Source organism: Citrus sinensis, chromosome 2 (assembly GCF_022201045.2).
Source record: "Citrus sinensis cultivar Valencia sweet orange chromosome 2, DVS_A1.0, whole genome shotgun sequence".
NCBI classification, from domain to species: Eukaryota; Viridiplantae; Streptophyta; class Magnoliopsida; order Sapindales; family Rutaceae; genus Citrus; species Citrus sinensis.
Window position 1 is genome coordinate 25,627,154 of NC_068557.1, and position 138,935 is coordinate 25,766,088.

General features: G+C 33.4%; 17 protein-coding genes across 21 annotated transcripts; 9 read left to right on the forward strand and 8 right to left on the reverse strand.

Annotated features, from left to right (window-relative positions):
• Positions 1 to 8,138: 8,138 nt before the first annotated feature.
• Positions 8,139 to 9,794, forward strand: LOC102626850 (transcription factor bHLH75-like). Of its 2 annotated transcripts, none has more exons than XM_025095420.2 (6): positions 8,139 to 8,545; positions 8,638 to 8,757; positions 8,888 to 8,953; positions 9,044 to 9,112; positions 9,232 to 9,309; positions 9,486 to 9,794. In XM_025095420.2, exons 1-6 carry the CDS (start codon positions 8,258 to 8,260, stop codon positions 9,576 to 9,578), a joined length of 714 nt encoding a protein of 237 aa, XP_024951188.1. In that variant the 5' UTR covers positions 8,139 to 8,257; the 3' UTR covers positions 9,579 to 9,794. The 2 variants fall into 2 exon arrangements, with proteins under 2 accessions (XP_024951188.1, XP_024951187.1); XM_025095419.2 differs by having other exon boundaries at positions 8,140 to 8,545; positions 8,623 to 8,757.
• Positions 9,795 to 11,490: 1,696 nt separating this feature from the next.
• On the forward strand, positions 11,491 to 14,234 carry LOC102621919 (hypothetical protein). Its single transcript, XM_006468650.3, has 5 exons — positions 11,491 to 11,763; positions 11,934 to 12,034; positions 13,172 to 13,281; positions 13,618 to 13,713; positions 13,812 to 14,234. The coding sequence occupies exons 1-5, from the start codon at positions 11,576 to 11,578 to the stop codon at positions 13,929 to 13,931; spliced, it is 615 nt and encodes a 204-aa protein (XP_006468713.1). The 5' UTR covers positions 11,491 to 11,575; the 3' UTR covers positions 13,932 to 14,234.
• A 683-nt stretch (positions 14,235 to 14,917) lies between these two features.
• On the forward strand, positions 14,918 to 16,980 carry LOC102621334 (universal stress protein A-like protein). Its single transcript, XM_006468648.4, has 4 exons — positions 14,918 to 15,206; positions 15,503 to 15,594; positions 16,021 to 16,139; positions 16,674 to 16,980. The coding sequence occupies exons 1-4, from the start codon at positions 15,035 to 15,037 to the stop codon at positions 16,753 to 16,755; spliced, it is 465 nt and encodes a 154-aa protein (XP_006468711.1). The 5' UTR covers positions 14,918 to 15,034; the 3' UTR covers positions 16,756 to 16,980.
• Positions 16,981 to 17,125: 145 nt separating this feature from the next.
• On the forward strand, positions 17,126 to 18,883 carry LOC102621622 (uncharacterized). Of its 2 annotated transcripts, none has more exons than XM_015527313.3 (3): positions 17,126 to 18,076; positions 18,267 to 18,358; positions 18,512 to 18,883. In XM_015527313.3, exons 1-3 carry the CDS (start codon positions 17,839 to 17,841, stop codon positions 18,560 to 18,562), a joined length of 381 nt encoding a protein of 126 aa, XP_015382799.1. In that variant the 5' UTR covers positions 17,126 to 17,838; the 3' UTR covers positions 18,563 to 18,883. The 2 variants fall into 2 exon arrangements, with proteins under 2 accessions (XP_015382799.1, XP_052291060.1); XM_052435100.1 differs by having other exon boundaries at positions 17,126 to 18,043.
• A 2,015-nt stretch (positions 18,884 to 20,898) lies between these two features.
• On the reverse strand, positions 20,899 to 23,131 carry LOC102621066 (endonuclease 2). Its single transcript, XM_006468647.4, has 9 exons — positions 22,929 to 23,131; positions 22,658 to 22,832; positions 22,467 to 22,577; positions 22,229 to 22,284; positions 22,039 to 22,122; positions 21,870 to 21,962; positions 21,679 to 21,746; positions 21,434 to 21,507; positions 20,899 to 21,347 (listed from the first exon to the last, which is right to left on the reverse strand). The coding sequence occupies exons 1-9, from the start codon at positions 23,040 to 23,042 to the stop codon at positions 21,253 to 21,255; spliced, it is 870 nt and encodes a 289-aa protein (XP_006468710.1). The 5' UTR covers positions 23,043 to 23,131; the 3' UTR covers positions 20,899 to 21,252.
• Positions 23,132 to 28,581: 5,450 nt separating this feature from the next.
• On the forward strand, positions 28,582 to 29,924 carry LOC102620772 (uncharacterized). Its single transcript, XM_006468646.4, has one exon. It carries the CDS (start codon positions 28,694 to 28,696, stop codon positions 29,717 to 29,719), a length of 1,026 nt encoding a protein of 341 aa, XP_006468709.1. The 5' UTR covers positions 28,582 to 28,693; the 3' UTR covers positions 29,720 to 29,924.
• Positions 29,925 to 35,545: 5,621 nt separating this feature from the next.
• LOC102626555 (protein MKS1-like) lies at positions 35,546 to 36,563 on the reverse strand. The gene has a single exon (XM_006469023.4). It carries the CDS (start codon positions 36,451 to 36,453, stop codon positions 35,788 to 35,790), a length of 666 nt encoding a protein of 221 aa, XP_006469086.1. The 5' UTR covers positions 36,454 to 36,563; the 3' UTR covers positions 35,546 to 35,787.
• A 10,989-nt stretch (positions 36,564 to 47,552) lies between these two features.
• On the reverse strand, positions 47,553 to 49,221 carry LOC102626258 (adenylate isopentenyltransferase-like). Its single transcript, XM_006469022.4, has one exon. The coding sequence runs from the start codon at positions 48,904 to 48,906 to the stop codon at positions 47,836 to 47,838; it is 1,071 nt and encodes a 356-aa protein (XP_006469085.2). The 5' UTR covers positions 48,907 to 49,221; the 3' UTR covers positions 47,553 to 47,835.
• Positions 49,222 to 71,058: 21,837 nt separating this feature from the next.
• On the reverse strand, positions 71,059 to 74,094 carry LOC102619843 (pentatricopeptide repeat-containing protein At1g08070, chloroplastic). Of its 2 annotated transcripts, none has more exons than XM_006468642.4 (2): positions 73,947 to 74,094; positions 71,059 to 73,370 (listed from the first exon to the last, which is right to left on the reverse strand). In XM_006468642.4, exons 1-2 carry the CDS (start codon positions 73,982 to 73,984, stop codon positions 71,645 to 71,647), a joined length of 1,764 nt encoding a protein of 587 aa, XP_006468705.1. In that variant the 5' UTR covers positions 73,985 to 74,094; the 3' UTR covers positions 71,059 to 71,644. The 2 variants fall into 2 exon arrangements, with proteins under 2 accessions (XP_006468705.1, XP_006468706.1); XM_006468643.4 differs by lacking the exon at positions 73,947 to 74,094 and adding an exon at positions 73,534 to 73,672.
• On the forward strand, positions 73,999 to 77,501 carry LOC102620320 (caffeoylshikimate esterase-like). Its single transcript, XM_006468645.4, has 8 exons — positions 73,999 to 74,328; positions 74,445 to 74,474; positions 74,905 to 75,034; positions 75,145 to 75,291; positions 75,438 to 75,568; positions 76,215 to 76,352; positions 76,808 to 76,906; positions 77,042 to 77,501. Exons 1-8 carry the CDS (start codon positions 73,999 to 74,001, stop codon positions 77,249 to 77,251), a joined length of 1,215 nt encoding a protein of 404 aa, XP_006468708.1. The 3' UTR covers positions 77,252 to 77,501.
• Positions 77,502 to 78,787: 1,286 nt separating this feature from the next.
• Positions 78,788 to 84,376, forward strand: LOC102619557 (uncharacterized). Its single transcript, XM_006468641.4, has 6 exons — positions 78,788 to 79,058; positions 79,442 to 79,574; positions 79,656 to 79,759; positions 80,966 to 81,137; positions 81,237 to 81,377; positions 83,649 to 84,376. Exons 1-6 carry the CDS (start codon positions 79,009 to 79,011, stop codon positions 84,033 to 84,035), a joined length of 987 nt encoding a protein of 328 aa, XP_006468704.2. The 5' UTR covers positions 78,788 to 79,008; the 3' UTR covers positions 84,036 to 84,376.
• Positions 84,377 to 93,955: 9,579 nt separating this feature from the next.
• Positions 93,956 to 96,758, reverse strand: LOC102619262 (zinc finger protein JAGGED). 2 transcript variants are annotated; one of them, XM_025094633.2, is made up of 5 exons: positions 96,418 to 96,758; positions 96,246 to 96,328; positions 95,774 to 95,920; positions 95,337 to 95,427; positions 93,956 to 95,042 (listed from the first exon to the last, which is right to left on the reverse strand). In XM_025094633.2, coding segments are annotated over exons 1-5 (858 nt in total). In that variant the 5' UTR covers positions 96,420 to 96,758; the 3' UTR covers positions 93,956 to 94,507. The 2 variants fall into 2 exon arrangements, with proteins under 2 accessions (XP_024950401.1, XP_006468703.1); XM_006468640.3 differs by having other exon boundaries at positions 95,774 to 95,926.
• Positions 96,759 to 100,819: 4,061 nt separating this feature from the next.
• LOC102618960 (50S ribosomal protein L15, chloroplastic) lies at positions 100,820 to 104,139 on the forward strand. The gene is made up of 3 exons (XM_006468639.4): positions 100,820 to 101,341; positions 102,006 to 102,157; positions 103,660 to 104,139. Exons 1-3 carry the CDS (start codon positions 100,915 to 100,917, stop codon positions 103,879 to 103,881), a joined length of 801 nt encoding a protein of 266 aa, XP_006468702.2. The 5' UTR covers positions 100,820 to 100,914; the 3' UTR covers positions 103,882 to 104,139.
• A 7,015-nt stretch (positions 104,140 to 111,154) lies between these two features.
• LOC102618664 (hypothetical protein) lies at positions 111,155 to 113,225 on the forward strand. Its single transcript, XM_006468638.4, has 4 exons — positions 111,155 to 111,481; positions 111,913 to 112,152; positions 112,260 to 112,323; positions 112,434 to 113,225. Exons 2-4 carry the CDS (start codon positions 111,977 to 111,979, stop codon positions 112,737 to 112,739), a joined length of 546 nt encoding a protein of 181 aa, XP_006468701.1. The 5' UTR covers positions 111,155 to 111,481; positions 111,913 to 111,976; the 3' UTR covers positions 112,740 to 113,225.
• A 1,688-nt stretch (positions 113,226 to 114,913) lies between these two features.
• LOC102618382 (uncharacterized) lies at positions 114,914 to 119,525 on the reverse strand. Its single transcript, XM_006468637.4, has 2 exons — positions 116,216 to 119,525; positions 114,914 to 116,067 (listed from the first exon to the last, which is right to left on the reverse strand). The coding sequence occupies exons 1-2, from the start codon at positions 119,126 to 119,128 to the stop codon at positions 115,162 to 115,164; spliced, it is 3,819 nt and encodes a 1,272-aa protein (XP_006468700.2). The 5' UTR covers positions 119,129 to 119,525; the 3' UTR covers positions 114,914 to 115,161.
• A 5,803-nt stretch (positions 119,526 to 125,328) lies between these two features.
• On the reverse strand, positions 125,329 to 126,959 carry LOC127900359 (uncharacterized). The gene is made up of 2 exons (XM_052435018.1): positions 126,629 to 126,959; positions 125,329 to 126,480 (listed from the first exon to the last, which is right to left on the reverse strand). Exons 1-2 carry the CDS (start codon positions 126,848 to 126,850, stop codon positions 125,575 to 125,577), a joined length of 1,128 nt encoding a protein of 375 aa, XP_052290978.1. The 5' UTR covers positions 126,851 to 126,959; the 3' UTR covers positions 125,329 to 125,574.
• Positions 126,960 to 127,013: 54 nt separating this feature from the next.
• LOC127900358 (uncharacterized) lies at positions 127,014 to 130,256 on the reverse strand. The gene has a single exon (XM_052435017.1). It carries the CDS (start codon positions 129,895 to 129,897, stop codon positions 127,291 to 127,293), a length of 2,607 nt encoding a protein of 868 aa, XP_052290977.1. The 5' UTR covers positions 129,898 to 130,256; the 3' UTR covers positions 127,014 to 127,290.
• Between the last annotated feature and the right edge of the window lie 8,679 nt (positions 130,257 to 138,935).

Here is a 138,935-nt window from a genome sequence, read left to right on the forward strand (position 1 = left end):
AAGGTGTAGGCATATTGTAAAAATTTTAATAAAAAACAAAATAAAATGATTCTTGCTACTTTATCCTTTCTAAATTAACTTTTATTTTTCTTTCAAGAGAATCATAATCTATATTATTTAAGGGCGGCTTTCGTAAAAACAACTGCTAAACAGTGAATACTTCTAGATGCTTATTTAAGCTTGTGAAATGGAAACTACTGTGTGCTATAATATAATATTAATTATCAAACAGTACAAAGTTTGAAATTTTAAGTTCCCTTTAGATTTATGTGCAATCAACTCATCGTCAACACGTGTATAATGGATCTTGAGGTTGATGTTTAAATAATCAAATGATTTAAACTGTTTAAAGCCATAGGAAGAGGAAGAAAGATGCATACTTTGACGCTGAAATAATAATAATTTAATGAATTGGCTTATGGGGGAATGATTCTTTCAAATTCCATTTCCTTGTTTTTCTAGATTCACTTTAAAGAAACGTGATTGACTGAACAAAATATATTATAAGCTAAACTGCACAACTAAACGTGGAATTATAGGGTTCACACAAAGTAGGGCGGCATTGAAACATGTTAGAAAATCTTGCAACAGTGAGGGCATACATTTTGCATATAATCAAGATCCAACAGTGTTATTTCCTATGTAGTTCTTTATTTCTTCAAACTCATGAAAGTATATAAAAGCTTTTAGCCAAAATTGGGAGGATTAGAAGATCACAACATCTATTAAAATGTTGATTGCACAATCATAATTCAATGTTTATGTTAATAGTGCAGCAAAGTTTGACTGTCTAGTGTCTACATTGATTGTTTTCTTCATATTCAGACTAATCGTTTATTGAAGGCATGATTTAGACTAACTAAAGATAGGGCTAGCTAACCAAAATTTTATGTGGTCTTTAGAGGAGCTATCAGATCATCATAATGTTGTGTTTAGGAGCAGGACCAGAACATGAAATCACGAGGGGCCAAAAGTAATATAGCTAAACTTTTGGAGTCAAAGTGCAAACATGCATATTGTTTGAGGAAAAATTTACAATTTCTAAAGTAGTAGGGTCAATTGTAAATATCCTTCCTTTCTTTTTTTTGCGTTGAGTTGAGTTGTGCTGTGTGGGGGGGGGCCTGGGGGCCGGATTGTAATGGATGCAGAGGAGATATAAGAACTGTAGTCATTACCATAGCTTCATCCCTGATTTTGTTCATGATTTTTTCTTTATTTTTTCAGACCACTTTAATAGATGTTTTTGTATACAATCATATAACAAATAATTAACGTAGATTGAGTTGTTCTGATGTAGTCAATAAATGGGAAGATCAATTCATGTTTATGTTCAAGCTAATTTAATTCAGTTTACACCTTTATTCTAATGTTAGTTATAGTTAAAACACAAGAGTTGATATAAAAAGTCGATTTTTTTTTTTATTTGAATTATACAGAACAAAAGATAGAAATCCTTGCTTTAGATGAAGTTTCCAATTAGCAAACGAATTTAACCAATTATGTTATAACTTACTTTATGGAGAAAGATAAAATAAATATGCATGGAAACTGCAAGTATAAGGAAAGTTTGGGGGGGGGTTGTTAATCGGAGGCTTAAAAGGCGACGATAAGATGAAAAAGGTGAAAGTATAAGCATCAATTGTTGAAGGGACTTGTTTAAAGAGAGTTCACGCGCAAAGGATAAGAAATTTCCATATTAAGTATGAAATGGCTTTGTAAGTGGTTGAGATGCCTTTGTCACTTGACCATTTTTAGATGTAAATGCCAAGAACTCCTCATGTGGTGGCTCTTGGTACATGTTCAACCTGCATTTGTGCTCACTTATTGTTCGCACGATGAAGTGGTTGAAATTAAGGCAATTACATTTAAAGTGTTATCCTAAATGCAAGAAGCCTGTTGACAAATTTGATCTGAAGGGAGAAGGCTATTTCCCTATCTATGATCAAACTTATCCCCCATTATCTCACTGGCCGATCTTGACCCCTATTATTTTGAGATCATATTTAGTATTGAGAATTTGACTCGATTTTCTTTTTAAGATAAAATTAAGTTTAAAAGGGTGGAAATGATTATTTCGTTCTTGATAGTTATTTCTTCAATTTTGATATATATTTGAGCATCTATAAATAACATTATATTATAACACAAAAAGTTATAAGATTCATACAATATGTAATATAGAATGAAAATTTTGCATAATAAAAAAAAAATAAAGAGTAGGATTATTTGCACTCTAAAATTTACTATAAACACTCAAATTTTAATACATATTTTATTATAAAGATATCCTTCATGTAATTTACTAATAAGAACAATTAAATTTAAGTATAAAATGTTATTAATCTTCACACCATTTAACACACTCATCCAATCAAATTATCCTATCAAAAACCCTAATACTGTCCTCAACTTTAAATTTAATTCATCATTGAATTAAAAAAAATGAAATTACTTGAGATTTAACAAATACTCAACCTGCCATCTAGAAGAATTGAAAAAGAAAATTGTGTATGCCAAAATTGCAGTTCCCTCCCAAAAACAAAAGAAAATGCAGTAAAAAGAAATGTAGATACTAATATATAAATTCGGCTCCAGTTAAGATAGCTCTAAAATGGTATCTCTGATACAGATTTCTCTTTTGAAAGGGAGATTAATTCATGTTTATTGAAAGAAGTAATATCTTATTAAAAGAAAGGGTTGAACGTCTTCTTATAAATAATACAATCAAAGATTGACATTCTCTTCTTTTCATTATTCTCTTCATGTATCTTTACAATTCAAAAAATATTCAATCTGGGAGAGGGTTGTTTGCATGATTGTACAAAAAAATAAAGATAATGAATTAGATTCTCTGAGGACTACTTTGGTATTTGAAAGAGTGTGTGGACTAAAATTTAATTTTTAAAATTTATTGAATGAGTGTGTAAAATAAAAGAGCATATTCAAAGTATATTTTTAGAGTGTAATTAACAAACCCCACCCAAATATAACAAATCCTAAATCTAAGCAGATGTTTGCATATTAATTGTAAAATACGCATATTCGCACTGGAAAATTTCTAATTTTGTACAACATAAAATTATAATATCTTATAAGTTAAATTATAAGTCATGTGTATGTCGTCCCTACAAGTGAATAATACATCACTAAAGCTGCAGTGAGCGTGCATGGTTTAATTGGTTTGCATATTTGGCAAGTTCATTTCAATTCTGTCAATTCATTTTGGTATTGACATCAGTGGTGTGAAATCTTGGTCAAAAATCTTTGTAGCTGTGAAGCACTCACCATCATTGCTGCTGTTTTGATCTCAACTTAAAAACATTAAACAATCATTTAATAGGTGAAATCTGAGTAGTATTTTTCATCACACTTGCTTGTCCACGATGAACACCGATAAGAGTCAATGAAACAAGCTCTTTTTTTCATAGAATTACTGTGGCATGTCTTCGTCGCTCCGTGGCAATAATGATGTTAAGGCATTGGGACAATTTTCTTGGTGAATTATTAAATCTAATTTGAAAGTCGCAAGTGAGCATAAAGACTTAGTTCCAGCAAATTAAGGAGCTACACATATTTCGGTGTGTTTTCATAGACTTTTGGGCAAAGTTTGGTAACTATAGAAAGACCAGAGAAGAAATTTAGAATGTGATGGGCTGGCATTCACACTCCTCAAGTCAAGATTGAGAGTCCAAAGCAGCGTTTCAGCCCAAAGTATATATAGCCAGACTGCTGCTGTAAGACCAAGAGAGCAAGAACAAACCTTTTTGTTTTTCCTTTTTCGTTCCAAATTTTCTATTTGGTTGCTATAAAATAATTTTTTTTCTTTTTTTCTAAAAGAGTAATGATATAGTCATAAATTCTTGTATAAACTTATCTTGTACAAACTGATGTGGCATGATAAAATTAGTTGAATTAAATATCTCTTGATCCACATAATTTATTTTTATTATTTTATATTTTTATTCAACCAATGAATTAATGTCATATCAGTTTATACAAGATAAATTTGTATAAGAATTTGTAGCTCTATTATCACTCTTTCTAAAAATGTTGGATGCCTGTTAGCGTCAGAGGCTGATGAAAACAACAAGGAGTAATATCAGGAATTTCAATTATAATCCATGTATTTAAGACTTAATTATGCACGATGTAATCGTCACATTAGTCAATTATTAAAAAAATTAACATGATATGATAATTAGAAATAAGTTTCCTTCAAGGTTCAAATGTTGAAAATAAGTGGCCACAAACCACAATACTTTTTTTGGTTCAAATTCATGCTTGCCCGGCCCAAATTCACGCACATTTGGTGGGAAGGAAGCTGGGATGCATGTACCAAAACCCAAGTCCTAACATTCTTTTTATTTTTTTAACATTTTGTTTTATTTGCACCCACTCTTTCACATATTTAATTTGTTGTTGCCATCCCTTTTCTGGTAGTAATTCAAAAATATAGCTTTTTTTTTTTATTTGAAAATGTTTGCAAGTGGATATCTCTTTTGCATTAGCCGGCCCTTCATAAAATGCTTTTGGCTAGTTAGAATTCAATCATGTAATTTATTTAAAATTAATAATAAATCATTGGACACACCGATAATAATTAAGCTATAATTGCAAGCCACGGATTTCTTAGAGAAGGAAGAAGTTTGATTTCATTTTTTATCATTAGTTTATTAAGGGACTTAGGCTCTATTTGAGATTGATGTGTTGTAACTTTTAAGTTACAGTTGCTGTGAGAAAAAAAAATGTAATTATGAAATATAAATTAATAATATATAGCAAATATAAATTTTAAATATTAATATGACAAAATTATTAAATATATAATAGATTGTTCATCATACAAGTAAAAAATTCATATTAACATAAGTAAAAAATTCATATCAACATAACTTCCAAGCTATGACAGCTGGTGTTTACCAAACACTTTAATATTATAACTTTTAGGGAAATTATCATAACACTAGCTCTGTTTTCTCTTATGTTCATCTAACCACCACAAAATTCTAACATGTTCTCTGCCCACCTTTCTTTTTAAATTTGTATCAATTAGCCACTTTTGTACTAACACCGTTAAATAATTTAAATAAAATGATAATTTTACCCCTAAATAAATTAAAAGACCATTTTATTTTATAAAAAATTTGAAAAATAAAAAATTATAATTATAAAAATACCCTTAAATTTAATAAAAAATAAATTCCAAAATTAAAATTTTTATTTTTTAATAAAAAAATATAATTATAAAAATAATTACAAAATTTTTGGATATAATAAAAATCTCCTAAATTATTAAAATTTTGAGATTTATTTTTAATAAATAAATTCAGTTATTTAATAAAATTTTGTGAAATTATATTTTTTAATAAATTAATTCAGTTATTTTTTATTAAAATTTTCCAAAATTAAATTTTTTTAATAAAAATAATTATTAAAATTTTACAAAATCTAAATTTAATAAAAATAAGTTGAGCACCTCTACTTGGGATTTATTTTTTTATTAAAATTAGGGGTATTTTATAGTTACAATTTTTTTATTTTTCAAAGTTTTTATAAGATAAAGTGATTTTTTAATTTATTTAGGGGTAAAATTTTCATTTCGTTTAAATTATTTAATGGTGTTAGTGCAAAAGTGGCTAATTGATACAAATTTAAAAAGAAAGGTGGTGCAGAGAACATGTTAAAATTTTATGGTGGTTGGATGAACATAAAACAAAATAGAGGTGGTGTAATGATAAGTTCCCTAACTTTAAGTTACAGCTACCCAACCTCAATATCAAATGGACCCTTAGTATATATCTTCCCATCCCAAGTTAGAGAATTTTAGTCTTTAGAGTCAATCAAAATTTTGGATATATTATGTAGTTCTCACCTCTCTTTCATTAGGTGAATAATTAAATTTCCTAGCTAGTGGCTAGTATGTATATGATAATTTTGTTTTCAAATTTATTTGACAGATTCATCTAATTTTAAAGTCAATTTTGGTTGCACTTTCACATTTTTTAAAATATTATAATGAAATTTGATGTTAAAAAATTACCATGCAATGTTAAGTTTTGTTCGTTTAATTTAATTAGAGTGATTTCATGTAATTGTCGGTAAGTCGCTCCATAAACTTTTTATCCCAATTCAATATTTTGTTTCGGTTAGCAACTTTTTTTTTAGCTTTTATTATTAATTTCTTTATTGTTAAAATTAGATGATTTTGGAATTTGAATGAGTGTTGGCCTAACCAAATGTCAATAATCAAAGGGCAAACAATTCGTGGTTTCGATTAAAACCTGTTAATGAGGATGTGGACAGTCTCCACGCATCCCATAAACTTTTCACTTTAGGGCAAAATTTTTGTCAATGTGCTGAACCATATCTACCCTCTAGTTCCAACAAATGAGGATGGTTTGGCATTGAAAAAATTCAAACTTGACATTAAGAATCCGCAATCTTTAAATAAACTTGCATGCAAAGGAGACATAAGAATCATAGCCCCATTTCACAAAATATTGCTTCATAAATTGCTTAGTTAATAATATGCTATTCTGGGTCGTTAAGAATTTCAAAATAAAACTGCCAATCAGAGAAATTGTGGCATTATTCCTTTGGGATGGATTTTCAAGAGGCCTATACACATAGAGGGTTTTTGATCCTGAAAATCTAGGGCATGCAATAGATGAACAAAAATTACTGTTTTAAACAGATTTTTCTCATGATTGTAAAACAACTCTTTAGATTGTGAGCACCCCACAATGGCCATATTATAGGTACAAATTATTGCAAACTAAATGGAGAGATAGTTCAAGTTGAAAATGAAGGCATTTGGAATTAAGATTAGAACCAGAATTATCATTGAAATATGAAAGACAAGAAAGCCTTGAAGAGGAGAAAAAAGTAACCCTGCTATGCCCAAGCTAGATATGGACATGTGACCTATGCGGAAGTGTAGGAGTCACAAACTTGTGCATATTGACAAGACTGTACGTGTTCTTGATGAGAATCTATTAACGTAAGGTCATTAGATTAATGATTATTTAACACAAATACACAATATGATCAAAGTCTATTTGATGCTTGAAAATCGCAATTTTATCAGTTAGATTACAAGGCAGATCACAAAGGCCGCCCTTTTTTTTCCCCGGCGCGGGGGGGGGGGTGGGGGGGGGGGGAAGGAAAAGTAAAAAAACTTGGCTTGACTCCATAGTTGCATATTCAATCCAAGATCTCTTATATTGTTCACATCTATATAAGTGAATTTATATTAATTTGAAAAAGAAAACCCTTTAAAGAATGACATAAAACTTTTCATATGGATAGTCATCAACAAATAAATTTAACAAAAATGTTTATAGCGCCAATGTCCATACTTTATAAAATATGAATTTGAACAATATATACATTATTTATTATTTTATCATAGCATATTGTTGCTTTGTGCAAAACAATAATGTAGTATTTTGTTTTACTAGAAAATAGCTAAAGTATTTGTATTTTAGCTAACAGCACTAACTTTCGGAATGGAGAAGTACTATATCATTCAGAAATTTATATAGATGGTTACGTGGTGAAATAAGGCCAAATGTCACACCATTATGAAATCAATTATTTTGTAGTACTAAACCTTATTTAGTAGTGTGGTTGGACAAATATATATTAGAAGTTACGATAATTGTATGGTAATGAAAATTGAAAAGCCTGTTTACTATTTTTATCAAAACAATTTTTAAATAATCATATTTACTCTAAACTTAATTCATAGCTACAAATTTTTTATCTATATAACAATTGTGACTTAAAAAGCCACGTCACCTCAATACCAAAAAGCAACTAAAACCATTCCCCAAAACCAATTATCAAAATCATGTCGTTTCCAAGAAACTATCATGCCAAGGCCATGAATTAATATTGAATCTTTGATTTCGACCATAATTAAATCAAAGTCTTGGAAGTGGTCCTACGTACTAGATATATCAACTAATGTGGACCTACCAAAGATGCCAAATCACTATATCAATAGCAAACTGACAAATGGCAACAATTTTGAAAACCTTTATTTTCCTTTTTAGTTTTTAGTCATATCGTGGAAAAGAAATATGAAAATTATATGTTACCCATAATTGCTATATACAAGAGGTCGTATAATCAAATTGGATAACATGCAACTCTTTATATACATGTATATATCAAGAGATTGGGAGTAAGAGAAAGTTTCTTAAGGCTTGCTTTTCTGTAAAGCGCTGAGTTGAAGAGTTGCTAAACTTGTCTAATGGCATTAGAGAATCGTAACACATCTGATGATCAGCCTGCTGGAGTCATGGGTTTTTTCTCAAATGGCAGCTTTTTTGATCATCATCAACAGCCTCAGCTTTGCATGAGCTTTGCTGATAACAACATTCAAAGTGAAGCCTTAGTTGTTCCTTCCATAGGATTGATAGCTGATTTCAGCCATGATACCAGTAACGGAAAGAAGGCGGCGGCGCATACTGTTGAAAGTTTTATGAATTTGTCTCCCACTCCGGCTTCTGGAAGTGGGTTGTTAAGTGTAAATAATAAGGTTAATTAATTACTAGTCTTTCTTTTATTTATTAATTTATTTCTATCGTTTCTTGTTGAGTCGTTTATTTTGTGTAGGGAACTGGCATGCAGGGCTTGAGTGGAAGAAAAAGAAAGAGAAACAATGAGAGAGTGGTGGAGAAACCAAAAGAAGTGATTCATGTAAGAGCAAAAAGAGGTCAAGCCACTGACAGTCACAGTTTGGCTGAAAGGGTATGTTTATATCATGTATCCGAATATTTTTCTCATTATATTAAAATAAATAATAATTTAATTTGAAGATATATATCACATAGAAATATATATACAAATATATGATTCAGCAGATGCATCTTAATTCTAGGTGAGAAGAGAGAAAATAAATGAGAGGCTGAGATGCTTACAGGACTTGGTTCCAGGATGCTACAAGGTAAGAATTGCTGTTATCATTCTTTGCACTAAAAAAGGAAGAAAAAAATAAATCTCAAGTTATAATAATATCTGTCTTATGAATGTGCAGACAATGGGAATGGCAGTGATGTTGGATGTTATTATTAATTATGTTCGATCTCTGCAGAATCAAATTGAGGTGCATCCTTGTCAAGAAATTTTTCTATGCCGCCCGAAACTATATATAAAATTTTATCACGTCTTTTCTTTACATTAATATTTGAGTAACATGTATTGCCAATTTTGTACATGTTCTAGTTTCTCTCCATGAAGCTTTCAGCAGCAAGTATGTACTATGACTTCAACTCGGAGCTGGATACAACAGAAACAATGCCGGTAGACCTAAAATCCTTGAGCACAAATTCTTATAATATATGTTTTGATTTCTTGAATAATTTGAAAATGTAATTGATTCTTTTGTTGATGATGAAGCTGATTTACTTAATCAATCAATGATTTATAAATTGGGAGTAAATCTAATAATTAAAGACTAATATCTATTTATGTTGTAGGGGACAAATGAATGTGATGCACAAGACATGGAGAGGATGGTGAGAGAAGGGTATGGAGGCCCTTCTTACTTCCACTCTGCTTGGTCTCTTTGAATGCAAGACTTAAATATAAATTTCCTATGTTCTTGCTTATCAAAAGAAGTTGCAAATTAAACCCTGTTGTATACACCATATATATGCTTATGGCAATAAACAATAATTATAAAGAAAAGCAAGGATACTGTAATCTCGTATTAATTCCCGTATAAATATAATTAATGCATGTACTCCACTAGTAATTATTGATTGGATTTGGTTAATGTTTGATTACTCTCTTCGGTCTTCGTTATCGAATATTGAGTATCAAAAGTCAGCAGATTATTGTCAAGGACATCGAGAAAGATACAAATTGTTAATTTGGTTGCTAGATATATGTAATCCTTTATCCAATGAAAGACACATGAATCTACTTTTAATTTTTATCAACAATTATATGGGATCCCTTTCATGTACCATGATAGCGATCAATGATGATATTGATAAGCTATGTACATAAAGATAATGCATGGATCCCACAGTTTGATTTAGTCACATTTATATAATTAAATTATGTTGGCAAATAAACATCTATTGTATATGGTTGAGAAATAATGGTAGTTACGGAAAAGAAAGTACAATGAATCTATGAAAGAAGTTGGGTGGGTGAAGACAGATTGAATTATATAGGGCCACGTTAATAATATTCTGCTTCCCACAAGAGAATTGAGTGAAGCTGATCAACACCTCCCTCACAGCCATAGGATCATTTTAGCTAGCAGTAGTTCTTATTTTCTTTCATATGATTCACGAACAGTAACACCACGTACATCACCCAGTTAAGATCACGTATTTGAATTCTCATGCATTTATTATTGTTTTTTATCCACCCTCATCATATTCATCACGTTCCACGTGTTAGACTATGATATAATTGGTCAAATAATATTATGCTGCATGATCCAACTCCATCATGAGGAGAAAGCCACATCAGCCAGGGGGTCCTTATTAATTATGATTCACTGGCGCAAAGAAGCCCATTAAGGTAATTCATCTCTACTAGTTCTTACTAATTAAATATTAGTTTGTAAAATTAATTTATAAAATTAATCAAATCCCCAAGCCCAAGTGATCGTGATTTGTGAATGTGCTGTAAAATCAGTTTAGCTAAACATGATTGCATGAATCGTTTGATCTTTCCTAATTTGTGCTCATTTGTGTGCAAATAGCATTTTCCTTTTTCAAAGGGTAGGGACAATATTTTATTTACAACCACAATGCCCAGGCTCAGGCACCCTAGCTAGCGTGTTTGCACTACGAGAAGTTGGTAAGCCCTGGTTAGCCAAATCTTTGAGAAAAAAATAAAAATGAAAATAATGTAAACCTTCTCACAAAAAAAAAAATTGTTCAATGTATCAAACAAATTTCAGCATATCAATAATATAGTTAACATAGTCCCGCCCCACCCATAAACTAATTATACAAACTCTCACATATAAACTGAAAATAATGGATAAATAAAATAAAAAGTAATTAGTGTTCAATGCGGACGTAAAATTGAGATACTTAAAATACATTTGGAATTGAGGTTGGACAATTATAACTTAAAAATTACAGTACTAAAGTGTTTAATAAACACTAACTGCTGTAACTTTTAAATTATGTTAATATAATTTTTTATTTATATAATAAAAAATTTATTATATCTTTAATTATTTTATCAAAATTTATATTTATTATATATTATTAACTTTTATTTAATACTTATAATTTTTTTCTACGGCACAGCACCTCAGCCCCAAAACCCTCAGCAAATAGTAATTGTACCATCATTAATTATTGTGCAGTAAACTATTAATATGGTCCCTAGCATTTAACAAAATATCACTCCAGTGAAAAACTATTATGAGTTAGTCATTTGTGTTCCGCAATGAATGTCAATTACACGTGAATGTTAAAAAAATTGAGAGCATTAAACAGAGTCGCATGGATTTTTTCGCCCATTGCTTCATAATGATAAATCATCTACTAAATTTCCAACTTCCCATTTCTCCACCATCTTCGAAGAAGAAGAAATGTTGCAGGCTTTTATCTCTCCTGCGCACGTGAGACTCCCGACTGCACGTGTTCAGGCTCCGTTTCTCCCCCCACCAGTCGCCTTTCCCACCACTCAGCCTCTGATGCCGCCACGTGTTCTCCGATCGCTAGCCGCAGTGAGGAGGTGCCGTTCGCCTGCATTCCTTGACCTCAATGGTGGCAAAGGGTACTTCCATTAGCTTTTTTTAAGCAATTTTATTTGAGGGGTTCTGATGGAAATTCTGAAATAAATTTATTGCGCTTAAAATTTAGTAGTCTGGGCATAAAGTTTACATTTTTGTTGTAATTATGTGATATCACCTCACCCAAAAAATTTATAAGCTTTTATGTTTGTAGAATGAGTGAGTTTCATGATGTTGAGCTTCAAGTCCGAGATTACGAGTTGGATCAATATGGTGTTGTCAACAATGCTGTCTATGCTAGTTATTGTCAACATGGTAAGAATTTTTTTTCTTTTTCTCTTCTAATTAATTTTGTCAGAATGTATAAAATTTGAGGGACTTATTGGTTGTAAGTGTTTGCTTATTCTTGGATTTGTTATACCGTTGCTTACCATTGTTAAGTGTTTAGTTTTGATTTCTGCTTAGATGTTGATAGGCCTTGCACTACCATTGCTTACCATTGTTAAGTGTTTAGTATTGGTTGCTGCTTAGATGTTGATGGCCCTTGCGCTTCATCTCTTCACTAAATATATTAGATACTGCCGGTGTTTTGGGATCCTAAAGACTAATGATTTTTGTCTCTACTATTAGATCGGGTTTTTCAGTGTTCATTTGCTTGACATTATATAGCTTAAGATGACACTGTATTTTGATTTTTGATTATGAGTTTGTTGTTTGCCATCAGAATCTTGAGTATAAATTAGCTCGCATTGACGCATCTGTTTATCAGCTTTTCGTTTTTTACTTCGCCTCTTTTCTTCTGCACTACATGATTTACAACATTCAATTCTCTCGCTCCCTCCCCCACTTGTCCTGATCTTGCCTTTCAGTCTGATTTTGAGCAACACTACTGGAGTAAAGTCAAAAGGGGTTTTCCCTTGTCAACAATTCACATGCGGTGCACTGTTGTGACTGTCTCCATTTTCCTTCATGACAGCCTCTACTAAACACACTGGAGTCACTTTCTGTGGCTTTTGCTGTTTCTTTTTAAGCAGAATAGCTTGTAATAGTTTTTTTTATTTGTGATATATTGTTGTTTAAAAATCTTATTTCAACCTCAAACATAGTGATTCTTTTATCATTGATTCATTTATCTTCATGTGTTCCGTCACTTGGTGGTTAGTATTAAGTTGATGGCTTTGAAGTATATCCTTGTGGTCATTTATTTGTCAAAGTAGCTCATCTAGTAAAAATTATGTTGTCCAGACTAGCATATGCTATCATTTGTATACGTGGCCGCCATTAGTTATCTGCCTATCATGCATTTGTGTGTGTATGCCAATGCACCTCTTCTCTTCTATTTAATGACTAAAAGAATATCGTTTACATATCAAGGAATAGCTCTGTTAATTTTATGTTGTTAAAACACTATTGACATAGAGTGAACATTTGTCCTTAATATATGTTAATCAGGTCGGCATGAATTTTTTGAAAGGATTGGCATCAATTGCGACGAAGTTGCCCGCACTGGTGAATCATTGGCGCTGTCAGAGTTGTCACTCAAGTTCCTTGCACCTCTGAGAGTATGCCTTGATATTTAAACTTATGACTGTTAAACCTCTTGTCTACTTACTTATCGATATATTTAGGTATACAAGTAAGGCACTATACCTTATGCTACAACACCATGATCCCCTGATTGGTTCCTTGCTTTTCTTTGAGTTAGATATTAAGGTGAAGCTTTTATTGTCATGTACCGACATTTGACTAAAATATAAATAGAAATCATTGGTTTTGAAATCCATTAAAAACCTCCCTTGCATTTTGAAAATTGTTATAGAATTATCTAATTTATTGGAGGATTCCCACACATTTTGTATCTCATGTGTGTATCTGTTCTCATGGTGTTTTGCTAGTAGAGTGGGGACAAGTTTGTTGTGAAGGTTAGGATTTCTGGTGGTTCAGCTGTCCGCTTAATCTTTGATCACTTCATCTTTAAGCTTCCAAATCATGAGGTTTGTAGTTGTGACCCTGAACTGCACTTGTACTGTTGTACATAGTTTTCAGAAACTGTCATGATCCTCAGTAAGCACTCTTTAACTTTCTTGTGCAGCCAATTTTGGAGGCTAAGGGCACTGCAGTTTGGCTTGACAAAAACTACCGTCCAGTCCGTATTCCACCAGAGATGAGATCTAAAATTGCTCAATTCCTTCGCCAAGAAGAGCCTAAATGATTTTAATGCGACAATTACTTTGTGGAAAGAGTTCTTGGCTAAATATAGAGTCAATCTACATTCAAACATTCTTTCTCAGGACAGGTTTGTTAAGAAAATTTAACCCTCATAGGATTATCCCACTATTTCACTGATGTCTGATGCGTGAAATTTTTCTTGGCTGTGTTTTGGGATAATAAGCAATCAAACCTATGTCTTTGAAGAGTGTAAAAATGCGACCTCAGGCTTCATACCAGATTCTCATGTTATACGTTCATCTGATGCAAATGATAACGCAAGAGTGGTGATGTTATTGTACTACAATTTCCACTGCTGTTCTAACAACGAGGTTAAGGATTATCAAACCGATACATTCCACTATGGGAATGGGCCAATATTTCACAAAATAAGCCTTAGCAGGCTTCGAAAATTAGTTTGCGTAACTAAGATGAACCCATCAGACCCCGTGAAGAAAGGATAAGACCGAATATGAAGTGCATAATGAGAAATTGAGTTAGGATAAGACCCTTCCAAAACTCTTATAAAACCCTCTTTTCTATTTTAATTACAAAAATAGCCTTTACGTTATATTATCCTTCGGGAAAAAATTCCACAGATCTTGTCTTATCATGCTATAACAAAATTTAAAAATTTTCTTATTTAACTTTTGAAATTTTTATTTCAGTTTCAGTTGTCTCGTGTAATCTAAAATCATCTCAATAAACATATTATCCACGGTTAAAATAAAATATAGAAACCTGAGCCCCCCCCCCCCCCAGCCTTTTTCTTTTAACGCATTGAAGATAGGTGAACTTAAAAATGTAGGGACTTTCGTCAGATATTTGAAGCGGTGTTAGAAGATTTACACCTGAGAAAGGTGACGCGTAAGTTTGCAAACAGACCCTGCACACAGCACACTCGTACAGAGTACAAACATCTAGACTGGTCCTGTTACACCAGCTGGTTGACACGTGGTTGGTTTGATTGCCAGTTGAGATTTGCTATAAAGACAATATCATCTGCTTTGAATAGCCTACCCCACGATCGAACCAGAAGTATTTGGCTCTGAAACCCAAAATTCCTAAAGAAAGACCAAAGGAAGAAAAGGAAGAGAGTAAAAAGAGATGGACAAGAAGAAAGTGATGGTGGCTATAGATGAGAGTGAGTGTCGCCACTATGCTCTCCAATGGGCACTTGAAAATCTAGGCGATGCGATATCCAAGTCTGACCTTATCATCTTCACTGCTCGGCCTACTGAATTTATTTATGTTCAGGCTTCCATGTTTGGTGCTGCTCGTAAGTCTCCCTTTTCTTCTTTCTTTGTATCTTATCTTGTTTTGAATATTGGATTTGTTTGCTTGATTAGATTGACTCTGTTGCTGCCTTTGGGGAATTTCAATCTTTGATTGATTGATTCGCTAATCGCCATCACAATTGATGTGGAGTGTTGACTTTGATTACACCTTTATTAGTATGTAATTAAGCGGCACCTATGAACGTGTGCTATGTCATTTCTCACAACAGTTGGGACAACTTTTTATGTGCAGCATTACTCTAATTTCTATCATTTAGTTCAATTTCGTGACTTTCAGCACCAGACTTGCTTATGTCCATACAAGAAAATCAAAAGAAGGCTGCATTGGCTCTATTGGGAAGAGCAAAGGAGATTTGTGCTAAGCATGGGGTACACTTTTCTTTGCTGATACTTTTGTCTAAAGTCTTGCATGTTGCTTAGGGTGATTTAACGAATTATTTTTCTCTTTGTTTATATAGTTTTGTACCTATTTGAAGAAGGGATACAAGCAAAAATGGTTTTGAAATTCTTTTACCAATTCCATTCCATTTGCTTGTGCTTTTAATATGAAGTTATTGACATCATGTTGAAGGTTCGTATGTGTTTCTGGGATAACATCCTCTCTACTTGGATATCATATTTGTTATAAATGAAAAACACTTGGGTAAAACTGAATTCTTATGTGTGATGATGCCGCTTAAGCTCCTGTTACTTTCTTAACAGCTGATTTTTTTTTTTTAATTTAAGAATACCATCAGTTTCAGTGCAAACTAGTCTCGTATGCTGTATTAAAATTTGTTATTTGCCTTGGTTCAGGTTGTTGCAGAGACAATGACAGAGATGGGGGATCCTAAAATTGTCATATGTGAAGCAGCAGAAAAGCACAAAATCCAGTTACTTATAGTAGGTAGCCATAGCCGTGGACCTATACAGAGGTTAGTCTAAACTTTTGGATAGCTGATTCATTGCTTTCTCATGGTTATGTGTATGTTGGTGCTAGGATTAGTTGCCTGAATAATATTCTTCGACAAAGAAATTATTACCAACTATTTTGGGTATAGGGTACATCATGCAAATAATAATAAATCCTTCTCACATAGTCTTTGAATTACTAGTGTGGGGTTCCATCACGAATGTTGACAGTCTGAAACTATGACAATAGACGAAAGTTGTTAGAGCTGTCACTCATCTGCTGATATACATAGCTCTTTGCCAATAGATCCATTCTCAAATTTCTTAAGTTGCTGCCCTTTCTTTGTATAATTTTAAGGGATTACTTCTGCTTACACTCAATAAAACCCATTAAACCTTTCCATCAACTTTCCCTCTCTGTGCTTGCATTGCAAAGACCCTTCTTTGACATCACATCTTATCACCAGCAGGGGCAGTCTTGGATTTGGGTGCTAATTTGTACTTTAGCAGCTGCATGTTTATGCATCTTGGATGTTAATGCGCGTTTTTTGCAACAGGGCTTTTCTGGGAAGTGTTAGCAATTACTGTGTTCATAATGCCAAGTGCCCTGTGCTTGTGGTGAGGAAGCCAGTTGAATGAATGCACTCGAGCAAGATATAAGAAACTGAATCTTCAGCTGTAACCTAGAGGGAATAAAAAACGGAGTTAAGCGGTCATTACCAACTTGGCCTAATGAAAGTGAAATTAATTATTTGTTCAAATGTAGTTTGATGTTGTGGAAAAATGAGTGTTGTATAAAGATGTGGAGTTTGTAACTTTATAAATAAAGTGGATGAAGTAAGTTAAGGTGGCTTCCGTTTAATATTTGATGGATTGTCGTGTGCATCTTATTCTTTCGACTGCCTTATTGAAAGTGCCGAGAGATTTCAATTAGTCTTCTTTCACCGTTGATACCTTACCAAGTACGTACATTAAGTTTAAAAGCTCATTGTCTTAATGGCATCTCTTTGCTCTGAATCTCTGATGGTTTTTTTGTGACAGGATCATAATTGAATTTACGTTCTTCAAATGAGTGGGCGCGGATTGACTGTCAACGTATTGTTTCATTAACATCTCAAGGCCCCCTCCTCTCCTTCAAAAGGTGGGAAAAATAAAAAAGAATGTGTTGTTCTATGATGATGTTTTGTTCTCATCAAGCACATATAGTGCCGGCAGGAGTCAGGATTTAAATACTGACGGCAAGAAACTGGAAGAGATCCGAAGCCACCAAAGCTAATAATCACTTTGCATCTAATTCATTGACAATTATGAACAACCACCAACCTTTTTATACGTAATATGGCAATAATAAAAAAGAAAGAGTAAAATGCAGAGTACAACCGCATCCTTATGATTATGGGAACGTAAGTTGAATAGGCTAATAGGTTTAAGACAAAGAGATTAATATAATTGAAAATCCAAAGAAAAAACAAGTCTTATCCAAACTACACTGCATAAAATATCCTCAATAGCGAGTCCACTTCATCATTTGACTTTACAGTTATGATCTGGAAGCACGGGCCTCCTTATTTACCAGCTAGCTTATGCACAAAACAGCGTCTTCACCATCAAGCAGTTAAGTTAAAAACCTAGATGTTCATTTTACGCACTCTTCTTTTACAAATGTGATCGCATTTGTTTTGGAACCATTTGTCTATCCGTGTTCTACAACCCGAGAAAAAGATGGCAGAGGTCATTGTAGCCGCAGAACCTGCGGAAGGAGTGGGTGAGAGGAAGGTGATGGTGGCCATTGATGAGAGCGAGCAGAGTCACTATGCGCTCATGTGGGTTCTTGACAATCTCAAAGAATCAATATCCAAGTTTCCACTAATTATCTTCATGGCACAGCCGCCCACCAAGTCCGAGTTCGTGTTTACCGCACCTTTTGGTTATGCTCGCTTGTACTCTTCTGCTTTAACCAGTTAGGTCTTTATACATACATAAACACTCCTAATCGTTTCTCAACTTTCAAGCAACCTTGAGGATTAGCTGTATATGAACTATTTTCTTTTGTCTAAAAAATTTCTTGATTTGATATTGTGCATGTGAAGTAAGGTAACTGTTAGGTATTGAACTCATGGTAACCAGTTTCTAATCTTTTGCATACACAGCACAAGGTTTTGTCAACTGTGCTGAAGAAAAACAACGGAAGCTGACATTGGCTTTTTTGCAGAAAGTAAAGGACATTCTTTCTAGTCAAGGGGTATGGCTATGTCTTTTGATTCTTTAATGGAAAAATGTTACTTAGCATTTATATTTGTCTCATTTTTCCTTTGTTTTATTATTTTCTCTGATTGCCAAAGCAGAGCGTGTGAAAATAAAAGGTTAATTCTTATTGCTTTCCACTAATTTACAGGTAAAAGCATATATGGTTGTGGAGGTATGGGATCCTACAATGGCCATATGAAATGCAGTTCAGAAAGTGGATGTCAATCTACTTATTTTGGGTGAACATGGCCTTGGAAAAATCAAGAGGTTAATTAGTTCTTCCTCTTGTAACTTCAATAAAATACATATATATGGTGACTATTGTTTTCTAGTTTTTTTCAAACTGGGAAAACATTATTTCTTTGATGCTCACGGCTTTGGACAGGACATATCGTAAACTAAGTTAACAGACTATTCAGATTGGATACAAATAATGGACAATAAATAAATAAAATGAAAATCAGACGTGATTATTTTGCAATCTGAATTTGGATGCAAAATGAAACTACCATATATCCAATTCCCTGTATTACTAGGTTCTTTGTTTCAATATAGTTATAAATAATATATGTCATTATTGAAAGCTGGCATTAAGAGTCTGCTACGGGGCTTTGATAGGGAGCGTAAGCAATTACTACATTAGAACTCGAAATGTCCTGTTCCCGTAGTGAAGAAACCATGAGGAAGGAGAGTAAAGTTACATGTCCAAATTAGAACTGATCTTCTGTTTGTGTTTATGCTTGATGAAATCAGTTTCCATAAAATGTTGTCTGATATGATCATTCAAATGTAAGTTATTTGCATTATCAAGTGTGGGATAATATGTGGAACGTCTTGAGTGAATGCTAAAAAAGAGCCTTAATTAATCATTTATTGGTGGTGAAGCCAGTTGTAAATCAACAGCTAGCTACTGGAATCATGAAAAGGATAGCCTAATTGCAGCCGCAATTGCAGGTACGAGAATGAGCATATCACTAGAAGCCATAATTGCAGCCGTAATTGGGTTTGCATTTAAGTGGAATAAGTGCCTTGAGCCAACCATAAAAAATACAAATACCATAAATATATAACTCCCTTTTTCCCACATTGAATTTTCAATATTACTCCAAGTGATACCTCGCTCTCCTAGTCCTTCTCCATGGTAGCAATTAATTAAAGACACTGAGCTGACAAATTAATTACCAGAAGCAATCTATTACTCTTAATATTACGCTCTATTCCAGCAGAACCACGCCAATGCAATTCTATTACTTACTATTTCGACTATTATGCTAACAACGAATGATTTTCATACATAACCCGGATGATTTTTTACTATATATTGAAAATGTTGTACTATCAAAGTGTTTTATTTTGTAATAAAACTCATCTACTAACCTAATTAAACTTGGAATTGAAATAGAATCCTAACAAAATAAGAAGACTTTCTAATCATCATCATTATTGTAATTATTATTCACAACTATTAAAATAAATAATGACAATAATTAACTAAGATCATTTTAATAACTAGCAACAATCCATTGGTTCTAAGACAATGCAAATACATTAATGGCCATACGGCTCATTCTGATTCTGATTTCTACAACTAAAGTTAATAATTTATTCTTATCTATATTTCTCATTTCGATTCAAGTTGATTCTCAATATCGATTAGCAAATGAACCATTAATGTATAAAGTATATGTATTTGTGGGGGTGAGACTATTTGTGAACAACATCCTAATTGGAACAACAATATAACCACAACACAACGATACCGCAACAACAAAACAACACATAAACACCAAAAAGAAAAAAAAAACATACAATCACCCTCAAAGCTATTCACCGAATACTTCTCCACAAGCTCTTGCCAAGGTCAAACTAAATTCAAGAGTGAATTGTAGTTGGTTGAAGGTTTTTAGATGCTGCTTTATTGAAGGATCAACTGAAATCAGCTGCAAGGTGGAGAATGTGAAGATATAGGCATCTGAGTTTTTGGACTCAAATGCAACATGAAAGGCATTTTAGGGGCATTTGTGCAGTTTAACTTTAGTTAAGGGGGCTAAATGATGTTTTGGTGCTAATGTGGCAGAACTAGTTATATTCTGTTACTATATTTCCAGAGACGCCAGCATTAAAATGAGCTGACCAGCAGCACCTGATGCATGAGCTCTTTCTTCTTCATTTGTTGATCTGCGTAACGTCTTCTGTAAAATCCATTGTATTGTGAGTGTTTTTGATCAATAAAAGAGAGCAGATTTTTCTTCACAACTTGCTTGATTACTATATTGTGCAATCTTTCTGGAATTGTTCTGGGTTATAAATTTCTTGTTCTGATTCAGTTTCATTTAGCTTAATTCATCAAGATTCGTGAGTATCATTTGGTAAAGAGTCAAAAGCTTCAACAATATAGTTATATCATATACTATAATAGTGAAAGCTGACGTTATCAGTTTCCTACGGGTCTTTGATCGGGAGCGTAAGCGATTACTGCATTCAGAATGCGAAATGTCCTGTTCTGGTAGTGAAGAAACAATGAGGAACGAGATGTCCAAATCAGAACTAATCAGTGTTCTGTATGTGTTTATGCCTGATGAAATCTATTTTGGATAAAATATTGTCTGATATGATATTCAGATGTAAATTATTTGCATTATCTAATTTGGAATGACTACGTGGGACGTCTTTAGTGAATGCTAAGAGCCTGCTTATTTCAGAAGTAGTTAACAGAGTAATAGCTTTGACCGCAGAATTCTATTACACTTTCGAAGAATAACATTTTCAACATTTGCAAGCAATGCCCCCAAAACTGAAAATTAAGTTCACTTATGCAACTTCGTAATAACTCCATGCGATCAAATCTGGAGGCATGCTTTGATAAACGAGGTGGAAGCAAATACATTTTCATCCAAAGATACGATTAAGAGTGGCTGCCAGTCGAACTCCACCTTGAGCTAACCGCAGTTTTACTATGGGTAAACGAGAGTTGAAATATTCATCTGCAAGCTCTTTCTATGTTATTTTTCCAATATATAGGAATGAATTATGAAGATGCATAGTAATTTCACAAGAATTTATTGCTTACCTTCTAGTACTGATCCTTCACTTACACCTTTATAAGCCCAGTCGCAGGCCGCTTTGATGCCTTCAGATGCATATCTGCAGAAAGAACCCCATTTCAATTATATATAATTTATCGTTCTCATTGTAGATTTTTGGCCTGAAATGGGGCTTTTGGGACAATAAATGTTTATCCAATTTCGTTTTGGTTTTTTTTTTTTTTTTTTTTGTGGCTAGGAATTAAACTTATATAAAGGTTGAGGACCATACACATCCGGGCAAGCTGTATTGTTTGCGCTGCAAGTCTCCCATTTTTTTACTAGATCTGCCCAGTCAGTCTGTTATTTTCATTATCATCAAGAGAAAAATGTTAAAATAGATCATGGAGTACAAAGATAAAAATATTAATTCAAGTACTGAAAAGGAATTTTCAGCTGGCAAAATTTTGTGAGGTGAGATACCGTAATGTTCTGCTGTATTGCATCAACAAGGCCATCGATATTTGAGTTATAGAACCTTTCTTCTGCTGTTTCAATTATGTTGTTATCCCAAACCTGTATGCTTCAAAATTAGTATACAGTTAAAATTTTAACCAACTTGCGTAGTGGTTTGGAAATGAGTCTCACTCACATGGTGAAGAACTTGCTTTCTTGTGTACCAATGGACATCAATTGTATTGCCTCCCCTGTCTGAGGTAAATCCCACATGCAGAGGCTGCAAAAATTGGATGAATAGTACCATCTATGCTGGGCTAATAATGCGTTCTTGTTGATAAATTTAACACAATGCAGCGAATAAACCTGCGTTCTTATTATCTTACCTGATGAATGTCGCCGATAAAATGAGAAAGGAAGAGTAGTGCTTCTGTGAGGTTATCTGATTACAACATAGAATATCGTCCACCAAGAAGAAAACTGTTTAGATAAGTGGCCGACACTAGTATTAAAGTTAAGTCTTTAACGGAGAGATTGAGACAAAGGGCCACAAGGGGGGTTCATCAAAAATCATGAACTATTTGTAACAAGAACAAAAACAAAAGGCTTGAGGAGAGGATTTACATTCAGAATGAGAGGAAGAAGCAGAGTTGTAGCTGAGAAGCTGGGTCGTGTAATTGTTAATAGCCCCAGCAACGCACCTTCCTTTTACCCCATCTTCATCCTTGCAATCCCCTAAAGATCCAAAACATCAGCGTGTCGAAACATGTCAATGAGTCTTGAGTTAAACTTGATCTATAAGTCGTTAGGCTTACTGTTGTACTGGTATGTGCAGAGATTATCTGGGGTGTCAATGAAATGAAGAGCAGAAGACCAATGATAATGAAACTTGACATGGTCTGCCCACGTGCACACACTTCCCAAGTCATTATCTGCTGATTCTGGAAGCAGTTGCTTCACCGCATCTGCTGCGGCTTCGCTCAGCCGAGACTGGAAACACAACATAAACCAAATGACTCAAAAGAAATTAAAGGAAAGCCTGGAAACTAGCAACACACAAGTAAGATGATACAAAAAATAAAAAACCTGAGCAATTCTGCAAACTGCGACATGCCCGTCATTGCCCCAACAGTGAATTACTGGAAAGAGAACAAAAAATGAGACACAAGTTAAAATCTGGTAAGCCCTGAGACCCTCCATTTTTATTTTTCTTATACGGGATTTCTCTTGCTTGTTTTATAGATATAGTAAAGGAAACAAAATAGAAGAAGAAACCGAAACGTTATTGATGATGGGTTGGTGTGAACTGTGTGAACAAGAGTACAAGACGACTGACTTTCTTGTATTTTTGGTTTGTACATTTGATTGTCATTTTTGGAATGTGACAACTGATAATCCTTTTCTTTTTTCTTTTTTTTCAATGTTGAAATCGAAAGTGTTAGCGTCAGGATATGAATCTACGTGCTTGGTAAGGAAAGGAAAGGAACCTAAGAAGGAAAACAATTTGAGTTGGCTAAAATGATTGTAACGTTATTGGATTCATCAAAGGCAGGAGCATTCCAAACTGTATAAGAAAAGATTCTGCATATGAATTTAATAGAAATATATTAATAATTATCAAGATTCTAATTTTGCTTTTTTCGCTTCGGTTCATTTTCTTTTCAGATGAAATCCCGCAACTAGGTCAGTTGGTGTATGGGGGTATGGTGTTAAGCGGTGAACCAGCATCTAGTTATGGAGAAATTTTAGAATATATCTGTTGTACCATGTCAGTCATACAACAGCAAATAATATTATGATATGTATGCATTTATTTTGTAAACTATCATGCAAGTGGTGATTATATTAGACTCAATTACACATGTCATGCATGCATTAATTGATTGTAACACAACAGATGTATTCTAAAATTTCTCCTACTTATGTCAATTACGTATGAAATAAAAGCAAATTGATCGTCATATTAAAATAAAATAACAGTTCTTTCTTTAGTGCGGGCATTCGGATATTATTATATTAAAGCACAAATTTGTAATCATAAACATTGCTGTTTCAACTCTAATAAATTCGCATGGTTATGAGAGTTCTATAGTGCATTTTATAAGTGATCTTCGACTTCATCTAGTGGGCTTGGCAGGCTGACTTGCCTCAAAAGTCGGGCTACTAAATGGGCCTCATACAACTCATTTGACAATTAGTTTGATGGTTTTATGGAGCCACTAGCACCCCCGTATTATTCTCAAAAAACCCCATTTATATAGTTAATGGTTTCTTTTTTTTTTCTCTAGTTAAAAATAAAGCAAAAAGAAAAAAGGGTGTTGTAAAATTTTTAGAAATATGATTAGTTTGGTAAGAAGAATATGTTTAACTTTAAGGAGAACGTTGAAGTGCGAATAAATAAAGGTTATTTAAGGCAATAAAGAAAGATTTACAGAAATAATATATTAATCATAAAATTTGTAGTGGAATTTATTCAAAAAAGAGGCGGGACGAGGATTAGTAGGAGGACAAGAGGGTGTTAATATCGCCATCAACGCTGTTGGGCTCAGGGACCTTGGAATAATATTTGAACAATGGATTAAAAGGATAATGTCAAACGTAATAATAATTAATCTTCCATGCATCGCACACATAAATATTATAATATATAATTGCCTTCATTGAGCTTTGATAGGATCCCTGGTTTTAAATTATTAAACCTAGTGTTGAGTAATAATAAATTAATTACATAATATAATATAATAACCTCCTACCTAATACGAAAACAAAAACATATGTAAAAGGACCTTTAATTAATTGTTTTTTTTTATTGATATTTGAACTTTTGGGCATAATCCGGTCGGTTCATGCTGGTGGATCGATGCAATGTGCCTGACGAGTGATGACACACCGACCTTCCAAATGATCATAAAAGTTAATCAACTTCTTGTTCACATTATTAAATATATTTATCACCCGCTCTTCTAAATAAATAAGTCGATAATGACACTGATTAATTTGCATAGATAATTGACAACCAAAGTGAAGAAATCATATTTTAGTGATCATTTTAACGTTGAAGAAGCAAAAATCATTGTGTATTATTCGCAAACGATGAAGACACTGGCAGAATATGTAATTGAAACGATTAAACTTATAAAAGCTAAAACAAAAAATTGTCACTATTAATTTTAAGTTGTCACTATTGATTTTTAATTTTTTCCAGTGTGCTAATTAGTAATAAAATCAATACTCTCATGTTAATTTAATTTTTTTTGTTTAATTATATTCATGTAACCTAAGTTAGGTAGTTGTAAAGAAAAATCTATTATATTTTATGTAAAAAGTCATTTTTACCCCACATTATCAACTTTTATTTTACGCTTATTTTTTTCACAATAGTTGTAATTACAACATTTCAATATCAAACATGATCTAAGAAGTTTTCGGCAAATTTAATATGTTTTAAGATATGACAAAAGATGTGTTTGAGACTGAGGTTAGGCAGCTGTAGTTTAAAAGCTACAGTGCTAAAGTATTTGATAAACAATAACTATTGTAGCTTGAAAGCTATGTTGATATGATTTTTTACTTATATAATAAAAAATTTATTATATCTTTAATAATTTTATCAATATTATTATGTAAAATTTATATTTACTACATATTATTAATTTTTGTTTCATAATGATATTTTTTTTTCCATAGCAGCTGTAACTTAAGAATTACAGCACCTCAATATCAAACAGGATCAAAGTCAATTTTCATTTGGTGACACGATAATTAAAGTAAAATCATTTATGTATGCGTACATTATTTTTATTATTATTATTTAATTTAACCATCACAATGACTAGATATTTACTCATAATAATTTTCAATACTTAAAAAGATACGGGATTAAAGTTAGTACGTACAACCTAGGTTTGAAAATTTTTCTTACAAAATTTAATGTTATAGTCAAATAATTCAATAATCTGTTAAACAGCGGAGAAACAACATCAATATCAGCCATAAAAATTTGTTCATCAAATGGGAGACCATTCAAACAAGATAATTTTTGTCAACAAAATATAAGTTGAAAAAAAGCCAATTTCCCAGAAGAATCGTGCCCTCCAGAAGTTAATTGAATTAATTTTTCTTGTAAGAGTTCTGCCAAAAGATATAAACGATAGTTTAATCTATTCAAAATCGGGGGGAAACGATTATGTACATCTGGCAAGATTGCAGTTTTTAGACTAAGACAAGATTAGGGTTCATTTGAAAATTTTACTTGTCAATAAGAACACATTCAAATATTTGACCTGCGTGGATGTGGCACGACTTCAATCCAGGACTAAACATTTATCAAGCTTATTAATGGATACTTCCCATATTTTAAATCAAAGAAAAGACGCTAATATTTTTTAACTTTACGTATTGTAAAATTATGAGTAATGATATTGTCTTGTGACATATTAAATCTTATTAATTTACAACCTGAAATTCATTTCACAAGCATTATGAGTTCATAATTGTGCTCCATAAAGTAAGTTGCATTGCATTGCTCGGCAATTCACTATGTCTAATTGAACCTACATATAAATTTATTTTAATTATCTGAATTTAATATTCACTGACAGAAAAAAAAAAAACTAAAACAATTGAAGGTTTTTTTCTTATAATAAAATCAATATGAGAAAAATTTTTGATTGCTAAAAAAAACTATTCATTTGGAAGTATATTTTGTCAACCAATCATAATAATATATATGACAATGGATGAATAAGGAGTATCATTATCAAAGACTCTTTACCAAAATGGACCAGCACAAAGCACTCTTACCTAACCGTGTAATTTTTTCTTAACTTGGACCACTGGATTGGTGGAAGCGTACAAAACCTCATGATCCTCGTGTCGCTTGATTTTGATCACAATTCGGACGGTGGTGGAAAATAGGGACCACCAGCCACTAATATATAAGATCACCAAAATCCCAAAAACCCACAAAAATCAAATAATACGTAATCAGTAAGCTGTAAAAGCCCAAGGCTCTAGAAAGTAGAAACCCAAACACTACAAATATTTTCCCTCCCTCCACAAACAAAGCCATAAGCTGTCCCCACGTGTCAATAATATAGTGCATTTAACCGCCACGAAACATCAAATGAAATTAGAGGATCATGATAATTTAACTCCGTCTGATCATATGACTCATCAGTGACCCCAGTTTATTGATTAAAACATTTTTTAAAATACAAAAATACAACTGTACACTGTTCGCATCTTATTCGTATGACTCAGCCGTCTCTATCTTTATTCTTTGTCCAAAAAGGTCTGCCCACCTTTTCTGACGTGGCGCGGATCTTCACCATATACCCAGTATTATTCTGCCACATAATTGGATGAACATTAAATCCTATTTTACTAAATAATTACATCTAGGTCCCTGATTTTTCCATAAACACAAATAAGGATTTAATATGCAATTCGCTTAAGAGGCTCCTGCTATTTTGATCTTTCCTAATTTCTATTCACGGCCTTATTAAATATTTACTAGCATTGCATTTATTTTACTGGGGCATAAAATAAAATTATAGAGATAATTATTTTAAGGTACGGATGTCTATACTTTTTAAAAAATATGGATCTGACTTAACACGGTAATAAAATATTTCTATAGTGATTATTTAGGTAAGAATAACCTTTATACACTTATAATAAATTTTGTTCTTAATTTAAACTAGTTATAAATAAAAATAAACTCTATATTTTGATAAATTATAATTTTTCTAGATATCTTCTTAAGAAACTTGTCTCTATATAGTAATAATCATTTGTATATTGTAGAGAGGTACATGTTATTATACATTAAAGGTTTAAAATTGATTAAAATATTTTTTTAAGTTGTTTGAGATGTGATTTATTTTTTTGAAGTTGTTACCAATTTATTAATTATATAGTATTTATAAGTTTATACTGAGAAAAAATATTAAAGACAATGCATACATTTAAACTTTTAAGATAACTTGCATATTCATACCGTACATAAAAATACGTGTACTAACTTTTTGAAATTATGTCCATCTTTTTATCAACATATATATATTAAATTTGGCATTAATTATTTTAGTGCGCACTTTACCTCCATATCATTTGCATCAAGGATAATTAAATCAAAATAATAATATTTTGTAACCACACATCTACTAAATTATAATCTCCTCGTATTAATATTATAACCATAGAGAGATTTAACTATATATGTTGGTATAGAAATGATGATAAAATTATTATAACATCATATAGTGTTAAGTCGAATCTACATTTAAAAAAGGTAAAGACATCTACACTAGAAAAGAACTCATTATAAAGATATATTAAATATGAAAATGTTATAAATTCTTAACCCACAATTTTTATAAGATAAATACATTAACTGTTAAGGCAAAAAATATTAGTTGTAATTATGATATATATTAGCTGTGAAATAAATAAATAAATAAGTAAAGTTGATGTTTAAGAAATATTTAGTTAGTTGCATTTTAAAGATGAATCAATAATTACAAATATAATCCAATTATAGATGATTTCATTGTTAAGAAAACACAAAAGTAAAATAATGGAGTAACAGTAGTCAGGACTTTTCTACTAAAAAATAGAAACTATATAGTAATTTGTAAATATTTAAAAGCTCAGTGATCTAGATGTTATTAACTTAAAATCCCATTATTTTATTATCTTCAACCTCCACCCTTGTTGCCTTTATAAACGTGACTCACACATCATTGCAAGCCTCTCCCCTCTGCAACTCAAAATTTCTCTCCTCTGTTTCCATTTTTCATTGAAAAAGTCTAGCTTTTTTGTGTTCCCTTGTGTTGCTTCATAGCCATATGGAGATTCTAGTAGTCAATAGAATAATTGATTTCGAAACAAACATAAACCCTTCATTAGTATCCCAAGTTTCTGCAGTTTCTGGGATTGGCAAGTTTTACCAAACTTACAATTTATGGAAGTGGGGCGCTTTAATACTTGCCCTAATTGCTTCGTTCACAACTATAATCAATAGAGTCAAGGCTTTGATTGTTAAATTACAGAAACACCCTTCTCTGTCCTCATCACAACATCATCAGCTTCTCGATGACGACGATTGCGAGACAGATTCTATTTCTTCGGACGACGAAGACGAACAAGAACGAGATGGTGATGGCGATGAAGAAGAAGAGGAGGAAGAGGAGGAGTCAGGAACGACGCCGTTTTATACTTCTCGGAACTGGCAACGACATGTTGACGAAGATTTTCGCGTGAGAGGTTCTGGAGACGTGTGCGACGACGACGAACAATGGAAAAACCGTAATTTGGGACTTAGACGACGTCGTAGGAATATCGGAGATCTATTCTCTTGGTCGGAGTTGATGATGACTAGTGGCAAAAACGTTGTTAAGCTTTGGGATAATCTCGGGTTAGGATTAGGCTTAAACTTGGAAGATTATTCGGAAAACGAGTTTACGATTTACGACATGAATTATGAACGAGAATTCCGAAAAATCGCCTCCATTTTCGGCAGGAAAGACGAGAGTCCGGCGTTTGTTTCTGCATCGTCGTCCCCGGCGGTGATCGTCTCCGCCGCCACGAGTGGCAGCGGCAGAGTTGCGTTAGGTGGGTGGGACACGCGTATCGGTTCGAGATTGCCGGCGATGCTGGCCGAATGGCGGCCGAAACTCGGGAATATCGTTGGGATCAAGGCCGGAGGAATTGAGAAAGTTCTCGTCAGGGATAGCGTCAGTAACGCGTTAACGGTTGGTGACATGCGCAAGGTTAACTCGCCGTTAGATGACCCGACCGAGGCTGACGTGGACACGTGGTGGGATGCTGACGCTGTTATTGTGACGGAGGACTGCTTGGACAACTCAAATTAGGAAATATTTATTAATATGGAAAACAAAATAATTTGTAAATAATTTATGCTGTATTTGTTTTCAATTTATATTTGCTGCCAACGACCAAGAACCACCCAATGATCCGGGGTAGATTTCTTCAATTTATTTTGGGGTTCTAAATATATAGAAAATATGGGGTTCAAAAAAGAACATATTGATAAATGGGATTTCATATTATTATCTAGCTAGCCATATTGATCGTAAGTATTTTAGAAACAACAATATGCATGTGATGTGCGACAAATATTATGTTATTTGAATTTAAAATTTATGGATTTGAAAATACTAATTTTTTACTAATTTATATTTGCCCTAAATTATATTTAATATAACTTACAATTAATAATATTGACTTCACATGGCCCACTTGCATGTTACTCACTATTGTATTATTTTTGTTAGTTGTAAGTGAGATTGTCTTCATATTTTAGCAACACGTTCAATTCACTTTACCGCAAAATACGTGTTCAAATTTAAAAAAGTCTAAGAAGTGGAAATTGAATCATTTGATGTTACAATTGATTGATTAAAACATACATTTCACACGTTGAAACAGACACTTCAGATAGGTTTGAAATAGGAGATTAACCAAATTCGAAAGTTAAAAGCCAAGAAAGCTGAATTTATTGACGGTAGCAGACCAAAGTTTCTTTCTACGTTTTTAGGCAAAGAAATGAAGACTGCTAACTAACAATTAAATACGGGGTTCGGCTATGTTGGAGTTTATTTATGGTGAAATACGAATCTCAGCCACATACGTAAAGTGATAAATAATAAATAATGAGTTATAATGAGCTTTTTACTATTTATTACATTGCGTGTGTGGTTGAGATTCGTGCTTCACCGTAGATGAACTCCAACATAGCCTAACCTTAAATACGACTTCATATGCGAATGGGTTCGTAGTCCATTGGGACGATTGAGACGCATGAATTCGAGTTTCAACAATTCTCTTTCTATTAAGATTTTATTTAACTCTCCGCATTAAAAGTAAAATAAATCTCACTTCGGTATTAAGTGAGGTTATTCTTGGATTGAATTTTTGTTATAAATTTTCAGTATTTGTCACTAACTCTTTCATACTGGAAGGATTACGGGCGACACTAACTTTTTCAGCCATTTCTTTCAAATTTCAACTTTTAGGTAAATTACTTTTGTCTTTTCCCAATAATTTTCAGTTAAATATTTGTTTATTTGATAGCTAGCTACCTTCAACTGAACTGAAATGATAGAAATCGACAAGGTCGATCACAATTCACAGCACCTTACCTAAAGATTGCTAATTGACAAACGTTACATGAAAATTTCATGCATTTTTAAATCATGCATAAATTTTAACCATAGTTGACAAATTTTGATAAATTCTGGAGCAAGACCAAATCTTCAGTTGTGTCACTGCAAATTGATTAGTTAACATCATATGTATTTTTTTTTTTTTAATTTCGGCACTTGGATGAAAAAAGTGAAACACAAATTCAATTTATTAACATTCACAATTACAAATAAACTGAAAAAGGCAATTTCATCTTCTCGTATATTTGTCAAAATTTTGTAAACTAAATTTTATCAAAGTAGCATTAACGGGTATTATTAAGACGCAAATGACCAATCTTTTATTCAAATATATCATTACTCTTTCCTTAAAACTAATAACCCATTTTGATTATGAAAGCTAGCTAGCTAGCTAGTGATGGCGACAATTCTTCTGCAACAGATGACATATTATTTTTAATGCACGAGAGAAGGAAGAAAGATAGCATAGTTGGCAAGAAATTTTATGATAAAACAGAATATGAAATACTTTTATCAATTAATATATTTGATTTGTTGCTGAAGCTAAAGAATCAGTGCAATTCCTTGGAAATTATTATTAAGTTATAAAATTAATAAGTTCACAAGCAAACTTTTACTTAAGAGAAATAATTGTGCAGTTGTACCTAATGACAGGTTGAGGAAAATAAAAGTTAAGGTATATATGATGACCCATATAAAAGGGGAAATTAATTTATTTAATTTTAATCGAATGATTGGCAGCAATCCATCAAACATTCCCACCAGCACTGAAATTATTCTTTTCAATGATCTATTCTTGAAAAAGAAATAAGCTTTTGATGAGTTGTGAAAGTCCATTGTCGAAAGGAAGAGGATATATATTTAGTTGCTTGTGCTTTGCAGCATCATTTGAAAAATGTAGTATTCTTTACATCTATAACAAAATGTCCGCAAGTTGTTGAAATCAACTTTTGATACCATTTCTCACAGGATTGATTCAATATTGGCCTTATACCACTTGCAAGGAATATATTTATATTGCGTTTATTTTCCAGATTACGAAATCTGAATCTAGAATCAGAATTATTGACAACGTTTATTTCGTAAAATAGAGTCATGAACCGGAATCAGAATCGTGGGACTCACAACTATTTGAGAATAAGGAATTGGAGACTTATTCCCAAGGGAAGAGGTGGAAATGAATCTCCTATTATCAGGATTGACTATTTTGCTCTCCTCCAAAATTAAGAATACCTATATTGTCCTTATTTATAATTAATTAATATATTATTATAATTATAAATTAATTAATATATTATTAACAGTAATTAATAATAATTATTGTTTTAAATAAATAATCACAATAATTAATATATTTTATAATAATAATTAATATTATATTATAATTAATTATTATATTATATTAATTAATTAAAAATTTTACAATTAATTAATATATTAATATATTATTGACAATAATTAATAATAATAATAATTTTGAATAAATAATCACTATAATTAAAATATAAAATAATAATTATAACAATAATTCATTAAGTACTTTTTAGTAATTTGTTACAATCTAACTCATTCCGATTCCAATTCCGATTCCAACGTAAAATAAACAAATCAAGGGATTCCAACCCATTCTGATTCTAATTCTTATAGGTCAAATAAACTATTTATTCTAAGGCTCCGTTTGGTACAACTTATTAAATAGAGCTTATAACAATAGAGCTTATAGCAGTAGAGCTTATACCAATAGAGTTTTTGGACAAAAAGTCATTGGGTGTTTGGTTGTCAATAAAAAAAACACTTTTGAATCATTAAACTGTATGATTTTTTTTTATTATATATTTTTTAGATAAGCTCTTTAACCTCTACTCCCAAAAGCTCAAATTTTGGGCTTTTGCTAGTAGAGGTAAATTAGCTTATTTAAGCTAAAAAAACTCTACTAAAAAAATAACCAAACACCATAAAATTTTTTAAAAAGTGCTTATGCGATTAAATAAGCACTTATGGCTCTTAAATAAGCCATACCAAACAGGCACTAAGTGCCTATTTGGTATGGCTTATTTAAGAGTCACAAATGCTTATTTAATCCCATAAGTACTTTTTAAAATTTTATGGTGTTTGGTTATTTTTTTAGTAGAGTTTTTTTAGCTTAAATAAGCTAATTTATTTCTACTAGCAAAAGCCCAAAATTTAAGATTTTGGGAGTAGAGGTTAGAGAGCTTTTCCAAAACATATATAATATCAAAAATATCCTTAACATATTTCATTAATTACATAATACTCTTTGTATAAAACATACCCAACGAAAATTGTTGCCGCCATATAAACATATTGATGCCGCCACTTCACTTTATATCTATTTTTTTTTAAATAACCAGCACTTTAATTTTGCAATCCCTAATACATAACCAACATTTGAGAGACCAATCATAGTCATAGCCAACATTTTTGGTGAGAAGGATGCCAGGTAATTCGACATTTCTCATGTTCCGTTAACATTTCAGTTATATTATTGATCATCATTTTAATTTGGATAGTATTAATTGTTTAGGAGAATATATCAATTATGCAATTTTTTATTTTGAAAATTAAAGAAATGATTGAACTGATTTTTTCTTATTAATTGATAGCTTGGATGCATTTTGTTACATGTTATATAATTATAAATACATATCTTTTTTGGTAATTTAATTACACAAAAGTATTTTTAATTTTACACAACCAAACAATTTAATAGTTCAAAAGTATTTTTTTAATTGACAAACAAACACCCAATAGTTTTTTGTCCAAAAGCTCTATTGTTATAAGCTCTATTTAATAAGCTGTACCAAACGGAGCCTAATTCTCATTCCTTATTTCAATTCCATCTTATTCTGATTACTGACAATTAAACTCAACATTAGTGTTATGAGATAAAACTATTAGAGAATTTGATAGTGCCTCTCTAGGATTGTGTACATTTTATTATTTCAATTGAAAATTTATTTTTGGGCTCAATTAATTGAGTTCTTAAAATTTGTGATGTGAAGTTCGAACTCCGCTAATATTGATGTATACTGAATTAAATTGTTCTAAGACTAGATTAAAAAAAAAAAACAACAACAAATCAATTTGAGTAAGAGAGGCCTTTTCAATATTAATTAGATATTGTTCTTCCGAATGTTTTTAAAAATTGACTAGTCTTAACTTGGATACCACTAGTTAGGATAAGATTCGTCGTTTCAACCTAAAACCAATGAGACGAAAGTCTGCACAGGAAGCCAAAGCCATTTATTACATTCGATGCCATACCCTCTGAATTTGATATAAGAGCCATCCATATTGGCGAAGCAGCATCGTTGCAACTTTGCATCCTATCAAGTTATTAATATTTTCAAAAAGTAAACCAAACCTAATTGATTATCTTAAAAAGGGAAAAAAAAAAAAGATTAAGTCCAAAGAATAAAAGTGAAGATTGATTGATAATGATATTTGAAGAGGTTGAATAAAGTGAATAAAAAGTTTAATGTTCCATCCAAATCAACAAATACTACTTTCAAGAAAAGACACTCCTTTATTTTGCCAAAAACTTTTGGTAGAAAATACAAAAAAAAAATATATGAAGAGCACATGGCTGGAGACTTGATGGTTCTGATACCGCTGGACTCAATTTCCTGGTGGACCGAGTACAGACACATGATTTCGGGCCCAGTAATTTTGTATGAACTTTAATTTTGGTTCAGGCCCACGGTCCATTTAAGTGGAGGTTATGACCCATATTGGCTTTGCCGTCTCTTTTGACCAAGTAAAATTATGAAGCAGGTGAATTTGAATACGGGTACGTATGCTTTGTTCATGTATCTCGCAGAACAGCTGTGCTTGACTTTTGCACAGCTGCATTATTATAGAAGAATTTCACATTTACCCACTATGAAATATGGATGGATTCGAATTTGGGTCGAACTCGTGGTTCAACCCGATTCCGAGTCATTTCTCTCGAAGATTCAAAAGATTTATTTAATTGCGGCCGAACTCGAATGATTCAATCTTTTATATTTGAAGAAGTTAAGAGTGTTGATAAAGTTAATCTTTCCCCCCCTCGCTCTCTCTCTCTTTTCCCCCCTAATCCCATCCATCAAGGCCTGCTTATTTGCCTGTGAACTATAGCGCCCCTAAAAATATAATACAACGTATTGTTATTTTGTATTACACACAAAATTTTATTAAATAGAGTTTACTCTCGAGGGACATGACGTTGATATTATACATAAGAAATTGATAATGTCATAAATAACGACCAGAGTTCGGCATTGACTGCAACTATGTTCAAAAATTTTTTTGGGCGTAACTTCGAAGTGAAAGCGGATCTGTAGTCTATACATTTTCAAGAATGAATCATAGCGGCCATAAGAAAGAAGAAAAGATCATTACAATGATAGTTAAGAGTGTTAAACACACAGATTTTATATCGAGACGTAAATAAAAAGATCAAATAAGCACTATTCAAGAACAAAATAATCTATTGACCGCCATTGGATGGACAAATTAAAGAATGAATTCATTGTTCTGAATTGAACTAGTACATAATTAATTCACATAAAATCATGACTTACGCTTTTGGATCTCCCCTTGTAGCAAATACTGAAATTAGACGCTAAAAAAAGACGATGAAGAAAGATTAACAAAACAAGGAAACATATATATATTGAACCTATACCTAGCTAGCTATGAACAAGATTAATTAAGAAAAAACAAAGAACCCACTTAATTGAATTTCATTGTCAGCACTCAGGAAGTCCTTTGATGAACTCGAAAAGGGACGGTGAGATTGGATTATTTGCCGAATTAATTGGAGAAGCATACATGGACTCTGGAAACCTGAACATGGGCTTCGGCGAGCAGAAGAAATCAGTTGATGCCGTTGGCGTAAAGAGTGGCACATCGGCCAAAAATGGATTCGTTGGAGCCTTCAAAATAGGAGAAGTGGATATTGATGAATCAGCCCCTCCACAATCGCCAGTACCGCCACCGAGCTTCTGATCGTGATCTGAATCCTCCTCATGATGATCATGATCGAGACGAGGCATCTGCTTCGGCTTCTTCAGCACTACAGCCTGAGCTTTTTGCGTTCTTGGTGCAGCTTCGTGATTACCATCACTTCCTGTGAGTTTTTGCACCAAAGCCATGAAATCCCTAGGCTGTGTATGAATAACCTTGGGTGAATGAGCATATATGATAACCGGTCGCCTTTGTTGGTCCTGCTCCTGCTCCTGCTTATTATTATGAACCAATAATAATGAGTTTGAAGATGAAGAAGGTAGCTTGTGAATGACGTGTGAATCTTTGTTGATCTTCAATGGAGATGGGCGAGGGCCGTTGATCTCTCTCACATTCCTCACCGAACGTTGGTGGTCAAAATCATCATCATGGAACTTCGGAGGGCTCATGTTGTTCAAATGAATCTGACGTACTCTGAAGATATATGAAAAAGGCTAAGTTTGTTTGTAATCTCTAAAAAGGGGATAATTGAAATTGAAAGTTAGCTGGGATGGATGCTATATTTATGTGAAGAGCCAGCGATTCTGACCGTTGACAAACAATAATACAAAAAGAAAAAAAGGAACTAATTAATTAAGCCTTGAAGAATAGTAAGCTATTTGCTGTGTATTTTGACATTGACAATCCCATGTCTGGCTAGCAAACCTTATTTTCATTGGGCCATTTTTGGCGGCTTCTCGTTTAGTTGTTGTTCCCCCCCCCCCCCCCCCCCCCCCCCCCCCCCCCTTTTTTTTTGTTTTTTTTAAATCATATATACTTTATCCTAATTTAACTTTCGTTAATTCCTATAATTACGTGTCACATATAACTTAGTTGTCAAGCCTTAGTTGTCAAACAAGTTGGGCCACTTGTGTGTGTATAGTTGTTGTTAACTTCTAATACCTTAATTTGATTAACTTAGGTTTATATTGACCTATAAATAGTCGGCGTTTAATTATGATCATATATATATCTAATAAAAGCTAAATCTAGGTAGGTTCTTTTATTAATAGAATCAATATTCAATACTTAGCGGTGCATACATCATGCATATATATGGCAATGTTTATGTACAAAACATTGACTGTGTTTTACAGAGGGAAAAAAAAAACGTGATATTTCTTTTTGCATGAGTTTCAAGAGAGGCTCCTCGCCTGATAAAATATTTTATCTGTTTTATTGAAATATTCATCAATGCTTTGATACGAGAATTATTAGCAGTTAATTTGAATTGAAAATACCTCCTACGGGATATTTCCAAGCACTCCCTTGAGATAAAACTCAAAATAGAAATCTTGAATTATTTTTATTTATTTATTTATTTTTTAGCAGTTTTGAGTACAAAAACAGTAAAAGAAAAAAAAAAAGAAAAAAGAAAAAAAATGAACAATACATTGAAAAGTTTTTTGAGACTGCGACGACGACATAATGGATAAAGAAAAATTTTGTTGTGAATTTTCAAAACTCAAAACTTTCGGGGGACTAAAACCTAATAAAATAAAATTCTACTAAATGTAGACTGAAGCTTATTCGAAGCTCACCCAGCAAGAGATAAGAACTCTTTTTTAACAGGCTGGCCTACGGTCAATCTTGACTTTTGGAAGAGTGTTGAAATTCAAGGAAATGTCAAACAAATGAAATGAAATGAAAGAGATAGAGACACACATACACTGCATATGTAGAATAAATAATAATATTATTAATTAAGGCAACCCAACGCCGCCGGAGTTGACACCACGGCGAGGAAACCGAATAATCTATACACACATTGGTTCATTTGTCACCTCATGTTCCCATCATCAATCTTATAAAACTCAATATATACGTTAATGACTTTATAATATGAATATACATACGGGCGTCGTATTATTCTTCAAGCTCTTCATTACTACTTGGTGATTATTCGTTTTATAAATTTTGACTATTAATTGTTTACCATAATTAATTATTATGTAATGACCTTCCAGGGCTGGTGGCTTTGTCTGGTCAAATTTGAAGTGCATTATTTCGTAGAAAATAATAATCCATGGGCCGGAACGGAAATAGTTTTATCCTCATTGTTTAATCGAATAAGAGTTTCAACTGTCGGCACCGTTCGATATTCTCTTCAAACTCCTTTTCTAATTATACCCGCATAATATCGAAAATACCCTTTTTTTTTTCTTTTCCCATAATATATACATGTTTTCCGTTTGTAATTTTGTTTCTATTTATCGGTCATATAAATAATGAATAAATACATGTGTACCTATGATAACATTTAAAAAAAAAAAAAAAATCGAGGAAACAGATATGTACCTATAAAACGGACATAAATTATTATACAAATTGCTTGCGGGCATTACCAATCGAAACATTTCCCAGAAGTCCAAATGCAGATACACACATATGTTCTTCTTCAGTCAATCTATGAATCCGGCTGTGGGATTGGGAGTTTCATCACCATGAACAATTGTTCGTCTATAATGAAAAAGAGAAGAGAGATGGGGCAGAAGATAAAAAATAAAATAAAAAATCATACATGTGCTAGCAAAATAAATTATTATTTTTTTAAATATGATTAAAGAGAGAAAATATAAGTGTGATTAATTTTATTTGTATTTGTCTTAAAGTGTAATTTCAATAAAATATGGATTTTATAAGATTAATGAAGGGGTGTCAATAGTTCAACTCTTCAAATAAAGTTGGTGTTACTATCAAAAATTGATGATACGTCCAAAGGTCTAATCTAACCCATGAGGTACGTATTTTATAATACATCCAAGCTATTATGCTTGGGCAATCACTAAGGGCTATGGTTTGAAAGGTACGGGTACACTAAAATGAGATTTAATTTGTATTGAATTCTTGGCTTAACCCATTTGAGGGACCTTAGCCCATAAGGAAATACCTTTTTAAATGAGTTAGTGGAGAGCCATTATTCAAGAATAATAAGTCTAGTCTAAAGCAGTAAATTATGCTAAAAGTCAATAAGTATGGTTAACAATTAATATAATACTTGTAATATTATTAACAAAAGCGGCTAAGCATGCGTGAAATTTGATGCAAATATACATGTAAATCAATGCAAAGATGAAAGTCAATAAGTATGGTAAACAATTAATACAATGTTTATGAAATTGACAACGAAAATGACTAAGCACGAATGAAATTTAAATGACGAATAAATGGTAATGAAAAAATGAAGCCCATAAATAGCAAGCTTCACAATTCATTTTGGCATCCACCTTTAGTTGAGTAATCAAAGTTGCAACAAGAGCTTATTTAAGCCATGGCAATATATTAATATACTTTTGGACCTTATTCTCCAGATCACACAACAGAATCAAGAGAAACGCAGATCTCTAAACTCGAATTTTCAATCAAGCCAATAATATTTCAATCGAGAAAGAGCCCATCCTTATAACATGTGACTTGGTGAAATTCTTGCCCCAAACAAAAGGATACTTAATTAATTTATTATTAAGCAAAGCAAGGTTTGATATACAACAGTATGTGACACTAGTTAGTGGTACTTAGTTAATATACGACAGTATGTGGCACTTAATTAATTTATTATTAAGCAAAGCGATATACAAAAGTCTGTGGTACTAATTAGAAATATTTAACTTCATCTAATTAATTTTTGGGTGGCAATTAAATTTTAAGATATGTAACTTACACGAACTACAAGTAGTTTCTCACGACCCTTTAATTGTTTGGCTGACAAAAATTGAGATTAAAAAAAAAAAAAAAAGGCTTCTTGTAGTTGATGTAAGTTAGGTGTTATAACTTAGCAAGAGCCTAATTGTTGAATGTTTGTCAATTAATATAAGGGGAAAGGACATATGGAATCCCATTAACTGTTTGATTTAGAGCCTGTAATGATCCAAATTATCAATCGAGTTGAGCTTTTAATAAGTATCAAATTGTAGCTTTACTTAATTACAACTAATTTTCATTCTTCATGACAAATTGTAAATGCTGAAAAACCATTTTGTGATATTGATACCAAAAAAGATAAATAAAGATGTTGTTTGTTTATGTTTATAAAATAATTTTGTTCAATTTATTTATACATTTTATTTTTTAGTATTATAATTTTAATCAAAATGAGATCAAATTTCATATAGCAATAAATATTTTTTTTAAAAATCCTTTCATAATTTTTTAAGTTTAAGAAATTAATATAAAATGAACAATAAAATAATAAATCTAGAATTAACTTAAAATAAAGCACCATTATTCATTCTTACTAGGAAAAAGTTATTATTATTATTATTATTTTTTAAAAAGAGGGATCTTCATCTTATATTTGATATAATAGAAAATCATACAAAATTTAAAGAACAATAAACAGAATTATAAAAAAAAAAAAAAAGTACCTGAATCTTGTTAAGAAGAGAAAAGGGTTGTTGAGTGGTTACTAAAGAAGAAAAAGATAACGTGTAGAAGAAGTGAAAAATTGAAGGGAAAATTAAATAAAGAATTAATAAAGTAATAATTGAAACAACAATAACAATAGTGAGTCAATACCCCTTTTTGCCTTACCTTTTCCAGTCCTTCTCCAAATAGTCAAGAACGCGAATTTAGCATTGAGTTTTTTTTTTTTTTTTTTTTTAATAAAAGTTTAAAAACAAAAATATTTTATTCTCTAATTTTTTTTTACCAATTATTAAAAAACGGCTTAACCAAATATATTTTGTATTTTTTATTCTTGGAAAACAAAAAAAAACACCTAGCAAAAATCGTCACCTAACACACCCTTAATTACAACTAATTTTCTTTCTTCATGACAAATTTTAAACGCTGAAAGCCCATTTTGTGATATTGACACCAAAAAAGATGAAATAAAGATGTTGTTTGTTTATCTTCAAATACCCAAACTTCTCGGGTCCAAAAATAAAATTAAACTAGAAAAAGAAAAATTACAGAAATTTCTTTCAAGCCTCACGAGGCACCGGGGTTCCAATATGTCAAATTGTCAGCAATAAATTAGACCATAATCATAATCAAGCTTTTTCATACTTAATTAGAATAGTGTATTATCTACAAGCTGTAGCAAAAACAAAAGTTTGCGTCGTATTGTGACTTCGTTTAATTTTATTTATTTATTTATTTTTTTAAAAAAAGATGAGTGCTTTGAACAAGAAAAGGTTTCGTGTGTACTAGTGACAATTTTTTTTTTTTAATTACCATTTAGATAAGGTTTAAAAACGTCATCAGCTATTAGGTCAAGATTCTACATTTGCACGTTACTTTGATCAATAATAACAGTCTATATAAATACTTTCAATTGAATCTATGAATTGATCACTCCTAAAACTCTTCGGTCTCCTCGTATTCTCTTGTTCAATTTCGTTCGATGCGACTAGATCTCTCATTATCATCTGCAAAAATCAAAAGAATTTGTGTTAAGCAAGGATGGGCCGACACCCAAAACCTCAGGGAGAGGAATTAGGCCAGGCTTGTGCCGCATTGAATTCATTTAGGGACTCAACTCTGTGTGGAAATGTTAACTCGTCGGCCAAGAGAGGCCCATAGTTAATTCGTAGGTAGTTAAGACTCCGGCCCATGAAGATGTGGGTGTGATAGCTCTTGTGGCTTTGTGCTCTAGACTAAACCTAAATGGGGATGACAAATTTGTGGCATTGAATATGGATGACATCACTACTATTCTTCCCTCATCCTTGTTGTTCATTTCTATCCTATAAATTCTAGAAGTCTGATGGTCAGTTAGAATTTGGATGGAACTTTTTTGAATTTGAATATGAAATAGATATCCATACTTACAAGATTGTAATTCCCAAGTTAAAATCATAGTGTGCTCATGCAAAAATGACACCGTGTTAAGGGCCTAATTTCTTAATAACCCAAGTGTTCCAACAACATATCTAATAGTAATAAGTATCTATTTAATTTCATAAGCTCTTTTTAAATTTTGTTGTTGTTTGATTATTTTTTGAGTACAACATTTGAAGATTAAATAATTTATTTTGTCTTTACTAGGAAAAGTTTAAATTTTGCGCTTTTGAGAGTAGCGGTTGTATAGCTTTTTAAAAATGTTAAAATATTTAAAATATCTTTTACTTACTCAACAATCTTATTTCATAACATGACTTTAAAAAACATGCCTATTAAAGTAATTTATAATTTTTAATAAAAGTTATCATTAACAATCAAACAATTAATTTTTTCTTTTAGTAAAAACTTTATTTATAAAAACTCTACTAACCGTAGCTTTATTTAATAAGTTTTATTTGAAATATTATACCAAATAGAACCTAACCCCATGCATGGTGCTTGCCATCGTTTCGGTAATTTTGGTGCTCTTTTAATTTTCTTACGGTTCATTAAAGTTCTAAACATATGATACTCGAGTAAAGCCAATATCTTTTAGTTCACGTTAATTATATAAATTGCATGTATAGTTTGTAACTTGCTTTTTATTTGTAGAAGTCTTAGGTATTTTCTCTATACACACTGTAATCCGTTAGATTATTGCCTTAGATAGTTACTAACCAAGCAAGTAAAAGTAAAATACACATGATTATATATTTTACGCATATAATGAATTCAATATTTTCCTTTAGATTTTTATGCATGATTATATAATTATATCACAATGTAGGTTTTCACTAATTGTTATAACCCCACCCACGCACACCTCCAAAACTAATTTAGTCAGAGAAACACACCTAGCATGTAGAGCACTAGACTAGGAAACATGCCAACCAAAAAGGAAGAGTTAGGAAATGGTATTAGTACAAAAGCAAAGATTAATTACAATAGTAATTAAGAAATTAACCTAACTTGGTCTCCAAAGCTAAAACTAGTAGATTTTAAGCTCTGCTATACTATATATCTCAAATTTTTTATCTCAAAAAACTATTTCAAATGATATGGTATTCACTAATTAGTTGGTGAAGATTATACAGTTACTTTACTTAAATCTTATAATAAATTACGAACTAATAAATGAATTATCATTTCATTTGGTATGAAATTTGGAATGTCTGTCATTGTTCTTTTGAGCTGGACAATCAAGAGAAGTAGAAGATTAAAAAATTGATTTAAATTTTTTCCACTCTTCTACCTTTCATAATTAAAAATAATAATAAAAGACATGAACCTAACCTAGTGCAAAAGCATCATTTTCAAGGAAACTTCGATTATCATGATCAAGGATAATTGTTTAATTTAGGCAATAAATTATTAAACTCATTAATTTGTCTGGTCAAATAGAGTCAACATATATAGATGTGCTCTAGACAAAACTACATAGTTCAAAGGTAGAGTTGAGAATTATTTAACAATAAATATGAACATGGCATGCAAAAATCTGATACCCACATTCTTCTCAATTCTCATTGTGCTTGTAAATTAATAATGGCCATATTCGCAGCAGTCTATATGACTTGGAACATGAATTCACCCACATATATTATTTAATTTTCTAGGGTTCTGGCGAGGCTCTGTTATATAGGATCATGCGCAAAGCAAGTAATTATGCAACCGCACGCGCACTGACTCACTGCCTCTCAGTCCTTGCACTAGAGGCTGAGGCTGAGGCTGAGGCTCTCTCCCTCTTCTGGGTTTCTGTAAACAAACCCATCATCATGTTCATCTCTATCATAATTATTGTAACATATATATTCTGAATATTCTATTGGACGGTTGGTAATACAAAATCAGGTTATACAAGTGTCATGTTTTATATAAATTCATATTAATTGCTACACGGGCTTGATATATAAATATATTTGGATGTGCATTGTACAATGATTCAGAAAAAAGAGTAATTCTCTTCTCGATACTTTTGTCTTTTGAATCTCTTTTTACTCCTTGGATCTCCCATTAACCCGCTTTCTATCATTCCCTTTCTGTCATAGATTTATTACTTGTTTATTATTTAGTTTTGTTCAATTACTAGTCCTTGAAGCATACATTCTAAAATCTAAAGGAAGCAGCAGGCCTAGGCAGACAGCTTCACTAAAACCAGCAGCACGTCTCACAAGCATGGCTTCACATGCGAATGCAACTGACAAAATGGTGTCTCCCTCTTGTGTATTTTTTTTTCGTTATTTTTTTCCCTAGAAAAGACAAGCACGATTTAAGCTATATATAGCCATTAGATGACCACAGCATGACCTGGCAAGACAATTGTTTGGTGTATTAAATGATTTTCTTCATATTGGCACATTATTAACTGAGCATCAAAAAGAATATTAGAGACAAAATCAAGTGATTCAATTAAAGTTTATTGAGGAAGAAATGTTCACTAAAGAAAAGCATTTTCTGTACTTCCTTGAAGAGTTCAAGTTCAAGCATCAATGTATTTTATTTTCTATCGTGCTTTTGAGTTGGTTTTGTCAATGTTTATGCACACACAAAGGCGTGGGTAATCAGATATAATTAAGCATTTAAGTTAATTATAACAACTTTCGGTACATGCACATTTCTCCCAAGAATCATAAACTTTTCTTAAATTTCCATGCTTTCCTGTGCACATTTGCACATGCACCAAACAATTTAAACACTATATATATATTGTTGCATTATGAGCTTGGTGCAAGTTGTGGATTAACTTATAACCAAAATATTTATCTAATAATTTCTTGTTATTTAGAGAAATTAAGCAGAAAAAATTATTATGCATGACCTTAGTAGAAAACCCGATTTGTATTTATGAACAAATTAATTAAAAAACTTCATGACCTTCAGCAATGCCGCATTGCACCGATTTACAAATGATCTAACAAACTTCATCAATTTTTTTCAGAAGTTGAATGAAATCGTTTTTTTTTTTTTTTTTTTTGGATAGTCAAAACAGGATAAGGATTCAGTGTTGAGCTGAATTTTTGCTGAGCACTAAATTAATAATTGTTAGGTAAGAAAAAAAAACTCAAAATAAGTTTTGATCATTGATTCAGTGCTTAGCAAAAAAAAAAAAAAAAAACTTAGCACTGAATCCTAATCCGTCAAGAGAAACTAGCTGCCTCAATTATAGTTAACGGGTGGTGACAAATTTAAAGAAACCAATAATATTCACTCATATTCCTTCCAATGGTTCAAAGGCATATTCTATACAAAATGGCATAAAAGGAAACTAATAAAACATTTGAAATGGGGGATCCATCTTCTAAATTTTTATACACATAATGGTCTTAACATATTTGTATGACATAATAGTTTTGATTGTTTTTATATATGTATTTGATAATAGTTCTTATTCTTGCCATATTTGTATCACATAGTGATCCACGAAATGGTTTTATTCTTGTCATTTCTGCATATCATTATAGTCATGATCCTTGCCATTTGTGCATCATCACAACCATATATTCGTGCATGTTAGAATACATCTACATGTGATTCCTATCAGTTAGGCCAAAAGAGAACTTAATCAACTTTTAACCAAATTAGTAATTATAATGAGCACTTCTCATTTTGTTAATGGGATGATTGGGAACATCTACCATATGAATAAAGTTAATGCATCTCGTCAACAAGTCTTTGATTGATTTTTTTTTAGAAGTCTTTGATTATTTTGAAATGCTTATGAAATTATTAAAAGCATATTTTCAAATAGTTAAGGTCTTAAGGATGCACCTCTACGTCTAGTAGGGTATGTGGGGGTCTTTTGAAGAAATATCTAGTAGAGTATGTGGGGGTCTATTGACTCAAAAAAAATTGGAAGACATGTTTTATCAAAATACTTCCAAACACAAGCTGGTTTTGAGTAACTATAAGTCTCATCAAATGAGCTGGAAAAACAGATGGATAGGGGGAGGTCTTACCCTTACCTATGATTGCTGCCCAATAATTTCATCATTCGTCAGAAAACGGAAATTTGATAACCAAATTAAACAATACATATATATATGGCTTAGATATGATGGAAACCTACATACATTAACACTATGTACATGAATCATTGGCCGCGCGCAGATTGGTCCACATGACCCAACTAACATATATAAATATTTTTGAACATTCAACGATGTAGATGAAATTGTCAAAATTGTGAGTTCCCAGAAACATATTTGGAGTTTTCAGATAAAGGCTACTAATGCTTGCAGCTCATCCTTTAGCTGTTCATCACAGAAGTTTCTATGATTGTTTCAGTTGATATATAAACTTCAACATTTGGGAAAAAGAGACCAAAAAAAAAAAAAAAAGAGGATCTTTATGAACTGAAGTTGGCATTGCATAGTCTTCGAGGAGGCCAAAATTTGCCCATAATTTGAATCACTGTTACGCTTCCACACAATATGACATTATTCGTTTTGGTTTTATGTGAGAGTGCTCTTAACTAGCACATGCATATATAAACAATTAACTAATTAGATGCGTGTATATATATTTAATTCTTGATGGAGTTGCATTGATCTAAAACGAATCCAAAAATGATTCTACTTACGCGTATGCTGGATTAATTAACGCCAATGATGTTTTATATTTCAGTTCTTTGCTTTCTACGTGCAAGCCTCAAGCAAGAGATGCATATTTCAAGTTTAAGAAAGAAATACAGATGGATGAGTTTCAATAAATAAAAGACAATGTTTCTTAAATTGTCTTGCTTTCAATGCTGTCAACTGCAAGCTATCACTTGTACAAGCCGTTTGATGGGCATATTTGGACTCTGCAATTAATGGTAGTCAAATCGACAATTCATTTTACATGCATCATCAATTTAAGTGCAGAGTTTGAATGACTTTGAGGAGTGATAGGAGTTAAATGTCATTCTTCAAAATCTAATGCCTGGCTGCCTGCAAGCAATTATGATGATGCGGACAAGAGAAAGGAATTGCAATTTCACTGTACAAATCTGAAAATAAGGTATCTTACCCATGTCACTTTCCCAAAATCAGACTTGTTGCAAACTCGTGAATTTTTGGTTTTTGACCAACATTATTCTAGTATCCTCATAAAAAAAAGCTTACTAGACAAATGGCTCTATTGGCTGGCTGCTCTAATGGCTTGATGATGTCTAATGTAATTAAAGATAGATACATACACAGATACACTCAACTTTTAGAATGAAAAAAATTGAATAATCCAGACAGGGATTCTTCGATTCCCCTTAAATTCTGTTCACTATATTTTTATTATAAAGCAGACTTTTCACATTAAGAATTTGACGAAGGTTTGAGGATTTGGACATAACGGACAGGATAAACAGAAGTCTTACAAAATGGTAAATAAACTAACAAACAAAAAAAAAAAAAAGGTCCTCAAATGAGAAAAAGATTACGCAAAGGAGACAAAGAATAAAATAAATAAATGAATGAAAAAATTGTAAGAGAGAAAAAAATAAAAATGTGCCATTAGAATGCGTGCCGACTCTAATCCAAAACCAAAAAGAGGCCAAAGCCGAAGAAACCGAAAAGGCCCCTTTTGTACCATATGAACGAACTATAAGGTTTCCCTTTTCATTTGCACACACCCTCCACACTCTAATTGTGAACTTTAAACTTTCCCACACTCCTCATACATTTGGCTGGAGACCCAAAGATACCAACCAAGATTCTAAAAAATGTGGTATCAATTTTAGATTAATTATGATATCCTCCTTATGTACAAAATATTATAAAAAAAAAAAAAAAAAAAAATACCGCCAGGAGAGTACAAAGTTTAGTAGAATTCACAAAGTACGTTTGCCTTCCAAAATTTTCTAGCTCTTTTGTATAATTTTTTTTTTTCTTTTTCTTTTTTTGGAATTTTAAAGTCCCGATGCTTCAAAATTGGTTGGAGGATTTAACCTAAAATTTTAAACAAAATAGAGGGCTAGCTGGAAAAGGCTGGAAAACCTACTCATCCAAGAATCGCTTCACAATCTTCACGCTTGGTTCCACCACCTGCCTCTCCCAGACACATCTCCATTCCTGGTCTCCGTTCACCAACATCCTAAACGCCGTCGTTGCGTCCAGTCTCCGTAGGTCCCACCCGGCCCTTTCCAATTTGAAGATTTTGTCAATCTGCCTCTTCGCCAGTCGACGCGTGTTCTCCTTTATCTCTCTCACGGCCTCTTGATAGACCCCTCGCCGCACAGGATCCCACTCCCCCTTGACTTCCACCGATGCTGGAGGGTACATCTTGAAATACCGCTCGAACTCGGGCACCCCGATTGCTTTCAGCAACCCGACGCCGAGACTCACTGAGTTGTTGTTCCTCATTCTGTCCGAGTCGAAGAACTCTGCCAGCTCTTCAAACATCCCCGACTCGAGCATGTCATCAACCCGTTTGTTCAGATAATCGTATAAGAGCTGTAATGACGAGTCAACCCATAAGAAACAACAGTTATATCTCAAGCTCGAACTCACTGAGTCAGAATCAAACCGGTCGTCGAAAACGCTCAACCCCCGGTCATATTCTTGAACGAGTAATGAGTAAATGAAGGAGTTGGAGCCACCAACTAAAAGGGGAGTCTTTTTACGAGAAATAATATCGGAAATGGCGTTATCAGCTTGTAGGCGAAAGTCGTCGGGAGTGAACTCGACGTCGTCGGGGACGAACTCGCCGAGGAGGTGATGGGGGACGTTATGCCTTTTGTGTGAAGGAATCTTGTTGGTCGTGATATCGAGGCCCTTGTAGACTTGCATTTTGTCGGAGTTGATGATTTCAGAAGGGAAGAAACGGGTCGCAAGATCGATGGAAAGGCCGGACTTTCCGGTGCCGGTGGCGCCCATGATGACGACAAGTTTGTCTTTTTTACTGTGGGCGGGGGCCGGGGTGTGGCTGGTGGAGGCCATGACGGTCTTTCGCCAGCGCGAACGGCGGCGCTTTGGATGGAGAAAAGGTGAATAGAAAGAGGAGTAATGTTGTTGTTGTTGGTGGTGGTAACAAGCAGGAGTTGGTGGTGAAAAGAGAAAAAGTCTCATAACAGGCTGCGTGTCTGGTGGAACATACAAAAAAGTTGATGTTTACACATGTAATGTTAACAGACGATGCAAGTAGGCAACAGAGCAGTCGTACGGTAACCCCTGGGCAGCGAAGGTGATGAGATGATGACGACGACGACTGTTTTGGCAGCAAATGGATTACGATGCTGCTGGTTTTTAGAGAAATTTGCAAGGGAGAGAGAGAGAGAGAGAGAGAGAGAGAGCGCTCGCTCTTCTTCTTATTAATTAACACACGTATTTATGTCCTCGCCCTTCTCACTCTCTTCTCTTTTTTGTTTCAGCGATGGTATAATTATATAAAATTTTTGTACAAATTTATCTTATATAAATTGATGTGATATTAATTTATTAATTAAATAAAAATATAAAATGATATAAATAAATCATGCGAATTAAAAAATATTTAATTTAATTAATAAATTAACGGCACATTACTTTATACAAAATAAATTTATATATTGATATACATGAACATGATGGAATTTTATAACATATATCCGTGATTTGTAGTTTGTAAAACTTTTTTTTTCCCCTCACAAGGTTCTTGTTCTTACTTGTTAGATTTCGTCATTTCATTAACAAAATCAATGTTGTCACCATTACAAATCTAAAATAAATTAATTTAATAATTTGAAGTTGAGATCAAATTCCAGTACTAAGTACATTTCCAGTAAGTACAAAATTGATAATTGGCTTTTTATAAGCACTTGATGGTAAACCCTCATCCTCTAATTCTTTTTGTTTCATCAATATCAAAATTAATTTTTTTTTTTTTTTGTGTGGAATTAACATGATAGATATTCAATTTTCAAGTTGATCATTTAGTTCATCGTCTGTTCTCAATGGAATTGTTCAAATAATAAGAAACATATGAATAACAATTTTATTTAATGGGGGGACATGTGAGCCGAAAATATGAGTCGTTCGCCATAGTTTGCTCATCATGACTAAAAACTAGTTTGCGTTTCTCATAGCTTTTAAACATTAACATTAATACCATGAATTTACAGTTCTTAAAAACAAATTTAAAGAGTAATAATGAAGAAGAAGAGGAATATATATTGGGTCTAAAATATCAGATTTAGAGAGGTGTTAAAAGTACAATTTTTATTTTTAAATCTTAAAAGCGTGTTTATGAAAAAAAAAAAAAAAAGTCAGGTGAAAACATAAATTTTAATTACTTGCGTTGAAATTACTAAAATGGATAAGTTTTGTTATTTCTATTAATTTATATATATTAATGATAATTATTAATCTAATACTAAAAAAGACAAGTTTCGTATATGGTAATATATTAATGATACGGCAACGGCTAGAATTATTTTAGATTAACGGTAGTTATTTGTATTAATTTATGTTAATGAAAAATTAAAATTTTTTATTTATATTAATGACCAATTAAAATTGTAAAAAAGCTCGCCGTTCTCCGTGGACGGCGCCGCCGCCGGCGACGGTAGAATGACAGACGGGAGGCTAATTTTGGTATCATCGGATACATAATTTTCCGATCTGTATAATGGTATCACAATCGGTGGAAAAAAAATAATCCTATGTTGGCAACAATTGTACCTAAAGAGCGGCGGCCCAATAACTCCATCTGCAGACGACAGCTCATTTACAAGCACCGTCATGGTATTCCAAGTCGGCAGCAGCCTATGAAACTGACGGAGGAGGGTGTGCACCACATCGATCCTCCGTTAACCGGAGACGGCTACGTTGCCTGATCATCGGAAAATTTACGCCGACAAATTTTTTTTAATCTATTTTATAATATTTAGATATTACTTATATTTGTTGTAAGTTTTTTTTTTTTTGGAATTTAGTGCTTTAATTAAGGATACTTTTAGCATTGTTCCTTTGCAAAATTGGATTATGAAAAAAATGATTTTTAAAAATTTACTTAAGAATTAGTAAAAAAAAATTGATAATTCGAAGATCAAATTTTAAATATGATGACTAAATACTTTTTAGACTTAAATTATCAAATAATTACTTGTTTCATAATATGATGCAAGCACAAAAATTGTACTCATAAATCATTGATTTATTAAAGGTTCTTAGAGCATCTCCAAAATACTCTTCAAATAAGATTTTATTACTTATTTGAAGAGCCACATCAACATTTAAAATTTCAAAAGACATTCCAATAAAAATTCTTTAAATAAGAAATAATTCTCTCTCTTTAATTTTGTAGAGTTACTTTCTTACTTTTCAATTTATATTTTATTAGAGAAAGAGATAGAAATACTTTAATTATTATTTATTTTTCTTTTGAAAAAATATTTATTTGATTAAAATAATATTAACTTATTTCTATTTAAAGAGTTTTTTAAAAAAATAACATATTTTTTTACTCTCTTTTTTTGTCATATAAGTAAACAAATAAATATTTAAAAAATAAAATTAATAGAGCCTTTTGGAGATACTGTTAAAAATGTGATCTAAACCAAAATCAAATTTGGATAGTATAATTGGTTATGCTTTTTTTTATTATTATATATATAATCAAATGAAGAAGTTTTAAAGATCCAGTTAGACGGATTCATTTAATCTATGTTTACGTGTCAGGTGGAAGCGGGGTGTGGAGTGTCATGGGTGATATAATCAAGTTTTTTATATATGTATATATATATATATATTGCAAAAACAAAAATGACGGCAGGAATTTTTTTTTTTTTTTAAAATAAAGCATTAAGGCTAAACAAGTGTATAGGGATGGCAATGAGGTGGGGTGGGGGTAGGGAGGCCTACCCTATTAGAAATTTTTGCCTCAATTATCTACCTCATTCTCTAATAATTTTAGTGGGGTGGGGATGAAGAATCTCCATGTGGAGAATGATTTCCCCATCCCCATCCCATTCTTTATTTATCTATTTTATAATATGTATAAATACATTATTTTAGTAAGTTAAAAATTAGAGACTTAAAATAAAATCATCAATATATTATAAAGTATTTAAATTCTTTTAAAAAAATATCTAAAAGTTTGAAACAATATCTTAAAATGATATTAAAAGTGAAAAATATTTAAAGAACGTAGCACCTTAAAAGAGAAAAGAAAATATAAAAATGTTTCAGAGTTGAAAAATATTATAAGATTTTCTTTCATTCATATCTTGTTTATATTGCATAAAAATTAAAAAAAATTATTAATTAACATTATAATTGATAAAATAAAAATTATTAAATAAGAATTAAAAATATATTTATATATAATGAGGATTGAGGTGGGGAGTACAAAACCAAACCCCACCCCATTAAAAATTTAAGAATTATTTTTCCCCCACTCCCCACCCCATTCTCCAAAAATTATTTAAAATTTTTTCCTTTTGGGGTGGGGCTCCATAGAACCCCAAACCCGTGGATGATTTTGCCATCCCTACAAGTGTACCCTAGTTTGTTATTTTACTAAAATTTAGGGAGTTAATTGTTATTAGCCCAAATTAAAAAAAAAAAAAAAGGTACGAAGTATGAGCACAGTCGTAAAAATGATGGGGCACTTGGCGCGCGTGCAAAAAATGAATAATATTAATAAAAAGAGGAATCAATTGGGCATAAGGAAATTCTTAAGTTCTAAAATGAATATTGAAAAACTGAACCGCGAGAATAAATATATGAAGAATTAATCTAGATATAGATACATGTTTTTGAGCTGGCAAATGACGAGGCTAAATAAATCTATTTATCAATTGGTGGAGAGGACAGTGTCTTGGGTTGCAAGAATCCATGTATATGGGTATTTTTTGTTTTATCAAATTTCCAAAAAAAAAAAGGTGTACAAATAATATATTTTAGAGTGACGAATTACCATATTTTTATTTTATTAATGCATTGATATTTTTCATGTTATATCTACTTCATCTATAAATTTTCTTTTACATATTTTAAAAGTATCTTTTGTGTATTCTGTTTGGGGGGTGGGGGGGAAAGTAAAGTGTGACAGTGAAAGTGGATAATTATCCAAAAATCTTTAAGTTGGATTGATTGATATTTTCTCTTCTTAACTTTGAAGTGAAGGGTTTGACTCTCCTTGGAGAATTTAAAGATTTTCTTTTCTTTTCTTTTCTTCTAAGTTATTCTTCAATTGTGTATAACTTTAGACTTTGGTTGTTTATATTAATGGGCTCATGTACCCATATGTAGATTCTATATATACATATATATTAAAAAAAAAAGGTAGGCAATTACGTTTCTAAAATTTGTAATTTTTTTTTAAAATATGGAATTTATCCAAATTCACTTTTTAGCTACTTATTTTTTTTTAAAAAAATTGAGCTCGAGTGTCTAGCAAAATAAAATTACTTCAAAATTACTCAGCCACATCTTAGGGGTAATTTTTTTTTTTTTTGGTTAAATCTAATGTAGCTAGATAGTCTTAAAAATATGTCTCTTATTGGCTTAATCATCTAGAAGAGTAGTATTAAAAATATAAATAAATAAAAGAAAAGAGAAAGAATCTATTGCATAAATTATACTATATTCTTGTTGCCTCTTAATAAATTATTGTGTGTGGTGTGAATACATATATACATACTAAGCTGAATTCGTAATTTTGTTTTCCGTTGGTACTTTCCATCCAAAGTATAATGCACAAAAGCACAAATTTAATCATAAGAATTAATCCATAAAAAAATGAGGATAATAGATAGAAATGGGAAGCGGCAAAAGACATTGTGAAACACATCGGACTTCTCGTCCATGCCAATGCTGTTACAATGTTCCCCTATGCCTGCCTCGACCCCCACCGGGGCCAATGTGCATGCCGGGTTAGCCGGGACCACCCATAATTTCAACACAATAGACCGTCGCCGGTCGCTGTGGTAGCTGCTGACCCTCTTCCGACAGTGATTGTGGGATTGTTTTTCAATTGCTGGTTACCTGTTTGGACCAAATGTTTCTGCTTGTGTTCTGTTTTGCCAACCTCACAAATTACAGCACTAATGCTCCTGTTTTCTTTTAAAAGTGAAAATGTCTTGTTCGAGGAACATGATTGAATTCCAAGGTTTCATCCATGTATTGGACTACATTTTATTTTATTTTTTTTATTCTTCTATTTTTATTTGATTCTATTCTCTCGTTTAACATTCTTTGATTTGTTCGTGAGAAGGAACAATTGAACAAACATTTCACATGGGAAAATTCAATATCATTGAATTTGTAAAATATATATTAAATAAATAGGGGAACCACATAAATTTGTAAGGACCATGATCCTCCCCCAAATTTATTTATGGGAAAAAAATAATTTATATTTCTTCCCCTTAGAAAAAAAAAAAGAATCATCCTCATTTTGAATTCTCCAAACTTAAATCGAGACTTGTCAATAACTAGAATATTTTTTTTTTTTGGGTTAGTAACCAAATTTATTTATTTAATTTATTATTTACGAATAACCCTATTAAAAATGAGACATGATATAATTCATTTTCATTATAGATCTATTGTTATTTTTTTTAATTCAAATTTACATTTTTTTTTATCGCAATCCTAGAATTTAATCAATTTGTGGGATATTTATCGAATATACTACTATTATAGAAAAGAGATCCGTCACTCCCAATTCAACAATAATCATTCCATTCATTTTCTATTATTATCACCAGATCAAATGTTTTGACTCATTGTTATTTGAATATCTTCAGTTTTAAGGTCAATTGAAAATGGGTCGGTCGTAAATGATCAATCATAAAACAAGAAATTAATTAGATACCTTCCATATATAAATAGGCAAAAGTGCTGAAATAAAATGAAATGATTTGTTTGAATTTATATGGCATTGATTGAAATTATATGAATGAGAAGTGAATGAAATGATTCCCACTTAAGAAAAAATCCCACCGTTGAAATGGACCCTAAGGTCATGTTTGGTTTGAAGAAAAGGGAGGAGAGGAAAATAGTGGAATGGAGAGAAAGGGAGAAGAAAGGAATGAAGAAGAATAGTGAAATTAAATTTGGTTGTTTGGTTTGATATAAAATTTGATAAGGAAATTAATTATAATTTTTTTCTTTAGACAAATTTATCGTTTACTTTAAATATTAAACTATTTATATTAGTAATAATATATATATATATATATATATATATATATATAATAAAATGGCGGTCCGGTGGCCGGCGGCGGAGGTCCGGTGACTTTCTAGTGCAAGTCCATTTATTATATTAAATAAATAAAATAAAATTATAAATAATAATTATTAATGACATTAAATAAAGTTAAAAAATTGAAGGGTAATTTTGAAAATTTTAGTTTCTAATATAAGATGAATTTAAATTCTTCACTACTTAGTATAGAATTCAAATTCTACATTATGATGGATATTAAATTTTAATGGAAATTAAATTCTTATACATTTTGTCAAACCAAACAATGGAAATAAACAGAGAATTTAAATTACTTTCCTTTCCTACATTATCTCCTCCCAACCAAACACCAACTAAGTTTAGAGGCATCCCTCTCTTTACGTGAAGGTAATTAGACTAAAGTTGTCACTAGATCTGTGTTAATTAAATTTGATATATATGCGAGTAACATTAAATTACTCACCAAGATTTTTTTTCCATAGTTTTAGTAATTAGAATATAAACAAAGCTAAAGTATAGTTTAATTTCAAGTTTATTTTGTGTTAAATTAAGCTGATATGTATTTTATAGATTGAATCGATAAAACAAGTGGTGTTATAGCCATATGTTTTAATAATGTTTATAGAAAAATCGGATATTATTTATTTTATTATAGTTTAATTATTTTTTTAAATCTCAAAAACACATGAGTAATTTTCATTTTATTATTAAATTAATTCAATTATTAATGGTACATAAGTCAATTTATTTTATTTACATCTTAGATTATTTGAACTTATAAAATTCCTCAGTAAATCCATTTACTCAATTCACCCATGATTAAAATTCAAATAGTGACATTTTACTTATAATTCCTAAATTAACCCTAATTAAATATTCATTCTCTTATTTTTCATTTTCGTTAAAAGAAAAAAAAAGTGCAATAATCAAATGTTATACTTCTTTTGTTGAAAAAATAGCATACTAATATGCTATTTTGAGGCACATTTTGAGTGAGACTCACTTAGCGAAAGTGGAAAATCTTGAGAGGTTTGGATTTTACTCCATAAACACTTTGAAATGATATATTTATTCACTCAAAATGATGCTTGGGTGAATAAGAAATTGACTCTCAAAGTGCACCATTGAAATTGAAAATTTGAAAGGAAATGAGACTTATCCCACAAGAGAAAAATAAGTTAAGGAATTTGTGTTTATATATAGATACTTATCCATGCATGAACAAGGATTTTAAGGATAAAAGTTCTCTCTACACGCGCGTGCGTAGGGAAGGTTGAGAATTCAAAACCGATTTGGTTGAACTCGTGCGCATCCTGCGTACTCAAATGTCAACCCAAAATCACCCAGGCTTGCATGGCCATGTTTTTAATTTCCTTTTAAATTTTTGTAACAGATTCACAATTATTTGTGAATGAAATTTTGAGTTGTTGCTCAGTTCAATTTTTTTAATTCAATGGCTTTGTAATAACTTCGCAATTATTTATAAATTTTATTTTGGGCTGTTATACGATTCAATTTTCAAATTGAATAGGCTGAATTGAATTGTTTAAATTCAATGGGCTGTTACAACATTAAATCACATATTTTGAATTCGGAAATTCAATTTTATACTACTGTTACATACCCACATGTGTATAAAAGACAACTTCCTCTTCTATTTTTTACACTGAGCAACCAGCACATACAACACTTAAAAATTTTATTTCCTCCTTCTGACGTCTTCATTTTTTATCGAGTTTCTCCATTGTTGTGGTTCACCATAATTATTTGTCTGTGCTTGACGGATAATTCGTACCCATTGTATCCTGAGAAATAGTTGCCGGCAAACCTAAAGTACTGCAGTATGTGGTAAATTTGTTTTAAGAAAACTGTGTTACAGGCCTCGAGTTTATTTTCTTTGTTTCGTTATTTTTTTTTTACTTCTGTTGTTCGTTATTAGTTGTTCGTTCCGTGATTTCCAATTGTTGTTTTTGCTGTTGTTTGATTATGTTATTAATATCTTCTTCGTCCATCTTTCTTCATAGTAACACAAAATCAAACATCGAATATCTTTTCCTTCTTCGTTTTTTTTTTTTTTCACTTTCTATTAACTCGATCCAAACTTGAAAACAAAGAAGACAGATTCACTGTGACCTAGAAATAAACGAAAATTGTAGTGGTTTATTATGTATATGTAGTAAATTTACTAATATAAATTTTTATTAAATTATGGGTTTGGTGAGTATATCTATGAGTTCAAATAGTCACACTCTTAATTATATTTCTAAATATAATTATACTTTACAACCATTGGCCTCAAACAATTTGGTCAAGTGATTTTCGAGTAGCTTTTGTTAGCTGTTATCTGAGTTCAAATCTTGAGGAATAAAACTAGAGGGAAACAAAAAATAGAAGAAAGAGTTAAATCCAATCATATTTAAATAATTAAATTCAAATTCAAATTCAAATTTTTTTTAGATAAATTTTTTAGTCCTCTTTATTTTTTGTGTCATATAGATTTTTGACTATCTTTGACCATTATAATTGTCTTAACATAAATTTAATTCGATTATTTTACCTTCATAACATAAAATAACCAAAATTACATGGAAAAAAAATGTACCATTATGTTTTCAAGACTGCTTATTATCGATTTTCTACCCAAAACAGAAAAGAAATTTTTACAAATAACCGTATTAAAAATGAGACATTATCTAATTCTTTTTCATTATAGATATATTGAAGCGTACAATATTAATTTTTAATTCAAATTTACATTTTTTTTTTTTTGCAATTCTAGAATTTAATCAATTTGAGGGATTTTTTTTTTACATACTACTATTATCGACGAGAGATCCATGACTCCCAATTCAACAATAATCATTTTATTATTAGCACCAGATCAAATGCTTGACTCATTGTTATTTGAATATCTTCAGTTTTAAGGTCAATTGAAAATGGGTTGGTCGTAAATGATCAATCATAAAACAAGAAATTAATTAGATACCTTTCATATATAACTAGGCACAAGTGCTGAAATAAAATGAAATGATTTGCTTGAATTTATATGGCATTGATTTAAATTATATGAATGAGAAGTGATTGAAATATTCAAGTTTAAGGAAAAATCCCCTTCGCTAAAATGGACCCTAAGTTTTAGAGGCATCCCTCTCTTTACATAAAGGTAACTAGACTAAAGTTGTCACTAGATCTGTTTTAACTAAATTTGACATATATGCGAGCAAAATTAAATTACTTGCTAAGATTTTTAAAAAGTATAAACAAAACTAAAGTACTATTTAATTTCAAGATGATTTTGAGTTCAATTAAGTCGATATGCATTTTGCAAATTGAATCGATAAAATATAGCCATATTTTTTTAAATAATATTTATGAAAAAGGATACTATTTATTTATGTAATATTTATTTTATTATAGTTTAATTATTTTCATGATTGTAAAGCTCAAAAACTCATGGCTAATTTACGTTTCATTATTAAATTAATTCAATTATTAAGGGGTACATAAGTCAGTTTATTTTATTTATAGATGAGATTGTTATTTGAACTTATAAGGGCTAGTTTGAGAATGTTATAGATTTTAAAATAATTATTGTTAGTTGTGCTGTAAAAATAATCAGTTGTGAAGAGAATCAGTTACGTGTTTGGTAAATTTTGTTTTGAGAATTAATGTGAGTTTTGATAGTAGTTATGGACGTTTGGTAAATTTTACTGTTAAACTGCTGAGAAAAAATAAATGACTAAAATGTACATAATGTAAGATAAAATTTACTTAACATATAAAATTTTTAATTGTGTATTATAATAATTTTTACTAAAAATAAAATTTATAATGTATTGATTTTATTTTCTTTATTTTTATCTTAAAAATTTGATAATTAAATTTATAATATAGTGAAACAAATTTAATAACAATTCGACCAACAAATTGATATTAATAAATTTATATTGATGAATTATAATAAAAATTTATTAAAAGATTGATTTTGTTTCCAATTTGAATAAGGATAATTTTAGATTTAGATTATTTATGAAACTATATTAAAAGATAAAATTGATTCTCAAAATCAGAATATAAAAGCTACTCATTCCTAACTTTTCAAAATCACCTATGGGAGAGGCTGATTTTGACAAAAGTGATTTTGATTTTTTTTTTTAACCAAACACTAAAATTAGCTTTTAGATTTTCAAAATCATTTCTAAGCGTCCCAAAAGCAATCCCAAACGAGACCTAAGTCTTGTTTGCAATTGAGGTGCTGTAACTTTTAAGTTACAACTACTGTGGAAACAAAACTGTAACTATGAAATAAAAGTCAATAGTATGTAGTAAATATGAATTTTAAATAATAATTTTGACAAAATTATTAAATATATAATAGATTTTCTATCATTCAAGTGAAAAATTATATCAACATAACTTTCAAGTTACATCAGTTAATGTTTACCAAACATTTTAGTAATATATCTTTTAAGATACAACTACCAACCTTAATCCCAAATGGACCCTAAATTTCTCAATAAACCCATTTACTCATGCACCTGTGATCAAAATTCAAATAGTGACACTTTACTTTGCAAACCTCTCATAATTCCTAAAGTAACCCTAATTAAATATTCATTCTCTTATTTTTTTTTCGTTAAATTAAAAAAAAATCTCGTGCAATAATCAAATGTTATACTTCTTCTTTCCTTATTTCTTCACAGTGACACAAAAATCAGATATCAAATATCTTTTCCTTCTTCATTTTTTTTATTACTTTTTGTTAACTCGATCTAAACTTGAAAGCAAAGAAGAAAAAATCATTATGACCTAGAAAAAACTTTTTTTACATCGATTGTATACTTCCATTGAATCATTCGTTAAATTCAGATTCTTTTTTTTTTTCTCTTTAGCACTGGTTTCTAGAAAATGAGTTTTATTTTTTCATTTTTTTTCACTAATACCCTCAATTTAGGTTTTATAGAATTTTTCCAAGATGTATGTCTTCCTTGGATGAGAAAGTCGAATCGCATACTCACTGATTAAAGGATCTAAACATCAATCATTCTAAAATCTTTAATGTATATTTATACTTTTTCATTTCATGGGAGTGTTGAATCATAAAAAAATTTGGATTTAAAAGATAAATTATGTATACAATAAATAAATAAAAAGTGTAGTGATTTATCATGTATCTATTAGTAATTTGACTGATGGGTATATTTGTAATATAAATTTTTATTAGGTTTTGGATTTGGTGAATATATTTATGAGTTCCAATAGCCACACCCTTATTTATATTTTTAAAGTATTTAAGTTTTATGGCCATTGACCTCCAAGAGTTTGTTCAAGTGATTTTCAAGTAGCTTTTGTTAGGTGTCGTCTGAGTTCAAATCCTAAGGAGTAAAATTAGAAAAGAAAAAACAAGGAGAAGAAAGAGTTAAACCGAAGAAGAAGAAGAAGAAGAAGAAGAAGAAGAAGAAGAAGAAGAAGAAGAAGAAGAAGAAGAAGAAGAAGAAGAATAAATCCATATTATTTTTTTAGTCCTCCTTATATTTTTATGTAATATAAAATTTTCGCTACCTTTACCATTATAATTGCTTTAACATAAATTTAATTTAATTATTTTACTTCTTATAAAATAAAACAACCAAAATTGCCCGGAGAAAAAAATGTACTATTATGGTTTCAACACTGCATGTTATCGATTTTATACCCAAAAAAAGAAAAAAAAAAAAAGTACGCATAACATTTAAGACAACTTCTTGTTCCAATATGCAATATTGTGAGCCTATCAACATTCTCAAACCAAATGTCATTAAAAGAATTTTGTTTGTTTGGACATCGCCGTCACCAAGGTCTTTAATACCGACCAGAGCCGCTTTTTCCGAACAAGTCATATGCCATTTCATTTCTATGATTAAAATTTCGAATTTGACAATTGATGGACTTGAATAGTGAAAGATTTTCCTTTAGTAATCGATTATATGAAAGAGCCGCCCAGCTTTTGGAGTAAATAAAAATGCATGGCATCCAAATTTGGCACTTTGGTCAAATATTTACATTATCAGCAATATTATCCTAGGATTTATTATTGATGTGAAATAAAGGAGCTGCCGCAGTAGAGACTATCTTCATTTTAATCCCATGTTTTACATCTTGGTCTATTGTCTAAAAAGAATAAGGCGAAGGTGTAAAATTGAGTCATTAAAGTCGTTATCTGATAAGATTAAAATTAAAAAAAAATACCTTCTTTAGAGTAAAAAATATTGATGAAATGCATTTTAAGATCATGATTGAAGGAAATCAAAGTACTCATCAAAGATTCTGCAAATTGGTTGTAAATTATGTGTTAATTAATATGACAAGACTCCTATAATTACAAAATCAAATTAGGTACTCTTGGTGTATACTCTTTCATTTATTAAATTATTTCCACCAATCTTATGAAAGATAAGATTGTATATAAATTACGAAATCTTATTTAAACTTAATGATCTTGAATATATGTACTACAAGATAAATTAACAAGGAAAAGAAAAGAACTTTTCTTCAACTTATAGAAGCTCAATAAACTCCTTGCATATATTTATTTAAAAGAATCGTGAATTTTGAATGAAATCTTTTGTGAAATAAAACAAATGCATAAAAAAAATTCATGAATTGATGAAAGCATTTGACGGCCGTATTTTTAGAAAATTTCCATAAAACGAAACACATGGAAAATGTACTTGTTAGTGATTGTTGACACTTGAAAAGTAATTTTAGACGATTAGAAAAAGTATAAAAATAATTTTCACATCCTCTTCAGTTAATATTAACTCCATGTAATCATGCATTCTTTTTATGCAAAGTTCATACTCTTTACGACTGATAAAGAGTGTATATATAAATGAGTATGAATGCATTAAAGAATTGAAAAATAAACTGTCGGCTTATCCTCATAAACCTGAATTTCAGTTAAAAAAGGTATAAGTGTCATTATCATATCAAAAGTTTGAAGATTTAGTTGGAAGCCTTGAGGGTCCAATGCTAGTCGGAGAATAAGAAAAAAAAATTTAAAAAGGATGTGAAGTTCTAACAACTTTATATTGTGGTTAAGCAGATTGTGTACACGAGATGTCTAAGATTTCAAAGTCAAATTACTTGGCTACTCATTGGAATGGTGGGGTTGAAGTATGAAGAAAATATTCAACACCCATAATGATGAGATTGACACTTTAATTTTTCTGCAGAAGATAATTATTTTTCATCACTGAGATTTGATATTGAGATTTGATTAGGATGTGAGGTTTGGGTCACTTTTACAGAAATAACTTTAAAATTTTTATATTTTTAAAACACACAATTCTTCTCTTATGCAAAAGCCTCTCTTTCTCTCTTTTTTTTTTTTTTTTTATGTGGACATATTGTTAAACTATACAATTTAATAGAGTCAGTGATGAACACAATTAATTTAACAGCGTGTTCGTAGTTAAAAAAATGAGGGGCCGAACTAGATTAAATCAAGGATAAGTTAAAAGATAAGAAAATATAGACTTCAATTACTGTATTTTATCATGTAATGTATTGAAATTTGTGTGTGTGTGTTTTTTTTTTTTATTATTATCTTTTAGCTTACTCCTAACTTTAATATGGTTAAAGATTACTGATTGGAAACTGACTTGTATGTGTGTAGCATTCTTTTCTAGTGAGGATATAACTAAAATATAAAAAAATACAGATTTCAATATGTTGGATACTTTCTTTTGTCTTGTCACATATTAAAAATTTTATATTTTAATAACATTCTCATCTTGTTAAAATGAGAATGATTAGAGAAATATTCTATACATACAATTATAAATAGAGGGAGAGAGGGGGGGAGGGAGAGAGAGAGAGCCAAATGAGGGGGGCTATGCATAAAATTCACAAAATGACTGAATTCCACTAACTCTCTAATCTTTTTTAAATTCTTTTTTCAATCTAGTGCCTCCAAGACCTCAAAATAATTCAACCATGTATGCATTTACATATTAAAGTTGTTACACAGTTCCAGCATGTATGCATATGAATTTTTTTTTTTACTATTGATATTACAATCAGATTACTAATGATATTTATAATCAGATAATTACTGCGACTAATTTACATTAAAATCTTATAAAATACTACCTAAACTATTATCTTCACTAATATTCAAGGATGTTTACATAATTACAGAGACTAGTTTGTATTAAATCTTATGAAATATTGCCTAGATTTTTATCATTATTAATATTCGAGAGTCGTCAACTTCACTTTTATTTCGTAAAGGAGAAAACTATATCTACTCAATTGTTCTATAATTAACGAAAGAATTGAGTGCCCATATTTCAATATAGGGAGTCGAATGTGACAGCAGCAGCTCACCACTCTGCCAAAGGTCAAGTGGCTATGAAGTTTGTTATTATGTAAACAAAATCCACAAAATAGTGAGCTCAATGCGTTTCTCACAGACACTCATTAAAGTATTATTAAAAATATTTTCAGTGGCTACAACTGGATAATTATTATTATATCATGATCTTTCCTCAAATTTCATAGTTACAATTTTCAAGTAATTTTTAAATTTGTTAACTTCGAACTTTATTTTTTCAAGTTTCTTTACCTCTTAATTTCTTCTAGGCTTTAGTTTCTAAATCAATATATGTAAAGTTTGATCTTAATCGTTTTATTTTCTTTTTTATTATTTGACAGTTTTTTTTGAATGATTTGAATTATAAGATTTGTTTATATGTATTATTCCAAGGGAGAACTTTTAGAAATCTTGTACAATTTCTATCTAGAAAAAATATTTTAATTTAAAAGTAACGAAAAATTAGTTAATAATCCCTTAGTTGAGTTGTTTAGATATTACTCATCACCTATTTCATTATGCTATCCAATTTAATATTAAAAGAAGTAGCTAAAAATTGAATATTTTCTAGTCCAAATAAATTTTCTTTTAATTATTGTCTCAATTAGTTTATTTTTAATTAAAAAAATTCTATTTCTTTTATTTTCTTGGATTACAGATCAATCTATGTCAAATTGATGACATATAATGCTTATCAATGGATAAAAAAAAAGAGACATATAATGGTATTGTCAATGTAACCTCAACATGAAATGAATGACAGATGTCAATCACATGATGTGATGAACACCGAATGTCACTTTGTTTATTGTTATCATTCATCAATACCTTGAATCTAATCAAAATTTACGGGCAGGATTAATGGAAAATTTTCTCCTAGCGCATCATATATAAAAACTTCATGTAGTATATCAAAACAAATTAAAAGTGACAAGTCACATGTGGATGTTCGAAATTTTTTTAAAATTCTATAGTTTTAAAGTATTAATTTTATAATATTTTGAAACCGTGCGGTTTTAAAATTTTTCCAAACTTTTTCGTACTTTAAAATTCCGAACAAAAAAACTAATATATATATACACACACACACACACACAAACGTACACACACAACAATTTTCTTATCAGTGATCTATATTCCAAATGTCGGTCCAATTGATAAATATTAAAGACAACAACAACATAATCAATAAAATATTATTTTGCTCTAAATTTTTCAAAATAGATTAATCACTTATTAATAACTGGCTTTAATTTTAATTTTAAGTAATTAATTATTTAAAAAGTTTAAATTAACACTTGAAAAAGAATCGAGAGAAATTTCACGTCATGGGTTACGAAAGGTGCATGTCCCGTGACAATATTCTTTACATATTAACATAACTAAATTCAGCGCCGAAAAAGTGATAAAGATAAGAAAAGAAAGGGATCCGTGGAAAGCTTTTAGATTCGAAACAGTCTTTATCTTTGAAAGATTAAAGCAATATTTATCATGATAAATCAGGCTTGAAAATCATTTGACGTGGGTCCTTTTTATCTGATATGTTATTGAATTTGGAACTTGAGAATTCGGAGCTCCAATGGTGATGAAGCCAGAACTCATCTGCGCGTGCGTGAGAAACATTGTACACATTTGTTAAAACAAGAGCTTGTCTTGCTTTCGGTTTAGAAAACTAAAAGTGCACACAGATTTTTCTTCTAATGATGAGTAAAGAGATAAGGTGCGGAGTTTAATTCTCACTAGCATAATTCACATCGATGCTTTACTTTCTATCCAATCTTTTTGAATGACTAGGAAAAGATTGCAAGTTCTGATGCTATCTTTAGTGGAAAATTATTAAAAAGGTGATTCCAATGATATGTTGATGAGCTATCATGCAATCGATGGTCATTAATTCTTAGTGTTCATATTATCTTGGTATCCGCGCTAGCTATATCATCTCATTGATCATTAATATTTGAGATGAGGCTTTGAAGTTGGAAGCATTTCTAGATCCTTACGGCTCCTTTAAAGAAATCAAATATGCTAACTCGATCCTCAGGTGACATAAGCTCGGCTGTAATTGTTGGTCATTGGGTAAACTGAATGTGTTTTGCGCGGCGTTCACTTGAATTCGAGTAAAATAGTGAGTAAGAATTTGTACCTAGTGGAAGAGGCTTTTCATTTCCATCAAAATCATTTTTTTTTTTTATCTTTGGTATGATAAGAAACTCAAGACTGGTAAAAAATTTAAAATTTTATATACTTATAATATAGTAAGACTCATATCAAGTAACACTAATCCATATCTCATACAAATTAATATATGTAGTCAAACATTTGATAAAGAATTGAAAATAATTGATCTTTTAATTTTAAAAAATGAGTCAACAACTCTTTAGTTGAGTTAATTGACATTTTCTCCAATTATTTACAAGATGAAAAGTTCAAATCTCCTTGTGATTGTGGGTGTTAGTGAATATGCAGAGCATAAGTAGTGAACAAGCAGCATGAGTAGCACAAAGAGCATGATGGACACATATGGCTAACTAACACTGCCAGCTTATATAATTAGCCCTTGTTTTAGTAGCAGTGTGCTTAAATGGTTCCAGTCGCTTACTTAAAAAACTTAGTTTTAGACATTGCTATAAATATTACTAGCGTATTATGTAATCATTTATCTTTCCTTCACCTTCTCTTTTGCAAAACAATGACTTTAATCGTTTCGTTTTGTGGGAGTAAAATTAAAGATGTAACATAAAATCTAATCAGAAATAGGAATAAGGACGATTAATTGTGTACCGGAAACATCCCGGAATACCGATGAGCATTGGTCATCACATTGAAACGTAAATTAATGGAAAATATATATATATATATAAGCACAGCGAGAGGATCAAATTGACATAAAATAGTACTCCCACGACAAACTTAAACGAATCAACAATAACTTCAAATATTTCTTATGATAATAGTACAATAATGAAGTAATTTTATATGAATTAATAGTCAACTGGCATAGTCACATATCAGCAGTTGAAGTGAGATGATCGTATGTATCAAGTAAGTGGTTGTTAGAGTTTTGTTGGTCTTATTCATTCATGTCGTTTGCCGCTGATGATGCTGCTTAGACATTAATTAATTATTAATTTTGTTAGAATTGAGGATAATCATGCAAAATATTCGGATTTTTAATTGATGATGTTGATGTGCCGTTACCAGCAACATCCATAGGCTTTATTTAACAAAATTGGAAAAAACTGAATTAAGAACACAATTTGTACAATTCAATCTCCTTAATTTGGTAAACTATTTGACATATATTTCAATCAAATTAAACCCCCCCCCCCAAAAAAAAAAATTATGATAGGTCGGTTTAAAGTGAGAGATTCATGTAGAGTAGCAGTTATACACAGGTTCGAACGTCTAAATTTTACAAAATTCAGATTTAAAACTACAACCAAAATCGCATGCTGATATAATTAAAATTATTTAGGCTGTCGTAGGCTCCTGATCATAGTTGAAGTCTTTTGTAAAAATTATAGCATTCAAACATTAGCGCCATTTTACAGATAGTACAGAATTTGTTTTGGTTTTAAGCAAACTCTGTGAAAACTTTACAGAAAGAACTTAAAAGTTTTCTATCCTGGTACTTGAGGTGAGGTGGATTAAGAGTTCTGAGATTCAAACTTTCCTCAAATAAGTTAGAAGAGAAATTAATTTCCTTTCATACAACTAGTAGTTTATACTTTTAATGATCAGTTGGGTGATTTTTACACGAGTCTACTCAATTAATTAATTTCATTAAATTAGATATTTTTACCAACTAATAGTGTATTGACACATTACTTTGTACTCATAATCCAAAATTTATGCAAAGGAGTTATTATATTCCTATTATTACTGATAAACAAAAGAGCCTAATGTGTCATCAATCCTAGTCTTTATTTTAACCTACACGAACCGTCAAGGGTCGATTAAAAAAAAAATGTAGGAGTTTATCTGTTTTTGCTCTTAATTGACTGCTTAATTTAATTCAATTTACAAATGAATTTGTAGTTCTTTTTATGTGACTAATATTTTTCTCTGTCAAATCCAGACTTTCAGATGCTGACTAAAACTCAACTAATTGAAATTTAGATGACTACATTACATGAATTTGCTTTTTAGCATACATGGAATGGAAGCTGGCACTGATGGAATTAAAATTGACGCATGCCAAATTGTTGGATTAAAACCAAAAAAAAGAAAAAAGGAAAAAAGAAGCATAAACGTACATATAAACTTTGTAACCACCATTTTTGGCCAATATTCTCTCAGGATTGAAATGTGAACCAAAACCCATTTTGGCCAACCAAGTCGGCAGACGATCTTCCCTTTAGTTTCCTATCTCATTATAAAATCTATTGACTCTTGAATTGAGCTTTTGAAAATTATTTACATGCCGCGTTAAGTTGGTTTGAATTCTTTGACAAATCAAGTCTTAATTCCTTCCACAATTGCAAAGGCTTCAATCTCGGAATCAATCACTAGGGGGAAATTGCAATTTGTCGGTCTTCGAATGTCCAATACCAAATTCAAAAGGTGGTAGGGTCATCATTTTGCTCATACCCACGTTCAAAGGTGGTAGTCGCAGATCTTTTTGAAGTATAATGTTGATTCATGTAAAGTGAATTAGGTTTATTTGACAGTACAATATAATTAATTTGTTCTATTTGATCATATAAACACAAATAATAGTTTGCTACTACTACATGGACGTTTGAAGGCTTAAAAAATTTACGTATGACCGCGTTATGCAATGCTTTACAACTATAATTTAACACTGTATTGTAGATTATATAACATCTTATAGTGTCAAATTTGAATTATATATATATGATATGCTGACATTTTCATTAAAGAATGACTCTATCTACAATATCATTAGCATTGTCAATAAGGATACTGTAATACTTAATACATGATTTTATATTATTTTGTTTATAATTAAATTATTTGTCAATGTTAATTGACTTAGGTCCCATTTGATATTGAGGTTGAAACGCTATAAGTGGCTTATTTCATAAGTTTTAACAAAAGTGATATTTGGTAAATTTTTTAAAAGCTACTTATTTAATAAAATTCTCTCTTTTGACAGCAGCTTTTAAAAACAAGTAGGAGTTGCTTTTTATAGGTAGCTTATTAAATAAGCCGCCACACATTTTAAAGTTTTTGTTATAACCTTAATATTTTAATAAGGTAAACTATGGTTGCTTGGTAATTTGATATTAGTGTTCATTTAGTCCCTATATTTTAAAAAATAACTTAAAACACCCTTGTTGTTAAATTAGTTATAACAATGCCATTACCCTTTGTTTCTTTTGGTTTTGGATAATACAAAGAAAATTATTTCTTATTTTTTTTTCCATAAATCCTAATATTTGTCTTGGTCATTATATAATAAAACAACACTTTATAATAAAATTTACCAAATACATATATGATGCTTTTCAAACTCATAGTAATCACAACACATAGTTTACTTAACGCAACAATAACTTTACTAAATACCAAGCTACTTTCTTAATCATCAGCTTATTTTATCCATATAATAAAAACAATATTTCATTGGCCACCATATTTCCAAATTAGCCCTTAATTGACGAGTTTTCTTTAGGTAGTATAAGAAATTTATGGTTCAAACCTATTTATATGAATATAGAGCAAATATGCCATAGGGGTGCTTGAATAAGTAGTTTTCAAGCAGTTTTATTTGACTAACCATATAAGTATGTGAGAGATAGGGGATTAAAAATTTGATGATGCAATTCTTAAATATTGAACATTGTAAAATTTTAATGTTCTTTCTTAATTTAATGGTTAAAGCAAGATTTGGGGAGCACTTTATATTAAGGAAATTTTTTTGGTTTATCTCGTTATTCACCTCATTGCCACTGTCCTTGCCTGATGATCTTGATAGTGTGTATTTAAAAGTACTAAACTATATACAAGTGCTAAGAGTGGATAAGACACCTAGAAATTTCTTTTGATATAATTGAACTTTCTTATGAATATAATTTTCATGTCATGGTGGAAACAATCCCACGAGCTTGATCGAATGGTTTTCTAATAGGTTTCTTTGACTAATCACTTGAGTTCAAATTCTCTAGAGTAAAAAAATTAATTTAGACTTTATCTACCTCTACCTCTTTTTGGTTAAAAAAAATATTATATCGAAAAAACTACTCCAAATTTTTACTCTACTAGTTTAAAGAACACAAACAATAGCATACATTTTCATCACAAACAACTTAAACAAAACTGAATTGATACTACTTCTTAGCGAAACAGTACTACTAATTAAATGCTACAAATTATATGCTTCGAGTACTATCATGGTTGAGATAAAGGTTTCACTAAAATAGTTCATATGAAAGAGACCTTTACATAAATGGCCAAATGAGATTGACTTGGAAAAAAAGGACGGGACGATTATTTTAATCAAATGAAGATTGCTTAGATAACACTCTCGGCTCCTCTTTTTGGAATATCATCTCTTAAAAGCTGCAGCAACACTGCATAATGATGAATGTGTTTTGTCTTATAAGAACGTTATACATACAATAAATTAAGAACATATTATTGTACATACAAGTAAACGTAATACGTACAAAGCATGTAATCTTAGTTTACTAGGGAGTTAGGTAGACATATTAATAAATAATTAAATAGATGAATTTGCAGACAACCTAGGTTAAGAATATTTAAAGCAGCTTTAGAGCAGAGTGGAACCTCAGAAGGTCAAAATGGAAACGCACAATCAATTATTGTGGTATTGTTTATTAGGGTTTATGAGTTTAGGTACCAAGTAAGACTACATGACGTGATGATAACAATAACAAAACAAACAAGAAATTTAATTTATATAAATAATGGGTTTGAGAAACTCAGAAGCTTACAACAATATGATGATGTCGTTTGGAGAAACCATGTAAAAAATACTTAGCAAGTTGCATCTGCACATGCTTACCAACACACGCGTGTGCCGCCGTTAGGGACAAAACACATTAGGTCATGTGCTAACCATTAATATATATATATATATATTTTGAAAGGGTGCTAGCCATTAATTAGAAAACTAGTCAAGGGCCTCGAAAGTCCATGTACTTTTGCTCTGGCGTGCATAATTTATGATGGGTTCATGCCAACTTAAAAACTTTTTTCTTCAAGATTAATGAATTGGCAAACACACATAATACAAGACGTTAAACAAAATGTATGAATTGATCTCGCAATTAAAGTGATATAAGAAAACCTAAATACATAGCTGTATAGCATTTTCTAATATGAAGATGAATGCCGTAGTTAAGAGCTTAATCCCACCCGCCCGTGGGTGATTTAGTTTGGTTCTTGAGTTTCATTTTTCTTAGGATCCTATTAAGTGTTGAGTTGGCCCAAAATTTAGAAACACCTAAAGGTGGGCTATGATTCATCTTTTGTGATCCATTAAATTTGACTTGTTCCATCAACCAAGGCCCATTTAAGAGAAGGAAATTATGCTTGCTCGTGTTTTATGATAATGAATGCAGGCAACCCGATGAATATGATGGTGTGTAGAAGCTGAGGAATGGGTGATTGTGGCAGCAGTTGCAATGCAGCAGATATGGTGAAAGTTGTAGTGAAATTGAAGATGCATCTTCCACCACATATTCAAACTAAGGTTTTGGAGCAATTTCATTCAAATGATCACCATAAATTTCTTTGTAGAAATACATAAGCAGAAGAGGGGTAACAAAGGTAGTAGTCAAAGGCCTGATCACATTTCGGCCAAACCATTTTCTTCTAACTGCTAACCTTGTTTTAAAGTAAAAACATCTTGAATGAGAGCTGTTAGCACCAATCTTACTAACTGAACTGAGAGAGATCACTTTGGCTCTCTGTTACTGTACCAAAAGTAAACTTTGTATGCTTTCCCCTAAGGGAGGAGTTGATGCCAGTGCCATCATTTGTTTCTGTAGGATAAAAGAATTGTCTGATCTATTAACCCTCCACAAAAGAAATGGCATTCCTGGGAAGCACTACTTGACCACAAAATTTGTTTTGAGTGCTCATCCTTGCAAAATTTACATATCAAAGTCGCATATCAGATGGTGCACAATTCATGTCCGAAAGTACTTCCACAATGTTCTTCAACTGCCTCTTATGGATGTTAAACACTAGCGAAGGTGGAGAAGATTACTACAATAAAAGTTAAGGGATGATTATTTTGTGGGAGTAACTTGATCATGTTTGCCTCAGCTCTGACAATGCTCTTTCTATCAAGCTCCCGGCTCAAGCACCCGAGCATCTGGTACATAACCAGATGATCTCAACAGTTTTGTCAATCCCTTCAAGGTTTCGTATATTTCCTCAGTTTTAGGATGCCTCTTATCTAAGGAATAAAAATTTACCACAACTTCATTAACCTCAATAGAGCTACAACCTGGCAGTTTTTTGAACCCAGTATCTCTCATTGCAACTTTGATTCGTGCCACATCTTTCCATCTCCCAAGATCCCCATATATGTTTGAAAGCATGACAAAGTTGGCAGGGTTCTTTGGTTCAAGTTCAGTGAGTCGTTCTAGAGCCAGTTCGGCCAATTCAACATTTTTATAAACCCTACATGACCCTAGTAAATTAGCCCAAATAACAGCATCTGCTTCTATAGGCATCCTCTTGACAAAATCCACAGCCTCAGCTAAACGACCAGCTCGCGCCAGCAAATCAACCATACAACCATAATGCTCAATTTGAGGCACAATAGAATAATCCATTGCCATAGACTGGAAATATGACAAGCCTTCTTCAACTAAACCCATATGCGTACAAGCACACAAGATGCCTATAAAAGTGATCCCATCTGGCATTTCTCCAGCATTCTTCATCTCATGAAACAAACTCAAAGCACCAGCTCCTCGTCCATGCATTGCCAAGCCACTGATGATGGTGTTCCACGTAATTAAATCCTTTGTATCCATGCTGTTAAACACATCGACTGCATTTTCTATAATGCCACACTTGGCATACATGTCAATCAAAGCATTGCCAACGCAAACATTTCCCTGATACCCATTATATTCTGCATACACATGCACCCATTTACTGAAGTCGAGTGCTCCTAATCTTGCACAGGCAGACAACACAGTTACAATCGTGGCATCATTCGGAAAAACTCTGCCCTCAGTCAACATCCTTTTAAATGCATCCAAAACTTCAAAGAAAAGTCCATTATTTGCATACCCTCCAATCAATCCATTCCATGAAAACACGTTCCTTTCAGGCATCTCTTCGAACAGCCTCTTACACTCCTCAACATCCCCGTTATTTGCATAACCACTCAACATAGTGTTCCAAGAAATTACATCCTTTTTCGGCATCTGATCAAAGAGCTTTCTTGCCTCAATCATATTCCGCACATCAATATACCCTGAGACAATAGTGTTCCACAAAATAACATCCCGCTCGGGCGCCAACTCAAAAAGGCACCTCGCAGAAACAATATCACCACAAGAAATATACCCGTTGATCATTGAAGTCCACACAACTACATTCCTCTCATCCATCTCTCCAAACACCTTATAAGCCGCTTCTATCGCTTTCCCAGTTGAATATAACTCAATCAAAGCTGTACCCACAAAAATATTTGCTCTGAAACCATTCTTAAGAACTAAACAATGCAATTCTTCACCTTCCCTCAAGGCATTAATCTTAACACAAGACTTCAAAACTATAGGAAACGTAAAGCAATTGGGCATAGCATCCAACTTCTTCATCTGAGTAAATAAAACAACAACTGTCCTATGGAACTCGTTCTGTGCATACCCATTAAACATTGCATTCCATGACACAACATTCTGGTCAGTAATTTTATCGAACATCTTGCGCGCATAGGTCATTTGCTTCAGCTGAGCACATGCTGTGATGATTCTTGGAGTGATGTAGTCGCTCTGCTCTAACCCACTGGTGACTACTTGGGTTTGGATCTGGTGGAGATGCTTTGTGGTCCTACATGATTGTAAAAGATAAATGAGCTTTTCTTCCACAAGTCTATGAGGGGTTTTCACAAACAAAGCTGCTGTGATTTTTGCTATTTTGAAATTTAAAGAGGGAAAAAGAAAAAAAGAAAAAAAGAAAAAACAAAGTTTTCTTTCGAAATCTTATTCCTTACTAGATAAGAGTACTAGATATGAACACGTCAATCGCCAACATTTTGATTTATTTTCTTGCAATAGGCACGTTGTTTATTAAAGACTAAAGAGAGCGAGAATAACGTTTTTGCAGTGACTTTGACCATCACAATTAACACAAGAATTTTTATTAAAAAAAATTTAAGCAATAAATAGTTATTTAATTCACAATAAACGAATAATTTTGTCAAAGGTTCAGATAATCGCGTAAGAACGATTAGGTGGAATACGACTTATATGGCAGTCAGTCAACAACAAAAGGAGGCTGCCAAAAAACTTTTAGCAAATGTTAAAGTTATTTTCTGGGTCAATCGAAAAAAATTAATGCACATGGACCACGTTGTTTTAGCAGCAGCAGAGGATGTATAGTGCATGGCAGAACGGAATCATTAACTCAAGTTGCTCAGAGTGGGCGCCAGTCGTGTCTTTCATTGCTCTGTCTTGAAATGGACTCGTGTCTCACACTCAGATTCCGGCAACCGGAGCTCGACTTTCCTTTCCACAACTCATTAAAGAACCAACTGCCCGTTTTAGGTTTAGCTGGCCCCAACAACAACGCCGCGCCAAAACGCGCAGTTTTGGTCCCAAGAGGAAGAAGATCATCAACTCATCATCGTCGCTTGATCGTCAGGGCCGAGATTAATTCGCCCATCGAAGGCGTCAGCGATGATCTCAACTTGATCGCCTCTCGGAATCTTGATTTCGCTTATACTCGTAGGAAAGTTCGATCGGCTTTCACTCAAGTGCAACTTCAGCTTGATCACTGCTTGTTCACGGTGCTTTTTTCTTTTAAATTTTTATTTTTATCGTGGGATCTTGATAGCTACTTGTTATTCTAAATGTCTGATTTTTTGTTTTTTCTTTTTTGGAATTATTTTTGGATTTTGGTTAGATGGCTCCTTCTGGAATCAGAACACAAGAGGTAACCAATGGCTGCTTTTGCTCCCTTTTTTCAAAATTAATATATATGATTTTTTTTTTGGGGGGGGGGGGGTTAAGAAAATAATAGAAATTACTTCAATCTCTTTTTCAGCATAAACAAAATACCAACTCTATGAGCCAAGATTTTAATTTTTTTGAAATTATTTCTTTTGACCGCTTGATTTGTTCATTTCTTTAAAAGAAGAAATATAGTTTTTTATGAACACTTTTGGGTGCAATTCTGAAATGTATTTACAACAAAATCGTTGTTATATATTCCTGTGAGATTGTTTATAAAGTGTAAACTATACACGAAAGGTTTTTTGAAAATCATTTTTTCTGTTTTCCGGGGAAAGAAATGGAGGCTAAGTTTGGAAGGCTAAAACGTGTTAGTTCGGGTTTATGATGAATGTTGTTGTTGGGTTCTGTAGTGGTACGAAAGGAATTCAAAGGGATTGGAAATTTTCTGTAAAAGCTGGATGCCAAAACTGGGTGATCAAATTAAAGGTGTTTTGTTTTTCTGCCATGGCTATGGTGATACATGCACCTTTTTCTTTGAAGGTTTGTTGACTTGTCTGGTTGTACTATACATCCAGTTTATTATGTTTACTGTAGTTATAAAAACAAGTCGACGGCCTAATATTGGACGAATGGACAATTTGTCAATTCAGGTATTGCTAGATACATAGCTGCATCAGGGTATGGTGTTTATGCTTTGGACCATCCGGGGTTTGGTTTATCCGAAGGATTGCATGGTTACGTCCCAAGCTTTGATGCATTAGTTGACAATGTTATTGAAATTTATACAAAAATTAAAGGTATGATGCATGATAAAAGTTGGCCTTTTTTCATAATTACAATTGTCATCAATGTTGGAACTTCTTATCTTGCAAGGTTTAGTAGATTGATGCATTTAGTTAAGAAGTAGCTTTGGCTGATTTTTCTTTTGCATTATGTTTGGCAGGAAGGCCTGAGCTGCAGGGACTGCCTTGCTTCATACTGGGACAGTCCATGGGTGGAGCTGTTACTATCAAAGCTCATTTAAAGGAGCCGCGTGCGTGGGATGGAGTAATCCTTGTAGCCCCAATGTGTAAAGTAAGCTCATCCTTGTTCCTTTTACAAATCATTTTTCACAAACCTTTGTTTGATTACTTCCTGTTTCAAATTTTTGCTATATTAATTATGTGGCTCTTGTCATGTTCCATATCAAAATTTTCCTATCAGTAGAGAATTAAGAAAGAGGCAAATAGAAGGTTTTCAAACAGTTTGCTATTGTATATGATTATTTTGCTTTTCTTATGCCTACTGTAATCGTCAAAAATAAAGCTTTTGGGTTTATTCTTCCGACACTCTGTTTCCGATATAGGATGTTTCAGTTAAGTGGTATAGTGATGTGCTTGGTGAAGGCTGAAAACTTTCATGCTTCTGAAACAAATCGTTGCAGCTAATACCAAAAAGGAAAAAAAAAAAATTATGAGTGTTCATTGTGAAGATTAAATATATGTTTCATTACTTTGTATAGTAATTGTTCTTTTTCTGCTATGCTTTTTTACCTAACATCAGGGCTATATGTATCTATATCATTACATTGCCACTAACATATTATAGTGAACTTCTGATCCTGCTTGCCGCTTGGCATACTTTTTTTATTAATTGAAGTTGCAAGATTTAATTTTGTCTGGAACACTGCACTCTGTCATTTACGTAATGAAAAACTTGCTAACCTAAAGTTGTCGGCAAGATTGCAGAAGAAATGATTCCTCCGCCTGCACTTATGAAGGTGTTCATACTTTTGTCTAAAATATTGCCGAAAGCAAAGCTCATCCCTCTAAAAGATCTAGCAGATTTGGCCTTCAGAGACTCCAGAAAAAAAGAAATGGTTTGTTTTTCTTCACTTACTTTATATGAATGTGTGTAGAGCTAGAGCAGTATTTCCCCTTCTCTCTCTCATTCACACAATGTATAATAAAGTGTAAAGGATCATCTTGTTACCATATAAATGCTCTTCATTTGAAAATGACAGAAGGTGAGCGCTAAGGAAAATGAATAACTTAGATGATGAATTCACATATACCCTTTAACCACCATACACGATAGGAGCTGTTTTCGGTATATCATTGTAGAAAATAGTTATTCCTCTTTTGATGCCTTTCAAAATTTTTTGCTTAATGAACCTGTGACTAAATTGCTTATCATCAGAAAAGGAAATTGAATTATGATTAAACTCCTACCAGTTGGCAATAAAACATTTCTAACAGAATATGTTCTGATGTTTGATTGCTGATCTCAGAGTGATTAATGATGGTTCATGTTGTTTACATCTTTCTGTCTTAGGCTGTCTACAATGTCATTTGTTACAATGATCAAACACGATTGAAAACTGCTTTTGAACTTTTAAATGCTACCATTGATATTGAGAAGCAAGTGGGGAAGGTTAGTTTTCTTCATATTTCTGCGTCACTTAATCTTTTACCGCATCTTGTTGGATATTATTACACTCTTAATATCTTAACATGGAATGAACAAAGTGTCATAACAGCAAAATTGAATCAATTTATTGTAATGCAGGTTTCATCGCCGTTGCTGATTCTTCACGGTGCTGAGGATAAGGTAACGGATCCTTCAGTCAGTCAGTTTCTTTATGAGAAAGCTTCAAGCACTGACAAAACTCTTAAGCTATATGAAGAAGGATATCATTGCATTCTAGAAGGGGAACCTGATGATAGAATTTTTACCGTCATTAGTGATATTATCTCATGGCTTGATGCCCGATGCTAAGTTAAATGAAGTTCATAGACACTGGCTAGCTCCTCAATACCATGCGGCACTTTCTTCTTTTGTATTCTCATTGGTTCTAGTTCTTCTTCTTTGGTGCTATCATTTTTTCAACTGTTCAATGCTATTTTGTCGGTGTTGTAATTTAAAAAATAATAGTTCTTCATTGCCAAAGATATTGTAAACTCCAATTAATAATTTACGAGAGCTGAAACTTTCTTTACAAGTGCAGCTTCTCAACTATTGAACACAAGTTGATGTTATTGCAATTCTGTAGTTCACATGTGAGCATGTTAAGGCTACGGCTTTGTTTGTTCCTATTTTAGGGTTGATTTAACCATTGTTTTATATTTTTTTAAAGAGTAATGATATAGCCACAAATTCTTGTACAAATTTATTTTGTACAAACTGATGTAGTATGATAAGATTGGTTGAATTAAATATCACTTGGCCCACATGATTTGTTTTTATTATTTTATATTTTCATTCAACCAATGAATTAATGCCACGTTAGTTTGTACAAAATAAATTTATACAAGAGTTTATGGCTGTATCATTACTCTTTTTTAAATATAATGAAGCATCTTAACAAAAAATAATTTTAATAACGAGAAAATGAAATAAAAGGCACGTAAATTATTAAAAAAATCATTTTAACAATTTAGAAACATTTTCACACTTTAAAAGCTAATTCTAATAGGTGAGTTGTTTGCCTCTTAAACAAAAAAAAAAAAAAAAAGCGATTTTGAGAGTTTGTTTAGAAAGGCATTTATTATGGAAGTAATAAGGAGATAATTCTAAGGGGTGTTAGCAATTGGATTTTGCGGATTGAATGTCAATCAATATCAAATTTTCATTCTAATCCAATCCAATTAACGGATTTTGTATATGCGGATCGAATGTAAATTTGACCTAATGTATATTAAATCCACCATTTTACATATTAATTTGTAGGTTAAAAATTTTTAATTTTTTCAAATCCGCGAACTAATTAAATAAAAAAAATATAGATCAAATTTAAAATTAAATAAGATTTAAATAAATTAATTGTTTAAATAAAGCTATAATAATACACATAAAGTTTCAAAATATACTTGTTTAAATCAATACATAAAAATTAATTTAAATTATGAAAACAGTTGTTTAGGAAATTATATTTGCTTATTTAATTATTTTTTTATTTTTTATTATTATGGATACATAACTATGTTTTAACTTATTATTAGTAAGTAGTAATGCCACATTTATAAGTGTAATTTTTTAATTAAATACATATTTTGTTTAATTTTTTTTGTAGATTCAGGAATTTTTATAGATTTATATAAATAAATTCATATGCAATTCATTGACTACAGATTTTTAAATTTTCAATCTAATTTAATCTATTAATCCACAGATCAAAATTTTTATAAATTGAATTTTGATGAATCAGATAAATTGAATAGATAGGATTAAATAATGAACACCCTGCATAATTTTTCTCAAAAAAAAAAAAAAACACACATACTTCGACTTTAATATCTGAAGACTGAAGCAACTAACAAATCAAAATACTAAAACAAAATACTTTAATAAAGACGCGAGCTAAAGACAAAAAGGTGCAAAGCCTAACCGGACTTGAACCAAAATCTATGATCGTTTTCGAAGAAAAGTGAAAAACAAAAATTGGGTTCTCTTGTAGACTTGACATTAGATTACAATTGAATCGATCATACCGAAAAGAACCCTCGCTGAATCATATTGCGTAATTTCAAGCTTCGATGTCACTCTTAAATCAGCTATTCAACAGAGGCGTTTTTGGAGCCAAATGGTACGCTTCTGATTTTTAATTTGTATTTTCTTTCAGCATTTTATTTTGAGACCCTTTTCCCTTTTTATTTAGTGGGGTTGTTTCATTATCTGGGTAGCTAATCAAATTATTGTAATTTATATATATATGTACATATATGTATATGTATATGTGTATAAAAATGAGTTGCTGCTGTTAGAGAGTGTTGATTTTTACAGATATTTCTTCCGGTTTTTCTATTTAAAATACAAATTTAGGCTCATCATTTTAATGCTGAATATGTGAGATAGTGTGTTTAATATGATTGTACTTTATAATTGGCATTATGCCTTCTTGTTTAATCACCCGGATTGAACTTTGTTAGCGGGTTTGTAAGTTTCAAATTGTGTTGATTGGTGTTGTAGCAAAACAAGCTTGACTTTGGGGATATCACGTATGAAATTGCTGCAAAACAAGAGAGAATTGCAGCTCCAACAGATGCGCAAAGAGATAGCCCAGTTTCTGCAGGCTGGCCAAGAACCCATAGCTCGAATTCGGGTATCTGTTTTAATTTATAATCACAGGTGAACTGATCGGTCAAAGTTTCTGTTTAACTGTTGATACTTGAAAATATTTTAGGTGGAGCATGTTATACGAGAACAAAACATATGTGCCGCGTATGCAGTTTTGGAGCTGTTTTGTGAGTTCCTCCTAGCACGTGTTCCGATTCTTGAAAGCCAGAAGTAAGTTCACTGGTCATAGGATTTATTTTATGTTGTTTGATCATGTTTCTTTTGGTAGCATGTTAGTAATTTCTTTATGCTATATTGCCTAGAATTTCATAATTTCATAAAATGGGTGGCACCAGATGTTTATCGCACCTTCTGTTCTCCTTCTTCTTTAATTTTTTCAATTATTATTTTTAAAGATGGTTTTCAGAATATTGTTGCAAGGCAAATTATCTGTGTCACATTATTAAGAACCCCCCGTTTTTCTCCAACTGTTTTAAATTTAAGGCCTATAATCTTTGTGCCTTAGTATTTAGAGAGTTGTATCCCAAGATTTCCGTCTAAAGTGAGGTGTCCACTGATTGCATTACCTTGTGACTAATAAAATGATGTGGCAAGTGGTATGTTGTTAATGCCACATCAATTGACAAATCATTTGTGATGTAAATTTTGGAATGTGAAATGGGAAGAGTAGTATCTCCAATGGAACAATTTGAAATTGACTAAAGCTGGTTGTCAAGTGTTTAATCAGTTGAAATTTAGACATAGAATCATGGTATAAATGGTATCTTCTCAATGTTTGACACATTTTCTTTTCTAATCTTTTTGGCGGATAAGGCTTGTTAGCTATTCTCACATGCATCTGCCAAATTGATACCTAAAATATGTGAGAGGCAGAGTGGAATCATTGCCAACATCTCTAATTACCATATTAAGAAAGTGAATAGAGGCTTTGTGAGAATTAGGGAGTAAAGGGGATTTGAAGGAGGCATGTAGGATTCATTTTACCATTCTGGAGAATAATTGCTAAATGTTTCTTTTTTAAAATGGAGCTCAAAATAGACAGCTTATACATGGATTATATTTGTCACCTGTTTTAAGAGAATCAGCAATCACACTTTTGAGGTTACAAAAGATGAAGAAAATTTAGTCAATAATTATTTGATGTTTTACATTCTTGTACTATCATCTGATGAAAGGAACTGTTGATATGTCAGCAGTTGATAATAGTTTTATTGTTGCTGCTGCTATGTCGTATTTGGTTTAAAGACTTGAGAAATGATATGGAATTATCTACTCAGCCGTGTGATTGGTGTAATTTACTGATCATTGCGGATACTGTTAGATGAGACATTTTGAAAATTGCTGATATAAGTTTATGTTAAAACTATGAATTGTTATTTGAATGCTACCAGTCTTATAACCATCCTTTCCATATAGGGAATGTCCAACAGAAATGCGAGAAGCTGTTGCAAGCATAATTTTTGCAGCTCCAAGATGTTCAGATTTGCCAGATTTGTTGCAGATCAAAAACCTGTTTTCTGCAAAATATGGCAAGGAGTTTGTCTTGGCTGTGTCCGAGCTCCGTCCAGATTCCGGTGTCAACCGCACAGTTAATTGGCATTAGTGATTTATATGTCAGTAGCAGCAGCCACTGTATCATGAATGTACTAATAATTCTTCACCAACTTTTTCTTTGTTTTTTTTGTAGATAATAGAAAAACTCTCAGTTAGTGCCCCATCATCTGAGGCAAGGCTCAAGGTATTAAAGGAAATTGCACAGGAGCACAATCTGAATTGGGATTCTTCTAACACTGAATCAGAACTCAGTAAAAAGCATGAAGATCTACTGGTATTGTCATCAAATTTTATGTTCCATTATTTTATTTCTAGGTAGTAAAGGGAATCCTCATGGTTGGATCATATTTCTTCCACCTTCAACAACTAATATGACTGCTAAATTCAGGGAGACTTGCTTCCAGTATCATGTCAAAAATGACTGCTGTAAATCTAGAAGCCAACCGTTCTAGAAGTAGCCCATTTTGAATGTTAACATTTGTTGAAGAAGAAAGAAGAATTCGGCAGCAGTAATTTTGGAAAGAAGAAAAAGGAAGAAAGAAGAATGAAGAAGATGTTGCAGAAGTTGATCTTGACAAATGGTGGTTGGCACGCCAAAATGTTAGCATTCAAAATGGACTACTTCTAGAATGGTTGGCTTATAGATTTGCATTAGTCATTTTTGACATTCTCCCACTTTCTCAATCAAATCTCCACACCATCTTTTTTACCTTCTTCACGTATAATCATAATTCTCAATATAAAGAATTATTGTACTCCACCATAAAGAGTATACCACTTAGAATTAATTATCAATTCTAAGAATTTTACATCGGCACATGCCGAAATATCATGTTGAAATTTATGGTGCAACTTCCATGTTGGTCTTCCTAGAAGTTCGTCAGCCATCGACATAAATTTCACCACACACCCTACATCAATGCCAACCATGCCTTGTGTGCAAATCTTGTGGACCTGCTAGTAGTAACACATCCCCTTTCATGGTACTAGCGGTATACCATGAGGATGTCATCACCATCCATTTTACAAGGGATCATCGTCTCCCACGATGATGAGAGACTTACCACTAACAATACTATCAGTATCTGATCTGGAGCCACTTGCCGATCCTGCTCCATTTCTCCTATGACAATCTCTTTTTAGGTGTCCCGATTGTCCACACCCCCAGCAGACTCTCTTCTTCTTAGATTTATCTTTCTTCCAATTCCCCACAACTGCCAAAGCCGAGACATCTGTAGTTTCAGTACTTTCACCATTCAGTCTTCTTTCTTCTGAGAGTAAAGTATTAGTAACTTCTTCAAGATCTACTGTCTCCTTCCCGTACATCAAAGTAGGTAACAGGTGTTTGTAGGATGGAACACGTCTTTGAAGAAGCCACGAGAAGAATAAAGAAAATATTAAAATAATAGCCAATTTTGACTATATAAAGGAAGCTCCCCATTTTGGTGAGAGAAAGCAAAGAGCTTGAGTAATTTTAAAGGATTAAAATTATAAAGTTCTTGTGGGTGAGAGAAAATTATTTCTAGGAGTGTGGTTGTAATAATTTTTCACATAGTGAATATTTTTCTCTGATTGTCTTGTGACAACGCCCGTGGTTTTTTCTCCGGGTTTGGAGTTTTTCACGTAAATCTTGTGTTGTGTGATTGGTGTATTCTGCATTTAATTTTTCTGTTAATTTGTTGCTTAACAAATTGTTTGGAGTAATCTTAAGAGGAAGCTCAATTTTCTAACATCAATCCTGTGATAACAGAGAATTAATTAGTGTTGTTAAGTTGAATGTTTTCCAAAATGTCCTTTTTCCCTCTTCAACCAATTTATGACTATCATTGCATTTTAAGGTAGTTACATTGAGCTCTAAACCGCCACATGCACACCCCCCACACACCCTGCCTCCACCCCCTTGCGGAGGCGGGGTGGTGTCCTTTTTCCCTCTTCAATCTATTTATGACTATCGTTGCATTTTAAGGTAGATGCATTCAGCTCCAAACCGCCTCCTGCAAACCCAAACCCACCCCCCCCCCCCCCCAAAAAAAAAAAGCGCAAAATCCCCACACGCATAATTAGCTTTGCCCTAATTTTTCTGATGTGGCGGCAAAAGCTACTTGCTGGTGCTATTTTTGTTTTTTGGGAGAAATACTTGCATAATCATCCTTATATGGAGTGCACTATTTCCAATGGAAGTTTGAATCCTTTGCAACTTGGCTTGCCTGTAAAATATTTACCATAAGATGAGGTTATATAAGTATCTTGAGAGTATCTGGGCTAACATGAGATATAGTGGATATATTTTTTTCCTTGATGTTTATAAGTCATCAGTGTTCCTGTCTTTTTCTCTGCTTCTAGATTTTTATTTAACATGTTAACTAATAGAGTTCTGTCTATTACTTCAAATGGAGTTGGTGGCTGAGGTATTGTGGATAACTCTTTTATTGAACAAGTTTTTGACTGATACTCTGAAATTGTTGCACTGTTAGGTACTTATTGTACCTTTTGAGCCTTTTGGTTTAACGATTGAAATAATTGTTACTTTTGATATTATCTTTAGGGCGGATCAAAGGAAATATGTGGTTGGGCATCATTTCCTCCAGTTCCTATCAAACAAGGATATCCTCAGTCATCACCTTCTAATGGGGCACATCCTATTACTCCTACTAAGACTGAACAGGGATCTCAGCGCCTTCAAGCTCCTAACCCACCAAGCAGTATGCCTCTTTTGAGTAATAACGAGATTGAACAATCAGTTAAAAGTTCTAATGTTGTGCCAGTTAGCGATTTTAAAAGGGCGACACCATCACAGTCATCTGATGTCTTGGAAAGAGCTCGAGCTGCTATTGCCTCTGCAGAGCGTGCATCGGCAGCTGCCCGCACAGCTGCTGAACTTGTGAATGTTAAATTTGGTTCGTGGAAACGGGAAGAAGGGAAGTCATCATAGCAGTCTTATGGTTGACATAGCTAATTTACATGTTTGGAAGATTTTACTTCTGCGGCCTCTTTTGAGTCCATAAAGGAAAGTAAGGAGAAGAAATAGCTGAACCACTGTATGGTGAATCTTTGAAAGGGTCTACGATTATGCCTTGTTCATGAGATATATATGTATATTCTAGTGCGGGTGCCTACAATTTTTTAGAATGTAGATTCACTATTAAACTATATGTTTTTGTAGTTAATTGAACAAAATATCTATGAAATCATATGGTTTAACAGCGAACCCTCATTTTAAAATGGTGTGGACATCTACATTTGAAAATGATTATATGTATATAATTAACTGTATCTTTCATCGTAGGTAAAAATTGTGATAATTGGTCCAAAAAATGCTGTTATACTGTTTTTGTAGTTTGTGCTATTTCAGAACAATGTGATGAAAATAACGTGTGTGCAAAGCTATACCAAATGTTTCGGTATGGAGATTGTGGTCATTAATACAGCCAATGCCATGTAGCCCTATTGGAACTATTAATATCTCAACAGTTGCGAATAAACTGATAATTCCTTTTTTACTGGCAGCTGCATATTGGAATAAATATAGTCATACCAATATGGTCTTGACATATATGTTCTTTCAAATCCTAGGATTTATTTTAACTGAAATCAGCAAAGTACGTGTTAAATTGGAAAATAAGGATGGCAAATATGAAAAAATCAGAATTAATTCTATGTTGATGAGCTTTATCTTAGAGAAATTCAAGATTGAGAGCACTAGATTCTTAATCATGCACCTATTAATATTTCTATTGGTCAATGCTCGTTAGATCCTTACAAACTCACTGGAGTTATTGCTGCAAAATGCTGATATATAAAAATATATTTTTTTTTTGACAGGTGATGCATAATCAACAAAAAAGTTCCAAAAGTTGTGAAGGAAACATATGTTCAATGTAACATGAAGAGTACAGTATGATTGGCCGAGGAACATTACAATTTTTTTTTTTGAAAGGAAGGGACTTCACGTTTACAACGGAACAAAACACCAGCAAAGCAAGACACTACAGAAGTAGTTCAGTTTGAAACCGAAAAGAAAAAAACAAAACATTATTGTTGGTATTCACAAAAAAACCGACCTACATTCACTCTAGGCACCACACAGGCTTAACCCTATCTAGGTTACAACTACATTTAGGAGCAATGACCCCTCTAGGGTTTACAATATTGTGTATATATATGTGTGTGTGTGTGTGTGTGATGTGTCAACACATGCAGAGACAAACTTCTGATACCTAAAAATTAATGCATTATATTAATAGATGATATGATAGGAATTGAAAAGAAATAAAGAAAGAAAGAATCAAATATCTTGACAACAGTACTTCTCTTGCAACTCAAACCCACGTCTGTTTCACAAAAGACATAATATCTCTAGCATGAAACTTCAACATACACTTGTGTGAGAAGTTCACAGTCGTACATTTATTCACTGTAAGCAAGAGAGAGTGAAAAAGATGTGTCGTTAGTTAGCAGATGAAACTGAGGACACCCAATGAGTAAAACAAACTAATTAAGTAAAGAGGAGCCTGAAGGCGTGATCTGCAAAGAGCCACATTGATTTTGTTGAAGTGAAGGGTCCTTTTCGTATCCTTGAATTTTGTTTTGACACCGAGATGTTTCCATTGGTCGGTTTAATATCTCGGATTATATATATATACATGCTCTTTATTCCTCTCTCTCTCTCTCTCTCTCTCTCTCTCTCTCTCTCTATTTTTATTTTTATCTTTTTATTTTGTTTTGTTACTGCATGCATGCGTTATTCAAATTATCAGCTTTTGTTTTGTTTTCTTCTTTTTAACTTATTTGAAGAAATTTAAATGATGATCAATGATAAGCTACCTCAAACGAAAATGGAATAAGGGTTTTTCATCATACATTGTATATTTGGTTTAACTTTCTTTTCTGAAAAGATAAAGACATGCAGCTTAATTAAAATTATAAATATATTATTATAAAGGAAAATAAATAAAGGTCTCCCCTAGAGTTAGCTAATTGGATATTGCAATTGTTATGGAATAATTATAATTATGTAGATATTTATCAAAGTAATCTTTTATCTCCCCACCAAACAACTCTTTATCTCCCATATTTTTTACTATCTCATAAGAACTTATGACTAATGATGTATAAATTTACTATTCGTTTACTTCATATGTATGGTTATACGACTCTAAAAAGAGGGTTTATCTCCTTATTTGTATATACTTAAGGATGAATAAAAGTTGTCTCTAAACTATTATTATGTCTCTTATTTGCTCTTTCTCTCTTATTATATTGTATTCCTAATTAATGAATAATTTAATGACAATTATACTTTTAAATGAATTCACCATTAAAATTTTTAATTCTCTACATTAATCAATTAATGGTGTAAGATTTTAACCGTGCATCCAATTAGCACCCACTAGTCAGTATTGAAAATGATGATCTAGTTAAATTAGTTGAGTAAAGGTTCTATAACATGTGAATAAATTGGATGCGATATAATATCGTACAACCAATTGGGTTTTTGATGTAACTGATCAAGTTTTGGCAATATTGCTCCTGCTGTGATGAATTCAATCGTGGATTTTCTTGCCAACAGGAGCCGCCATTTCGTTCAGTTTTGATGTTGGGGATGAAACAACAACAGATCCCCTCAAATACTTGGTGATAAATGATTAAATTCCCTTCTTTAATTTTATTAGTGCTTTCATCTGAGATATATACACTTCTATAATTTAAAATAAAGAGAAAAAAAATAAAAATTAAAGGACTGGAGGTGGAAATGTAGGCTGCAGCTAGGTCTAGAGTACTGGATATACATACAAAATTCGTAGCTGATCAGCTAAGCTAAAGAAAAGCAGTTACAACATGCAGCTAATAGTAATATACTAAATTACTAATTATATATATAGCAGTCTTTTGTAGTAGTAATTGATTCTGTGTGGTTCTTGTGGAGTAATTTGCATTCCGTCCTCAAAAGTTTCTGTTTCGTTCTTGACAGCAGAAATCACAATCCTCCAGAGATTAACTCAATATTTATACTTTAATAAATTTAACCAATTAACTATCTTCGTTAGACCAACAGTTTTCACACAGCAAATTGTTGAAGGATTGATGTCCCTAATTCTAATTAACACCTAATTCAGGAGATAAATCAGAGGAAAAAAAAAGAGATAAAAAATGACGATGTTTCATTAATAAACCAGAGAATTATTCTCAAAAAGAAATTAACATTAATATGTAATATAAAAAAATTAAAAAAAAAAAAATGAAGAAAGCAACCCAAATGGGCAGCTATTTGGCATCTTGTGAAGTCACGAATTAATGCATGTTAAATTGGAGTTACTAAACTATATCTTCAAATAGCAAAAAGTGAGAAAAGTTTCCGTTTCCTTTTTCATCAAAGAGAGGGGAGAGAGAAAGAGCATTAAATGAAAAAAGAAATTATAAAGTGATAATTAAACAGATAATTAAGACACAACCACTAAGGAATTAAGATAGTGATAGAAAACTCTGTAAAGGCTGCGAGAACGGATTCATATTACGATCGGATTTCTCAAGGAATAAGACAATGCATATAAGGTTAATTATTATACACTTAAAAGGCAATTGAATAAAATTAAAAGCCATGCAAATTGCAGCAGCTTTAAACATTCCCTATAAGGAGGGATCAGTTAATTGGCATTGCATGAACAAGCGCAGCTGACCTATAGCCGTCTAGCTACTGTCAAAGCCTCATCTATCTATCTATGATCTTTTGCACAATCTCTCAATTTTCAGTATTTTGACAGTTAGCTCTACTTAGCTGCGACTTTTTTAGTGTAGTTTCAGGCCTATACATATATCTTCATAGCCTAGCCAGCTAGTGCTTAATTAATTAATTAAGTAATTAAACGTCAACTTTGATGTTTCTTTCTTAACTAATCATCTTTTTCTATTGATTTATTGTTACTAATATATATTATGCTCTGCAGGTGCATACGATCCCAAGAAAGAGACATATCCGAGAAAGGTGCAGAATTAAGTGTAGGTTACACAGCAAAGATCCTGTGTGTGAAAGAAAGAGCTAAAGCCACAGCCACAGCCCCAGTTGCTGATCAGCATGTTGTTTCTTTCATCTAAAGCTCTCTCTGTTGTGACAGTATAGACTGCCTCATTTATTTTGAAATGATCGATCGATCGTCGGTCGAGCTGTTTATTAGCCAACTCTAAATTATATATGTTTTTTTCTCGTTCAGATTCAATTTCACAAAAATCCCTCAGACTTTGTACTGAGGTATCTGAAACTATCATTAAAAATTTATCGGAAATCGCTCTAACTAAGTTTTGGAGAAACTCCTCCAGTTAGTAACTAGTACTAATTAAGTTCTGGTAAATTAGTAATTAAAATTTTGTGATATAAGAAGTCTACAGTTCAAACCCGCTCATATGCATGTGAAAGAGTTAAACATTATATGCTATTTCTTTCGGAGAAAAAAATAGATGTATGTACATAATCAGGATCATCTCTGTCAAGGTTTCTTGTTTCATTGAGTAAAGGTAATTTTTTAGTCTATATTACAGCTTAAAGAGTCAAAGTGCCAACTAATAAAGCTATTATCTTTTGAAAATAACTATAGTATACCTAGTCTTCAATTGTTGAAAACTTATTCTATAAATTTTCATTCCTTACTTGGGAGACTCCGGATAATGATATCTAAAGACATAAAATTAACAAACTATGAAAATCTTAGAGGTGCAATTGAAAAATTAATAGGTTTTCAATTAATAATCGGAGGCGTCATACACACATCGATCAATATATTGTAGAAAAGCCTCTATCGCCTCTATCGCCTCTATCTTTCTACATTGTTTGTTCCTTTTGGCTTAGGTTAAGCAATAGCATTAATGGCGGCACCACTCTGTGCATTGACAAATTAATGATTTCATCGATCCTACTATGCAATTTCATTATTCTTATATTTACAAAAAAGGTAAGGTAATGGTGTTACAAACACTTTTTCAGCTATGATTAATTTGAGTTTTTTCGATTTCATAGGATAGGATTCTCTTCCATAAAAAATTAAAAAAGTCTTTAATTAATGATTTTTGGAAATTACATAAGTATTTATTTTCTTAATCCTATTATAATTTATTGTTGTATGTACTATTTGTAGGACTTTAATTAATACATTTCTCTCAGTTAGTTGAGGTTTCATTAAAAAAAAATTGTAAGACTTCAGTTGTCTTTTCCTTTACTAATCGAAATATGTACCTTCTTTTTTTTTTTTAATATTGTTATACAAATTCTACAATTAGGATCTTCTTCGTGGCGTGTACTATTCTGAAACGCTGTTCAAATTCTTTAAATCCTCTCAAATATTCGAGGGCTATCACTCCACTCACATTTCGTGAGGAAATTCTTTAAATCTTCTCAAATATTCGAGGGCTATCCACTCCACTCACATTTTGTGAGGGATATACTGGCTCCACTCAAATACTCAATTATCAAATAATTGAGGGAGAATTGTAAATAACCTCCATAAATATTTTTATAAAGATTCGAACTCAACATTATATGTGCAAAAATTTTTCCACTGGACTAAAGGCCTATTGATTGTACTTTCTTTTTCATTCAATATGTTTTACCTCTTTTGAAGTTTATTTTTTATTTTTAAAAAAAGATGAGAACTCAACAACTTAATTAACCTATGGCTTGGATAGTCTAGTCTGTGCGTAATAGCAGTGTAGGGTTAGATTTGGCTTCGTTTTTTTCAAGTGCATAGATCCTTGTGTTTGATGATTAATTTTCCCACCAAGATAGTTCTTACTGTAAGCTTTGCACCAATCCTAATCTTTTATTAAGTGTTTTGTTCATTAGTAATGTGTTTTTTTTGCATATTTTAAGAACCTGAATATTGATTCTTATGAACTCAGGTACGAGATCTACCCAATCTTTTGTTGTGAGGTCTTTTCAGACTTCCAGGCTGCATTAAATGTTCATTCATTAATTTTTCTCAGGTGATTACTTTTATTGACTAGCCATAGCTTTAAAGCTGTAAAATAATAATATTCCGATCGATGTAAAATGGTCTCTCTTTTTTTTTTTTTGATAGGGATGTAAAATGGTCTTGATTGAGAACGAAAGAGTTCCAAATGAAGCCAAGTACTGGAGATCCAACTTCCCAAAATATTGATTAATAAGTGCTAAAAATTACCATTAGGTCGTGAGTCACTTGAGTGGCTAAAATCTACACAAAATATTGTTAGAACTTAAATAATTAAAATATTGTGGGAACTAAAATAATTAAGTGAAAGTGGTTTTTTTCTTTTCAAATTATTAGTGGAGTAAATATTCGTTGAATATTAAAAATAATAAATATATAAGTATTTATCTCATATAATATGAGTTGTAATCTGTAAATTTGAGTAATTATTTTATGTAATTAAAAAAATAGCATAAATTAGCAACTTTCGCCATTTAAGTCCTTCGTAGCTAGTGATCTGTGATCCTTTTTCACTTTGCTTTCGTGAGACTTAATGAACTTATGCTCATCGTCATTTGTTCTTCTAGGCGAAGGCTTGTCTCTCAACAATTTTCACTTGATTCGTGAAGACTTTTCGAAACTGTAATTCTTTTTTTCACTTGATCATCATTTTATTTTATTTTTTTAAATTATAATCTTTGTGCTGAATTGTTTTCTCATCTTTCTTTTTCCATCTTAATCCTATCCCATTAATTTTAAAAGAAATTTCATTTTGCACACACTATTTCCGAGTTCGGTCAAAAATAAAAATTTTGAATTAATTCAAGTATGGACTCTGGGTGCTATAAAAAATATATATTAATAAATATTATATGGAATTTACTTATTTTAATTAGTTTAATCCACATTGTGGTGAATTAAAAATAAAATAATAAAAATATATAAATGTTATAATGGATAGACAAAAAATTTTAGTAGGTTAAAGTAAAATGTTGAAAATAAGGTGGCCAATGGTAAAATTTTTTTTAAAAAAGAGTAAAGTTTAAAATTAAACGCCATTTTTTTTTTAAATTCTTAACTTAAGGGTGGGCAGGGCTACTCTAAAATTACATGTAGTCACAACATCCTGTTTATGTGACAGGAATGAATTAGTTAGGTAAAAATATTACATTATCCACAGATTTCCACTAAATCTCTCATAACACATAATTTATCAACTCAGCTTATATAACAATGTTTGTACAACTGATTGTAGTTGTATCATTATTAATTTATTATGATATATTTTTCATTGTATCACATAATGCATGTCAACTTATAGAAATTGCTTTGGGGCCTGTTATTGCTTTTGGAAGGTTTAAATGTGATTTTGAAAAGTTAAAAATTAATTTAAGTGTTTGGTAAATTTTTTTTTAGAAATCACATTTGGTAAAATTACTCCATCCTATAGCAATTTTGAAAAATAGAGAATGAGTAACTTTTCAAAATCTGATTTTAAGAATTAATTTTAGGGGCCTGTTTGATAGCGATGGCTAATGAAATAAGATGCTTTTGTTGTACGGATGAAATAAGCAAACTAATTAAAAAAGTTGCTTAGTGTTTGGTAAACTGTGATGTTGCAATTGTTGTGAGTTTGAAAACCAGAGTACATGCTTGTGGTAAATTTTATTATGAATATATTATTTTATTATATAATAACCAAAATATACATACGTTTAAATTACCTTTTATTTTTTAGTGTTGACATACCTTTTTCTTTTTAAAACACATTAAATTACATAAAGTGAAAATAACTCAATTAAAAAAAATCTAATGAACTTCATAATTTGTAATATAAAATGTGATGAAAATTGATACTAATACATAATCCAAATAACATAAAAAGTAATATGCAATACATTCACATTAAATTTGTCACAATAATAATCCTCAACTTTTTCATTTTGTGATCCAGAGTCATTAGTATTGTAATATTCTTCTTGAGTGTCAATGTCTTTTTCTATTCCTTCATCAAATATTGAATTATGATAATTTTCAAAGTTGTCAAAATGAAGATCACATTATGCATGCCTCCTTATATAATTGTGCAATGACATAATTGTTATTAGCGTGATTCAATTGTGGCGATACTATAATATCTAATGGTTTATATATTATAATTTGTAGAAAATAAGACATAATTGTCTTTTTGCTAAGATATTAAGGTTATAATAAGAACTTTAGAAAAGTGTTGTTACTTATTTAATAAACTTCTTATAAAAAAAAAAACCTTTTACCTGCTTTTTAAAACTACTATCAAAATGGAGAAAATTATGAAATAAACAGCTTTTACAAAATTTACTAAACATTATTTTTGTCAAAAATTATAGGCTTATTAAGTTTTAACCTGAATCCTAAATGGGGCTTTATATTTAATACAATTTCATATATCCTAATGTATTCATGGTATAATACTACTATAATCCAAAATTATTCTTATTAATTAGGAAATAAAATCTTAGTTTCAAAGAGATTATTATTATCACTGATTTTATTGAGATAACTAAATAAAAAAATAAAGTTAATAATATAAAATATTTATTTTAGTTATCAATTATTATATGTTCACAATAAAAAATATTTTATATACACATTTATAAATATTTAAATAAATTTTATTTGAAATTATGTCTAATTTAATTATTTATACTATTACAACAATTTAACAATAAAATTTATCGAATGCATACAATTACATTTAAAACTCAACATTTTTAAAAATACATTTTACCAAATATACTGATTCTCTTCATAATTTATCGTTTTACAACACAGCAACGAACGATACTATTGTACGAATAGTTTGCGTGAGTTGACTCATTGACCACAATGACCAGCTCTGGCAACATTGATAGAATTCAATTGTGGCAATGACATCATCTCACAGGAATCAGGTAAAAGACCTGTAATTGTGCTAACCTCATCACTCTGTGATTCATAAAGAACCCGGATGAGTCATCGTTAGTCGATTTTTCTTGATCTCATGGTCTTTGAATGGAATATTTCGCAAGACTTACTAATTATTCATTTCTGTCCCACTTTCTTGTTTTTACTGGCACAACTTGTGATTGCCCTTTGAGTGCTCGATGAATTATTGACAATCACTGTTACAGCAGTAACTTATTTTCCAACGTCTAGTTCCACCATTTATACATAATTTTAACCAAAATGAGCACGCACGTAAGACCAAAAGTCCTGTGTAAATAAGCTTTATTATTATTATTATTGTTTTTTTTTTCCTTTTAAGTCTTTTACTATCAGCAGTAACGTTTGTAAAAGCATGCACATGCTCCATATTATTGCATATAGCTAGCAATTTAATGTGTTGAAATATTATCTGCCATTTATAGATGATTGTGAATACTTTAGATTTGGTGTGATGCAATGAAAAAATTAAACTACAGTTTTACAATAATCTTCAATTGATTTGAATTTCATGCAAGCTTTTAACTTGGTGATGTTGGAAATGATTGGCGAAGACCGTCTCATCAGTTAATTATGCTCCAGAGATTAAACATTAAGAAACCTTGTAGCTATCACTTTTCCAAAACAGAACAAGCTTATGTGCAATAGACAATTATCTAATAATATTGTTGATAAACCGAGAAATAGAAACTCCTTTTTACTGCCTTGAGTTCACAAATTTGATTGATTCTCGTCAGAAAACTATCAGCAGAAAAAGTGTTTAATTCAATGACAGCCACTTCTCTCTCTCGGTAATTGCCTGTATTGTGCAAGCATCTCGTAACCACATATGACTTAAACAACTAGAAAATTCCAATTTTGGGTTTGGATTTTGATAAATCATAAGAGAGAGAAAGAGAGAGAGAGAGAGAAACAAACCCATAAAACATAATAAGAGAATAAAAGAAACAAAAACAAAAACACATACGTGTATATATATTTAAAGCAAAATGAATAATAATAAAAAAAAAAAAAAGAGAGGCATTGCATTCCATGCAAACAAAAGAAGTCCAAATGCAAAAAGAAGTAGCTAGGAACTTTCAGTTCAATTCTAACTTGTAGTCCCACAAACTAGTCCCCCCATTGTTTCACAGTTGGTTATAATAAGTAGCTCCAATACTGTAATCATCGATCCCGAAAGGCTTGAAGCCAAAGTAGCTGAGCGTGTACATGAGCTCAAAAATAAAGCTGCAACAATCCCTGTACATAAACAAAAACTTCTCTTTCTTTACTTCGCTTGCATGACCCCATTTGTGATTTGTCAGCTTGTTATGTCTCTCTCTGAGGGTGCCGTGTCAAACCAGATTCGTTTCATACATACACACCAACTTCATTCAATAGCTAGCACTACACACTGTAACCAAATCTAATAACAAAACAAACAAGCCCAACAAAAACAACAAAAACAAGAACAACAACAACAACAATAACAACAACAACAACAATAATAATGTCGCTCTTTTAATTAGAACCCATCTTGAAACCGATTGATCGACGAAGGATGATCCAAGCTGCGCTGCTGTGACCCGCCTCCTACAGCAGCTGGTGCATAGCTCCTTCCCCAACTCAACCCGTCTTGATCCTGATTACTCAGCGACCCGTCTCTACCACCACTAGATGATCCAGCCATGTCCGATCCACGGCTCGAACCGGCAACAAACCCATGTCCAACTGGTGCACCAATGCAAGTGTAACTGGAGTCCATGAAATTATTTAGGTTACTTTGATTGTGGGGATACTGTGAATGCGGGCTGCTGCTGAGGACATGGCCAACGTATAACTCATTCATTGGTTGATGAGGTGGGTACTGATGAGAGGGGCAAGAGGCGAGGCTTGTGGATGAAGGATATGGATATTGTGGAGGTTGCGGCGGCGGTGGAGGTGGTGATATGAGCGTTGAGGAAGAACCAGTAGAATATAGTCTTGGCGGGTATATTGATCTGAAAGGATCTCCAATGTGGCCTGCTGGGTGGTAGCTTCCTGGCGTCATTGGATGGCACCTGCAATAATGCAAAATTAAGAAATAACTAGAGAAATCAATATGATGATTGTATTAATAAAGTTATAATGATGTCGCACTTCCTTAATTTATTTTTCGTGCAAAAACAAGAACTGATAGATTCTTTTAACCCCCTAAAAAAACAAAATTCAAGTGGGCATGGCATCTTCCAATGAAGTTTAAAACAATTTATGGGTCCAAATTTGTTCAGTGAAAATTTTAACATTTCGAACCTAGAAGAAAGAAACGAAGAGGGTATGGATGCTAGGGCAAGAAAGACATTAGAATTACATACCCTAGGTGAGGAGGGGGACCTTGGACGGCTAGGTTATCGTTATGCTGAAAGACCAGCTGACGAGCTTTGTTCAGTGTCTCCGTCTCCCTTTCTGAGCGACCACAAAACATATCAAATCAAAACTCAACTTCATCAAAGAATTTTTAGTCTTTAGATGCTAAAATTTGACCAACAAACTCAGTCACACTTCAAAGATTGACATGACTGTGCTTTTAGAGAAAGAAAAGACACGATCATTGATGTAACTAACAGTTGCCCGCTGTACAAATATATGTATATAGATACAGATATATGTACCTATTAAAAAAAAAAAGATACAGATATATGTTTATTAAAAAAAGAAAAAAGAAAGTAAAGAAGAAGAGGTACTGATTACTGAATGATAAAGAGTGATGTGATGAGTTGGTTATCAATGAGCAGAGAAAGAAAAGACTAGCCTTGTCGGTGGCGGTTCATGTGTCCCCCAAGAGCTTGAGATTTGCAGAACTTGAGGGAACAAAACCTACACTCATAGACCTTCCCGCACTCATCATCTTTCCCATCCTTGGCGCCGCTTTTCTTTTTCCTATGGCCTGCACCTGCTCCTGCTCCTTTCAATATAAATAAAACAAAACCAACCCCGGCCCATTCAAAAAGGCAACTTCGATGAGATGAGACATTTCTTCCCCAACCCAACCATAGCTAATTACCCAACAAAGACTTGTTATTTGTTTAGTAAATAATATTATTAAAACTAATCCTCTCCCCTCTTTATATATGCTTATTTATCTTTTAAAAGCTTTCTTACGAACTTGCGCATGGCTTGCTTAAATTAAATAGCATCCCATTGAAGACCGTGAAAATTTACTATTATTGTATATTATATGTTATGTTTCTTTTTTTTAATTTTAAAAATTGTTATATCATTACCAGTGGAAGAGCTTTCATCCAAGACTTGTTTGCTGTAATCTTCAGGCAAGTTGTTGAGGTCCAAGGGATTGTTTTCCGGTCTCCTGCAAGAGAAATTAAGATGGTGAAAAAGATTGATTCAAAGAGGTAGAGTAGAAAGAAGATAAACAAATTGAGTTTTTAGTGGACATACATGGTACCGACAGAGAAAGACAGAAAAAAAATTAAAATATAAAATGGAAGTGAACAATATATGTATATGTGTGTGTTTGTGTGTATGTGTGTATTGTGTTGTTTCAGATTCTGATGGCACCAGGAAGATAACTAAAGCTTTAGAAAATTAAAGGACTTTCAGTTGAAGAGTCTGCTTCTGCTATATAGAGGCTATAGTTGAGTGAAGGTGGAGAAAAGAGAGCTTTGAAAGTTCTCTATCAGTTTCTCTGCCACCCACTCTGGACTCATCTCTCTCTCTCTCTCTCTCAAAATTGAAAGAACAGCAAAGGGACAGTGGGTCTCGTGACTTTAAAAAGATCAAGTGAGAGCCCTGTTTATGTTTTTATTGGTGTGAGTGGGGAGTAGCCTCTTAATAAAGCCAGGTGATTATATCATTTGGTTAGAATTCTAAGGGTAATGGAAACTGAGGACATTGTCTTTGGTTGTTTTTTTTTTTTTTTATAATAATTATCCTTCGGGGCTTGCGTGGGCTAGGTCTATTGCCCTAGAACTACTAGTATTATGTTCAAATGATGCAATGAAATGCGATAAATAGTTATATAAGTTTGCTGTTAAGATTTTATCATTGATAGAACACATTCAAACACTCATTCTCCTGCACATTTAAGACTAAAGCAAATTACAGGGTTTTGGATAACAACAATTAATTCAAGATGATATTAAAACAGGATAACCTGCTAGCCTTAAATATATAACATATATGCTGTTCTATTAATTGTTTCTCATACAGAATGAAAAATAAAACAATTTAACTGGTCCCCATGTAGAGGTTGAGGCTAACTCTGGTCATCATTGTGCCTGTGCTTGCCATGGATCATGGAACTGTTACTATCAAAATCTCATTATTAGGGTTTCGTGATCTAAGTAGCACACTCATCCCCCACCAATATATTTGTTGTTTTATTCCTTGGATGTTCCTAGTTGATTCATTATATATAATTAAATATTTCCCTTTCAATAAAATCTGAAATCCAACCACAACTCATTGTTGTTTTTCTAGCTAACTAGCTAGGTTTGAAACCGTACATATGTATGCTCTATATTTATGAGGAGGAGGCTGTAATTTCATAATTTTTCCAAAATATTGTATACTTCTAGATGCTACATATGGTAGATTTAATACCATATGTTTGAGTTAGGTGCAGTGAGCTACATATAGCTCCACTTGAAAATTTTGTCAAAGATAAGGACTTGGGGCTTGTCTTGTCTAATTGAGAGACTTGTTAACTATACATAAATTTTAAAACATATTATTTGTTTCTTTTTTTCTTTTTGATGGTTTCAAAACCATAGATATGGTATTTGTGTGTGTGTGTGTGTGTTTTTTTTTTTTTTTTTTGAGGTTATATTACTGTAATTACTTCTTCATAAGAGCAGTTTTTACTCTATTCACATTTCGTAAAGAACTTGAGGATTGTCTTGTCTAATTGAGAGACTTGTTAGCTATACATCAGTTTGATGACATATTATTTGTTTCTTTTTTTTTTCTTTTCGATGGTTTCAAAACCATAGCTATGGTATTTGTGTGTGTGTGTGTGTGTGTGTTTTTTTTTTTTTTAGGGCCATAATAATGTAATTGCTTCTTCACAAGAGGTCACATTTCGTAAATGAGAAGACTATCTCCACTCAATTATGAATAGTTGAGAAAAGACTGAAACTAACCCATGTAATGCTTTTATGGGGGATCGAACACTTGCTTACACACTGTAAGAGCACGTGCTCTCTCATTCGGTCTATAACTGATTGGTCAATGCTACTTTATAATTGAAGTTGAAACTAATACAAATTTTTTATCCCAATTTATTTTTTCTTAGTTTGTTTTCTAGACTAGAAACTAGTTAAATTAATCCCAACTGATTAATAGTGCTAAAACAACTTGATGAACAGTTTGTAGATTTAAAAGTAAGGAGTGTCTTGTATATGGGCACAACGCATTGATGTCTATATGTGCTGAACAGAAGAAAATGTTACATGGTCTATTGGACCACCGAAAGCAAAGTAATAGACTGAATTCTTGTACAGCTGCATTAAACTTTCAGATGTTTGGGTGCTATCTTGACCTTTGCAGAACAAAATTGTTTTATCAGGTGTAATCAATACTGGGTGGTCCATCAATACCACCTGATAATTATCTGTGTCTTTCATAAAATTTGCAATTGGTACCCAGAGCTGAAACTAAAAAGAGCCAAGTAGACAAATTTTGACTCCATTTGAATTCGCAGGATTGATCTTAGGATAGTTCGTGAGAAAAATATATTATGATTAACTATATATCACCGTTGTACATTTTTTTTTTCCTTCTCAATGTGAGAGAAAGGATCAACCACTACTTATTTATGGTGGGTAATTTTGAAGAGTTACTATGATGATTTAAAGATATTTTAATCCCGAACTAGATTTAAACTATTTACCTCTCATTCAAAATCGTGGACTCCAGGTTGATGTTTGAAGAAAGTGAAAGATTATCTATCGAGTGTATGCAACCTTCACATTTCTGTTCTATAATCATTATTACAACTCACAAGATTGTTTTCAGATGCTAATAGAGCTTCAAAAGAAGTTTATGGCCTTCATGTGATAATATTTAGATTAGCATGAGTTCGAATCTTATATTTTGCCATTATCCGTACATATTCATAACCAAAAAAAAAAATGATAAAGTTTATAGTAGTGTATTTTCCCCATTCTTTATTCTAAAGGTAATTAAGACTAGAATTTAGATGAGCTAAAAAAAAAAAGAGACTACAATTTAGATATTAAAACAAAACAATTCTAGAACTTAAGGCTATTAGGCACATGATATTTAATTCCCCTGTCATTTATTATTATGCTCTCGAATATTAATTGAGCGAGACAGTTGTTAAATTGGGCTAACTAAACTAGGCTAAAGCCTGCTGCCAAATTGGACTGTAAAAAGTAAAAAAAACTACGAGTAATATTTTGATCATTTATACAAATAATGAGTCTTGAGATTAAAATAGCTGTTTAGATGCTTTGTAAACCCTTTTGTTTTTAAGTTTGCGCTTCCCCAAAAATGTGAAGACATTAACGCTCCCTAAAAATTATTCAAAATTATAAGTAAAAATCGACTCCTAAATTTGCTTTATGATTTGGATTTTCATGGGTTGTCTTTCTCAAACAGGGTTAACTTTCTGGCTCAGGTCCGAATCCGATAGAACGTTGCAACACTACACGAACTAACGTTATCGTGGCAATTTTTTCATTTTTTGTTTCTGGCCCAATTGAAACCGAATATTTTTTCATTTTTTATCCTATTGGGCTCTGAATTCAAGTTCTAGGCCCCGTTTTTGGGCTTTTTACGCTTTCGGAAGCAGATTTTGGTTCCAGTGAAATATGAATAACGTACAATAACAGTAGCATCCATCCAGAATCTTGTCCAAATTTGGTTTTCGGCAAATTATTGAATTTTCCGTTACATCCGCATTTTCGAAATTAACGAACAATACAAGCATTGTTTTAGATTTGGCAGCAAAAATACACGTACAAAGTTATATTATAGAATTTGAATTCTAACTAATATGATAGATGATGTGACATTATTTCATAACATAATGTGATAATTAGTTACTAAATTATATAATTTTATATTTAAATGATGAATTTGAGCCATTTGGCCAAAGGTCAAGAGGGCATCAGATTGAACCCACATAAACGCAAAGTGAAGGTATTTCCTTCCTTAATTATAATATATAATTGAGTGAAGATAGTCTTCTCTTTTACCTAAATATGAGTGAAGTAAATATTTCTCAAATATTAGTAAGGGTTAAAAATCTGGGCAAATGTTTATAAACATTGATGTAAGTTGGTAGGTAAGTTGATCTCAGTAATAATTTAATTTGTATTCGAGGGATAAAAATATGCGCATAGCTTCATAAGCATTTATGTAAGTTGGTCAGTTGGTCTTAGTAATAGTCTGATTTGTATTTGAGGGATAAAAATATGGGCATAGCTTCATAAGTATTAATATAAATTGGTCTCAGTAATAATCTAATTTGTAAATATCAATTATAATCTCATATAATATGAGTTGTACTTTAAATAATAGTCTCATATAATAATAAATAAAAAAGATGAATTTGTTCCCCATTTTTTTTTTCGAACTTTATATTGCCTTCCCATATATATCATATCCGTTGTGTGGGAAGCAAGACCAAATTACCGGGAGCCTCAACCTATTCTAAAGTTAAATTGACGGATGTCATATCTCCACAACCGACGTCGTTTAACTTGTCATTTTTCTTTTTTATAATTATAATAAAATATTTAACCGAAAGAAAGATACCACCACCAGCCCGCAAGCGACGTCGTATAGCGTGACCATGTAAAATCTAAAGAAATAATGAGGAGCCTTATCGCTTCTGTCCGTTGAATCAAAACAACAAAATAATGGCTGAAGCCTGAAGCATAAAATTTCATCATCGTAATCATCTCCATCATGGCATCTCTTCTCTCAGTCACTGCAAATTCACTAAGCTTTCCATCAACTCCATTCAAGGGCAATGTCAAAACCCTAATGCCAAAACCCCCATCAAGCCTTTGCGTCCCTCTCAAAGTCCAACAAAGAAATAAACCACCCCAGCTCACTGTCTTAAACCAAGCTGCTTCCGCTTCTGCTTCAGCAATTGTTGGTTCGGGTCCCGTTACGAATGTACGGTTCCGGTTAAATAACCTGGGCCCACAACCGGGTTCGAGAAAGAGAGGGAAGAGAAAGGGGAGAGGAATAGCAGCTGGGCAAGGTAACAGCTGTGGGTTTGGAATGAGAGGTCAGAAATCGAGGTCTGGTCCTGGCGTTAGAAAGGGTTTTGAAGGTGGTCAAATGCCTCTTTATCGTCGAATTCCTAAGCTCCGTGGGATTGCCGGAGGTGAGCCTGGACATATTAGAGCATTCCCTTTTGCATTTCATTTAAGTGTTTGATTGATGTTTCTTTTGTTTCAAAAACTGCAACGTGCTGCTACTTGCAACTGTCTTGTCTGATGAATATTACAGTGTCCGCATTTGGAGGAGCAAAAAATAATCATCTTTAGGAATAGGAGGGCCAGTTGCTAATGTTGATTTTATTGTTTAGAACTTATTATGAGAATCTTTACTTTCATGGCATTGACAATGATGAGATCTTAACCCAAAATTCTTTTCCTATGTAATCTCTGAATTTGGCAGTCCTATTGCAATGGAGACACCAAGTCTGAGCCATTACACAGTTTTTCAGTGACTGCATATTTTTCTCCTAAGCCCCACCTGTTTGTCAAAATTGTTGATGTTTTTAACTAGCATAGGTAACTCATAGCAGCAGAACTTTGAAATCAATTTTGGGCTGCCTACTCTACTTTCAGGTCACATTTAGATGTAATAGAGTTGGTTCTTTTTAACCTGACATTTCATCTCATTTGGCTGTCACTTTCTTTCTGCAGCATTACTATGAATTTTGCATTCTCTTGTGTGCTTATATAGGTGTTCATGCATCTCTTTGCGTGCACATGGATTCTTAAATTCTCACTACTATGTTTCTCTGTTTGTGTTTTTACTAGGTATGCATGCTGGGTTACCTAAGTATGTCCCTGTTAACTTGAAAGACATAGAAGCAGCTGGTTTTCTAGAGGGGGATGAAGTCTCACTAGAGACTTTGAAGAAGAAGGGCTTGATCAATCCCTCAGGAAGAGAAAGGAAACTGCCTTTAAAGGTACAAATAATGACATTTCCAACCATGATATATTTTTATCTCTAGTCACAGAATATCTTATTAGAATTTCTTTCGGTAAAGAAAGAGAAACAATGTGATATGTTGCATTTAGGTTTATCAAGTGATAAGATAGGCATATTTTGACTGTTACACCAGGCAGTTAACGATGTCAGAAATGGAAACCATAACTGTCATTTCTTGTTCCCTGCTCTGCAAAATACTTCAACAGGACTTGAGAATATAGATTACTATAGTCATATAACTATAGTCATAAATATAGTCTGATGGTAGTAAACAGCCTATAACTATAGTCTCATGATAATTTGAACCTTTATTTCCTCTTCAATCAGGTACAGGACACCATCATTGTAGTTCTCTTTGTGTGTTTTCACATTCCCTGAGGAGGTGTGCGGTGTAATCAACCATTTTAGTTGACATTTTGTACTTTTAGCTTGTTGTTGAGCCAGACTTTTGTCGCACTCTTTCTGCTTTGCTCAAGTGTATGAATGGCTCTCTATCCATCTATGGTAATTGAGTAGACCATAGTCCTGTTTATTGAGTTCGCGTCAGGATGCAAGCAGAAAGGTAATTTTGGACACAAAAGTTTTTATTCTCACCTAAGAAAAGAGCTTGTGTTCAATTTCAAAATGTATGTTCCACATCTCTTGTGCTTCCTGAATGGTTTGGTGTATGATTTAAGCTGATAATTGATTGGCTGTTTGGGAAGTCCCTCACTAGTCACTTGTGCAGACAACTTCTGCAGAGTTGACATTTGACTATTGTTTGAGACAGTAATCTTTCAATTTTTCACCCTTCTTTTGAGCAAAGAAATTACTATTTAAGGTCTACTTATCAGCCAATGCCATTACTGATATACTTCTACAGAATTTTGGAAAAGATCTACGATAGAGAACCTGAGTGGCAGCAAGATTCTTGGATTGTTTCTGTTGGTGAAGGCATAATATTCAAATGTAACTATTATAGAGTTGTGGTTGAAAAAAATTCTCAAAATTGAGTTTTAAATTCTCTCCATTATTTCAGGTTTTCCTCTCTGGAAGGGTTCCTTGGATTGGTATTGTTATGAAGAAATCAAGCCAATTAAATTTCTTTTTAATATGTGAACCAGTTCTTTCACCCTTTTACTGGAATTCCAATGATTTTAATTGTCCTTGTCATCAGCATCATCTTCTGATTGTCAAGTTAAGCTGAATTATGCGGTAGGCGGTTAGTTGAAATATTGCTTGAAGCTGACTGATACTGGTTTTTTGTTATTTTGATTGTGTTTCATAATTTCTTTGTTTAGAGCTACAGAAGAGGTAAACCTAAGATGCAATGGCAATTAATTCCATACTTCACGGTAGCTTTAAGACTCCTTAGTTGCAAAATCAGTGCTTATTTGGAATGAGCTTGAATGACATGGTTTCATTGAGTGCGAGAATCAATGTCCATTTTATATCAGTATGTTTGTTCTGATTGTTCTTTTCCTTTAATCTTGGATTCAGATTCTTGGTGATGGAGAATTAAGCAAGAAGCTGAACTTCAAGGCTCGTGCCTTCTCTACATCAGCAAAGGAGAAGCTTGAAGCTGCAGGCTGTACCCTCACTGTCTTACCTGGCCGAAAGAAGTGGGTGAAACCATCAGTAGCTAAGAACCTTGCACGAGCTGAAGAATACTTCGCCAAGAAGAGAGCTGCTGCAGCTGCATCCGATTCAACTTCAGCTTGAACCACTTGGTTTTTTTCACTCACTGTAACTAAGTAGAGCCATTGAATTGTCTTCGATTCTTTTTCTCTGGTTTTAGGTTTTCGGGGTAGCAAAATGAGAGGAGGATGTCTATAGCTGTAATTTCTGGAATTTGTCTCTTCTTTGTATCCCCTCCCTTTTAAAAATTCAGCTAAACTCTCAATGTTCTGATTCTCATGTTACTTAGCTGGAAAGCCAAATCTCAGTTATTATGTTGATTAGATCACCATTTGATTGAAAGGGGTTCTCATGCTTTTGTCCCTCAATTTTGATTATCGGAAAAAATATCACCAAATAGATTAGCACAAAACAGAACAATTTCCGAATTCTGTGGCCTATTTGTATTAAATATAATCTTGGATTTTATTTAAGTCGCAATATTGGGGTTTGAATCAGTCTTGAATCAAATTTAACATCCCAATTGTGGGTATCCAGATTCCACAAGTGGCAAGTGGCAACCTCAACTAGTGTTGAAAAAGCCGTTCCCATTAAACAAATTATAACAATTTTTGTCATGTTGACAAAATGTGACGCAATTGTTGTATGAATTTGAATTCAGAAGGTGAAAAGATACCTGCAATTTTACTCAATGTTGACTTTTGGTGACGCAAAATGTTTGGGTGGGGCATAAGGCATGGAATTTTCTTTATTCGGGACATAATCATTTGGAATTAATTCTCCTTTGGATAAAGAAGAACTAACCAATCCATTCTCCTTTTGAATTATTTGTCACGCAATTCATTGTGGTTTACATCTAAGTTCAGAAAGTTATAAAAATCTTTTTCTTTTCATCATATATTGATCGTTATAAAAATATCTACGTATGTTTCACACGTCACCCTTAATTTTAAAGAAAGGCATATCAATTAATTAATTTCATATGCATGTAAATACTAAATCATATTTGAAATCATTTCCTTCTTTTGGCAGAGAAACCTACATCGCAAAATGTGGAAAATGATTAATAAAAAAGCATGGCTGCCTTGGACAAAAAGTATGAACATCAAGTCAAGCCAACCAAAAATTTTTTGCTTTCTCACGACTTGCAATTTGCAAAGGCCCGAGAATAAGCTTTAACTTTAGAGGCTGCAGATAACTTATTCGAAGAATTTTGGTTAGAAAAGACTCTCAGTCCATTAATTTTGATTAGGACATATACGTTCAAACCTAAGAATAGAAAGTTTGATGCAAAAGCTTAACTTCGCGGCGATACGTGGCAGCAACCCAATGACTAACTTTACTTCTGGCTGAAATTGCATATACCGTATGATTATTGGACTATTTCTTTGCCATTTTCACCTAGCCTTAGAAAATATCATCGTCTCATGGACATTTCGATGAAGCTAGTAACTACTTCTTGGCTTCACCACAAGACAATATTGTAAGAAAATGACCATATTACTTGGGTTTAAAGATTGTTTTCTTGCAAGAAATTTGAGCCCAATGGAAACCTTTATGTCACTTATTAGCATAATGAAATAACAAATTAAATATAAATGTCGGTAGTTGGTCCTACCTCAAACGTTAATAATTTGTCATAATCTAAATTCTCTTTCGTGTTTTTTTGAGAAGTTTATGCTCAAAGAAATTATAGGTGGCTAAAACATGTCCATTTATATCCTAGGTTGTTGTGAGTTTGATTCAAAGAAATTTGTAGATGTATGTCAAGAATAACAAAATAGAGGAGGGTTATGTTGAGAAAAAATATTAAATTAGAACTCTTAACCATACTTTGAAATCTTCTAAAAAAAAAAAGATCATTCTTGGAAATATAAAAAAAAATATAGCTTACATGGATAAATATTAAATCAAACACAGGCTGTTAATTTATATACAGTTGATGCAGAAATCTGGTCTGGTTGTTACCTCAACCAGGTAACTACATCAACACTTAAATTTGTTTTGATGGCAGACGGTACTGCTTCCACTTACTTGGTTTGAGTAGATACTGACATCCACGAACACTTCACTTTGACCTCGCTTGCAATCACAATAAAAAGTCAGAGGGTACCGGATGTTCTTCTAGCAAAAACTCTCCAACGCTCAAGTCAATTATTGAGTTTCTAGAGGAATTTGTGCCACAAATCTCCGTGGCTTAATTATGACTATTGGAAGCAAAGATTTTAATTCCCACAAGAAAGAAACAATTACAGAAGAAAAGTTCTAGCATCAAAGAGATAGAGTTTCCCTTTGGTTAAAAGTGTCTTACCTTGGTTTGACTTTGTAGGGCTTTTATAAGCAGCCGAGTATCTCACTCCACCACTGGTTCATGGGTGTTAGTGGGTTGGTTGAACATGTCGATCGGGCAATGGGTGTGTGCGTCAGTTATAAGGTGGTTGAGAGGTTGTTACGGTAACCGTCTGGGTGTGGACGTCATGCTTGGTTTTCTAGGACAACTCGTTGATTGACTTTTGACCAAGTCTTTGTAAGGACTTGATCTTGGCTTCTCCTCACAAGTTCCTTGATAGTCCTCATGCATTCGAGTAGTTGACTATCACGACTCTTCTAGAGAATTGCTTTGATAACGAGGATGCCACAACCTGCTCAAGTGTATATCGAACAGTAGCGTTTTAACCACCCAAACATTTACTATGTGAAAAATCACTTGATCAAAAAATTTAAGCCAATAAATAAAAGTCTAACAATAATAACGTTAAAGATAAACCTCAATATATACATTAAAGAAGTGTACTATATATAAAAGTGTGCTAGGAATAAAAAAGGATATTAGATTTGCTTTTAGTAAGGGAAATTTGTATTTCTTTATCTAGATTTAGATTTGGAGTGGTCACGGTTGCAATTTTCTTTTATTGTATGGAATGCAATGCAAAATTCTTTTACATTCGAAGTCTTCAAAGTGTATATGTAAAGTATTTATACAAAGATTGAATTAATAAACAATCATCATTGCATTTAAAATAACTAACTTTGATGACAAAGGGTGATCTATAAATGAGCTGAGGAGATTTGGTGGAGCTTTATAAGTGCGTTGGTAGGATTTTGATCCGCTCACGTGTCCTTGCCAAATTGGCTGAAGACAATCCTTCTTCAATAGAGAATGGAATTTGGGTTTGACTTATGACTTGAACTAGATGTGATCTACGAACCAGCTGTTCTATTATGGTCTGAAGAGTAAGGTCCATAATATTATTCAGGTGTTGATCTGGCCGAACTAAACGCGTGTTGAAGCTTTGATTATGGCTAACTTATTGGACGGTGACTTACAATTCAAACAATAAGACACCTGTTGTAAGTTGTAATGTGGGAGCATATCATACCAATGAATAATAAGCAATCAAACTTGGGATATTGTTTTAATATCTAATACAGCTGCAGAACTAATGCAAATTATAGTTTAATGACACTATTACGGCATAATAGCAATTCATGGAATATGACTTATGGTGTTTTTTGTGATGGTAGGTGGTAAGATGGTTAATTTAAAGTTTTGCGGTGTGTACGAAACCAAAATTAGGATTCTTTGTTCACGAAAAAGATTGTTTCTTTAACGAAGATGATGGTTGGTTGTAAAGGTGAGTGATTTTGGAGGTTGTTGGAGATTGCTAAAACGGTTGTTAAATTGCTAAAGGGTAGGTTATTATGGTGTTCATAACTAGCTAATCATGTTTTAAGGTGCTTATATATAGGTTTTGAGAGAAAACCTAGTTAATAAGGTCTGTTAGTGTTATAATTAAAAGGTAAAATAAGTCACTACGCTAAAATATAGGGTTTTAAGGATTCTTTCCTTTTTTATTGGTAGATGTGGACCTTTCCTATTTGCATAAGATCCTAAGATTTGCATCATATTTTAGGATTTGTTGGCCATCGAAGTCTACTTTATAGGGCAGAAAAGGTGCTAGGCTAAGATTATGGTTTTAAAAAAGGCTTTTAGAAGGTCGCATAATACTACATTCAAATACTGCAAATGTTTAATATGGCATAAATTAAGAATATGAAGTTTATGGTTTATGTATTAGTTCGGACCTTTTTGGGTGATTGGTTCTCAACTAGCCTGTATCTCAAGACATTTCCTTATGGGTTAATGTCCCTTAAGTGGGTTTAGTCAAGAGTTTAATGTGAATTAAACCTCACTTTGATGCATATGTGCCTTTTAAACCATATCCCACAGTGATTGCCTTGGCATAGTAGTTTGGGTCGACCATGGAATTCATACGTAATAGGTCTGATTGAATCTTTAGGCCGAGTATTGATTTTTAAGTAACACAAAAGGTATCACTAACTTTGAGCACTTCAATCCTCATTAATTTTAAGTAGATTATAATTGTTTGACCAATTGTTGATATTAGTATATTGTTATAAATTAATGCTTTCATCCGCTCTAGATATATGATGTTTTTGGACTTGTAGTGTAATACTTTTGGTTGAATGAAAATTAAGTAACTTAATTTAAGTAAAAAAAAAAACCATAAAACAATAAAAGAGTATGATTTTTTTTTAGTAAACATTGTTGATACGAGTGACGATTTTATTAAAAAAACAAAGAAAATAAATGAGACCTAATCGGAGGACGTAATGAGCTCGATACCTCATAAAAATAAAACAAACAAAACAGTAAATCCACAATGCATGAAATGAAATACAATAAAAACCTGCAGTAAAATAACAAAATAGAACAAGAGAAATGAAGACTATCACAAATCACAGAATCGCCAATTAGGGTTTGAAAATTTACTGAAAAATGTATAAATATCAAATTTTTTTTTTTTGAATACTGATTAATCATCAGATTACTGCATTACACAGATATTTACAACAACTGCTATTGTAGTAGAGATATTATACTGATATTTACAATCAGATATACATAATTGGGACTTATATTATGACATTGAATTCTATGAAGTACATGCCCAAACAAATAATCCCTCACAAAAGAGGGATGTCCATACTCTACTCGTATTTCGCAAAAAAGAATAATTTTTTTAAAAGTATAAAAAATATTTAACCCCTACAATATTTTTATGAGGGCTAAAACCGCTGTCCTCACAAATATTGTGAGGGCAGCAGCCCACCACTTCGGTCAAGGCCGAAGTGGCGTATAAATATCAAATTGAAACTTCAGAGACGGGATGAAGCGTGGGCAGTGGGGTGAAAATATCAAGGTCCAATGAACGGTTTACAACACACCTAAAATATCTATAAATAACTGTAAAGTAAAAATATAAAAGCAAAAAATTAAAATAAGCAAATATAAAATAGACAAAACTTTATACCACAAATCAAGCTGCAAAACAAGCAGTGGACGGGTGGAGGGCAAGCGACCGCATAAAGATCCCCTTATAATTATTTTATAATAATGCCACAAGATCCTAAGAATCTTAAGAAAAATTGATTGCATAAACATGAATGGTTATGGTTGGTCCAGATTTCAGTGATTGGTTGACAAAAGTACTAATCAAAATAAAAACAGTGAAGCATCAAATTAAAGCTATGCCTTTCACTTTGATGAAAATTTTCAAATTAAAACTACTTATATTAATTATTACTATTATTATTATTATTGAAGAAACGTGGCCGAGATGTCAATTTTATTCCCCGCACAGAGAACCTAAATGAGTAAATGACAGCTACGTGGTCTCCATATGTTTCTTTGGACAACTCCCTCCACGTGATTATTCAGTATGAGAAATCAAAAACTACCCGCAATTAATTTTGAATATAAAATTATTTAGTAAATTAAAAAAAAAAAAAAGATAAATTGCGGAGAAAAATAAAATAAAATCGTAATATCACACAACAATGAGATATGAAACATCGCATCCCACCGTCATACTCATACCGCTTGTCCCATGCATCACCATGGTATCATATTTTATACCCGATGAGGATTTTAAAATATTTTTGTCGTCAATTTATATGCAGAACTTTTTTTTTTTTTTTTAGTTTTTCTAGAAGCTCAATAATATATTAACAAATGAAAAATCGAATTAATAACTATTGATTGTAGTACACAGATATTAACCATGTTTCTTATCTTTTTTTTATTTATTTAAAAAGAAATACAGATTTTTCGATCCACTTCTTTTTTATGGTAATGGTAATGGAAATGATGACTAAAAAAATTATTTTTTTAATCCATTTGTATGCAGAATTTTTTTAAAAAAAGAAAAGAAGAATCCAAAATTTTCTATCAAGTGGAAAGGAAACAAAAAAAAAAGCAATAATAGAAGTTTGCAATTTGCAATATAATAATTTTCTGACAAAAAAATTCAAGCAACTGCCGACCACGTCCCCAGCATCATTCTTTGACCGCAGACACGTGTCACGGTCTGGTGGCGAGTCGTTTTACTAGCTCGTTCGGTTAGGTGCTTAAAAGTTTCGGATATTTTCTAAGAAATTAATAAGTAATAACATATGTATTTAATAATTTCTGAAACTTTATGGAAAAATAATGACACGTATATTCAATAGTTTCTGAAACTTTTTTTTTTTCTCTTTTCGTAACAATAATTTCTTAAACGGGGGTGTAAAAACGATGCGATTTCGCGCGGGTTGCACCGCCTGCATGAAGAAAATATCCAATAAGAGTATTATCAATTCAATCCCTATAGTTGACGTTAATAACATAAAATTATGTAGATCTGTTACTCATACGAGTTGGTTTTTAATTAAATTTTTTTTTGCATTTTAATATAAAAGTTGTTGAATTTAAATTCAATGATCCATTATTGTGCATATGGAGGGTCTTATTTAATGTAAAAAACAAAAAAAAAAGATGGGTCAATTAGATTTTAATTCAACTATTATAATGAAAATTTATTTTTTTAACTAAAATGTAAAATATGTTATATAATTTAAATCTTGATCCGATCTGATTATGTTTCAACTATTTTAAATGTTTGTAATTTGTAAACAAGCGTTCTTAGTTGACAATTAAATATTTTCTCAAACTCATAATCACAATAACGAATACTAGCAATCAGTTTGCGGGGTTAGGCTACAATGTAACTGTGGTACCGTGCCATAGTTGCACCAGCCGTTGGATCAACTTAAATAAATAGGGTCCACTTGAATGAGTGAAAATTTAACAGTTGGGTGCAATTGTGGCACGGTACTACAGTTGCACCACAGTTTTATCTTAGTTTGCGTGTTCAAATCTGATTTTTGTAAATTATAAGGACTAGTAAAATAATAATCTGAAATCAAAATAAAGAAAATAAATAATAGATTTACAGCACCAAAAAGGCCAGAGAGAGAAAAAAAAAACATTAAACAAGTTCGGGTGTCTTTGCAGGTTGTGTGTCAGACCTTTGAGCTGTTCTGTTGATGCCCAATACGTAAACGAATTTTTTTTTCTCTCTCTCTCTCTCTCTCTCTCTCTCGTTAAATCTTTCTTCTTTACTTTTTTATTTTATTATTTATTGACTCTCTCTGTCTGGCTCTCTGGTTACTAAGTCATCTCTATAAATCCAGAGGCCCCCCTTCATACATACCCTTCTTTGTTTCTCCACGCCTAACCCTCCAGAGCTTCAAGTTGATTTACGCTTTCAATTTTTTTTTTCTCTTTTTTCATATGGTATGAATATAGTTCAGAGCTCGCGAGCTGTACAGTTAAGCTAAGGTAACGGATCTGTTTCTCTCTTGCTCTTTAGTTGCTTTTGGAATTTCATCGAAACTTTTCATTTTTCATTTTCTTTGCCTCAAAGCTTTGGATTTTATGAAATGATTAGATCATAGCTTTGTAGATCTGTAAAGAATTCTAGTAAACTAATATTCTTAGCGATGAAATCATTAAACTTTTTTGTGTTTTTGGCTTCAAAAGCTTGAATTTTCATGTGGGCTTGTGTTAAAAGCCTTAATTTTTTATGTGGGTCTGGCTTAAAAGTCCTACTATTTTTTTTGTGTTCTCTAAGCGTTATATAGAAATTCTCACCTGGGATTTAGTTTTTACCTGTGGATTTCACCAGATCTCTTGTTTAAGCTGTTAGCTTGCATGATTTGTTAGATCTTGACTTCAGAATTTACTGAAACTTTGTTCTTCTTTATGTGCAGACCCCAAAAAAAAAAAAAAATCTTTGTTTGTAGAGAATAGAAGGTAGGTTCAGATATTAGAAAGATGAAACAGTGTTTGATCCAGCAAAACTCAATTGCTAGTCTTGAACTTGAAGAGATGAGAAGTTCTGTTTCAGACAGAAGAGACTATATGGTTTGCCCTAAGCCTCGCCGTCTTGGTCTCCTTAACGGCAACCTCAACGACCAGCCACCTGTTCGCTCTCTCAGATTGAATTTTAGGTGAATTTCCATACGTCATTTTGTTTAATCTATTTCTTTTTTACAACTGTAAAAGTTAAAAAAAAAAGATTAATGTGCTCATATGAGTTTAATGTTGTGATTTTCAGCCACCAAGCAGAGTCTTTTGATTCAAAATCAGGAACTGATCTTTTCGACATCATACTCCCAAAGGTTTGTTATATTTCCCCTTTCTTTACTTTTTATTTATGTGATTTATAATTTTTAGCTTATGTGGTGATTTGTAAGGTGGTGTTGACAAATAATTTGATGTGGTTTAACAGGGTGGTTATGGTGGCGTGGAAATGGAACAACCTTATAATCAAGTATTAGCATCGTCGCCCCCATTTTTTTGTGGGTCGCCGCCTAGCAGAGTAGCTAACCCATTAATACACGATTCGCGTTTCGGGGATGAGGAGATCACCCCATTTTCACCGATCCTGCTTCCACAATCTCCATCTTCTTCCACAAGGAAAGGAGGCGCTGGAGGAGGCTGCGTTCGACCCAATTTTGGTAACAAGCCAGCAGTGAGAGTTGAGGGGTTTGATTGCAGGGATCGGCAAAATTGCAGCATCCCTGCATTAGCGTAGAAGACGAACCCCGTTTATCATCAAAATACAAGTACATATAGAAAAGGAGAAGCTAATTCAAAACAAGAACAAGACTTTGGTAGAATGAGATGAATTTTGAAGTTCTAAGAGATTAAGGGAAAAAGAGGGATCCTTTGTTTATTGTAGATATGTTTATAAAGAAAGGATTCTGTCATTTCTTTGTCTGTAATTATGTGTCCTGTAAGTAAATCTGAGTTGTTGAGCACAAATAATCACGAGGGCTAGTTTTAATTGTTAAGAAGAATTATCTCAGTGTTGGCTTTCTGTCGAGGAAAGCTGTGTGATTGGTATTGTATTGTATGTAGAGTGACATGGGAGTTCTTTTTTACTTCTCTTTTGGGTTCATTGAAGTTTCGGTAAGCGGCTTATGGGAACAATCTGTAAAAATCTAGTTGTTATTTGAGTCGTTTTCTATGTAGTCATTTACATTACATTGTAATAAACCTCCTTATGTTTTGATGAGAATCTGTTGTGTATTCCCTCTGCTGTTTTTTTAGCTTGCACTGAAAGCCAAAATGATACGAGGAATGCAGCCCGGAATGGCTAGTAGAGGCTCAATCAATTTCCGTCGGTAATCTTCCAATGATGCCTTGTCATCTGCATCCATGGCGTTAAAATTAATGAAGAGAACTAACCAGATGATGGCTTTAGTTGAATGTGTATTAAAAAGACAAGTCGGTTTTGTTTTAATCGTCATGCGTTGCTTCTTTTTTGTAGATCCATCAACCTTGTTATCTTTTTTGCTTTTTAACCTTGGAACAACTTATCGGGACCAGCATGACAGCATCATGGCTCACAATGCTTCATTTTCTCGAGTGGTTGAAAAAATTTCAGGTTGCAATCAATGGCGACACAATATTTGTGATGATGGAGGGTGAGGCGAGTTTATCAATAGAGAATGATTCAAATATTTTTCAGGGAAAGTATTCTGCAGAAACGCAGGAAGCATTTTCCCAGGACAAAGGATTCCTCAAAAGCATTTTTCAAATTCACTGGTTATACAATACAATTAGAGAGCTAATTATCCCTGTCTAAACTCAATCAATTACAAGCTCTAATGCAAGTAAATCAAGCACAAGAGGATGAGGGTGATTGTGCACCTCACAAGAAAGAAGGGACTTATTAATTTAGTATCTATCTTTTAACAATTTGCTTTTTCCTTTTGTCAGTAGAATCTTCTTTTATCGCCAAAATCTTTGTCTGCAACCAACAAGAATCCAAGTCCCATCTTCCATCCAATGAGCCCTCTTGACTGTTGACACCATGGAGAGTTTTCTTGGACAATGGAATAGATCATCATGGGGTTGTGCATAAAATTCGGCTATGTGCGTTAATTCATATAGTTTGCTAAATTTTATGTAGTCTCAAGTTCCAACATTAGACTCCTCATGAAATTGAGGGGTCAATCTCTTTTTATACATTGCTTGAGTAACACTTCTTAGGTTGGGTTAGGCTGCAACTCAAATGCCAGCCGCCAAAGAGAAATCAGGACGTCCATTTTATTTATTTTATGGAAGGTATTATCTTGTTGAGTTAGTATCTGCTTAGTAAGATTTATTTAATAGTCATAAATTTTTATTTAATTTTATAAAATTTATTATTATTATTTTTTATAGAAATTTTGAAAATTAAATAAGTTATTTTATTTTTATTAGCAAGATTTTAAATTTTAAAATTTTGGGGGTAGAGATTAATTTTTTAAAAATATTGAAAATATCTAAAATATTATTTACTTAATTGACAATCTTATTTTATTTCTTTCATAACATAACTTTAAAATACTTGTCTATTAAAATAATTTTATAATTTTTAATAAAGTTTTCATTGACAACCAACAATTAAATTTTATCTTATAAAATCTCTACTTATAAAAGATCTACTAATAAAAACACTTGTTAAATAAGTTTTATTTGAAAAATTATATAAAGAAACCTTAATACGCTTAGCTTCGACCACTGAAAATCCCAGTTCCAAAACTCAGTAAGGGTGGGCATCCTCGTCGCGACCTCTCATTAGTGCCATTCCCCGCCCCGGCTTCATGAAAAATCCACTTCCACTTGCTGTCTTGCTAGGAAAAAGAACTAGCAAAAGATCAAATATTTATTCACCCAAGGAAACACGAACATCCAAGTAAGTTGAATGCAAACGACCCAAAGCACAAGTGAATTTCTCCCTATATATTAAATTAGAGTATGATAAAATTTAACAAGCATCAGATGTATACCGTTAGTTATATATATTACATGACATATCTCATTAGACGAATATTAGATACTGCAAAACAAATTACACTAACTTGTAACTAAGAAAATCACGGCCATCTAGCTCTTTAAGCAAAACTCTATCATCCCAAATCCAATTCAACAGAAATAATAAAAGCCGAATGATAAATAAATCACGGTCACAGCAGTTGGGTGTGCATCCCTGCTTTCATAATCCCAGTTTCCCTGGCTTTGCTTAATTCGTCAGTAACCAATCTCAGTTTCTCGAAAGCAATATTAGATATATCATCCTGTATTTGCTTCCTCAGTAGTTCCAAGTTCTCCTTTTTCAAATCAATCTCTCCAGCTAGTCCATCGATCTCTTTAGAAAGCTTAGCCATCTCCTCATAGCGGAAGTTAATGGGGCTGTTACGCAATTGATCATTATCAATTCTATAACGAGCTTGGGCAATTCTCCTCAAACGATCAAAGAAAAAGTCAACTTTAAACCCTGTTCGGTGAGCCATGTTGAAGTGCCTCCACCAGGTGTAGAGTAGGCCATAGTTGACGTCCTGAATCATAGTGTTACACATGCTGTGCACAGTCGAACAGAAATTCACCATCACGCACATCTTCAAGTTTGTGTGCCCTTGGGCTATACTGCAACTGGCGCCGATATCGCCATACTTGTCAAGCAAGCTTTTAAGAACCCCGGCCAACTTTGGAATGGTTTTATAACCCCCCACCTGGATAACCTCAGAATTAAAATCCTCATCTGCCAGTAGAGGCACTCTGTCCTTCTCAGAACAAACTGCCAAACGCTGTAGGAAGTGTTCATCCGAATCTTCATCGGAATAAACAAACTTCCTTGATGAAGAGCTTACTTTAGCTTCATGGCCGGCTCCAGAAAACTTCTCAAGAATCTCTTCCTTTTCCTCATTGAAAGCCTCTACTATCTCCTCCCATTTCTCATCTTCCTCATCTGTGAAGGAATTTTGTATATTTTGGTAGGTTATCCTTTCACTGATCTTGACCTTATTACTAGTCTTTCTACTGATAGTTCTAAACGGGACATCTCGGGGCTGTTCCTGCAGAGCAAGCAATACCTATACATATTTCAAGAAGCAAGTTAAACAGTGATACACATTGGTTAAGCTAGCTTAACGAAACCAAGATAATGCTCTTGGAAAACAAGACCGAATGCAACTTTTCGAGATTAAAGATTTTTCTAAAGGATAATTAGCATAGGCTTACCTCAGAAATCACACAGTCAAATTCAGCTATGAAATCGCATTTTGCACAATAATATACACATAGCTCAGGGTCTCTTTCCTCCTCGCAAACATCACAAACTTGCGTATAATAGTTCTTATCAGCAACATTATCCGTAAGGATCAGCGGATGTTGGTGACTTCTGTCTTCAATAGCTGGCGGCAGGGGAGAACGCAAAAGGTAGACCCTGAATTTGCATTTCATACAATCCGAATTCAATGCACCGTGAGTGGTAGATATATACTTTCCGCATTTCGGAGTGTGTTGTATCTTTTCAAAGACAGTAAGACGATGCTTATCACCGCCGAATTGTGATAAAGCGCAATCAATATCCATAACAAAACAATTATCACATTGGTAAAAGAAGCCACTTAACTTCTTGAGACAAGCTCCGCATTCATGGTCTTCTTTTGTGCCTTCGTCTGTATGAGACTTAAGAATGAGAGAATGTCGGTGAAGGGCATGTTGGATCTGCCTCGGCAACTCTGCGCAAGATTTGTGAAGGTAAAATCTGCATTGATCACAACCATATGTTGGCTGGCCCCGAACTAATTTCTCGCATGCATAGCACACAACACCATCATCATCCCTCTGATTTCCGACAAGAATCAAACAATGGTCATGGCTGAAATGATTTAGTTTCCGTCTTTCGTCAGATGGTACCTCCGTGATAACACAACGCACGTGTGCGTGGCACCCACATTCAACACAACCATAGGAGGGGTGATTTGGATTTCTTTCTTCTTTGCATATTTCACAGCGAAGAAGATCACCATCATTATCTTTGACAATTGTTCCAGTTGTAAGGGTAAGAGGATGGTCGTGATGCTGCTGGTCAACAGTTGGTGGTAACCAGTCTGGGCCACACTGAACATGAAAATTGAGTTTGCACTCCACACATCGGAGAAAGAAAGTACCCTCAATATCACAACGACAAGCTTCACATTTGCTCTTACAGGACATATTCTCTATTAGGATAAGAAGATGCTGATGGTCTTCGTACCTTATGTTTGCCTTCAAAGACAGGCATTCGAGATGCAAGTCAAAGTCACATTCGTCACACCGGTACCGCAAGCCTGGTTTAACATCGAACCTACAGGCATCACAAAAATATCTACTCTGAAACGTATTTTCTTGGACTGTCAAACTGTGGCGTGGATGGAATGGGTGTCGAACTTCTTGCGGCAATTCAGCGCACGATTCATGTATATTAAACATACATGGGGTGCAGCCATAGCTCGTACCATGGATGTTTTTGTGGCATAACTGACATTCGGCATCGCCCACATCTAGAACGGTTAAGTAATGGTAATGACTGTAGTGCCGAATGCCATCTCGATTTTCATCATGGTCGTCACTGCTGGCTTTCCATTCTAATTTTATTGAAGGGTGTTGTGCAGCACAGTCAAGATCCAGATCGAAGTCGCACGTCTCACAATGATATATAGCATTTCCCTTTAATTGTTGACCGCAGGCTGTGCATCTTTCTGAAAATGAAGAATTCTGAAGAGTAAGATAATGTGAATCAGATATATGCTTCATCACCTTTGGCAGCTCAAAGCAGGATTTGTGGAGATAAAATCTACAGGGGTCACAACCATATGCTGAGTGGCCCTGGATGATCAAATTCTCGCACGCATGGCACTCGATATCATCATTCCTCTCGTTTTCAAGAAGAACCAAGAGATGATGGTGGCTGAAATGCTTATGTCTCTCTGTGTTATCTAGATGTATCTCGGTTATCACACATCGCACGTGTGCGTAGTACTGATCACATTCACTACAACCATAGCAGGGATGGCTTGGGTTTGTTTCTTCCTTACAAGCATCACAGTAAAGATGAGTGGCATCGTCTGTCCCGAGTGTTTCAGATTTATCAATGAGAGAGAGTGGATGGCTGTGACTTTTATGCACGACAGTTGGCGGCAGAGAGGGCGCAGGACCGCACTGGACGTGAAAATCGAGTTTACACTCAACACACCGAGCGAAGAAAGTGCCTTCAATGTCTAAACTGCATCCATGGCACTGACTTTCATAGGACATATCCTCCACTACAATAAGAAGATGCTGATGTGCTGGGTACTTTATGTTTGGCTTTAGAGACATACACTCGGGATGCATATCGAAGTCACAATCATCACACCGATAACGCATGCCCAGATCAATGTAGGAGCGACATGCGTCACAACGATACCACTCCGATAGATCATTGTTTTGGAGTGTCAAAGAATGGCACGGATGGAATGGATGCCGGACTTGTTGCGGCAATTCACTGCATGATTTATGGATATAAAAATTGCACGGGCCACAACAGTAATAGCTCTGGCTACCGTGGATGCTTTTGCAGCAAAACTTGCATTTCGTATCCTCCGCCTCCAATTCCATCTCCAAAAGGATCAAGGGATGCCGGTGACTGAAATGTTGGATGTGCTCTTCTTGACCTCGATGATATTTGATTAGAGTTGTTGCGCATGGGGCACCAATCTGAAAATTACAGAAGTCACAGCACAAGAACGGATTGTCTTTGTGAGATTCATCACAATAATCACAATCAAATGCTTTATCACTCAGGAAAGAGGACATATCAGGACCAACAGATTCTTGTCTTAAGCGTAAAACGCAATGCGGACGCAAGGCGATCCGGATCTGTCGTGGTAGTTCAGCACAAAGCTTATGAAAGAAAGGAGACTTGGGCCAGCACTGTTTGCAGAAGTAAAAACTGCCGGAGGGTTGGCGGTCGCAAGCAGAGCATTTCTCGGGATGAAACTCACAGTCGTCGCAATTGGAGCCGTCGAAACAATATCGCCAGTCACAGACAGGGCAAGGAGGATTATCGTCCTCAATCTCACAGAGTGTTAAAGGGTGCTCGTGGATAGGGTTCCGCTCTGTCTCCATCTCTGGCTCTCTGTTTCTCTGTTTCTCTGATTCTGTCTTACTTGAAGTTCGATTGCGGATTACGAACAATTTTCAGTGAGGCAATTAATGAGTTCTACTACTACAAGTCTACAACATCACTTAAACTCATCCATCGATTTAATCTCCTCAACGTGTCTTAATCAGTTTGAATATTCTTCCCAGAAACCCATCTTTACCACCAATCCATGGTTGACTTTATTGATTTTATCACTATCTTCAGAGTCACACAAGCCACACGAACCCATCCCCCCGACCCGATTAATAATAATAATAGCACAAGTCGGTGATTAACAAAATTTTAATCCTTAGCAATTTGCTGTATAAATATATTTATTTAAAGTTAGCCGGCGACAACATAATTGAATATAAATACTCCAAGGGAGGAACAAGTTTACTCTGTCCCAAAATTCTACATCAGTATGATTAATTTAATAGATGTTAAATAAAGTTTTTAGACTTTGTCTCGAAGCTCATGCAATGTATTTGGCCGTTTTGGCAAGTTGGTGATAGGTTATGTTTATTTAATGTGGTTGGTTTGTGATTGCACAATAAAATAAGGAGGAAGAAAGATCTATGAGTGGATTTTTTTAATTATTTCAATTTTAGTGGAGTTGAAAACAACAATCTACGTTGCATAATCACTTTGCGAGATCCTTTTATACATACATGATTTACATTAGAGTTGGTAGTTGATTTGAGTTTCGACAGAGAAGACTTGAACTAGCCAGCTCAAATAGTTCAAACTCAATTGCATCTGAAATTCTGTAATATTCAGATTGAAAAATCCTTTAGAAGGAGTCTAATCCAGCTAGCGTTTCTGCAAATTAAAATACTTTAAACCGCCTTTTCAGGGATACTTATATTTCTGAAAACTATTTTAAGCAAACCCTCGCTCGCCCTCCTCCCTTAAAACAAACGTCATGTTGCCACTCAAGACAATGACTGCATAACGAGCAATGGTGAGCTGGTGGATCCCCATAAAACGTCATGTGATATTCACATAGATAGTACAATGACTACAACAAGTATAATATCCCCGTCGGAGATAATTTAGTGCGCGCAGTCGGTCGTGACTAACTCTCATTTGGGGTATCAGGCCGCACAGCAGAGTTCCCCCTAATAAGGGCTCGCTCTGCATGCTGTTGTGCACCATAACATATAACACAGCGTACACTAGATTAAGTTCCTCTCTCTATTTGTATTATTAAATTTCTATCACTAATATGGGCAAATCTAAAATATTATAAATAGAAAATGAAACAACCAAACAAATAAGAGTAAGGATATTTTCTTGGTAATATTCCGGGAGAAAATAATTTCTCTAACGAGTATAGAAAAAGATGCTCTACTCTTTACTATTATGTATGGAAGCTCTTATAAATTCTAAATCTGAATCCTTCCCTTTTCCAGTTGCTGCTCTCTCTTCTCTCTTACTACTACATATCTTCTTTTAGCCAAATAGTTAACTGAGCCGCAAATTGTACCAATTCCTTCAGCACTTACATATGTGGGATCTTTCAGCCAAATAGTCAACTAAGCGGCCAGTAAAATACCATCTCATGTTGATATCAGACTGAATATCCATTGTTTTATTAGATTGCTGATAATAATCCCCATACACAAATTTTCTTGCAAATATCATCTCTCAAATCTAGACTTGTAATTAATACAATAAAATATGTATTAGTAAAATCACTTTTCATAGTATCTGTTCACACTAGACAATTCATCCGATAGGACAACAGGTAGATGAATAGAAAACTTAAAACTAGAGCATAAATGGGTAAACAAGATCATAAACAATATGGTTATTAAGATTATAAATGTGAATATGATTGGATCCAATCTTACATAATAATATAACTCGTTATTTATGTAATTTTGTCTAATTTTTGTCTTCCAATGTTAATAATTACGGCTAGTCATCACTCGAATAATAATTGGCAAGCTTGATAAACTTTTAGTTTACATTAGCTGAAAGATTAAATTCGGACACTTCGTTGACCTCACTTTCTATATGTCCTTGTGCATCCCCAGCCTCATCAAAAATATAGTTGATGTTGAACTGCAATGGTAGACTTCACCGATCCTTTTCTGGGATCGGCATGATGCTCATTATGTAGTCATTGTCTTGAGTGGTTGAAAGAATTAGATAAGTTGCAACTCGCAATCAAAGGGGAACATAACATTTATTTTAATGGAGGGGGTGGGGGGGGGGGGGGGGGGCTATTTTTGATTTGTTGCTTGTTATTGATGTAGATAATGCATGCTACCTAGACTTTGATAGGTAGCTAGCTTTAAAGACATTATCTTTATTATCAATTATATTGAGATAATCAAATAAAACATAATAATATAAAAAATTATTTATTTTTCAACTATATATATTTACACAATAAAAAAATGTTATATTTATATTTATAAATATGTAAATAAATTTTATTCAACATTATGTCTAATTCGTTCATTTACATTCTTATAACAATTTAATAATAAGATTTAGGAAACACATACATTTGTTTTTAAATCTCACAACGCTTTTAAAAATAAGCTTTACCAAGCGTTTAACTGATTATCTTAACAGTCGATTATTTTTAGAGTACATCTAACAATAATTTTTTTTTTTTTTCAGGTAGAGGTGTGAGCAACAGCTTTCCCACACAACCCACCCCCATACATGCTGTGAGGTTTCCCGCATTGAGAAGGCCTCTTGTCAGTTGCAAACATCAACATGCTGAGTTTTCTTGGGCCATGACCCATGGAGAGCTCCATCATGGTCTGTCCACCAAATTAATCAATGGTTTCATTTCATAAATCTGTCTTGTTGTACTTCTCTCGAGCTCTCTTTTTTAGTTTACAACTGTCTAGGTTCAAGGGTCAATCCCTTTTCATCTTATCTACTGCCTATATAGATATTATATCATATCCTGTTTAGTATTTTACTTGAGTAATTATACTAAAATATTTGATAAACACTAATTATTATATTTTAGAAAATAAATTTATTTTATTTTATATTTATATGATGAAAAACTTATAATATCTTTTATTATTTTTATCGAAATCATTATTAAAAAGTCATATTTACTACACATTGTTAATATTTTTATAATTATAATTTTTTTCGTAATAATTGTAATTTTCAAATCGCAACATCTCAATACCAACCAGCAGACTACAAATTATCTAGCCCTTTCTATTTCCTATTAATCCGTTTGTGTCACTCATCACTCATGAGCAAGCAATTATACAGATACATACGCAAAACAATATAACATTCATTTTCTGAAAACGTCGGCCGCTTGTAGATAAATTTAGCTTTTGTTTTTACCGAAGTGCCAACCGTTAGGTATACAAATGATAGGCCCCTACAAATTTGGGTTGGGCTATTTAACTGAAATAGACTTCACAGGCTCCGGCTCATAAATGACAAATCTGTTTCTCACTTCCTGCCTCTTGATCACCTAAAAATTCATTGAACGGAGCCATCATACAGAACACTAGTCCAAATGAGATGACCCTCATGCCAAAGGGACATCTGGACAAGAAGTGGCATGTGTATATGAGCTCATAGAATTTCACAAAACTGCTTTCATCAACATGCATGCAAATTGACCCCAATTCCCAATACCTCTTCTCCTTTCTACTACTTTCTTTCTTAATTTTCCCAGCTATAAATATGCAGCCAGTTTATGAGCATACTCTTGTAAGATAAACGTCTCATGCATTTTCAAGTAGCCAACTTGTTTTTATTAGTACGCGAAGTTAAAGACATTAAAATGACGAGGCAAAGAAATATGAGTGCTGCTGCTGCTGCTGCTGCTGCTACAAAAGCAGAAGATACAACTATGGTGGAAAAGATTAACAAAAGCGATGTCGAGAAGGTGGAAGAGGATGTTGAAAAAGGAGATGAATCGACGCCGGCGGTGGAGGAGAATTGGTTGGATTGGGATGAGTTGTCATTAATGTTAACAAGAGAAGTTGTGGATGAGCAGATGTCATGGGGTTACTTTTCACTGCCAATATGGGGTGTCGAGGCTTATGGTTCATTCTTCAGTGATGTTGTTTGGGATGATGATATTTGGAACTTGAAGAGTATCAAGGATGTACCAGCGAATCCATGAGAGACAGATGGAGAGTTTTCCTTATTCTGAGTTTTTTTCTTGGAGTTTTTAATATGAAAGTTTGAAGTTTTTATTTATTTGTTTGTTATATATGTCGCAATATCTTCATGTTCGGAGGTGACTTTGCAAGAATCACGTATAGGCCATCATTTGGTTATTAATCTGACAGGTTTTTAAATTAGAAATCTTACTATATATGCAATCATAAACATTGAGACTTATGAATTCAGTTTCAGTTTACGAACATGATTACCTACCTCAAAAGCTAGCCTACTGCCAAATTAATACACAAGCTGCCAAAACACAACTAATTCGTTTTGAAGAAATTGAAGATAAGAGGAAATTAAAATATTTTAATTTAATTGCATATGGTTGTTGTGATGAATTGACTATAACAATTTGATTATCAATAATTGTAGAAACTTTTCTTGCATGGGGTTTGTTCAAATTAAAATTTGGTCGAGTCAGCGTGCGGGCTAGCAATCAAATGTTAATGTCAGCATTTGAATTTATTTATGCAAAGAGATGGTTCCGCCAATGCCCAAAACTACAATCAGAAACCAGGGACAACGTGCCGAACCTTTGCGAGCACTTGCAACCACAGAAAGGGGTAAAGAGGTGCCGAAATCTTTTTCAGCGTTAATCCTCTAATTTTTCAAGTTAGTTCATGGGGTTACTGGAAAAATATAGTGTTTGGTTGTCTACAACAAGGAATGAAGAAAAGTCAGAAATCTTTCTCTACTTAATAGTAAAATAAACAAATAAAGTAAGAAGAGAAAATGTAGAGAATGAAAACCGATAAGATTTTATTTATTTTTAACCTTTTGAATTATGTGGGAGTTTTATAGAGATTAGAATCCTCTCCCCCTCGACTGCGGAATGATGGTTTGAAGATCATGTTCAACCTTTGATTTTTCAAAGAGAATCCGAAAGGTAGTTTTGACTAAGTTTGCTCTCGGTTGGCTCAATTTAAACATCTCCTCATGATAATCATGCTCACAATTACCTCTTATTGTGGTAATATGCTTGAGATTACTAGAATTATCATAAGATTTGACTCAATTTAAACGTCTTTTTCACGAAAATTCTACTCGTAGGTCAGTCACCATCCGATTGAGATAATATTATGCTTGAAGTCACCAAATAACTTTTAAATACTTCAATACAACTTTTAAGCTGCAAGGCAAACACGGTTAGGTTTGGAGAAAAGACCAGATCATGGTCGTCCTACTATTTTATCACTTTAGATTTGTGTTGATGGACTGTTGTTTCAATTGAACAAAAGGGAAGAAGCTAAAAGGCAGAGAAGACCTTATGTGATTCAAATTCTTTGGGATGACCGCGCCACCACACTGTCACTGTCGGTTTCAATTTCATTGTCTCTCGAGTCTCAGTATCATTTTCTGTCATTCGGTGTGAATAGAGAACACCGAGAGAGAGAGAGAGAGAGAATAATCTGTTCATAATTAATCTAAGGATCACCGACTTTCTCATCCCGTCATCAGTACTCATCTATGTCCCAGCCCCAATAGACGACATGTCGCTCGTCTTCACTACCAAATTTAAGGAGTAGAGATTATTATTTTTTTAATTATTAAAATATCTAAAATACAATTTATTTATTTGATAATCTTATTTTATGTATTTCATAACCTATTTTTAAAAAGTTTTTCTATTAAAGTAGTTTTATAATTTTTAATAAAATTCTCATTGACAACTAACAACTAAAATATTTTTGATAAAATCTCTATTTATAAAAGTTCTACTAGTAAAAACACTAGTTAGATGAGCTTTATTTGAAAAAGCATATCAAAGAAACCTTAATACGCTTAGGTTCGACCGCTGAAAATACCTGTTCCAAAACTCAGTAGGGGTGGGCATCCTCTTCAGTCTTCACGACCTCCCATTAGAGCCATTCCCCGCCCCGGCTCCATGAAAAATCCACTTCCGCTTGCTGCCTGCTGTCTTGCTAGGAAAAAGACTAATTAGCAAAAGAGCAATATTTATTCACCCAAGGAAACACGAACATCCAAGTAAGCTGAATGCAAACGACCCAAAGCACAAGTGAATTTCTCCCTACATATTACATTAGAGTACGATAAAATTTAACAAGCATCAGATGTACACTGTTTAGTTATATCACATGACATATCTCATTAGACGAATATTATATACTGCAAAACAAATTACACTAACTCGTAACTAAGAAAACCACGGCCATCTAGCTCTTTAAACAAAACTCTATCTTCCCAGATCCAATTCAACAGAAATAATAAAAGCCGAATGATAAATAAATCAGGGTCACAGCAGTTGGGTGTGCATCCCTGCTTTCATAATCCCAATTTCCCTGGCTTTGCTCAATTCCTCAGTAGCCTCTCTCTTTTTCTCGTAAGAAATATTAGATATATCATCCTTTATTTGCTTCCTCAGTAGTTCCAAGTTTTCCTTTTTCAAATCAATCTCTCCAGCTAGTCCATCGATCTCTTTAGAAAGCTTAGCCATCTCCTCATAGCGGAAGTTAATGGGGCTGTTACGCAATTGATCATTATCAATTCTATAACGAGCTTGGGCAATTCTCCTCAAACGATCAAAGAAAAAGTCAACTTTAAACCCTGTTCGGTGAGCCATGTTGAAGTGCCTCCACCAGGTGTAGAGTAAGCCATAGTTGACGTCCTGAATCATAGTGTTACACATGCTGTGCACAGTCGAACAGAAATTCACCATCACGCACATCTTCAAGTTTGTGTGCTCTTGGGCTATACTGCAACTGGCGCCGATATCGCCATACTTGTCAAGCAAGCTTTTAAGAACCCCGGCCAACTTTGGAATGGTTTTATAACCCCCCACCAGGATAACCTCAGAATTAAAATCCTCATCTGCCAGTAGAGGCACTCTGTCCTCCTCAGAACAAACTGCCAAACGCTGTAGGAAGTGTTCATCCGAATCTTCATCGGAATAAACAAACTTCCTTGAGGAAGAGCTTACTTTAGCTTCATGGCCGGCTCCAGAAAACTTCTCAAGAATCTCTTCCTTTTCCTCATTGAAAGCCTCTACTATCTCCTCCCATTTCTCATCTTCCTCATCTGTGAAGGAATTTTGTATATTTTGGTAGGTTATCCTTTCACTGATCTTGACCTTATTACTAGTCTTTCTACTGATAGTTCTGAACGGGACATCTCGGGGCTTTTCCTGCAGAGCAAGCAATACCTATACATATTTCAAGAAGCAAGTTAAACAGTGATACACATTGGTTAAGCTAGCTTAACGAAACCAAGATAATGCTCTTGGAAAACAAGACCGAATGCAACTTTTCAAGATTAAAGATTTTTCTAAAGGATAATTAGCATAGGCTTACCTCAGAAATCACACAGTCAAATTCAGCTATGAAATCGCATTTTGCACAATAATATACACATAGCTCAGGGTCTCTTTCCTCCTCGCAAACATCACAAACTTGCGTATAATAGTTCTTATCAGCAACATTATCCGTAAGGATCAGCGGATGTTGGTGACTTCTGTCTTCAATAGCTGGCGGCAGGGGAGAACGCAAGAGGTAGACCCTGAATTTGCATTTCATACAATCCGAATTCAATGCACCGTGAGTGGTAGATATATACTTTCCGCATTTCGGGGCGTGTTGTATATTTTCAAAGACAGTAAGGCGATGCTTATTGAAAGAAATTAAGAAAACTATTGTTTGGTTGCTGAGAAAATATCTCAGAAAATTTCCAGAGAACTTCAGAGTACTTGTATTTATTTTTCTTAAATGGAAATGTTATAATTACAACTTATTTATACTAGATGCATAAGCACTACTAGAGCTAATGATTAACTGATTCAGAAGAATCTACACATGCTCAACTATAGCTCGATATACAGAGTAAACATAACAAACTCTCAACTACTTAAGCTGAGGTGGCAGCTGAGCTGCCATTCCGCTCATACTCATCTGACGTCACCAGCTTGCTGGTTTTCCTTAGCTTGAGCAGGTTCCTCTTTTCTGCACAGTGAGCTTCTCTAACACTTATCACCGCCGAATTGTGATAAAGCGCAATCAATATCCATAACAAAACAATTATCACATTGGTAAAAGAAGCCACTTAACTTCTTGAGACAAGCTCCGCATTCATGGTCTTCTTTTGTGCCTTCGTCTGTATGAGACTTAAGAATGAGAGAATGTCGGTGAAGGGCATGTTGGATCTGCCTCGGCAACTCTGCGCAAGATTTGTGAAGGTAAAATCTGCATTGATCACAACCATATGTTGGCTGGCCCCGAACTAATTTCTCGCATGCATAGCACACAACACCATCATCATCCCTCTGATTTCCGACAAGAATCAAACAATGGTCATGGCTGAAATGATTTAGTTTCCGTCTTTCGTCAGATGGTACCTCCGTGATAACACAACGCACGTGTGCGTGGCACCCACATTCAACACAACCATAGGAGGGGTGATTTGGATTTCTTTCTTCTTTGCATATTTCACAGCGAAGAAGATCACCATCATTATCTTTGACAATTGTTCCAGTTGTAAGGGTAAGAGGATGGTCGTGATGCTGCTGGTCAACAGTTGGTGGTAACCAGTCTGGGCCACACTGAACATGAAAATTGAGTTTGCACTCCACACATCGGAGAAAGAAAGTACCCTCAATATCACAACGACAAGCTTCACATTTGCTCTTACAGGACATATTCTCTATTAGGATAAGAAGATGCTGATGGTCTTCGTACCTTATGTTTGCCTTCAAAGACAGGCATTCGAGATGCAAGTCAAAGTCACATTCGTCACACCGGTACCGCAAGCCTGGTTTAACATCGAACCTACAGGCATCACAAAAATATCTACTCTGAAACGTATTTTCTTGGACTGTCAAACTGTGGCGTGGATGGAATGGGTGTCGAACTTCTTGCGGCAATTCAGCGCACGATTCATGTATATTAAACATACATGGGGTGCAGCCATAGCTCGTACCATGGATGTTTTTGTGGCATAACTGACATTCGGCATCGCCCACATCTAGAACGGTTAAGTAATGGTAATGACTGTAGTGCCGAATGCCATCTCGATTTTCATCATGGTCGTCACTGCTGGCTTTCCATTCTAATTTTATTGAAGGGTGTTGTGCAGCACAGTCAAGATCCAGATCGAAGTCGCACGTCTCACAATGATATATAGCATTTCCCTTTAATTGTTGACCGCAGGCTGTGCATCTTTCTGAAAATGAAGAATTCTGAAGAGTAAGATAATGTGAATCAGATATATGCTTCATCACCTTTGGCAGCTCAAAGCAGGATTTGTGGAGATAAAATCTACAGGGGTCACAACCATATGCTGAGTGGCCCTGGATGATCAAATTCTCGCACGCATGGCACTCGATATCATCATTCCTCTCGTTTTCAAGAAGAACCAAGAGATGATGGTGGCTGAAATGCTTATGTCTCTCTGTGTTATCTAGATGTATCTCGGTTATCACACATCGCACGTGTGCGTAGTACTGATCACATTCACTACAACCATAGCAGGGATGGCTTGGGTTTGTTTCTTCCTTACAAGCATCACAGTAAAGATGAGTGGCATCGTCTGTCCCGAGTGTTTCAGATTTATCAATGAGAGAGAGTGGATGGCTGTGACTTTTATGCACGACAGTTGGCGGCAGAGAGGGCGCAGGACCGCACTGGACGTGAAAATCGAGTTTACACTCAACACACCGAGCGAAGAAAGTGCCTTCAATGTCTAAACTGCATCCATGGCACTGACTTTCATAGGACATATCCTCCACTACAATAAGAAGATGCTGATGTGCTGGGTACTTTATGTTTGGCTTTAGAGACATACACTCGGGATGCATATCGAAGTCACAATCATCACACCGATAACGCATGCCCAGATCAATGTAGGAGCGACATGCGTCACAACGATACCACTCCGATAGATCATTGTTTTGGAGTGTCAAAGAATGGCACGGATGGAATGGATGCCGGACTTGTTGCGGCAATTCACTGCATGATTTATGGATATAAAAATTGCACGGGCCACAACAGTAATAGCTCTGGCTACCGTGGATGCTTTTGCAGCAAAACTTGCATTTCGTATCCTCCGCCTCCAATTCCATCTCCAAAAGGATCAAGGGATGCCGGTGACTGAAATGTTGGATGTGCTCTTCTTGACCTCGATGATATTTGATTAGAGTTGTTGCGCATGGGGCACCAATCTGAAAATTACAGAAGTCACAGCACAAGAACGGATTGTCTTTGTGAGATTCATCACAATAATCACAATCAAATGCTTTATCACTCAGGAAAGAGGACATATCAGGACCAACAGATTCTTGTCTTAAGCGTAAAACGCAATGCGGACGCAAGGCGATCCGGATCTGTCGTGGTAGTTCAGCACAAAGCTTATGAAAGAAAGGAGACTTGGGCCAGCACTGTTTGCAGAAGTAAAAACTGCCGGAGGGTTGGCGGTCGCAAGCAGAGCATTTCTCGGGATGAAACTCACAGTCGTCGCAATTGGAGCCGTCGAAACAATATCGCCAGTCACAGACAGGGCAAGGAGGATTATCGTCCTCAATCTCACAGAGTGTTAAAGGGTGCTCGTGGATAGGGTTCCGCTCTGTCTCCATCTCTGGCTCTCTGTTTCTCTGTTTCTCTGATTCTGTCTTACTTGAAGTTCGATTGCGGATTACGAACAATTTTCAGTGAGGCAATTAATGAGTTCTACTACTACAAGTCTACAACATCACTTAAACTCATCCATCGATTTAATCTCCTCAACGTGTCTTAATCAGTTTGAATATTCTTCCCAGAAACCCATCTTTACCACCAATCCATGGTTGACTTTATTGATTTTATCACTATCTTCAGAGTCACACAAGCCACACGAACCCATCCCCCCGACCCGATTAATAATAATAATAGCACAAGTCGGTGATTAACAAAATTTTAATCCTTAGCAATTTGCTGTATAAATATATTTATTTAAAGTTAGCCGGCGACAACCTAATTGAATATAAATACTCCAAGGGAGGAACAAGTTTACTCTGTCCCAAAATTCTACATCAGTATGATTAATTTAATAGATGTTAAATAAAGTTTTTAGACTTTGTCTCGAAGCTCATGCAATGTATTTGGCCGTTTTGGCAAGTTGGTGATAGGTTATGTTTATTTAATGTGGTTGGTTTGTGATTGCACAATAAAATAAGGAGGAAGAAAGATCTATGAGTGGATTTTTTTAATTATTTCAATTTTAGTGGAGTTGAAAACAACAATCTACGTTGCATAATCACTTTGCGAGATCCTTTTATACATACATGATTTACATTAGAGTTGGTAGTTGATTTGAGTTTCGACAGAGAAGACTTGAACTAGCCAGCTCAAATAGTTCAAACTCAATTGCATCTGAAATTCTGTAATATTCAGATTGAAAAATCCTTTAGAAGGAGTCTAATCCAGCTAGCGTTTCTGCAAATTAAAATACTTTAAACCGCCTTTTCAGGGATACTTATATTTCTGAAAACTATTTTAAGCAAACCCTCGCTCGCCCTCCTCCCTTAAAACAAACGTCATGTTGCCACTCAAGACAATGACTGCATAACGAGCAATGGTGAGCTGGTGGATCCCCATAAAACGTCATGTGATATTCACATAGATAGTACAATGACTACAACAAGTATAATATCCCCGTCGGAGATAATTTAGTGCGCGCAGTCGGTCGTGACTAACTCTCATTTGGGGTATCAGGCCGCACAGCAGAGTTCCCCCTAATAAGGGCTCGCTCTGCATGCTGTTGTGCACCATAACATATAACACAGCGTACACTAGATTAAGTTCCTCTCTCTATTTGTATTATTAAATTTCTATCACTAATATGGGCAAATCTAAAATATTATAAATAGAAAATGAAACAACCAAACAAATAAGAGTAAGGATATTTTCTTGGTAATATTCCGGGAGAAAATAATTTCTCTAACGAGTATAGAAAAAGATGCTCTACTCTTTACTATTATGTATGGAAGCTCTTATAAATTCTAAATCTGAATCCTTCCCTTTTCCAGTTGCTGCTCTCTCTTCTCTCTTACTACTACATATCTTCTTTTAGCCAAATAGTTAACTGAGCCGCAAATTGCACCAATTCCTTCAGCACTTACATATGTGGGATCTTTCAGCCAAATAGTCAACTAAGCAGCCAGTAAAATACCATCTCATGTTGATATCAGACTGAATATCCATTGTTTTATTAGATTGCTGATAATAATCCCCATACACAAATTTTCTTGCAAATATCATCTCTCAAATCTAGACTTGTAATTAATACAATAAAATATGTATTAGTAAAATCACTTTTCATAGTATCTGTTCACACTAGACAATTCATCCGATAGGACAACAGGTAGATGAATAGAAAACTTAAAACTAGAGCATAAATGGGTAAACAAGATCATAAACAATATGGTTATTAAGATTATAAATGTGAATATGATTGGATCCAATCTTACATAATAATATAACTCGTTATTTATGTAATTTTGTCTAATTTTTGTCTTCCAATGTTAATAATTACGGCTAGTCATCACTCGAATAATAATTGGCAAGTTTGATAAACTTTTAGTTTACATTAGCTGAAAGATTAAATTCGGACACTTCGTTGACCTCACTTTCTATATGTCCTTGTGCATCCCCAGCCTCATCAAAATATAGTTGATGTTGAACTGCAATGGTAGACTTCACCGATCCTTTTCTGGGATCGGCATGATGCTCATTATGTAGTCATTGTCTTGAGTGGTTGAAAGAATTAGATAAGTTGCAACTTGCAATCAAAGGGGAACATAACATTTATTTGCGGCTCAGTTAACTATTTGGCTAAAAGAAGATATGTAGTAGTAAGAGAGAAGAGAGAGCAGCAACTGGAAAAGGGAAGGATTCAGATTTAGAATTTATAAGAGCTTCCATACATAATAGTAAAGAGTAGAGCATCTTTTTCTATACTCGTTAGAGAAATTATTTTCTCCCGGAATATTACCAAGAAAATATCCTTACTCTTATTTGTTTGGTTGTTTCATTTTCTATTTATAATATTTTAGATTTGCCCATATTAGTGATAGAAATTTAATAATACAAATAGAGAGAGGAACTTAATCTAGTGTACGTTGTGTTATATGTTATGGTGCACAACAGCATGCAGAGCGAGCCCTTATTAGGGGGAACTCTGCTGTGGGGCCTGATACCCCAAATGAGAGTTAGTCACGACCGACTGCGCGCACTAAATTATCTCCAACAGGGGATATTATACTTGTTGTAGTCATTGTACTATCTATGTGAATATCACATGACGTTTTATGGGGATCCACCAGCGCACCATTGCTCGTTATGCAGTCATTGTCTTGAGTGGCAACATGACGTTTGTTTTAAGGGAGGAGGGCGAACGAGGGTTTGCTTCAAATAGTTTTCAGAAATATAAAAGTATCCCTGAAAAGGCGGTTTAAAGTATTTTAATTTGCAGAAACGCTAGCTGGATTAGACTCCTTATAAAGGATTTTTCAATCTGAATATTATAGAATTTCAGATGCAATTGAGTTTGAACTATTTGAGCTAGCTAGTTCAAGTTTTCTCTGTCGAAACTCAAATCAACTACCAACTCTAATGTAAATCATGTATGAATAAAAGGATCTTGCAAAGTGATTATGCAACATAGAAGGAAGCTCTTATAAATTCTGAATCTGAATCCTTCCCTTTTCCAGTTGCTGCTCTCTCTTCTCTCTTACTACTACATATCTTCTTTTAGCCAAATGGTTAACTGAACTGCAAATTGTACCAATTCCTTCAGCAATTACATATGTGGGATCTTTCAGCCAAATAGTTAACTAAGCAGCCAGTAAAATACCATCTCATGTTGATATCAGACTGAATATCCACTGGTTTATTATCTTGCTGATAATAATCCCCATACACAAATTTTCTTGCAAATATCATCTCTCAAATCTTGACTTGTAATTAATACAATAAAATATGTATTAGTAAACTCACTTTTCATAGTATCTGTTCACACTAGACAATTCATCCGATAGGACAACAAGTGGATGAATAGAAAACTTAAAACTAGAGCATAAATGGGTAAACAAGATCATAAACAATATGGTTATTAAGATTATAAATGTGAATATGATTGGATCCAATCTTACATAATAATATAACTTATTATTTATGTAATTTTGTCTATTTTTTGTCTTCCAATGTTAATAATTACGGCTAGTCATCACCCGAATAATAACTGGCAAGTTTGATAAACTTTTAGTTTACATTAGCTGAAAGATTAAATTTGGACACTTCGTTGACCTCACTTTCTATATGTCCTTGTGCATCCCTGCCTCATCAAAATATAGTTGATGTTGAACTGCATTTGTAGACTTCACCGATCCTTTTCTGGGATCGGCATGATGCTCATTATGTAGTCATTGTCTTGAGTGGTTGAAAGAATTAGATAAGTTGCAACTCGCAATCAAAGGGGAACATAACATTTATTTTAATGGAGGGGGTGGGGGGGGGGGGGGGGCTATTTTTGATTTGTTGCTTGTTATTGATGTAGATAATGCATGCTATAGACTTTGATAGGTAGCTAGCTTTAAAGACATTATCTTTATTATCAATTATATTGAGATAATCAAATTAAACATAATAATATAAAAAATTATTTATTTTTCAACTATATATATTTACACAATAAAAAAATGTTATATTTATATTTATAAATATGTAAATAAATTTTATTCAACATTATGTCTAATTCGTTCATTTACATTCTTATAACAATTTAATAATAAGATTTAGGAAACACATACATTTGTTTTTAAATCTCACAACGCTTTTAAAAATAAGGTTTACCAAGCGTTTAACTGATTATCTTAATTGTCGATTATTTTTACAGTGCATCTAACAATAATTTTTTTTTTCAGGTAGAGGTGTGAGCAACAGCTTTCCCGCACAACCCACCCCCATACATGCTGTGAGCTTTCCCGCATTGAGAAGGCCTCTTGTTAGTTGCAAACATCAACATGCTGAGTTTTCTTGGGCCATGACCCATGGAGAGCTCCATCATGGTCTGTCCACCAAATTAATCAATGGTTTTGTTTAGGGGATGTACTTCAACGAGTCCAGCCGTGATGAGCAGATACCAGTTAGCAGGGTTCCCACGACCAGGTATATTTTGCAGAAGTCTGATAGCAGGAGAACATGAGCAGGAATATTCTGCTCGTCCACGAATACACCATCAGCGAGGCCGGTCTCCTGCTGATGTTTGAGCCTCCTGCTAATGGTTGAGGCGAGGAGACCCGGTCAACGGCAGTTGGCGAGACGTGCATTCCAACCCGAGAATCAAGGCACGAAGACCACGCGACCACCCACGATTACGGAAACGGAGCATCCACTTCCGAGAGATGGGAAAGTAATGGGCTTGGATTGAAGGAATGTCTGAACTCAGGAGAAGCCTATAAAAAGGTGGCCAACGAAGGTAAAAGGGTTAGATTTTTTGACATTGAAACGGAGAATAAGAGAGCTCTGAATAATTGATACTGAAAATAAGCCATAAGATTAGTGGCTAACTTTCCCAGGGGCACGAAACCTCTATTTCTGACTTGAGCGTGAAACCTCTATTTCTGACTTGAGCGTCGGAGGGTTTACGCCGGAAAAACACTCGGCGTGCTCTGACTTGTCTCTGTGTACGCAGGAGTTTGCGGAGAAGAAGCCTTACGAGGAGAGATCCTGATCGTGGTCGAGTTGGTTGAAGAGAGATCTTGGTCGTGGTCGAGCAGGGAACCAAAATCTCGCATCAACATTTTGGCGCCGTCTGTGGGGACCGGTACGAGAAGCCAAGCGTGCCAGGATCTGCTCGACCAAGCGAAGGCGAGCAGACTCTCAAGCATACAAAAATTTCTAAGGCATGCAAAGGCTCACCAAGTCTCAAAGCCTGTTTTATGGCGAGACCAGAAGCCAAGCGTGACAGGATCTGCTCGACCAAGAGAAGGCGAGCAGACTCCCAAGCATTCAAAAATTTCTAAGGCATGCAAAGGCTCACCAAGTCTCAAAGCCTGTTTTATGGCGAGACCAGAAGCGAAGCGTGCCAGGATCTGCTCGACCAAGAGAAGGCGAGCAGACTCCTAAGCATTCAAAAATTTCCAAGGCATGCAAAGGCTCACTAAGTCTCAAATCCTGTGTTATGGCGAGACCAGAAGCCAAGCATGCCAGGATATGCCCGACCAAGAGATGGCGAGCAGACTCTAAAAAAAAAAAATTTTTTTTTACTACAAGTCAAGAAGGCAAGTAAGAACATTCTTATTAATCTGCCAATAGTTCGCAAAGCTGCTAATCCCAACATACAATGCTAAAAAAACATACAACTACAAAAAGAAAACACGCTTAAGAGGACGGCGGGTCAGTAAGCTGGTTTTCCCTCTACTGGCTGGTCAACCTCAGGAGCAGGAGGAGTGTCGCCCGTTGCTCCAGGAGGGGTACTTGCCTCAGCAACATCAGCGGGGATTGCACGAGGAGGAAAGGCTCCTTCCTCGGTGGCATTTGGCTCCACCTCTTCGATATCTTCCTTAGCGGCCTCCTCATCCATATGCTGAGCAACACCAGCAGCAAGCTCGTCCATCTTCAGATCAGGATGCTGCTTCCCAAGGATGGCCATGATGTAACGATAGGAATGCCGAAACCCCTGGTCATATTGGTTGTCAAATTCCTTCTCCAGGTTCTCGACCTGAACCTTGTGGAAATCCCGAAGAGATTCGAACTGAGCCTCGTACATAGCCTGCTGCTTTCGCAGATCCTCTTCGACCTTAGTCAGCTCTTCCTTGAGAGTAATGGCTTTTGCTTGAGCAAGAGATTCTCGCTCTATCAACTTCAAATTCTTGAGATTCAGGTCTCCTGCCTTCTTCTCGGCAGCATCAGCTTTGGTCTTCGCCGATTGAATGTCCTCCTTCATCTTTCGGTCATAGCGGCCAACCTTGACCTTATAGTAGGTGGCCATGCAGCCGAGGTGGAAAGCACTATACTGCATGGCTCCCACCAGCTCACCTAGGGTGCTGCCGTCAAAGTCCTCCAGGTCCTTTTTGCTCACGAGTTTAGAAAACTCATTGATATAGGGACCAAATGTTCTACTCGATTGTCATATAAACGAGATCTCGGCACAGCTGGGGGAGAAGAGGAAGCGTGATCAGTGGCTGCTCCGCTAGTTTCTCCAGCTTTGGTAGGAGGAGGAGGTAGAGTCTTCAGGGGGGAACCTACTGGACAATGTTCACCCGCTTCGCAGAAGGGGCATCCTTATTCTGGTCCTGCTTGGCAGCATGAGGTCGAGGACGTTTTCGATTCAAAGCCCTGATCACAACATCCTTCATCTTATAGCCGGTGGACACCAAACGAGATTCGACCAAGTTATAAGTCGTTAGTAGCTCTCGGTTCGTACAGGAATTGGCCAGCACAGCTTCGACCCGCTTGAGCAGCTCGGGTTTAAGCTAGTAGTGCATGCCCCAGGAACCTGCAATGCGAACAGATATTGGGTTAGAGAAAATACAGCAAAATGAGAACCACTATGGAGACAAGACATCTAAAGCGAGCAGGCAACCTGGGACCACGAAACGGGGTGGGACGCGATAATCCTTCCCGTCAATCTGTGCAACTTGACCCCAAGGACCCCCAGCAAAAAAGAATTTTTTCTTCCAATTCCCACCACCACCACCAATTGGAAGATCAGTTATGGGTTTCCTGGTCTTAGTACTTGATTGGAAGTAATACTAGCTGGCGTCTTTGGGGCTGCTTTTTAGCTGGTACACGTGCTTCACATCACCAACTGTGGGCTCGCTTTGGCAACATCTGTTCCACAATATGAACAGACCAGAGAGTACCCTCCACCCGTTGGGGTTCAGCTGACCAGGAGCTAAATTTAATCCATTAAGCATCCGGGCGAAATAGGGTTGCAGGGGGCACCTCAGCCCAAGCTTAAAACTCTCTAGAAACAGAGTAACATATCCCTTAGAAGGCCGACTGGGGGTATCCTTCTTTCTTGGGATCCTAAGAGGTACATCATCGGGAATTCCATACCTAACCCGGAGATTAGTGAGCTCGTCTACTGTAGTCGTGCACGTTATGAAATCAATAGTGTAATGATGTGATAGAGCTCTACCTCCTATTGTACTCCTCCTATCTGGTCGAGATGTTCCTGGTGAGGACATCTCACCAGAATCATCTCCCTGATCTTCACTCAAGGTGTCTTCCGAACCAGAAGAACCCTCGTCGTCGCTATTACCTGTTGAGGAGGTTATTTGGGGGGACATCTTCCTAGCACTAGTTCCAACACTAGATCTAATGGGTTCTAAGGGGATCTCGGGGTCGAAGGCAGGATCGGCGAGCAGGCTAGGCAAGAAGCCTAACTCATCGTCCTCAATCTCAATAACTTTCTCTTTGCCTTTTGATATTCCCTAAACTATAACCAGAGCAGTATCACCAAACACCACCCAAACAAAACAGAGAGAAAATAAATTGTCTACAACTACCCAAGACCGAGGAGATAGGAATAATACCTGAAGTCGTGGCTCAGTCGGAGAGAGGCAAGGATTGAAGCTTTTTATGCCGAAAATCCTTCGCCGGAGAGACATGGATGAAGAAAATGACGAGTTTCTCTTTTGGGGGTTTTGGGTTTTCCTAATGAGGGACAAACTCTTGGGCTGCCAGCATTTAACGGCGTAAATCCTAAGAGTTTCATAACCATATGTTTGAAATTCAAACGGACGGGTAGATTTCTGCCACATCACCTCATCCGCAATTAAATGCGACACAACTCTTGGCAGCCTTTTCCTACCCCACGCAAGCCAGAACCGTTGAGTTTCCACTGTTGGCTCACTATGTTACCCAACACCAGAAACTGGGGGACCGGTGTTTGGGGGATATACTTCGACGAGTCCAGCCGTGATGAGCAGATATCAGTTAGCAGGGTTCCCACAACCGGGTATATCTTGCAGAAGTCTGGTAGCAGGAGAACAGGAGCAGGAATATTCTGCTCGTCCATGAATACACCATCAGCGAGGCCGGCCTCCTGCTGATGTTTGAGCCTCCTGCTAATGGTTGAGGCGAGGAGACCCGATCAACGGCAGTTGGCGAGACGTGCACTCCAACCCGAGAATCAAGGCACGAAGACCACGCGACCACCCACGATTACGGAAATAGAGCATCCACTTCTGAGAGATGGGAAGGTAATGGGCGTGGATTGAGGGAAGGTCTGAACTCATGAGAAGCCTATAAAAAGGTGGCCAACGAAGGTAAAAGGGTTAGATTTTTTGACATTGAAACGGAGAATAAGAGAGCTCTGAATAACTGATACTGAAAATAAGCCATAAGATTAGTGGCTAGCTTTTTCAGGGACATGAAACCTCTATTTCTGACTTGAGCGTCGGAGGGTTTATGCCGGAAAAACACCCGGTGTGTTCTGACTTGTCTCTATGTACGCAGGAGTTTGCGGAGAAGAAGCCTTATGAGGAGAGATCCTGATCGTGGTCGAGTTGGTTGAGGAGAGATCTTGGTCGTGGTCGAGCAGGGAACCAAAATCTCGCATCAACAGGTTTCATTTCATAAATATGTCTTCTTGTACTTCTCTCGAGCTCCCTTTTTTAGTCTACAA

What these genes read in the sequence shown, in the direction of transcription:
- LOC102621334 (XM_006468648.4), top strand. Translation starts at nt 15,035, where the DNA reads ATGGACAAGAAGAAAGTGATGGTGGCTATAGATGAGAGTGAGTGTCGC. An exon ending in TTCCATGTTTGGTGCTGCTC is followed by an intron (nt 15,207 to 15,502) that starts GTAAGTCTCCCT and finishes CGTGACTTTCAG; the next exon opens with CACCAGACTTGCTTATGTCC. An exon ending in AGATTTGTGCTAAGCATGGG is followed by an intron (nt 15,595 to 16,020) that starts GTACACTTTTCT and finishes GCCTTGGTTCAG; the next exon opens with GTTGTTGCAGAGACAATGAC.
- LOC102621066 (XM_006468647.4), bottom strand. Translation starts at nt 23,042, where the DNA reads ATGGAGGGTCTCAGGGCTTACCAGATTTTAACTTGTGTCTCATTTTTT. An exon ending in TTCTTCCTCTCATTCTGAAT is followed by an intron (nt 22,285 to 22,466) that starts GTAAATCCTCTC and finishes TGTTGTAATCAG; the next exon opens with ATAACCTCACAGAAGCACTA. An exon ending in AATACAGCTTGCCCGGATGT is followed by an intron (nt 21,508 to 21,678) that starts GTATGGTCCTCA and finishes TTCTTTCTGCAG; the next exon opens with ATATGCATCTGAAGGCATCA.
- LOC102620320 (XM_006468645.4), top strand. Translation starts at nt 73,999, where the DNA reads ATGGACTCGTGTCTCACACTCAGATTCCGGCAACCGGAGCTCGACTTT. An exon ending in TTGTAGCCCCAATGTGTAAA is followed by an intron (nt 75,569 to 76,214) that starts GTAAGCTCATCC and finishes GTTGTCGGCAAG; the next exon opens with ATTGCAGAAGAAATGATTCC. An exon ending in TTGAGAAGCAAGTGGGGAAG is followed by an intron (nt 76,907 to 77,041) that starts GTTAGTTTTCTT and finishes ATTGTAATGCAG; the next exon opens with GTTTCATCGCCGTTGCTGAT.
- LOC102621919 (XM_006468650.3), top strand. Translation starts at nt 11,576, where the DNA reads ATGTTGCAGGCTTTTATCTCTCCTGCGCACGTGAGACTCCCGACTGCA. An exon ending in GACCTCAATGGTGGCAAAGG is followed by an intron (nt 11,764 to 11,933) that starts GTACTTCCATTA and finishes TTATGTTTGTAG; the next exon opens with AATGAGTGAGTTTCATGATG. An exon ending in TTAAGCTTCCAAATCATGAG is followed by an intron (nt 13,714 to 13,811) that starts GTTTGTAGTTGT and finishes TTTCTTGTGCAG; the next exon opens with CCAATTTTGGAGGCTAAGGG.
- LOC102626258 (XM_006469022.4), bottom strand. Translation starts at nt 48,906, where the DNA reads ATGAGACTTTTTCTCTTTTCACCACCAACTCCTGCTTGTTACCACCAC.
- LOC127900358 (XM_052435017.1), bottom strand. Translation starts at nt 129,897, where the DNA reads ATGGAGACAGAGCGGAACCCTATCCACGAGCACCCTTTAACACTCTGT.
- LOC102620772 (XM_006468646.4), top strand. Translation starts at nt 28,694, where the DNA reads ATGGAGATTCTAGTAGTCAATAGAATAATTGATTTCGAAACAAACATA.
- LOC102626850 (XM_025095419.2), top strand. Translation starts at nt 8,258, where the DNA reads ATGGCATTAGAGAATCGTAACACATCTGATGATCAGCCTGCTGGAGTC. An exon ending in TGGTTCCAGGATGCTACAAG is followed by an intron (nt 8,954 to 9,043) that starts GTAAGAATTGCT and finishes ATGAATGTGCAG; the next exon opens with ACAATGGGAATGGCAGTGAT. An exon ending in CTCTGCAGAATCAAATTGAG is followed by an intron (nt 9,113 to 9,231) that starts GTGCATCCTTGT and finishes TACATGTTCTAG; the next exon opens with TTTCTCTCCATGAAGCTTTC.
- LOC102619843 (XM_006468642.4), bottom strand. Translation starts at nt 73,984, where the DNA reads ATGAAAGACACGACTGGCGCCCACTCTGAGCAACTTGA. An exon ending in GCCCACTCTGAGCAACTTGA is followed by an intron (nt 73,371 to 73,946) that starts GTTAATGATTCC and finishes ACAATCATGTAG; the next exon opens with GACCACAAAGCATCTCCACC.
- LOC102626555 (XM_006469023.4), bottom strand. Translation starts at nt 36,453, where the DNA reads ATGAGCCCTCCGAAGTTCCATGATGATGATTTTGACCACCAACGTTCG.
- LOC102619557 (XM_006468641.4), top strand. Translation starts at nt 79,009, where the DNA reads ATGTCACTCTTAAATCAGCTATTCAACAGAGGCGTTTTTGGAGCCAAA. An exon ending in AACCCATAGCTCGAATTCGG is followed by an intron (nt 79,575 to 79,655) that starts GTATCTGTTTTA and finishes AAAATATTTTAG; the next exon opens with GTGGAGCATGTTATACGAGA. An exon ending in CCGATTCTTGAAAGCCAGAA is followed by an intron (nt 79,760 to 80,965) that starts GTAAGTTCACTG and finishes CTTTCCATATAG; the next exon opens with GGAATGTCCAACAGAAATGC.
- LOC102618664 (XM_006468638.4), top strand. Translation starts at nt 111,977, where the DNA reads ATGAAACAGTGTTTGATCCAGCAAAACTCAATTGCTAGTCTTGAACTT. An exon ending in TCTCTCAGATTGAATTTTAG is followed by an intron (nt 112,153 to 112,259) that starts GTGAATTTCCAT and finishes TGTGATTTTCAG; the next exon opens with CCACCAAGCAGAGTCTTTTG. An exon ending in TCGACATCATACTCCCAAAG is followed by an intron (nt 112,324 to 112,433) that starts GTTTGTTATATT and finishes GTGGTTTAACAG; the next exon opens with GGTGGTTATGGTGGCGTGGA.
- LOC102619262 (XM_006468640.3), bottom strand. An exon ending in GGATGAAAGCTCTTCCACTG is followed by an intron (nt 95,927 to 96,245) that starts GTAATGATATAA and finishes TTATATTGAAAG; the next exon opens with GAGCAGGAGCAGGTGCAGGC. An exon ending in GGTCCCCCTCCTCACCTAGG is followed by an intron (nt 95,043 to 95,336) that starts GTATGTAATTCT and finishes GCATTATTGCAG; the next exon opens with GTGCCATCCAATGACGCCAG.
- LOC102621622 (XM_015527313.3), top strand. Translation starts at nt 17,839, where the DNA reads ATGGCAGAGGTCATTGTAGCCGCAGAACCTGCGGAAGGAGTGGGTGAG. An exon ending in GTACTCTTCTGCTTTAACCA is followed by an intron (nt 18,077 to 18,266) that starts GTTAGGTCTTTA and finishes TTGCATACACAG; the next exon opens with CACAAGGTTTTGTCAACTGT. An exon ending in ACATTCTTTCTAGTCAAGGG is followed by an intron (nt 18,359 to 18,511) that starts GTATGGCTATGT and finishes ACTAATTTACAG; the next exon opens with GTAAAAGCATATATGGTTGT.
- LOC102618382 (XM_006468637.4), bottom strand. Translation starts at nt 119,128, where the DNA reads ATGGAGACAGAGCGGAACCCTATCCACGAGCACCCTTTAACACTCTGT. An exon ending in TTGACTGTGTGATTTCTGAG is followed by an intron (nt 116,068 to 116,215) that starts GTAAGCCTATGC and finishes AAATATGTATAG; the next exon opens with GTATTGCTTGCTCTGCAGGA.
- LOC127900359 (XM_052435018.1), bottom strand. Translation starts at nt 126,850, where the DNA reads ATGAAATGCAAATTCAGGGTCTACCTCTTGCGTTCTCCCCTGCCGCCA. An exon ending in TTGACTGTGTGATTTCTGAG is followed by an intron (nt 126,481 to 126,628) that starts GTAAGCCTATGC and finishes AAATATGTATAG; the next exon opens with GTATTGCTTGCTCTGCAGGA.
- LOC102618960 (XM_006468639.4), top strand. Translation starts at nt 100,915, where the DNA reads ATGGCATCTCTTCTCTCAGTCACTGCAAATTCACTAAGCTTTCCATCA. An exon ending in GCTCCGTGGGATTGCCGGAG is followed by an intron (nt 101,342 to 102,005) that starts GTGAGCCTGGAC and finishes TGTTTTTACTAG; the next exon opens with GTATGCATGCTGGGTTACCT. An exon ending in AAAGGAAACTGCCTTTAAAG is followed by an intron (nt 102,158 to 103,659) that starts GTACAAATAATG and finishes TCTTGGATTCAG; the next exon opens with ATTCTTGGTGATGGAGAATT.